At 41.3% G+C, this 144,179-nt stretch overlaps 4 protein-coding genes across 6 annotated transcripts in view; 1 reads left to right on the top strand and 3 right to left on the bottom strand.

The window, feature by feature from the left end:
- The window catches only part of ARMC9 (armadillo repeat containing 9), a 117,377-nt gene extending 113,257 nt beyond the window's left edge, over positions 1–4,120 (bottom strand). For all 3 annotated transcript variants that reach the window (XM_021690332.1, XM_044913450.1, XM_044913448.1), the window contains exons 1-2: positions 4,037–4,120; positions 2,526–2,651 (exon numbers count right to left, since the gene is read on the bottom strand). In XM_021690332.1, coding sequence (XP_021546007.1) covers positions 2,526–2,651; positions 4,037–4,087 — 177 coding nt within the window. In that variant the 5' untranslated portion in view covers positions 4,088–4,120. The remainder of the gene's footprint in view (positions 1–2,525; positions 2,652–4,036) is intronic.
- A 29,831-nt stretch (positions 4,121–33,951) lies between these two features.
- Positions 33,952–125,681, bottom strand: PSMD1 (proteasome 26S subunit, non-ATPase 1). Its single transcript, XM_021690379.2, has 25 exons — positions 125,517–125,681; positions 120,498–120,541; positions 119,794–119,867; positions 119,447–119,616; positions 116,609–116,814; positions 114,103–114,246; positions 111,892–112,118; positions 107,161–107,221; positions 106,130–106,258; positions 104,698–104,786; positions 103,947–104,025; positions 103,247–103,420; positions 101,533–101,644; positions 100,777–100,973; positions 99,296–99,391; positions 98,199–98,263; positions 59,063–59,177; positions 56,511–56,627; positions 49,115–49,217; positions 45,027–45,196; positions 43,217–43,309; positions 41,249–41,335; positions 40,567–40,713; positions 36,440–36,596; positions 33,952–34,579 (listed from the first exon to the last, which is right to left on the bottom strand). The coding sequence occupies exons 1-24, from the start codon at positions 125,530–125,532 to the stop codon at positions 36,465–36,467; spliced, it is 2,847 nt and encodes a 948-aa protein (XP_021546054.2). The 5' UTR covers positions 125,533–125,681; the 3' UTR covers positions 33,952–34,579; positions 36,440–36,464.
- On the top strand, positions 75,735–91,178 carry HTR2B (5-hydroxytryptamine receptor 2B). The gene is made up of 3 exons (XM_021690381.1): positions 75,735–76,083; positions 85,837–86,037; positions 90,286–91,178. Exons 1-3 carry the CDS (start codon positions 75,735–75,737, stop codon positions 91,176–91,178), a joined length of 1,443 nt encoding a protein of 480 aa, XP_021546056.1.
- A 9,523-nt stretch (positions 125,682–135,204) lies between the features above and the next one.
- Positions 135,205–140,825, bottom strand: C3H2orf72 (chromosome 3 C2orf72 homolog). The gene is made up of 3 exons (XM_021690349.1): positions 140,234–140,825; positions 138,896–139,009; positions 135,205–135,604 (listed from the first exon to the last, which is right to left on the bottom strand). The coding sequence occupies exons 1-3, from the start codon at positions 140,823–140,825 to the stop codon at positions 135,465–135,467; spliced, it is 846 nt and encodes a 281-aa protein (XP_021546024.1). The 3' UTR covers positions 135,205–135,464.
- Between the last annotated feature and the right edge of the window lie 3,354 nt (positions 140,826–144,179).

The raw sequence follows: 144,179 nt of genomic DNA, 5'->3' as shown, positions 1-144,179 counted from the left end.
GCAACCAACTCTTGGTTTCAGCTTGGGTCGTGATCTTGGAGTCTTGAGGATGAGCCCCGCACAGGCTCCATGCTCAGTGTGGAGTCTGCCTGGAGCTTCTCTCTCCCTCTCCCTCTGCCCTTCCCAGCTGTACTCTCTCTTACTCTCTCTAATAAATAAATAAATCTTAAAAAAAAAAACTTCAACTGTGCTTATTACAGAAATGTTCTCTATTTCATGTGATCAAGAACAACTGACTGTTACCTTACTCTGGAAGGTCTTGGCCCCTCAGCCTTGGAAACAGCGAAGGACAGCCTGTCAGCAGCCATGGGAAGGGAGGTGCCCAAAGTGCGAACAGTCAGGCACCGCCGCGTCCGGAAGAACGGGAAGGAAGCCCATTACTGACTGACACAGGGTGCAGGGGACCTTCCTAAGTGGCAGTACTGCTGGAGTCTGACGCCCCTCCAGGCTCACTGCGGCTGAGCTCGAAGCTGACCTCGCCATCCCCGCGAGCCACTCGGGGGGAGGCATGCTCTCAAGAAGGGGCTGGAGACCAAGAGTTCTTTGTGTGAGTGAGTTGCGTGCAGACTCTTGTGAGTATTTTAAGGCTTCGAGTCAAGGTATTTTCTTACGTGGCTTGGCAGAGTCCACATGTTCAAATGGGCCATGTACAGTTTGTTCTAAATTCTTCATTTGTAGACCTGGGACCACAAACTTTCCTGTATCATTATAATCACATCTAAAATCCATCCTAACTTATGATTCATATTCTGTACCTGGAAATAGTCCCTGTATTTAATATCGACATACAAAGCAATCCAGTGTTATAACTCAATACAGTCACAAAGATTAATGATCTTCTCTAATATAAACCATGATCCCAGCCAGAATCACCAAGCTCAGAATATTTATACACCATCAACAATAACTTATAAACACACACACACACACACACACACACACACGTCTTACAGAACTGTGCTTTGGGAAAGTCTCCATTTGTTGAGTGCCACTGGCACTTAAGATATTTTGCTAAGCTGCTGTTCCAGGTATTTTTGTTTGGAATAGCTATCACAGTGGGCACAGCTGTTTATTGGATGAGCAGAAAAAATATGCTTGTGGCAATCAGAAAGTTTCAAGGTCTTTCAAGTTATAGAAAAATGGACCTGAATACAACTGAGAAATGTGAACCCAAACCACAAGATATCACTTCACATCCATTAGGGACTACTATCAAAACAAAACAAAACCAAAAACAAGTATTGGCAAGGCTGTGGAGAGCTTATAACCCCTGCACACTGTTGATGGGAATGTAAAATGTAATCACCATGGAAAAGAGTATAAAGGTTCCTCAAAAAATTAAAACTAGAACTACCATATGACCCAGTAATCCACTTCTGGGTATATATCCAAAATAACTGAAAGCAGGATCTCAAAGAGATATTCGTACACCTATGTTCACAGCAGCACTATTCACAATAGCCAAGAGGTGGAAAAAACTCAAGTGTCCACTGATGGACAAATGGATAAACAAAATGTGGTACAGACATATAATGGAATCTCCTTCAGCTTTAAAAAGGAAGGAAATTCTGTCACATGTCACAACATGGACAAACCTTCCTCCCTGTCCCCTCCAGCCTCCCTGAGCTAGAATGTAAGCGTCTGGAGGGGTGAGCTTTGGTTTGGTTCACTGTGTCCCCAGTGCCTAAAATGCATAACCTAAAACTGCTCAGGATGGGGATCACATTTGTTTCAATTCCTAAGCATTGCATGGTTTCCTCTTTTTCTTCTTCCCAAGAAATGTACATTAAGGAGGGCACGTGATGGAATGAGCACTGGGTGTTATATGCAACTGATGAATCACTAAACTCTACCTCTGAAACTAATAATATATCATATGTTAACTAAACTGAATTTAAATTAAAAATTAAATAAATAAATAAAATAAACAGAAATGTACTTATGTGGAAGATACTATGTCACAACCCACTTCCTAGGGAAGGTACACAGATTTAAAGATGACATTACTGGGACGCCTGGGTGGCTCAGTCAGTTGAGCACCTGACTCTTGATTTTGGCTCAGGTCATGGTCTCAGGGTCATGAGACAGAGCCCCGTTGTGGCGGGCTCCGTGGTCAGCGGGGAGTCTGCTTCTCTCCCTCTTCTTCTCCCTCTGCCCCTCCCCCTACTTGTACGTTCTCCCTCTCTCTAAAGTATATAAATAAATCTTTAAGAAAAGAAAAAAAAGATGATATTACTAATTCATACAAAAGCACCTGAGCATCTACAAGTCACACTGGGGGTGCCTGGGGGCAGCTGGCTGGCTCAGTCGGTGGAGCATGTGACTCTTGATCTCAGAGTTGTGAGTTCCAGCCCCACGATGGGCATAGAGTTTACTTAAAAAATCAATCAATTAATAAAATAAAATAAAAGTCACTCTGACCAGGTTCCCAGAAACAATTCCAATATTCTCTAATAACTGCATTTTTTACAAGTTGGGAGCATCTTGATTATTGACAGGTATCAAAAAAAAAAGCAAAATGTTACCTGGATGATCAATGATCTGGAGTCCCTTAAAGAGCCACCTGCTGTTTTAGATAATGGCTTTCCTTTTATTTTGCATTCTTTTGAAAATGTTTTCAAGGTGTCTTCAAATTCAGCAAAATCTAAATACTATAAAAAAGAACATGAATGTATATACAAGTCTCTATTTTAACGTCAACAAAGCAACTGTCTTTGATGTAATTGTACCAGCTCTAAGTTACCACCTATTTATAATGGGGTTAACGAACTGTCATCTTTGGGAGAATTCAGGATCCAGCTTAGAATTTACTTACTTGACACACGTACCCAAAGCCTAGAAAGACAGTATCATAGAAAATGCTTATTTACAGAAAATAAATTTGCTTTCAGAAAGAAAATGTGAGCGGCATGATTCATGATCATTGTTAATAGAAGCAAAAGGATGTGTGCAGCATTCTGACAAAGGCAGAAGTGATCCTCAGAAGGCCTGACGGCTTTGGGTCTGGTAGGTCTCTGGGAATTTGCCCTGAAACTGGCCCTGGAAAGAGTGCCTGTCCTTAAGAACAGAAGACCAGCCGTTGAAAGACGGGCAACGTCATCACTGATCCTGGAGCATGGCACTCCTGCTCACCGCCCATCCTGGCCCCTCTCCTGGCCTCCCCTACCATGTACTCTACTGCTGTTCTCCCCTCCTTCTCAGTTTGTGGCAGTCACGTCTTTTGGTTTCCACCTCCTGTGCGCGGGCTCTTTCCCCTTTGCTGGGACGGCTTTAAGAATGTATTCATGACCACACCAACGAATTCCAAAGCTGTGTTTCCAGGGCAGATGCCTTGCCCCACGGCCGTGGCTCACAGTGCCTGATGAACGGTTTAATCACAGACTAAAACAGGAGCAACAGTTTCTTGAGCATCAGCTATGTGCTTGCCCCACGCTAAAGGCAGTAGAGAATATAAAAAAGCCTAGGCTATGGGTCCTGTCCTTCAAAAGCTTTCAGTGTAGGAAACCTAAATGTCCATTAACAACAAGTTAAGTAGATACAGTGGCTCAGTGAAATATTCTACAGCATAGAAAGTATGAGGCAGATCACAGGAAGATGTTCACACCACATTACTGTTGATAGAGAAAAGCCAAGCTTCAGCACAATGTACATGGCATCATTCCATTTTGTAAAACAAACTATAGACATGTAAATATATTTTGAATATTCATATAAAAAAAGTCTGGAAAACTAGACTAACCCATTAACAGTGGTTCCTGCAGGAGTGGAGCGCAGGGAAATGAACTTTTTGTACTTCCACATTGTTTGAATCTTTACTATGAGCATATGTTACTATTATAATTTTCTTTAAAGAAATTTTTTCAAGTGGCTTTAAGATTTCAATTTAGTTATGAAAACAAAAAAAATCATATAATGGAAAACAGGTAATTCTAATGTAAAGATAGAAAACACATTATAAGGCACTGTAAAATTTGCTGCACGGTAAAATACAAGTTTTCAAGATCTCTTTCTGTGACCCGTGTTTTGTAAAACATACCTCTTTCACAAGTCCAAGTAATTCTGATTCATGAGCCAGAACATCCCCCATATTGAACGGTTACTGTTAATTCTCACAGCAAAAATCTCTACAAGGCAAAAATAGAAGATAAAAGCTTTCGTCTCAACCATCTGTGAAATCATAAAAAGGTGGCTGTGGTGGGCAGAATAAGGCCCCCATCCTAACCCCCAGAACCTGTGAATATGCTAGGTTGCATGGCAAGAGGGCATTAAAGTTACACACGGAATCAAGGTTGCTAATCAGCTGACCTTAAAATAGGGAGAGTATATATGATTATATGGTGGGCCCAGTGTAATCACAGGGATCCTTAGAAGGAGGCAAGAGGGTCAATGTCAGAGTGATGCATCGCTTGCCCTGAAGGTAGAGGAAGGGCCCCAAGCCAAGGAATGAGTGCAGGCAGCCTCTAGATGCTCAAAAAGGCAAGGAACAGATTCTCCTCTGAAGCCTTCAGGAATGAACAAGCCCTGTGAACACCTTGATTTTAGCTCAGTGAGACCCCTTTTGGACTTCTGACCTCCAGAACTGTAAGATAATAAATCTGTGTTGTTTTCGGTCACCAATTTTATGGTAATTTATCATATGGAAATACAGAGGCTAATGTTCAAAGTAATTCCTTCTTCTATGACAACTACTAAAATGAATATGAACAAGGCCTAGAAGGTGGTGTAAATGAGCAGCGAGGACTGCTTGTGAGACTGGGGAAGATTCTTCTTCTTATTTGGTACTCTAATGTGCCATAATGTGGTATGTGTAATTCAAACAGTCAAGACCACAAAGTGCATTTTAGAACAAAACAGAATTTGACAAGGTTCATTCATTTAAAGAAGGATATGCATTAATATTAATCTGATATAAATGAACACCAATTCCTCACTCTGCCTCCAAATAAAAACTAATCATTCACACAAAGATCTGGGATACTACTTATCTGCAAGAAATCTTTAATGTTTCCTGAAGACCATTATCATTTAGCCTTACAGTAATGGGGGAGGAAGTGGAGTGCATTCACACAAATGTTAGCACAAGGTCATGCACCAGGGAATGTATTAGGTCAGTCTTTGTTTTGTTTAGTTTAGAGAGAGAGAGCAAGCGGTGGGGGGGGGGGGGGCAGAGGGAGAGAATCTTAAGCAGGCTCCATGCCCAGCATGGAGCCCAACATGGGGCTCGATCTCATGACCCTGAGATCATGACCTGAGCTGAAATCAAGAGTCGGACGCTTAACCAACTGAGCCACCCAAGCACCCCACGGTTAGGGTTTTTTTTTTTTTTTTTTTAAGATTTTTTATTTATTTATTTGAGAGAGAGAATGAGATACAGCATGAGAGGGGGGAGGGTCAGAGGGAGAAGCAGACTCCCCGCTGAGCAGGGAGCCCAATGTGGGACTCGATCCTGGGACTCCAGGATCATGACCTGAGCCAAGGCAGTTGCTTAACCAACTGAGCCACCCAGGTGCCCACCATGGTTAGGTTTTTAATTACATTTAAGGATGCACAATATCTATGTACATTTCCAAACATTTAAATAAGTAAAATATTGCAAACCTTTTAAAAACGTATTTTCTACTTTTTCTGTCCCCACGTGTGCCCAAAGCAGCCACTCCCTGTGCCCCACTCCCAGGCTCTTCAGCCAGATGGACTGCCCATAACCCCAGGGGAATGAAAAAAGTCTGGGCACTAATACTGACTGTGCCATTCACTGGCACCTGATCTGGGGCAAATCACTGAAACTCGGGGCCTCTTTCATCTACAAAGGAGAGTGGAGAATTGGTCAGATCTCTTCTAGTTCTAGAAACACATGATTCTGTAACATTACATTTTGATCTGCCCATTACAGTGCATTTGATTTCAATTATTTGAGCACAAGTCGGGAAGATTAAATGTAGTAATCTCCCCCTTTTCATTCTCTTGTCTGTCTCACCATCATCTTGTGGCTTCATCTCTCCCGAGGTACGGTGACACAATCTCCCATCCCCTTTCTCTCTCCACTTCCATTTCTATCCTATTAACAAGTGATCTTGCCCTTCCTGCTTAGGACCCTCCTGTGGTTCCACCATCCTCCAAAGGCCACACTGCTTAGGCCCAACTCTCAAAGGCTACACAACGTGGCCTCCCACACTCTCTCCTTTGTTCTGTTAACTTGACCCGCAATGGCCACTGTGGGGCCGCACCACCAGAAGCCCACGTCACATGCCTGCCCTCTCTTGAGGACTTTGCACTTACTGCAGACACCCCCCAGACGTCCCTGTCTCCTTCAGGTCGCTTAAGTATCACCCCTTCAGAGAGACTTGCCCTGACTACCCTTTGGATGGGGTCAGCCCCATCAACTGCTTAGTCTTTTGTCCTGTTTTATTTTTCTCAAAAGCACTAACCACTACCTGACTTGCACATCCCCCCTGTAAACAGGAGAACACCTGTCCCCTGACAGCCCCAGTGCCTAGGCCAGGGCCCGGCATGCTGGAGTTGCTCAAAAAGGAATGGTAGTAATTTCAGGTATGAGGAAAATAAAGCAAGGAAGGGGACAGAGCTTGGAGCAGAGGGGTCTAGGGTTATTTTAGATAGTGGGGGCAGAGAAGGCCTCCCTGGGAACATGTGGGCAGAGATGTGAGGACGTGGGTATACCTCTGGATCTGGGGGGGGGAGGGATTTGCAGGTGCAGGGGCTGCGGAGTGCAGAGAGTGGTGAGAGAAGCCAAGCCAAGCAGACACTGGAGGCCGTGAGGTGCGGGGCCACGTCAAACAGGCCTCGTGTAAGCTAGCAGCCTGCATGTACTGGGAAGCCCGGAAAGGGGGCTGTCAGGGGACTGCCACCACCCGATTTACAGTTCCTAACAGCGGGGTCTGCTGTGTGGGGGAGAAACTGAGGGGACGGAGCGGTAAGGAGGCCATGGCAAAGCCCGAGCTGCTGACGAGGGAAGTCTGGATGGGGAACAGGAAGCTTGTGAAGGGTTCGGCTTCCACATGTGAAAAGGAGAGGTGGCATGACCCACTGACGGACTGGAGGTGGGATGTGAGGGGTGAAGTGAAGGGCGACGCTGGGGCCTAGGCAGATGCCATTTGCTGAGGTGGGGGAATCTGGGGGGGGCTGTCTGAGAGGCCAGCTCAAGAGTGCCATTCCAGCCATAAGTGTCACAGGCCCACGAGGCATCCGAGCGAGTGGGGTGCTGAGAAGGTCCGGTGCATGTGAGTCCGGAGTAAAGGGAAAGGCGATTTTCTCTTTCAACATTCCTTTGGCTATCTGGGGTCTTTTCTGGTTCCATACAAATTTTAGGATTACTTGTTCCAGCTCTGAGAAAAAAGTTGATTGTATTTTGATAGGGATTGCACTGAATGTAGAGCCTGCTCTAGGTAGCACTGACATCTTCACAATATTTGTTCTTCCAATCCATGAGCATGGAACGTTTTTCTATTTCTTTGTGTCTTCCTCAATTTCTTTCATGAGTGTTCTATAGTTTTCCAAGTACAGATCCTTTGCCCCTTTGGTTAGGTTTATTCATAGGTATCTTACAGTTTTTGGTGCAATTGTAAATGGAATCGACTCCTTAATTTCTATTTCTTCTGTCTCATTGTTAGTGTATAGAAATGCAACTGATTTCTGTGCATTAATTTTTATATCCTGCCACTTTGCTGAATTCCTGTATGAGTTCTGGCAATTTTGGGGTGCAGTCTTTTGGGTTTTCCACATAAGAGTATCATGTCATCTGAGAAGAGTGAGAGTTTGACTACTTCTTTGCTGATTCGAATGCCTTTTCTTTCTTTTTGTTGTCTGATTGCTGAGGCTAGGACTTCTAGTACTATGTTGAACAACAGTGGTGATAGTGGACATCCCTGCCGTGTTCCTGATCTTAGGAGGAAAGCTCCCAGTTTTTCCCCATTGAGAATGATATCCGTTAATGTTAAAAAAGAAAATCCAAGCTAGTGGCATCACAATTCCAGACTTCAAGCTCTATTACAAAGCTGTCATCATCAAGACAGTATGGTATTGGCACAAAAACAGACACATAGATCAATGGAACAGAATAGAGAGCCCAGAAGTGGACCCTCAACTCTATGGTCAACTAATCTTTGACAAAGCAGGAAAGAATGGCCAATGGAAAAAAGACAGTCTCTTCAACAAATGGTGTTGGGAAAACTGGACAGCCACATGCAGAAGAATGAAACTGGATCATTTTCTTACACCATACACAAAAGTAGACTCAAAATGGATGAAAGACCTAAATGTGAGACAGGAATCCATCAAAATCCTAGAGGAGAACATAGGCAGCAACCTCTGTGACCTTGGCTGCAGCAACTTCTTGCTAGACACTTTTCCAAAGGCAAGGGAAACAAAGACAAAAATGAACTATTGGGACTTCAACAGGATAAAAAGCTTTTGCACAGCAAAGCAAACAGTCGACAAAACCAAAAGACAACTGACAGAATGGGAGAAGATATTTGCAAATGTCTTATGAGATAAAGGGCTAGTATCCAAAATCTATAAAGAACTTATCAAACTCAACACCCAAAGAAAAAATAATCCAATGAAGAAACGGTCAGAAGACATGAACAGATATTTCTCCAAAGAAAACATACAAAAGGCCAACAGACACATGAAAAAATGCTCAACATCACCTGACATCAGGGAAATCCAAATCAAAACCTCAATGAGATACGACCTCACACCAGTCACAATGGCTAAAATGAACAAGTCAGGAAACGATAGATGTTGGCGAAGATGAGGAGAAAGGGGAACCCTCCTCCACTCTTGGTGGGAATGCAAGCTGGTGCAGCCACTCTGGAAAACAGTATGGAGGTTCCTCAAAAAGTTGAAAATAGAGGGGCGCCTGGGTGGCTCAGTTGGTTAAGCGACTGCCTTCGGCTCAGGTCATGATCCTGGAGTCCCTGGATCGAGTCCCGCATCAGGCTCCCTGCTTGGCAGTGAGTCTGCTTCTCCCTCTGACTCTCCCCCCTCTCATGTGCTTGCTCTCTCTCATTCTCTCTCTCTCAAATAAATAAATAAAATCTTTAAAATAAAAAAAAAAAGTTGAAAATAGAGCTACCCTACGACCCAGCAATTGCACTACTAGGTATTTACCCGAAAGATACAAATGTAGTGATCCGAAGGGGCACCTGCACCCCAATGTTTATAGCAGCAATGTTCCACAATAGCCAAACTATGAAAAGAGCCCGGATGTCCACTGACAGATGAATGGCAGATAAAGAAGATGTGGTATATTATATACAATGGAACACTACTCAGCCACTAAAAAAATGAAATCTTGCCATTTGCAACGACGTGGATGGAACTAGAGGATATTATGCTAAGTGAAATAAGTCAATCAGATAAAAACAATTATCATATGATCTCACTCATATGTGGAATTTAAGAAACAAAACAGAGGAGCATAAGGGAAGGGAGGGAAAAATAAAACAAGACGAAATCAGAGAGGGAGACAAACCATAAGAAGCTTTTTTTTTTTTAAGATTTTATCTATTTATTTGACAGAGAGAGAGAGAGAGACACAGCGAGAGAGGAAACACAAGCAGGGGGAGTGGTAGAAGGAGAAGTAGGCTTCCCGAGGAGCAGGGAGCCCGATGTGGGGCTCGATCCCAGGACCCTGGGACCATGACCTAAGCTGAAGGCAGACACTTAACTGACAGAGCCACCCAGGCGCCCCAAGAGGCTCTTTTTTTTTTTATTTATTTGACAGAGAGAGACACAGCGAGAGAGGGAACACAAGCAGGGGGAGTGGGAGAGGGAGAAGCAGGCTTCCCGCTGAGCAGGGAGCCCGATGCGGGGCTTGATCCCAGGACCCTGGGATCATGACCTGAGCCGAAGGCAGTCGCTTAACCAACTGAGCCACCCAGGCGCCCCGAGGCTCTTAATCAGAGGAAACAAACTGACGGTTGCTGGAAGGGAGAGAGGTGGGGGGATGGGGTAACTGGGTGATGGACATTAAGGAAGGCACGTAATGTAATGAGCACTGGGTGTTATATAAGACTGATGAAGCACTGAACTCTACCTGTGAAACTAATAATACATTATATGTTAATTAACTGAATTTAAATTTTAAAAAAAGAAAAGGAAAAAAAGGAAAGGTGGGAGCTGGATGTAAGCATTTGCAAACTGTCAGCATAAAGATAGCATTTCAGGAGACAAGGATCCCAAACAGACCAGGACTCCTAAGGAGAAGGTGTAGCAGAGCAGAGCTCAGGCCTGTGCCTGAACCCTGGAGCACTCGGGGACTGAGGGCTCAGGGAGAAGAGAAGCAGCCAGTGAGAGATGAAGCCAAGAGCAGTGACTTATCGGTGGGACACAACCAGGAGACTGTGGAACCTGGAAGCCAAGGAAGGTGTTCCTCACATCAACTGTGACTACACATGGTTGAGTAAAATGTGGGCAGAAGACTTGAGCCCTGGATTTGGCAACAGGGAGTTTGACAGTGACGTGGACAAGAGCAGTGAAGAGAGGCACCTGACTGGAAAGGGTTAAAGAGAGGAAGAGAAGTCACAAAGGAGGGACAGGGAGATCTGTCACAAAAAGGGGAGGAGAGATCGAGTGGTGGCTAGAAAGATATGGGAGGTTTTTTAAGGAGGAAGATATTATAAACAGTAGGTTTGTTAAGTTGATGGGAAGGACCCAGTTAGAGAAGGACAAATTGAGGCAGAAGAGAGGAGATGGTCAAAGAAGCAAGGTCCCTGCCGCATCCAGTGTCCAGCTGGAGGGCCTGGCCCTAGATAGGGTGGGGACAGTCCATCCCCTGTCACGGAGGGAGGGCAGAGGAGATGGGTCAGTACCATCTCCTGGAATCTGTCCAAAGAAACGGACAGATTCAGCGATGAGTAGAACAAGAAACAAGGTCATCAGCAGTAAGAGGCGTGTTGATAGCTGGAAGAGGAGAGAAGGCGGGAACCAAGCTGACTAAGGACCAGGGCAGGATTTCCAATATCGAGAGTCTGCTTAAGATACATGGATTCAAATCCAAAATGGAACCAGTCTGCATAATTCTGCAGTTTCTCCAGCCACTTCCAGCTGTCTGAGTTAGGTTAGCCAAGGTGAGGTTTTTCCAGAAGACAGGGGAAAGAGAAAACAAGTATAACAGTGATGGAGCAGCGGGGCCGAAGGAAGGGAGGTGCATGGGGGGTTCTAGGGCAGTGAAAAAGCAACAGGCTCAAACACCTGCTTAACGAGGCATGGCACCTAAGATCTGCTTCTGAGGCACATTGATGGGAGCTTGAAAAAGTGTGATCAGAGCAGAATGGGTGCTTGATTTTAGAGATGATGCAGCAGTAAAACGTTCATGACCATGGGAGTGGTGGATAAAGAGAATGGACAAAAGAGATGCCTAAAAGATGAAACCGGAGCGAGAAGCCAGGATGGTCACATCTCCAGAACTGAAGTAGAGGAGGTGGAGGGGCAGACAGGGAGCCAGGCGCTACAGGCTTCACAGGGTAACAATTGCACCCCTGCTAGGTGACAGCCTCAAGGAGGGGTGGCGAGTGGTAAAGCCCAGGGCATGCACTTCAAAAGAGGTGCGGGTTCTGAAGCAGGGAGGCAGTGGTCTAGAAGTAGCAGGGAGGACAGGACGCCTACCCTTCCTGGCACCTGCAGTCCTGCCAGATACACAAGGAGGAGAAAGACTGCCTACTGTTGGGGACCACCATCTCTGCAGCCCTTCTCTGGACCCACACCACCCCTGCCCCTCTCCCCCCCTTCCCCACATCAGGCCCACCAGTGGTAAACCCTGGGCATTCCCCGGTACCACATGCTCTTTCACAACTCCAAAACTTCTGTTTGATATACTCGCCCCATCACAAACTTGACACATCATGCTAACTTAACCCTGAATTGACCTCCTTCAGGAGGTCTCCCAGGAACCCCTCCCCTTCCTTCCCTATCAAGGCTATTCTCCCTCCTCTGGGGTACCTCTGAACTCTACATTTACTTCTACTGCTACACTTATTACCCTGTTTACAAAGGCAGTGAGGTGGATTTAAATGTGATCCCTCCAGGGGCACCTGGGTGGCTCAGTTGGTTAAGCATCCAACTCTTGATTTCGACTCAGGTCATGATCTCAAGGTCGTGAAATAGAGCCCTGTGTCTGGCTCCACGCTGGGTGTGGAGCCTGCTTAAGATTCTGTCTCTCCCTCTCCCTCTGCTTCTCCCCAAGCCCCCCACCACTCACGCACTCTCTTTCTCAAATAAATAAAAATAAACAAATAAATTTGATCCCTCCAGAACCTAACAGAGTCTGCTAGATAGATAGATAGACACCCAAGATATTTACAAATAAATGAAGTCCAAGCAGAGAGAACAGCATTTTTTTTGAAGGTCCTAGAACAAGAAAACTTTGTTGTTTTTGAGAACTCAAGCTCCTTCCTACCTCAGGGCCTTTGCACATACTCTTCTCTCTGCTTGCAACATTTTCCTCCTCTTTCTTCACCTGGCTAACCTCTGCGCTTAATAAACATCACTTCCTCGGAGAAGTTCTTCAAGACCATCATTTGAATAAGATTCTACTGTGATGGTCTCTCCGCGAATGTGAGCCACTGTTGGGTATTCTATTACTCTGACATACTTAGAATTTTCTCTAAACCTTTGTATCATAAAAGTTCATTTATTAAGAATTTTTGTATGCCAGGCAATGTGCAAAATGCTTCACATTTAATTTTCACAATACACCTGAGAGATGAATATTATTTACATTCTTTCACAGATGAGGCAACTGAGGCTCAAGAAGCCTGAGGTGCTCCAAATAATCCAGCCAGTAAATGACAAAAGTCAGAATTTAAATCCAGACCGACATTAACCACTACACAGCATTACCCCAAATGCTGGGACCACCTCAATCAGAATCAGCTTGTGCAAATGAAATTCCTAGAACCACCCTGATCCTACTGAACACCGCGGCAGGCACGATGCCCAGAAATTGCTTTAAACAAGCTCTCTTGGGGCGCCTGGGTGGCTCAGATGGTTAAGCGTCTGCCTTCGGCTCGGGTCATGATCTCAGGGTCCTGGGATCGAGCCCCGCATCGGGCTCCCTGCTTGGCGGGGAGCCTGCTTCTCCCTCTCCCTCTACTGTTCTCCCTGCTTGTGCTCTCTCGCTCTCTCTGTCAAATAAATAAATAATAAAATCTTTAAAAAATAAAAAAATAAAAAAAATAAACAAGCTCTCTTTTATGCACACTCAAGTTTGAGAACCACTGCTCTACTTTATGCAAAAACTAGAGAAAACTTCTTCAGCCACTGGTGGGGGTTGCCGTGTGGCGGCTTCTTATTTTCTATATAAAGGGCTTTAGGACCTACAAGCTGGCTAAAGGGAAGGCTATGGGATTTGTCTGGAAGACGAATTTGCATGGCTAGGATCCTAGTTTTGCTTAGACTGGATTAAGTCTGGGGAGGTTAGCTGATGCAGATAACCGAGGGGCTGTATCTAAAAGCCCCAGGCTACCCGCTCACGCCGTCACTACCCAGCTGGACGACTTGCGTCCCCCTCCAAGTCTGGCCCACTGAGGCCCAGATCAGGGACTACTTGCGGGAAGCAGCTGGGCCTGTCCTCGGTTTGTCCAGGAGGCCGCCTCGGGCCCACGCCAGAGTAACAGCCAGGGCGGCAGACCAGAAGTGGGGGCGTTCGGCAGCGGCTGCCAAGCTGGCCTTTCTCCGGGGCGAGGGCTCCACACATCTTGGGCCCTCGGGCCCCACCACAGCCTCTCCCCGCCCGCGGGCTGCGGGTGCCGGGGCAGCCCGACCGCGTCGGAGGACACGCTTACCTGCTGCACGGCCGCGGGCACCCTCCCTTAACCGGCTCGGCCGCCAATGATCCAGCTGTCGCCCCGGCAACCGCCGCCGCCAGCCCAGCGTCACATGGGGGCGGCGCAGCCAATCACGGGACGCGCCGGCGCGGAGCATCCTGGGAGGAAAGGCGGGCTCTTTGGGAGCAGGAGCTGCGAGGCTTCCTGGCGGCGGAAGTGGAGCGAAGGTTTGCCTTGCAATGGGTTCTGCGGGTTGCATCCTGCGAGGAGCCTTCCCGGTCTTCCTCTCCACGACTTCCCACTCGTTCATTCCACAGGCTGCGCCCGGCGCTGTGCGCGGCTCTGGGGATGAGCCGGCCGGGCGCAACACCTAACCTCAAGGAGCTCGTTCTATCCCAGGGAAAACAAAAGCGGCAAGAGATTACAGTATAGGGTGGTGTTCGTGGGAAAATACGTAGGCGTTGTTATTCTCGCTTTACAGGAGCGACCCAGAGCTACCTTAGAACCAACAATGTCGCCCAGTTCAGACTTCCACCCCACTGCAGCAGTTTCCCGGAATTTTAGAGAAACGCGCCCCCCTCCCCGTGAAATTTGGCTTTTCAAATAAAACAGGACCACAGATCCTCCCTCTCCTTGTACATGGTGCTTTGGAGCTTAAATTAAACAGCACTGAAAGAGCACCTGCCAGTCCCCAACTCAGCTGGAGGTTGGGAGGTGGCTAGAGACGGTACCTTCCTTCCAGGCACTGAGGCTCTGTAGTGGGAGTCTCTGTGTTTCCACTTCATGCTTCCAAAAAGGTGACCAAGGCCAGAGTCAGGGAAGAGAGTATGGAGAAAGCAGGTGAGCTTTACTTTGAAGAAGCCCTAAGATGGTCTGTGGCCACCATCTCTCCGGCCCCCAGCCCCGCCAGTTCTCTTCTGGGACTTGAGATTATCTTCGAACAAAAGTTGTATTTATCAGGAAGAGAAATCCTGTCTTTGGGATATGTACTGAAGATAAATCTCCCTGTTCCCAATAATAAGTTAACGTTTGTCACCTCACTGTGTGCCAAAGGTTGCCAGACAAAATAGAACACTTAAATTTGAATTTCAGATAAGTTTTTAATAATAAGTATATTCCAAATCCAAATATTGCCTTATTTTATGCCACATACAGGACATTATATTGTCCTGTATTTTTACTGGCTGAATATGGCAACCATGTGTGTGCCCAGCACTGTGCTAAGTGATTACATAGATTATTTAATTCACATCACATCGATGAGCTGGATATTTTCAGCATTTTATAGATTAACAGTGTTGTACTTGACCTGAGGTAGTGTACGTGATGATGTCTGATCTGGGGTGCTCTCCCTATTGCCATAACCTGAATAAAAATCAGTCTCCTTACTTGTCCCGGTTTGGTCTTTGACAAGATAAATAACATGAGGTACCGAGAAGTTAAGAACCCAGAGTTCACATAGCTGGGGAATGGTGGTGGCACCAGGACTGAATCTAGGTCCTCGTGCCTTTGAACCCTGGGCTCTTGGCTACAATAAAAACCACTCCTGGGGCACCTGGGTGGAGAGGTTGATTAAGTGTCTGCCTTCAGCTCAGGTCCTGAGATTGAGCCCCACGTCGGGCTCTGCGCTCAGCACAGTGTCTGCTTGAGATTCTCCCTCTCCCTCTGTCCCTCCCACTCATTCTGTCTCTCTCTCTCTCTTAAAAACAAAACAGGGGCGCCTGGGTGGCTCAGTCGTTAAGCGTCTGCCTTCGGCTCAGGTCATGATCCCAGGGTCCTGGGATCGAGTCCCACATCAGGCTCCCTGCTCGGCAGGAAACCTGCTTCTCCCTCTCCCACTCCCCCTGCTTGTGTTCCTGCTCTCGCTATCTCTGTCTCTGTCAAATAAATAAATAAAATCTTAAAACAAAACAAAACACTGCTCCTGCTTTGCTTTGTCTTCCGAGTGCACTTGCCTGACTGCCAGGATTATGGTCATTGTGGTGGCTATTATCTTTTTCTGCCCATCACCTCTCTCCCTCCTGGTAACACACCTGACCACAGGGATGGGCACACAGCCCAGAATGGACTAATCTTACCCTAGCCCTCTGGCCACAATGATTGGCCCAGGATGAGTATGTGATTCAAGCTGAGCCAATGAGAAATTTACCTTGGGATTTTTCTGTTGAAGTATGTTCAGATCATTGTAAGATGAGACTCCAGGGCAGCCTGGTAACCATGTCCTTTATCACATAAAAAAGCCTGAGAAAATGAAGCTGTCACCCAGAGGGATGCAAAGACAGCATGTTGGGGGCATCAAATCCCTGGGCGGGGACTCTGAGTTCCGTGGAGCTGCTCTCCTTCCTGCAGCTGCTCCGTCCTTTGTGTAAGCCACACCCCCCTCCCCAGCATCCCTCCAATTAACCATCTTTTTTACTGAAATGGATTCAAGTTGGGTTTCTGTCTCTTTCAACCCAAAGAATCCTATTGCAGACATAGTTTCTATATATGTCATACCAACTAAAAGTGGCTTCAACAACGGGGTTTATTATTAATTAAAAAATGTTACATTAATTTTTCTTATAATAAATCCAGAGATAGCTTCTTACGGGTACGTCAAGTTGTCAAAGACCTAGGTTGGTTTTGCACTTGTAACATCTTTGTGATCATGGATGATACTGGAAGAACTAGCTATAATTTGATAAAGTTAGTAAATGAACTGCTCTCTTTTCGTTATGGTTTAAGAATTCCTCCAAATCCTTGAACATATGTGTGATACAAGCATTAAATTGGAAAAGAATCTCTAAATCAAACTCAGTGTATTTAACCCATTTGATATGTCCTGGTGTAGGGACAAAGAATACTTTCGTCACAAAGCAAACTGCTTCCGTCCGAAGCTTCATCTGGGCTCTGCTCTGTACAGTACACTGACCCAACCGCCTCTCCCTCCCAGTTCTTAGGCTTACCAAAGCACCCCGTTGCTTTTTGCTTGACAAAGTGCCAATGGACCCAAAATGACTTTCTAAAATGTTTAAGTATGAAAATTTTAAACATTTGCAAAAGTAATTCATTTAATAAAGCCCCATAAACCCATCACTCAGATTCTAGGATTATCAAAATCTTGCTGCTGGGAAAAACTCAACCCCAAATTCAATTCTTGAAATATGCACAGTACTTCCGGGGATCTAACCAGGCTTTCCCTGGAAATAAAAGGGACTGGCTGAGTTCTGCATTCAAGGGACAAATCTGAATCTTATGCAGTCGACAGCCTTCTATGGGCCTCAGCCCTTGAGCACCTTGCGGGTGGGAGGCCATGCATCTCTGTGGCATGCTTTATAGTTCTTTTTGGTTTTTTTCAGTTTTAAACATTTTAATTTTTTATTGATTTATAATTGATATACTAGATAGTGATTTGATATTTTTATACACTACAAAATGCTCACCACAATAGGTCTAGTTACCATCTGTCCTCATACAAAATTATTACAATATTAAAAAAAATTTTTTTAAAGTAATCTCTATACCCAACATGGGGCTTGAACTCACGACCCTGAAGTCAAGAGTCGCATGCTGTATTGACTAAGCCAGCCAGGTGCCCTAAAGTTACTACAATATTATTGACTATATTCTCTATGCTGTAAATGACATCCCTCTTACTTACTTAATTTATAACTGGAACTTTGTAGCTCTTAATCCCCTTCACCTGTTTGGCCCACCCCCCCATCTCCATCCCCTTGGGCCACCACCAGTTCGTTCTCTGTATCTATGAGTCTCTTTCTGTTTTGTTCTGTTTCTTCATTTGTTTTGTTTTTTTAGACTCCACATAAAAGTGAAATCATATGGTATTTGTCTTTCTCTGTCTGACTTATTTTGCATAATACCCTCCAGGTCCATCCATGTTGTCGCGAATGGCAAGATTTCATTCTTTTTTATGGCTGAGTAATATTCCATTGTGTATACATACACACACACACACCACCTCTTTATCCTTTCATTTATCGATGAAAACTTAGCTTGCTTCTATATCTTGGCTATTGTAAATAATGCTGCAATACAGATAGGGGTGCATTTATCTTTTCAAATCAGTGTTTTCATTTTCTTCAGATAAATACCCTGAAGTAGAATTGCTGGGTCATATGATAGTTCTATTTTCAATTTTTTGAGGAACCTCCAACGTACAGTTTTCCATGGTGGCTGCACTAACTTACATTCCCACCAACAGTGCACTTGGGTTCCCTTTTCTCCCTGCCAACATTTGTTATTTCTTGTCTTTTTGATAATAACCATTCTGACATATGAGGTGATAGCTCATTGTGGTTTTGATTTGCATTTCCCTGATGATGAGTGATGTTGAGCATCTTTTGCTGTGCCTGTTGACCATCTGGATGTCTTCTTTGGAAAAATGCCTATTCAGGTACTCTGCCCATTTTTTAAAGGATTTTATTTATTTATTTGAGAGAGAGAGAGAGCGTATGAGTTGGGGGGTTGGGGGCAGAGGGAGATGGAGAGAGAGAATCTCAAGCAGACACCGTGCTGAGCGCAGAGCCAGATGAAGGCATGATCTCACCACCCTGAGATCATGACCTGAGCTGAAATCAGGAGTCGGATACTTAACCGACTGAGCCACCCAGGCGCCCCTCTGCCCATTTTTTAATAGGATCGTCTGCCTTCTTATTATTGAATTGTAAGAGTTCTTATATATTTTGGATATCCACCCCTTATCAAGTTTGTAAGTATCTTCTCCCATTCTGTAGGTTGCCTTTTTGTTTTGTTAATGGTTTCCTTTACTGTGCAGAAGATTTTTTGTTTGACATTTTCCCATCTGTTTATTTTTGCTTTTGTTGCCCTTGCCTGAAGAAACTGATCCGAAAGTGAACACAGCTCTCAAATGAAGTCATCCTTGCAGCTGTAGCAGGCAACTGCCTGGCCACTGTCTCTACTGAGGGGCAAAGCGCCGAGACCACACACAGAGAACAGTGTGAAAACCCCGCAAAAGAATGAGTGGGATGAGAGGGTGAAGCCCTTAAGTGGGTGTTGACCCACCCAGACAAAGCTGGCGGCCAGCTGCGCTGAGCTGATCTCAAAGCTCCTACAGGGGGAGTTCAGGCCAGGAGCGTGTCTCTGAGCGAGCCCAGGGCCTGGATCTAATCAGCAGGTTGGAAGAGGAACATACTGAAATGCCAGGCACAAATCAAAAGAGGGACTGCTGCAAGAAGCTGCCTAGACACACACACACACACACACACACACACACACACACACACGACATCCTTCCAGGAAAGTTGGGTTTTGGTCACTGTCCAAATCTCATCATGTATGGGGGATTCAGATCCATCTGACTTCCTAGCTCAGAGTCCATGCAGAGGTGGAGGGACTGGATTTTGGTCTCCCAAGGGCTGCTTGATTTCGTGGAAAGAGAGCATATCCAGGGGGGAAATACACATCCCCCAAGGGAGCTGTCATTGAGCAGGAAAGTAAGGAAGGCCTGAAACTGGGGAAGGCCAGAGTTTTGGAATCCATCTTGGCCTCGAGTGCCATCCTTCCTTGCCCTGTCCCGGAAATGGGAGTCACATCACAGCTCCCAATTGTTCTGTGGCCCGGATAAAGTTGGCAAAAAGACTCAGGCTCTCTCTCTCTTTTTTTTTTTTGAGTAGGTTCTGTACCCAATATGGGGCTTGAACTCACAATCCCAAGATCAAGAGTCAGGTGCTCTACCAACTGAGCCAGCCAGGCGCCCTATGGAACCAAGATCTTTCCAAAGCAAGTATACTTCTGCAAGGACAGGTGGGACTCTAAGGTTTTTAGTGAGGAATATCACTAGCTTCAAAGCAGGCTTAAAAATGCCCATTGCATGGCTGTGATGTGAGCCCAGAGTAGTGAATCCTAAAGTGGCCACATTTGAGTGGTTTCCTGGCGGGTGGACACATTCTGGGGACCAGCAAGACAAGGCACACACAGAATGCTTTTAGTGTTGTGGCTGTCCCTGGCTTGTGGACGGGATGCTGCAGAAGGAATTCCTGAGTCACTAAGCAGGTCCTGGCCTCATGTTGTCTTAGCCTAAGCACCCTGTGATTGTTGCTCTCCCAGTGAGACCTCCAGCAGACTAGAAAGGAGTGTGAGACCGCCATAACTGGGTTACTAAATAAATAGTTGATTCATCTTAATAAAAAGAATAATTCCTGATGATGGAACGTGCACATAGTAACATTAAATCTCCCTTTTTACGCTTCTTCTCATCATTAGTGAGTGTCCATGAGGTCAAGAGCAGGATGTAGAACTTCTTTCCGGCCCGGGATGAAGCCTAACAGACACAGGAAGCCAAAAGTGAAACGATGGGTGGCGAGGGGAGAATCTGGAAAGACTGGCCACTGGCTTTCCCAGTGTGGTCCCCAGGGTGGCCTCAGCAGCGTCACCTGGGAACTTGTTAGAAATGCACATTCTCAGGCCCCACCCAGACCTGCTGAATCAGCTGCGGGGGGCGGGCGCGGGCCCTACCATGCCGCGGGCTGGGCTGGGCGCCCCGAGGAGGGCCGGCGGGGAGCGCAGGGCTGGGGAAGAGCGCCCAAGGCCGACCCCGCGCACAGAGCGGGCCGTGGACGGCGCGGGGAAGGGGGAAGGGAGCGGAGGGGGTGGGGAGCGGGTGCGAGGCGGCTGGCCCGGGGCCCCCTCCCGCCCGCGGCCCGCTCAGCGAAGGATGGGGTCAGCCGCGGCTCCTGGGCAGAGCGGGGGCGGAGCAGCCGTCCCCCACCCCCCGGACCTGGGCGGGGGCCTGGCGGAAAGCTGGCTCCTGCCGGGCAGCAGGCGCCCTCCGCCCCGGGCCGCCCCCCCCCCCCCCCCGCCCTCGGGCGGTCACTTCCAGGAACCCGGACTCCGGCTGTGCCAGCGCGGCTGGCAGAGCGGCGGAGGTTCCCAGAAATCGCGCCGCCCAGGGGCACCGCCGCCTTCCTCCCATCACCGGCCCGGGCCACCGTCCGGACGCCGGGCCCCGGCTCCCGGCCCCCCGCCCCCGGCCCGGGAAGAAGCGGGGCAAAGTCTGGAAGTGTCCCGGCCCAGCTCCCCGGTCACCGCAAGCTCGCTCCCTCTCCCTCCTGCCTCGACTCCCTACAAAGTCGGACCGGGACTCCTTCAAGCCCAGGCACAGGAACCCCTCTCAAAACAGCTTAGGGAAGGGGCGCCTGGCTGGCTCAGTCGGTAAAGCATGCGACTCTTGGGTCCTGAGTTTGAGCCCCAGGTTGGGTGTTGAGCTAACTTAAAAAAAAAAAAAAGTAAATAAGTAAAATATTAAAACCAACAGCTTAAGCCAAAGGGCCTTTGTTGGCTCGCATCACGGGGAAGTCAGGGGAGGAGCCGGCCTCGCGGGAAGCTGGAAGGAGGACTCCAGCAAGGAATACCTTGAGCTCTGCCCTTGTCGCTCCTCTCTGGGCTCTGCCTTTGGCTCTGTGTGGGAGCCCCTGGCAGTCAGTTCTCTCTGTGGCTAGGCCTGAAATGGTGGCCTGCACAGAGCTAAACGCCAGGGGCAGGGTTCTCCCTGGAGTCTGGGGGCCCTGAGTATCTGATTCCAGTCCTCCCAGCGTGGCTCACGTTGCCCTTGGCTTTCTAAAATACCTCTGCGTGTATAGGGTAAAGGCTCCTTGTTTGCTGAGCATGTTCACTTTGATCACTTTACTTGCAAGGAGAGTCTGGGCTCACACAGGCTTCCTGGGCAGTGGTGGCTGAATCCCAGCCCTCTGGGGCCTGCCCAGGAGGGGGAACTCTCCAGCAAGGAGGAGAAGGGAAGGGGCACAGACAGACACATGCCCCAGCTTCCAGCTCTGTGACCCCCTCCTCCTTCTTACTGCAAGTCAGGGAAGTGGCTTGGTTCTCTGACTACCAGGCCTGGACCAGGTCTAGGAGGGCCTGCCAAGATCCCTGGCGGGGGGTGGGGGTGGGGGGTGGGTGTCAAAGTGGGCAGAGATTTGGAATATTGTGCAGTGTAGCAGCATCTCATCTGGGCTCAGAAGTTTCTGGTAAAGAGAGTTAACTCACCCCTTCCCCTGAGTATTTGCAGCCCCTAGGGGCCAATAAGCTGCCCAGAAAAATGATATGAACCTTGTCCATCCCTTGGGCTCAGGCAAATACGGCCCACCCGAGGGCACAGGGCAGAGCTGAAGAGGTAGCTCCAGGAAGCTGACCCCAGAGCATGGGGTGCAAACAGAAGGGGCAGCATTATCAAATACCGCAACAGCCTGAGGCCTGGACAGCTGCTCTCTGGGCCCCTCAGCATCCCAGCAGTCGAGACTAATACGTCAAGTTTGTGCTGTCCACTTTGCAGGTGACACTTGGCAGCCACCTTCCAGTCCCCCAGCTACAGGGTACAGCAGGCCCTAGCTCCGAGAGGCGCTTCTAACAGCAGAGGCCCAGAGTCTTGGAGCCAGACCTCTCTGGGCCTGAGGAGCAGGGGCTCTGGAGTCAACGGGACCACATGAAACACACAGGCAGAGTGAGAGAAGTCCATGGGAGGGGGACCTCCTGCTGTCAAGGGACGCACCCCCTCTGAACCCCCGGGTGGGTTGGGGAAGCATGAGTCACTTGGATCCAGCCGCTTCCTTACCCTGGGCCTAGTGGCTGGTGGCAGGGATGGGGAGAGGCTCTGAATTTGGAGGTTTCGTGACCGAGCTGTGAGTGGTGACTCCCACCCAACCACAGCCAGGCTGGACAGATGACATGGTCCCATTTGTATGGAGATGAAGGAAATTTCTTTCTCCAGATTTTCTGGTAGGCTGAACACTGGATTCGTTTGGAAGAAATACTTGGATAAGCCCTTCAGGGCGCCCTTGGGGTGAGGAGCAGACAGGAGGCGCTCAGGGTTCTGCCTTCCTAGGAATCTGGGTGCTGGCCCCAGGGCCTTTGCCTCTGAGCATTGAGGTGGGTGTGGGCTGTGCTGTTCTAGGGGGAGCTGCAGGTGACCTCAAGTGCCCTGGGGGAGAAGGGGATTTGGAGCTGGGCAGGAAGGGAGCCAGCAGGGTGGGGTGCCGCTCTGGGAAAGGATGGTGGTGCTGGCTCCATCAGCAGGGCATTTGGGGGCCAGAAACATCTAATGGAGGCAAATGGAGTTAGGTTGTTTGTGGTGCAGTGAGCAATATTGTGCCCCATGATCCTTCTCCCCTTTTTCCACAGTGATAAAAGCAAGCATTTTTAGCTGTGCTGCTAGGTGTTTCAACTACGGCCAACAGGATTAGAGCAGAAATGATGCGTCCAACATCTGGGATGTGTCAGTCAGGGAAAACTGTGTCTTCTTTGTTTCCTTCTTCCTTTCTCCTTCCCGATGGCTGGAATGCAGAAGGATTGTTTGACGTGCAGGCATCCACGTGGGACCTTGGGGTGACCCTGGGAAAGGAATCCATGCATTGTAGCCATATTGGTTTGGTGGGGCCACCATAACAAATTATCACAAACTGGGCAGCTGAAAACAACAGAAACATATTCTCTCTCTCTGAAGTGTATTCTCTCACAGTTTAGGAAGCCAGAAGTCTGAACTCAAGGTGTTGGCAGGGTTGGTTCCTTCTGGAAACTTTTTCCTAGCTTCCGGTGGTTGCCGGCCATCCTTGGTGTTGCTCAGCTTATAGATGCATCCCTCACTCCATCTCCGCCTCCGTCATCACGTGCTCTTCCCTCTGCGTCTGTGTCTCTGTGTGCCCTCTTCTCTTCTTGTAAGGACACCATTGGGTTGAAGGCCTCCCCCTACTCCAGTCTGACCTCATCTTAACTAGTTTCCTCTGCAAGGGTCCTATTTCCAAATAAGATTACATTCTGAGGTTCTGGGGGGACATGAGTTTTGTGGGGGACACTACTCAGCCCAGTACACAGCACAACAAGAGAGAAGGACGACGGGGCCCTGACACTGAGGTGCCCCAGGCCAGCCATGCACTAACTACCTACAGACGCGATGAGCAGAGGAAACAAGCATCTCTCCCGTTGAAGCAACTGTCGCCTTGATTGTTCCGAGATCTGTGGTCAAACCTAACAGAGCGCCTCAGACCCCCTCGTGCCATCTGCACAGTTCTCTGTGGGGATTCAAGCGTGGGGCACTTGAAGGGAAGCTGAGTTGTCTTCAGAGTTGGGCGCCGGCCGAAAAACCCAGAGCGCCCGGGGCTGGAGCCGGAGGCGGGCGAGCCGTTGACAGTCCCCTGGGTGCCACGCCTGCCGAGCAGCGCCTCCTGCGCCGGGTGCTCTGCTGTGGGAGGACGGGCGAAGGAGTCCAACGTCCAGGGGTGGGCCCAAGGGGTGGCGTCCGGGGAGGGGGTGTCCTGGCAGCTGGGAGCATCAGGAGGCTGGCACTGCTCAAGGACCTGGCTGCCCTGGAGGTGGGGGAGCTCTGGGGTCTCTTAGCTCTGTCTCTGCTGCCCCCCCACCCCTGTCCACATGGCCCCATGCTGTTCTTTGACCTCCTCTATGCATGACGCTGGGGGAGACCCAGATTCCAGGCCCCTGTCCTCATCCCAGGCTCTCAGGGGGCCAGGGGGCCGCAGAGTGTGCCCTGCCTGCCCAGTCACACAGACCAGCTTCCCACACAGCCGGCAGAGGGGGAGGGTGGCCCAGCTGACTGCTGGAACTGAGGCTCTCCTTGACGTGATCGAGACCTGGGCTTCCACAGGCAGTAGGGCTGGGCAAGGAGGCGCAGGATGACCTGCGATAATCGCCATCCTGTCCTGTACCTCCATTTCCCCCTTCAGCCTGCCTGTGAAGATCTCTCCCTGGAGGAACAACCAAAAGGCAGGGAAATAAGTATTTTTGCTTCCAAGAACAGTTGGGGAAGGAGGTGCAGGGGCAGCTCCTTCTCAGCCTTCTCCCTGGAGCTAGCCCAGAAGTGCCGATGGAGTGCTGGGGTCTGGGGAGTGGCCCTCCCTCTGGGAAGGTGGGGGTGCTGGCTGGCCCACCACTGAAGCCAGGAGTACTCCTGGGTGCTGGTGCACTATGGCAGCCCAGCCCTGAAGTGGGCCTTGGCATGGATCCCAAAGGCCCTCGAGTCTAAGCGGTCCAGGTCTTTGGAAGGCCAGGTCTCAGGCCAGGCCAGCTGTGTCTACACAACTTCCTAAGCAGGCCTCTTGCCATATCCACTCATAGCACCAGACCCAGAACACAGGTCTGGGGAGGAGCCAAGACAGAGTCAGTTTTCCCTCCTTGCCCCAACCCCCCACCCTACCCCACCATCTTGGCCCCAAGAGCCCTGAGGACTCTGGTCTGTCCTGACTCACATTTTCTAGAACGATCTATGTCATGGAAATGTGTGTGTACCCATCTGGAGGTAAGTAACAGGGGTTGTAGACAGCCAGCGTTCTTTACTTGCACTTAGAAGTCTGGCTGGCTGTGGATCCTCTAACCAGGGGCTCCCAGGGCCAGGGGCACAGTGGAGCCCAAGCTCTGGGAGGAGCCCTCTCCTGGGAGGCCGCTTGGCCCCCAGCCCTCTATAGCCCCCACTCACTGGCTCTGGGAAGCTGTGAGAGCCGCAGACGCCAGCCAGAAGAGCCCATTCATTTTCTCTGCCTGCTCAGCCTCACATGTCCTTATAGGGTAGAGGCTGCAGACGATGCAGCCAGTGGAGGCTAGGCTGCTGGGAGGAACAGACAGGAGGCCTCAGAGGGGCTCCCCGCTGAGGATGCCCAGCTGCCCTGGGTGGTGAGTCTCCATCTTCCCAGACTCCCTCTTGACTCACATGTTTTGTAATAATCTCCTTCCTGTCCTAAAATGAAATTTCCAGATAATATAACCTACTTACCCACATGATTTTAAAATAATCATTATCTTGCCCTAACTGTAATAAAAAGAAGAAATCAAAGGAAAGCCCTTTATAAAAAATAAATCTATTTCCATATGTAAGCACTTGGCCTGGCTACACCAGGAGACATTAAAGGAAGTCTGAAGCACGTAGCCTGAAGGCGGCCACTGCCACACGACGGGCCCAGGTGTGCAACTTGGTATCCCTGCTGGTGTGTCCATCTTTGACGTGAGTTTGCAAAATGAAGAAGAGCTCTTGGTAAAGTTCTGAACTGGACCAAGACCAGTCTTATCCCCACCACACACTGCAGGACATCCGGTGTGGCAGGCTCCCATCGGGAATGCCTCTTGGGTTCCCTACTCATTGTGGAAACCAAAAGTGCCCCCACCAATGTGAAAGGCTTCCTCCCCGGGGCAGGTGGGCTCCTACTCTGAAACTCAGTGCTCTAGGCCATGGGAGTGGACGGCATAGGAATGTGAATCGACCAAGTCCAGCCCCAGGAGCTAAAACCTGGTGTGGCAAGAACATAGCCCTCTTGAAGTACTCTTTTGGTATCAAATGCCCCAAATTCAGCTCCAAGTGGCTTGCTTTTTGCTTACGCACAAGAAGAGACCTTGTTGCCCATGGATCTTCAAAGTCTGGAAGGAGAGGCTCAGCTGGATTCAGGAATCACCCAATGCCGCCTGGAGCCGCCTCTCAGCTCGGCTTCCTCTGGGTGGGCACCATATTCAGGCCACATCAGAAGTGGAAGAGAGAGTGGAAGAGAGAGTGGTTCCCAATTCCGAAACAGAATTGGGTCTTACTGGCTGGGATCGGCCTGATGTGAGTCATGGCTTCTTCCCTGACTCAATCACCGTGGCCTGTGGTTGGAGGGTGCTAACTCTGTGTCTGGGCTGAGCCCTAGCCTCAAGGAGAAATGAAGATACAGTCATCAGTTACTAGAAGGAATGCAAATGGTGGCCGGGCTGCAAAGCTTATAGAAGTTCTCTAGAGGATGGGCAATAAATGAGGGAATGAGCTTCTCCGCTTTTCTCTAATGTGGTATCAAAGTAGGAGCTAAATTTACAGATTGAATTTCCACAGTTTGGTTTGGGCACCCTGGTTTCCTCTCCAGTGTAGTCCTTTCCATATTCCTTATTCGTATCAGCTCCACCACCAGAGCATGACTGTTTTGAAGCAGAGGCTTGAGAATATGAAGGGACCAAGCACAGACTACATGTCCCCATTTGGGCCTGGATTAGACCTTTACAGACTCCAAGCACTAAGAAGATCATGGTGCTTCCACTCACCCCCTTCCTTGCCCCCGTTAAAAATAAAAACATTTCTAAGCCACAAAACAAATGGAAGGAAGTCTAACAATTTCTTAATTTTTCCCATAAAGACTATTTCAGCCGCACATTAATCAAATTTTTTTAAGAAAAATGGAATGATTTTGTCCCGGGCCCTGGCTAGGCCGGCTCCAGCATGTGATGGGAAACCTGGTGCTGTCTTTCCCTGACCCTGGAGCTCCTCTTGCTTTGCCCTGGCCGCTGGCTGAGGTGTTAGTGCACTGAGAGCACTTGGGAGAGGAGAGGCTGGGGTACCTGCGTTCAGGCCACTGTGGGGCCGACCTGTGGCCTGGAGAATCCAGGGCCAGGACCGCCTGGTCGGCATCTACTCACAGGCACTGTTAGGTCATGCGACGTCACCACAAGCCGCAGTCTCAGGCTGGGGGCCGCAGTGGGGTACTGCCCGAGGTAAGTGGTACATCGTGGCCTCTCGGCTCCTCAAGATGCCCATCTCAAAAGGCTCTAGGAAAGAGAGCAAGAAGCAGCTCATGAAATGGGCTGCTGCCAGAGTTTGACAAATCCCAAGTCCTTTCTGATGGTGCATAGCAATGGCGATGGTGTGTATGGAAGAGGCTGGAGACAGGGAAGCCAGGGGGCCTGGGGCCATATAGCACTTGTACTACAAAGAGAGACCCATCCCAGGGACCACTGCAGGACAGTACTCCTACTTTCTGTCACTTGGGCCCTTGGTTTGGTTTCTGAGGACCTTTCCTTTGGGGAGAATGTTCAGTCTCTAGGTATGTTCACCCTCTCTCAGTAACGGGGTCCTGCATTACCCCTGGAGACACCCGTTTCCTCAGGAGGGCTTTTGCTGATGGCTATGCTGTTGGGAGGGGTCCTCACTATCCCCGTAGTCACACCCCATTGAAAGAGCAATGGGACACTGGTCTTTTGGAGGCAGCTTGGTATAGGACAGTGTTTCTCAGTGTGGCCCCAGGTCCATTGGTATCACAATCATCTGAGTCTGAGCTAAACTTGCTGGATTCTGAGTTGGACTCCAGAGCTGCTGAGTCACTGCCATAGTCACTAAAATATAAGCAAAAGCCACTTATTTGTGGAACGTAAGGAATAACATGGAGGACATTAGGGGAAGGAAGGAAAAAATGGGGGGGGGGGAATTGGAGGGAGAGATGAACCAGGAGAGACTATGGACTCTGAGAAACAAACAGGGTTTTAGAGGGGAGGGGGGAGGGGGGAGGGGTTAGCCCGGTGACGGGTATTAAGGAGGGCACGTACTGCATGGAGCACTGGGTGTTATACGAAAACAATGGATCGTGGATCACCACATCAAAAACCAGTGATGTATTGTATGGTGACTAACATAACACAATAAAATTAAAAAAAAAAAAAAGATAACGGAAAAAAAAAAAAGCCAAAGCAACAACAAAAGACACAGAATTCGTAGTCACACAGATCTGTGTTTGAGTTCTAGTCTCTTAACTTATGATGTACCCTGATCCCCTTTAAGCCCCATTTCCTGGGGCTAGTAATATATTTACCTCACAATAGAATTGTGAGGATTAAAAAATGGCAATGTGAATAAAGTGCTAAATATAGTGCCTAGCACACAGGAGCAAAATACAGGTTTGCCACCCTCTGTCCATCTGTCTATCCACCCATCCATCTAATACTTAGGGAGTGCCTGCAGTGAACCAGGAACTGCTCTAGGCACTAAGCATACAGCAATCGTCAGAAACAAGTCCCTGTCCTCATGAGGTTTACATGCTAATCATGTGTAAGGGCCATGGAGAAAAATTAGAATCATCAGACTCCCCAAGCTAAAGCAATTATAATTAATGAAGTATTCAATCGGAAACCAATAGGCTTTATTTAGCAAACACTGTGACAGGGACTTTGGGAGATACTTTGATGCTTGCCATTAAGGAGCTTATATATAGACTGGCTGGGAAACAAACATCCTACAAACACAGAAACCACTGGAGAACAACGAATCACCTTGCTAACCTATTGTGGGGGACATGCCTGAGAGCTGCTTGGAGGAGAGACTGATTACAGGGGCTGGCAGTGAGGTGTAAGTGAATAACCCCTCCTCCAACCCCACAGGCTTCTAATCTAAGAGCAAAGGAAGGAATTTGCTTAGGGACCCATCACCAGCCCTTATTCTGGACAGGCTAATTTATACCCATCATAAGCAGAAAGCCTTTGATGCTTGTAAACCTCTTAAATCTTTAGAACATGAACCAGGGCTTCCAAGAGATCATGGCACAAGAGTCAGAGGCTGCTCACACCAGGTCATGGGAATATGACTTGACTGGAAACTCTTTATCTCTGTCCCAGCTCTGTGTAATGCCCAAGATATTTGAAGGTAATTATCTCTCGGATGCAATTTTATTGTCAATAAATAACCCACTGATTTGGAACACATTGAATGCATGCACCAAAGGAGCTGCCCAGATTCCAGCAAACAGATGGGAAGTGCCCATCAAGAGTGGGCTGTGTTGTAGAGGCTCTGGGTATTAGAAAATACTACTTTTGGAAGACATCCAGATGGCCAACAGACACATGAAGGGATGCTCAACATCATCCATCATCAGGGAAAAACAAATCAAAACTACAATGAGATAGCACCTTCCACTTATCAGAATGGCTAAAATTAACAACACAGGAAACAACATATGTTGGCGAGGATGCAGAGAAAGGGGAACCCTCCTACACTGTTGGTGGGAATGCAAGCTGGGGCAGCCACCCTGGAAAACAGTATGGAGGGTCCTCAAAAAGTTGAAAATAGAGCTACTATATGACCCAGCAATTGCACTCCTGGGTATTTGACCAAAGAAACAAAAATACTAATTCAAAGGGATACATGCTCCCGATGTTTATAGCAGCATTATCTACAATAGCCAAATTATGGAAATAGCCCAAGTGTCCATCAATTGATGAATGGACAAAGAAGATGTGGTGTATATATACAATGGAATATTAGCCATAAAAAGAATGAAATCTTGCCATTTGCAACAACATGGATGGAGCTGGAGGGTATTATGCTAAGTGAAATAAGTCAGGAAAAGACAATTATCATATGATCTCACTCATATGTAGAATTTAAGAAATAAAACAAATGAACAAAGGGAGAAAAAAGGGAGAGAGAGGCAAACCAATAAACAGATTCTTAATTATAGAGAACAATCTGGGGGTGCCTGGGTGGCTCAGTTGGTTAAGCGACTGCCTTCGGCTCAGGTCATGATCCTGGAGTCCCGGGATCGAGTCCCGCATCGGGCTCCCTGCTCAGCAGGGAGTCTGCTTCTCCCTCTGACCTTCCTCCTTCTCATTCTCTCTCTCTCAAATAAATAGAGAACAATCTGTTGGTTACCAGAGGGGAGTTGGGTGGGGAAAGCTGGGGGGGTGGGTAGGGAATAAGTAATGCGGACTAAGGATGATCTTGTGATGATCACCGGGTATTATATGGAAATGTTGAATCACTATATTATACACGTAAAACTAATATTACACTGTATGTTAACTGGAATTTAAATAAAAACTTAAAAAACAAAAGACTGCTTTTGTTGACAATCCCTTTCTGCAAAGGCGTAGTGGCTTAAGAGTGTGGAGGAGGACACAAACTGGGAGCAGAGTCTGGATATAGGATAGGCAAAGAAATGGCTATTTGCCATTTGTCGGTTGCCCCTTTGGATCAAATGAAGCCAGAAAATGAATAGGCCAGAGACCAGCTTAACGGAAAAGGTGAACTGGAGACACGACTATACATGGCTCTTGGTGTCGAACGGGTCTCGTCACTGTTATGAGCGTCCTCATGGGTAAAATGAAGGGTTAGGCCATACTGTTCTGATTCAACTAAAATTTAGTTAAGGCCTCCTTAAGTGCTAGGCTCTTTAACATAGAAGATCTCAAAGTAACAGCATCTATCTCCTAGGGTGGTTGTGAGGAATGAGCAGATCAATACTTGTGATTCTTAGCAGTGTCTGGTGCATACTAAGGAGGTAATAATTAGCCATTATTATTTAATGCCTGGAGCAACCTTGAGGTGAACATTATTTCTTCTGTACAAATAAGGAAACCACTAAGGGACAAGATCAGGATATGAACAGTCTGAGGCCTGAGTCCACGATCTTCCCATTATGCAGTCTGGCTTGGAAGGGCCCTTACGTCTTTTAATCGTAACAAAGGAGAGGGTAGAAAAAGAGTTCAAACTTTAGAAACAATCAAGCTAAGCACCTTCTAAGGGATTTTCTGTGGAAAGCAGAAGTGTTGTCTCATTTATGATGAAAGTAAGGAGGTTGGGGAGTGGTTTGGGACAAAGCCACAAAAGCTTCTTTGCCCAGGCTCATTTCTTCTCATCTCATGGCAATGATAGATTTCAGAGACACCATCTTCCCTACACACACAAAGAAAAGCTCGGGTTTTCCACGAATAAAACAATTGAAAAACAGTCCCTAGCAGGAATGTTTAATCACTGCAGGAGAAGAATGAGAAGAGACATTTATAGATCCCTGGAGAAGGCAGCTCCAAGACAGATGAATTAATCACCCACTCCAATGAATTACTCACCTCTTAGGTGCTCACAGACTGTCCCAGTTGTTCTGTTTGTGCTCAGTTATGGCGCTTACCGTTCTCAATACAGGCAGTCGATGAATATATGATCATACTCCATGTGCTAAGGTATATTATAAAGGTAAGCAAGGCAAACGAGGGGGGAAATAAACAAGTCAACCAGGCAATGAATGATGGTGTGATAAGGACAACTGGGGGCAACACTGGGCAGTGGGGAAACAGAAGGAAGAACCTAGTCCCGCTCTGGTGAGGGAAATTGGGGTGGGTTTCTTGAAGCAAGTCTCTATAAATCAAGACCTAAAGAAATAACGAGTAGATTCACCGGATCTAGAGGGAGAGGTGGGGGTGAAGAGAGAAGGGTATTTCAGGAAGAGGGGCTGATATGTGCAAAGTCGAGGTGACAGAAAGCCTGGATCTTTGGAGAAAAAGGAAGTGGTTCTGAGCACGAGGTGGGAGGAGTCAAGAGATGAGAGGCTGGAGAGGTGAGCCGCAGCTAAAGCCTTATATAGCTTTGTACACCGACTAAAGAATTTGGGCATTCTTCAACAGAACTACTGAGAAATTTTAAGCAGGAGATGAATATGATTTGCATTGTAGAAAGATCAATTTAGAGAATGGATTAGAGTGAACTAGGTCTAGATAAAGGCTGATAAAGTGCTTGAGCCAGGGGTAGTGACCAGTGGGGAAGGAGGGTGGATGAACTGGACAGATACTTGAGGCTAAACATTGAGTCAAGGGTGAAGCATGAGTTTCTGGTGTGAACTACCAGATGGAGGGGTTGTCATTAGCTCCAAGTAGAGGAGGCTGCATGAGCTTTGGATATACTGTTTCAAGAGCCTGTGAGGCTCCCGAATGGGGATGCCCAGTGAATGGCTGGATGTGCATGCCAGGAGCTCAGATGAAAGGGGTGGGAGGGATGTGGATGGGCGGCGGGGGGGGTTGGGGGGGTCCATCATCTGCACAAAGACAGTGCATGAAGGTATGCGATAGATAGGGTTGCTTAGAGAGTGGGCCAACTGAGAAGACCGAAGACCCAATTCTGAGGAAGGCTGGAGCTCAAAAGCAGTCAGAGGGAGTGGGACCTGCCAAAGAGCCCAAGAGTCCCTGCACAAAGAAATGCTCAAATTAACTATTTTTTTCAATTTATGTTAAATGAAGAGATCGGCCAGAGACAGGAGGAAAAGACTTGCTATTGATGCCAAAGAGAGGAAGCCAGACCCAGCAGTCATTTAACTGCAGAGGGGTAGGAGAAAGACCGGATTCTAGTATTAAGCCCGGTCTCAGAAATCAATTTCCTTCCATTTGGTTTCCTGACTGTGCATCCCACCTGCCTTCAAGTCTGAAAGTGTGTCACAACGACATCACCTGGGAGTAACTGCTGCCACTTTCCCTTCTGTTCTTGTGGTGAACGTGTGCCAATCCCAGCTCCTATCCTGTCTTCACACATGACTTTATTTCGCCCTGTTCAGTTTCACCTTAGATTGCTTTGCTCCTTGGTTATCTCTCAGTGCTATGCATATCTAGGAAATCTTCTAGGGTAACAAAAGCCAGTAGGAAAACTGATACAGTCTCATCATAACCTGATCCAAGTGGCCATTTTACTTTACAAATTTCCATTTTTTTTAGAGCTATAACCTCAATATTTAAGAACAAGTTACAAATCCTAAATTGCACTGCTTACCAGGAACCAGTGTTGACTGCTCCCTGAAGTTCAATCTATTAGTTTGGAAGGAATTTAATGACTTTGGCCAGAGGCCAGTCAGTGAATGTACCACCTCTCCCAGACTACTCAATTTTGGAGAGTGACATCATTGAGAGACTTCTGTTTTATAAACATTTCATATATTAAGGGAAATGTTAGAGATAACTGTCTGAAATGCAAGCAATGTTAAGAGCTTGAACAGGAAGGACATAGCTAATGAGGGGTTAGGAAATGAGATAATCTCTTTTATAGAATCATCTGATATTGAGGAAACAGGAATTTCCAAAGGAGAGGACACAATGAAATTAACCAATGAATGGAGCCATCCTTTGGGATTAGTAACCTTTAGACCTGGACCTAGCAACCAAGCTGTGGTGGATGATTGTAGTAGGGCTTATCTATCTGGGCACTGGTTTCCTCTAGTGATGGCTTTCCCCCCACAGACCCAGAAGGCTATACCCTAAATTAAAAAGTATAAGGATCAAGGCTGGAATAAAGAACCATTCATATATAAATGCTGGAAATAACCTACTTTTATTTTACATGATTGAAGACCAAAACACAAAACACCCCACCAAACCCTCCAAATCTAGCTCTTATTGCTATGTCCTAGTGTATCAGATGTCCCCTTTCATATGCCAAGAACATGAGAAGGGGTGGTTGTCAGAATAATGACCCTGTCTGCTTATTTCAAGAGCCCAACATCTAAGGCCTGATAATACAGAAATCAAAATTGTACTTGTCAAAACTCATCAAACTGTATACACTTCAAATTTCTGCATTATATTTAAATTATACCTCAAATTAAGAAGCACATGGCAAAAAAGGGTAGAAAAAGGAAAAAAAGAGTTCATTATTAAATCCTGTGGCTAAATGATTTTGTACCTGTTGTCCTCAACAGGGTCAAAAGCAGGAAACAATAGGCAAAGCTTACTTTTAAATAATGCTTCTGAGTTGCCTAAACAGACATTTCCCTTGGACCACTGAAGGGACTTCTTCAGTAAATCACGGTACCTCATACCCTCAACCCGATTTAAAAAAACTGCAGAGAATTTTTGGAGTGAAGAACAAGGTTGATTTTTTTTCTTATTTTTTTCCCATTATTTTTCAAATAATCTATAAACTAGTTTAACTTTTTCATCAATATGAAAATCATGCATACTCATCCTGGCAATCAAGGATTTAGCTCTCTGGGTTTAGGCAATTCATGGTGTGTGGGGGTATTAGGTCCATTTATTTAAAATTGAGGCTGAAAAACAAACAAATTAAAAAGTCCTCATCCATCTGGAGATTTTAATATATTTATTTGAAAACCAAGTTCTGTGAAAGAGCACACTAAATAGTCATATATCTTCTCTTCACCAAAGACTTGGAGACAAGGTTCTTCGGGTCAGCGCGGAGGCAATGGTACATGCAGTGAGTAGCAGGTCTCAGCATGGATTTCTTCACAGGCATCTCCAATACGGGCCTGGACAATCTTCTTCAGACGAGCAATGAGAGCCTAAGGAAGGGGGCAGGGGGAAAAGCTAGGGTCATTCTTTGTTTAAAAGAAAAAAATTTTTTTTCACCACTAGCTGTCGAAGTCTAAAACTAGCCCCTAACAACCCTGCCTATGCAGTCCTAATATGCCAGTGTTCGATAGGACAGACTACAGTTTTTACACTCCCTCTAGACTGAATATTTTATCCTTTGGAAAAGAGTAAGAATCCAATTTCTGGGGTGCTTGGCTGGTTCAGTTGGCAGAGCATGTGACTGGATCTCAGGAGTTTGAGTCCCCATTGGGTTTAGAGTTTGCTTAAAAAAAAAAAATCCGATTTCTGGGGTGCCTGGGTGGCTTGGTCGTTAGGCATCTGCCTTTGGCTCGGGTCATGGTCCCAGGGTCCTGGGATCGAGCCCCACATCGGGCTCCCTGCTCCGCGGGAAGCCTGCTTCTCCCTCTCCCACTCCCCCTGCTTGCGTCCCTGTTCTCGCTGTGTCTCTCTCTGTCAAATAAATAAATAAAATCTTGAAAAAAAAAATCCAATTTCTAACTAAAAACTTCTAAGCCATCTTGTAGTTAATTGCCTTGAAAGACTTATTAATCAGGAGGTTTTTTAGTAAGGTAAGTGTGGTGAAAGGCTTGAGGGGGCTAATGTGAGTCTGTTCATTCCACAGAGAGACTGAGTGCTTATGGTATCAATACCGCCATGTGCTGGTTGGGTAAAGCTTAGGAAACCATCAAAGGCCCAAAGATAATTTTCAAAGCAATTTTACATAGACAGGAAGTTAGTATAAATCTCCCTCTCTCAATCAAAGGTCCAAACACTTTTGGGAGCTTGAATATATTTTCCTACTAATGGTAGGGCTTCTGCCTTAATATTTATCTGAGATTTCTGTAAAAGCTTTCATTAAGTGCTAGTCAGTGTGTAACACTCATGGTGCTAGATTTACAGCCTGGCATTTAAATGTATTTTTCTTTTGTCATTATGTAATAAATGATACTCTTTTTATTTTCTTTAAAGAGTAGAAGAAAAGACTAAATGCTTATTTGTCTGACAATGTATTTGTACTAGGGTGGAATGAGAAAACCTTCATTATATAGTTTATATGCATCTTTAAATATGTGATTCAAAAAAATGGGGGAAATAAGAACGACAATTTCATGACATTAGATTATTCCAATTTTTTGCATCTAAAGACCTACTTCAACACTGTTAGAATACTGGCATCATAATCTTTTTCAACTGGACAAAGCTTTGTGTTATATAGTCTAAGCTGACACCGAAGTACCTTTAAGCACTGTGTCTTACACACATTAGATGTTTGATAACTTCAGTGAGTAAATGAATATTAAGGCTTTTAGTGCCAAAAGTATCACCAAAGGAAAGGGAGAGAGAGAGAGAGAGAGCGAGAGAGAGAGATGAATCAGTGATCCATGAACCAGTGCCGGCTGTAAACTGTAACTGATCTGTAATAAGGGGCTCACATCAAGGTGTAAATCAACTCTATCATGAGCAAATGGTCAGTTCAGTTGACTCTTTTTTGGGGTGAGGGGGTAAGCAAAGCTTTTTCAATGAAAGAAGCATTGAACAGATTGACATTTTGGAGCAAGCTCCCTACCGCCGAGAATAGTTTTTAGCCATTCTGAACAGCACTGGTCAAACACTAGAGTGTAGAGAGAGAGTCAAAGGAGAAAGAAAAAGGAATTGGAGGTTATGTATGCTGAAGAAGTCAAAAAGAGGGGACATTTTAATACCATGTAGGTAAACAGGAATTAAAGCACAAAAGGAATGGAAAAAGTGACACGATGTCTCTGCCGGAAACATTTAAGATGTATTGACAAACAGATTTCCCTTGATACACAATTTTATTCTATACATACCTCTGGTCCTTAATCATCGATATATTCAAATGGTTCTGGAGGTTCTGGCTCTTGTTCTTCTTCCTCGATTTTTTGGGCCATGGGCTGCCACAGGTTCTACCAGTTCTTCAATGTCTTCACTGGTATCCTTTAGGATGATGATGCCTCCAATGGAGAGCTGTAAACACAGAGCAAGGAATGAAGAAGCACAAATTCCACTCACATTTTCAGACTGCTCCAGGGTCTGGAGGGCGTGTTTGTTAAATGGTACCTTAAGGCTACTTCAATGATCTGGAAGTAAAGAACTGGAAGAGAACTACACTTCACCAGACAAGCACCAGGAAACCCATCCACCTACGCCTGTGTGAAGCTACACCCTGACAAACTGTTCAGCTGCAAGAAGCGGCTAATAAGATCTTCCTCTTCCATTCCTTCAGTTAGTCTGAGAACTAAACGAGGAAAGCAACAATCAATGTACATTACAAAGGATACAGAAAATTGTGATCTATACGGAGTATTTACAAATTTAGCCCAGTGGCAGAACATGTGGTACTCTTCTTTTTAGACGATGTGTCCCAACTGAAGAGCAGTATTTCCAGCACTGCCGCGGTACGACTGTAGAGAGAAAGTTTACTGTCCAAACACGGCATTCTAATGCCTTGCTACTCAACACGTGCTCCTGGGCCAGTTGCAGCATTATCACCTGGGAGTTTGTTAGAAATGCAGAAAACAGGGCGCCTGGGTGGCTCAGTTGGTTAAGCGACTGCCTTCGGCTCAGGTCATGATCCTGGAGTCCCGGGATCGAGTCCCGCATCGGGCTCCCTGCTCAGCAGGGAGTCTGCTTCTCCCTCTGACCCTCCTCCCTCTCATGCTCTCTGTCTCTCATTCTCTCTCTCTCAAATAAATAAATAAAATCTTAAAAAAAAAAAAAAAAAGAAATGCAGAAAACATAGCCCGACCTAGATCTACAGAATCTGCATTTTAACAAGACCCACGGTGATATGTATGCACACTAAAGTTTGAGAAGCACACTACTCTAATAGATACTTTAGTACTTGTGAGAAAACTATCATTTTGGATACAAAAGACAATCTACAAATGAAAAGCCAATTTCTTTCCAGCGATTTCAGAATGACAGAGTGAACAACATATATCACAGATACACTGAATGTTTTTCACTTTAATCTACAAATCCTTGCAATACAAGACGAGGACGTAGTAGATGGGAAACAAAAAAGAACTAGAGTGTAGAAGCATTTTATTAGCCCTCTCCCAAACATATCAGCAGAAGTAAATTCACACACCAAACTATTCACCCGTCTCTGTGTGCTAATCTTACTCTATTTGCTTGCCTGTGTCAAAGGAAATGGAAAGCTACTCTCTGTAATTAAATCAGTCAAGTGGCAAGGCACATCTGGAAAAACATTATTTCTACCAAAGCAAATTACTGGGAAGGAAAAGCAGCACAAGCACATTAGTCAGATGATTCACATATATACAAAATAGCTCTGCAGTTCAACCTAATCTGATTTTTATTCATTGGAACTTTGCCCTGCCATGCTGTAAAACTGGTGTGCCTTCATGAATTTCTGCACTATTTCCCTTCTCTCGACATACATATTCATACACATTATTTTCTAACTCTTTCCCTTAAAAAGTCTGCTTTCCTTGAAGAAAGCCATTTTATGAATGGACCTAGCCTTTACTACCAATATGCACCCAAGAACAATCATAGTACAAGGCCACTGTCCTAACCCTCCAAGGTCTAAAAGTTTACCTGAGCCTTCTAAAGGACCAAATAAAGATGAATCGTCTACCAAACAAGAAAATACTTATGTTCACAATAAGGACTTCCTGTATTTTGGAAACAGATGGCTCCAGGTTATAACTGTACTATTTCATGCTCAACTGGAATGAAATAATCCAACTCAAATCCTGCAATATATACAAAATAAGGGAAGAGCCTTATAGCAACATGGTTTAGGTTTTTTATTATTTTTTTAAAAGATTTTATTTATTTACCTGACAGAGACACAGTGAGAGAGGGAACACAAGCAGGGAGAGTGAGAGAGGGAGAAGCAGGCTTCCCGCTGAGCGGGGAGCCCAAGGTGGGGCTCGATCCCAGGACCCTGAGATCACGACCCGAGCCGAAGGCAGACGCTTAATGACTGAGCCACCCAGGCGCCCTTTATTTTATTTTTTAAAAGTAATCTCTATACTCAATGTGGGGCTTGAACCTACAACCCTGAGATCAAGAGTTGCGCGATCTACTGACTGAGCCAGCCAGGCGGCTCATGACCTTTTTACCACTGTAAAATGTTGTCTCCAGCAACAATTTTTCTTTTCTTTCTCTTTCTCTTTCTCTCTTTAAGATTTTATTTATTTGACAGACAGAGAGAGCACAAGCAGGGGGAGCTGCAGGCAGAGGGAGAGGGAGAGGGAGAGGGAGAGGGAGAAGCAGGCTCCCCGCTGAGCAGGGAGCCCAATGTGGGGCTCGATCTCAGGACCCCGGGATCATGACCTGAGCCGAAGGCAGATGCTTAAATGACTGAGCCACCCAGGTGCCCCTCAATTTTTCTTTTAAAGTATATTTTGTCTGATGTTGGTATAGCTGTTCTAGCTTTCTTTTCGTTACTTGTTTACATGGGATATCTTCTCAACCTTTTGCTTTTAATCTACTTCAATCTTTGAATCTAAAGTGTGTGTATGTTTTAAGATTTTTTAATTTTTTTTAAAAGATTTTTTATTTCTTTATATGCCAGAGAGAGTGCACAAGCAGGGAGAGCTGTAGGCAGAGGGAGAAGCAGGCTCCCTGCTGAGCAAGGAGCCCGATGTGGGACTTGATCCCAGGATCCTGGGATCATGACCTGAGCTGAAGCCAGACGCTTAACTGACTGAGCCACCCAGGCATCCCTAAGATTTTACTTTTTAAGTAATCTCTACACCCAAGGGTGGGGCTTGGACTTACAACCTTGAGATCAGGAGTTGCATGCTCTGCTGACTGAGCCAGCCAGGTGTCCCATAAAGTGTGTCTCTGGTAGAGAACATATAGTTGGATCATTTTCTTTTTTATCCATTTGGCTGATCTCTGCCCTTTAACTGGTATGGTTAGTCCATTTACATCTTATGTGATTAGAGTCCCCTGGCTGGCTCAGTTGGTAGAGCATGAGACTCTTGATCTTGGGGTCATGAGTTCTAGGCCCACGTTGGGCCTAGAGGTTACTTAAAAAAAAGAGACCTCTCATGTGATAACTAAGATTTGTTCCTGCCATTTTGCTGTTTTTTGTATGTCTTACATATTTTTGTTCCTCAATTCTTCCACTGCTGGCTTCTTTGGTATTAAACAGATATTTTCTAGTGTACTGAGTTTAATTTTCTTGTTTTAGTCTACTTTTTGAGTTATTTTGTTGGGTGGTTCCCTTTGGGGTTGCAATTAACAGCTTAATCTCACTGAAAAAGAGTAACTTAATTTCAATAGTATACAAAAACTACACTTCAATATAACGGTATTTCCCTACTCCTTTGTGTTGTTGGACTGAACGTTTGTGTCTCTCCACCCTGCCATTCATATGTTGAAATCCTAACCCCCCGGTAGTATTAGGATGTGGGCCTTTAGGAAGCAATTAGGTCACCAGGGTGAAGACCCCATTAGTAATAAAATCAGTACCCTTATAAGGAGAGGCACGAAGAGAGCTAGTTTCCTTTCTCTCTGTCATATGAAGATACAGTGAGAAGATGTAGGATGAGGGCCTTTACTAAGAACCCAATCATGCTGGTACCCTAATCTTGGACTTCTAGCCCCCTAGAACTGTGAGAAATGTTTGTTGTTTAAGCCATTCAGTTTTAAATGGTAGGTGGCAATCTGCTATAGCAGCCAGAACCTTGACGTATTTAATGCATATTTTAACTTTACACTTTTATTATACAGTGTGTGCACATCAACTTATGATTGCTTTATGCACTTATCTTTTAAACCAGACAGAAGAGTTACAAACAAAAATACATTTATACTATTCTTCATATACAGATTTATTTGTACTAGAGAGCTTTCTCCAACGCTCTGGAGATTTATCCTCCTCTGTCAGTATACCACTGTCCCATGAATTAATATCCCACTGGTATATAGCTAAGGGCCATCGATAACTTACTGGTTTGAAAGGCTGGTATCTACAGGTCTCTGGCATGGTCAGGACCTTAAGCTGGGCAGGCATAACTCGGGCTGGGTTATCCAGTAACTGGAAGTTTGGCTCGGGTTCTTTTTTCTTCTCTTTTTCTTCCTTTTTTTCTGCTTCATCCTGGAAAATATTAAAAAATAGCCCAACAAAGGTTCACTTCTCTTCTGTATCACTGAATAATGTTTGATAAGTTTACTGAGCAACTCTCAGGTACAAAAGTTAGCTAGGATTAGATATAATTAAAGTACAACCAAAGTCATACTAGACTCAGAGGATAGAGAGAGTAACTGTGCTTAGGGGTGAGAATGCTATGTAATTTGGTTTTAAAAGGATGAGGTTTTTCTATCAAGAGAGACCAGAAAAAGAGGGTCTATTTAAATAAATGATATTCTCCTTGCTTGGAAGGGCCTTTTTTTTCTCCCACCATCATCTCATTGTCTGAAAATTCTACACCGCCCTTCAAAACCCATTTTAGTTGTCATTTTCTCCAAGAACTCAAGTATCTTCCAATTAAAACTATAGGAGTCTCTGCTTGGAACAGGATACTTATTTAAGGGAAGCCAAGAGCAAGGTATGGTAATGTTCACTTAAGGAAGAATCTGGACCATGACAGAGATAGATGTATCAACCCACATGACCACCAAATTATACCTACCACTTCCATTTTCTCCTCCTCTTTTTTCTCCTTTTCTTTTTCCTTCTTTTTAGCCTTGGCGGTAATAGATAACACAGCAGTGGAAACCTAGAAGAAGTGAACAGGGTAATTATAATCTCTTACTTACATACAAAGGTACAAGCCCAAAGAGAACTCGGTTCTACAATACTACTTTGTTTCCTGGCAGTAAATATCATAAAAAATCAGATCATTAGGGAATAAATGGGAAAAGCAAGCAGCACATTTATTCACATTATTTACTACTATGGTCCTCAGGTGACTCTTTAGTTCCTGGAGGCTGTGTCCAATATATTCTAATTTTTCTTTTTTTTTAATCTTAGCCTACCTTAAATGTGGATTCGCTATCATGAGATTCTGGGATATGTGGGTGCTACAACCTTTTTTACTTTATAGGGAAAGCACTAGAAAACATAAAAATTTCCTCCAAACCTGGTCATAAAGATATTCTTACTGATTTTGATGTCCTACAATTGTAATACACAATGGGTAAGTGGTTAGCCTAGAACTACCCTTCCTGATGGGTCTCACTGAAATCGAGGGTGAAGAAGACTTTGAAAGGCTGGTAGTATTGGTATAAAGCTGATTTTGTTTCTGACCCAAAAGCTGGGGGTTTGAAACAGAGCTGATGAAATGTGACGAGATGCTGCCAGAGGATAATCATCAACCACCACCCTCAAATTTGGTCAATTATATAAATATCCCCACTTACACACAAAGTTTATAGCAAATAATCAACAACTGGCTAATATGGAACACTGCCTTGAGAGGAAAAAAAGCATTTTCTTAAATATAAGGTATCAGAAAGGATAATTTTACTGAGAAAACTGAGGAGTAAGTGCAGCTCTCTAATTCACTATAGTTTGATTTAACACACATCAGTGAATGTTCTCATACACAACTGATAGAGGAATATAAGTTGGTTATAGCCATTTTGAAAGGAAATTTAGTTAATACCTATGAAAATAAATAATGTACATTACTTTTAATCACATCTAATATCCTAACCTACAGATACACTTGTACAAGTTCACACATATACGTGTATAAAGACTCTTACTCTAATCTCATTTGTAACAGTGATTAATTAGAAATCACCTTAAAATGTCCATCAGATGAGGAACCGAGAAGACAAATAATGGTATATATACATAAAGGGATTGCCTGGGGCAAATATGAGATCCATATATATTGAAATTTTTAAAGATTATTATTTTTTGTTTTATTTTAGGTAGGCCCCATGCTCAATGTGGGCTTGAAGTCAGGACCCTGAGATCAAGAGTTGCACACTCTACTGACTGAATCAGCCAGACGCCCCTTAAAGATTAATTGTTAAAGTAAAAATGGTAAGCTGCAGAACAGTATGTCAAAAATAATTCTATCTATGGTGGAAAAAGTATTGATATGTGTGGAGAAAACATTTGGAGGGGTTCAAATTATGATTCCTGCAACATGGGACTTGGATGACCAGGAAAGAAAAAGCGCTTTTACTTTACATTCTTGTGTAATGTTAGATTTTACCGTAAGAGTGTTACTTTGAAAATATCTAATTTAAAACATAAAGATATTTATTTTTTTGTTAAAAGATTTTATTTATTTATTTGACAGAGAGAGACAGTGAGAGAGGGAACACAAGCAGGGGGAGTGGGAGAGGGAGAAGCAGGCTTCCCGCGGAGCAGGGAGCCCAATGCGGGGCTCGATCCCCGGACCCTGGGATCATGACCTGAGATAAGTGCATAAAGCAATCATAAGTTGATGTGCACACACTGTATAAAAGTGTAAAGTTAAAATATGCATTAAATAGTCTCAGGTCTCTTGCTAAGGCAGATGCTTAATGACTGAGCCACCAGGGCCCCTAAAACATAAAAATATTTAAAACAAACCCTAGTAAAACACTAAGTAGCTTCTATATATAAGTATAAATGCTGCTCAAGGGAACAAAGAACCTACCTTTTCCTTTTCTTTTTCTTTTGGTACTTCCAGAGGGGCAGGATATGCAAATGTGGATGGTTTACAGTTTGATTTATACTGAACTTTCGGCATCTGAAGAAATAAAAGAATTTCCCCCTTACGTTAAAAAAACCCAAATCAAGATTTAAGAATCCTATGCTCTTAGCAAGCATACAATAAAGTTTCAATCCAGGCTAAATGTTCTCGTACAGTACTCCCTTATAGGCATCTGTCTTCTTACACTGAATTTGTTTTGAAGTGCTTTACGGAACTACCTGCAGTTCCATACTTTACTGAAGCTCTGTGCCTGTTTACAGGCACCCCTTGATCTCATCTTTACTGGACGTGTACCCTGCTTCAGTGGGTTAAGTCCCACTCATGGTGTAAGCATCAGATCAACTGTTACCTCCTTCGTAAAGTGTTATTTGGCTATCTAACCTGTATACCTAACTTCCACGTACCCTCCTTATACCACTCCAACAACATATACAAGTCTGTACAGTTTCTATACCACATAATCCCTGACAAGAGTCTAACATGAGTCTAATGGAAAAAGTCAGCTTCACGTTACTTATTGACTAGGTGTTAACTTCACTAGTCTGAATTTTTCTCTATTTCCCCAATTTACACTGATAGAGAATGGTAATAGGCATCATGTTTACTAGGATAAGGAATCTTGTCTTTTTAATCCCACTTTCCTTGTAAAGAATGGAAACAGATCAGAAAACTGTGTGTTAGAGGAAAAAGTCCCTATAGATTATATAGGATGTTTAACCACAGTGTTAAAGGTTAGGGATTGGAAAACCTAAAGATTCTTATTTTGAAAGATAAAACTGCTCAATATTTATAAATGTGAGTAGTTTTAAACTGAAACACTTAGGGATAAATGGCTGTATAGCTATACTGGAAAAAAAAGTCAACTGGATGAACTATTCAGTCTTTATCAGCCATTTTCTGGCCCCCAATTTTTCCACTTTGAAATTTAACAGAACATTGTAACAGAAGTGATGAGCAGATGTAAGAGTTATTTGAAGGTCAAAAGGCCTCTGAGAAGACAGAAGAACAGCTGAATCATCAGGCCACAGGACTGAGAAAGACCTAAGCACAAACCCCATTAAAAAAAAAAAAAAAAAGGATGGTGTGATGACAGGGGATGTATCACCCTCAGTCCTTGAGTCATGTGACCAGTTTCTGTCAGAGTCCTCGGCTCCTCAACATTGGCCTCATTTTCTGCCACTACCAGAGAGACATCCTCCCATTTTCCTTTTCCCTTTAGCAGTAATCCTTTCTTCCATCAAATACTCTAGCATCACAAAACTATGAAACATGGCCCTGTCTCAAACCTTCACTCCTTCCTAAGATTTAGTTCGGGTCACCTTTCTTCCTTGCCCAGATTACTGCAATGGCATTCACTGTAATAGATTTCCACTGATACCAGAATGTTGTTTCTAGAATGCAAATCTCATCAAGTAATTTATCTGCATGAAATCCTTCAAAAGCTCCCAAAGAATTTCAGTATTAAATAAAATTGATTAAGAGTGATCTATAAAGCTTTTTCATATTTTTATATTTGCCCCCTCTCACCATTCCCTCTCAACTGATTCATCCAAGGTTACAGTTAGTAATGAGATTTGATTTTCAAAACTTCCACGACACACTCCACTCAACAAGGTCATGACTCAATTTAAAGGGGAAATACAATATTGGTGAGATGACAACTAATCTTTAAAATTTCACAAAAACTCTTGTGAGTGGGTGGTTAGTGAACAGTGAAGAAGTTACACTCAAAACTGAGGTCTCACGAACATACCTTTAAGTCCTTGTTAAGGCCAATGACACATGTAGGGGTATAAGCCAATGACAGGAAGTGTGAAAGAGGAAACCAGAACCAGAACTGGGTAAAGACAAGGACGCCAACTACAGAAGGCATATGGGTGTGCCCAGTCCTGGACTGCAAGGAGATTGTGACATTATGACCACCTGTAGAAAAAGGGAGAAACCATGAACATGAATCCAGTAGGGTAATAATAAAGATTTCTAAGTATTGCACTAGGGAAGCATTTGGTGACTATTTTAAGAATAGAGTTCATAAAATCTCATACGGAGTAGCTGGAATTTGTTAGCCAGTGAACTATCTAGGGTCTCCAAAACTGGAAGTGCTGTATTTCTTTTTTAAATTTTATTTTATTATGTTATGTTAATCACCATACATTACATCATTAGTTTTTGATGTAGTGTTCCATGATTCGTTGTTTGCATATAACACCCAGTGCTCCATTCAGTATGTGCCCTCTTTAATACTCATCACCAGGCTAACCCAGCCCCCCACCCCCCTCCCCTCCAGAACCCTCAGTTTGTTTCTCAGAGTCCATAGTCTCTCATGGTTCGTCTCCCCCTCCGATTTCCTCCCCTTCATTTTTCCCTTCCTACTATCTTCTTTTTTTTTTTAAACATATAATGTATTATTTGTTTCAGAGGTACAGGAAGTGCTGTATTTTAATTGGAATCAGGGTAATCTAGACTTTTTTTCTATATAAGTAGGAATTTTCCAAAAAAGCCTAAAGGATTTCAAAACTGAATGCTAAATTAAGTATTAATCTATATTATACACTGGGGTTTTTAATGTGCTAACAAAAAATAAAATTTCAGTACACATCAATCATATTTGCAAACAATAGCAAAGAGGCAAGAGGTAGATCTTGTTTGCTTAAGTTTTACTCTTTCTGCTTTAGTTATCTGAATGTAGGCAGCTCCGACATTAACTAGCCTTGTGACCTTGGACAAATCACTTTACCTCTAAAAGTCTCTTTTCCCATTGGCAAAATGAGGGTTTGGACTTGAGCACCTGAACTAGAGCTCTATCACTAAGAAAAGAAAACCTTTAATATCTCCAATCTTTGATTCAACTGAAATTTTTTTTTGAGGAAGCACAGTATGTCAAACAATGAAATCAAAGTTAATTCCATTTAATCAGAAGTTTGGGCTGCTGAAGAGGCTGAATGGCTCAGCCTGTCTTGTTCATCCACTTCTTGCCACATCCCCTAGACTATCCCTTGATGGGGTACAGAGAAACATAGTCTGAAAACTAGTGAATAAGAACTAAGATGCAAGCATCATTTAGACAGCTGGATCTTTACTGGGCCCTAGAAAGGCTGAGATTCTAGGAGGCTATTTGGGGTTGCAAACTTGAATGCCTTTAGGAACCAGTCAGGCAAACGAATGAGAAAACCTGACTGGAAGCAGTGGGGAACTGAAGCAACTGGAAAGTTCATGTCGTATTTAAAGAGGACATGTTACTAAGGGTGTAGGTCCAGAGTTACTAGGTAATTCTGTTTTTAAAAGTAGACTGTAGGGGCGCCTGGGTGGCTCAGTCGTTAAGCGTCTGCCTTCGGCTCGGGTCATGATCCCAGGGTCCTGGGATCGAGTCCCGCATCGGGCTCCCTGCTCTGCGGGAAGCCTGCTTCTCCCTCTCCCGCTCCCCCTGCTTGTGTTCCTGCTCTCGCTATGTCTCTCTCTGTCAAATAAATAAATAAAATCTTTAAAAAATAAAAAAATAAAAAAAAAATAAATAAAAGTAGACTGTAATCTGGATTTTGTCCAAAATTTTGTTAGGCAGGCAAACATGTTTATACGTTTGGTCTATATAACAGTGTTACTATTGGACCCCAGAACTCTGAGACACCAATCTTTTAGTTTATATAAGATACCCTCTAAAGGGTACCTGGGTGGCTCAGTCAGTTAAGTGTCTGCCTTTGGCTCAGGCCATGATCCCAGAGTCCCGGGATCGAGTCCTGCATCAGGCTCCCCGCTCAGCAGGGAGTCTGCTTCTCCCTCTGCCCCTCCCCCCACTTGTGATCTCTCAAATAAATCTTTTTTTTTTTTTTAAGATTTTATTTATTTACTTGACAGAGAGAGACACAGCAAGAGAGGGAACACAAGCAGGGGGAGTGGGAGAGGGAGAAGCAGGCTTCCCGCCGAGCAGGGAGCCTGACGCGGGGCTCGATCCCAAGGTCCAGGGATCATGACCTGAGCCCAAGGCAGATGCTTAACGACCGAGCCACCCAGGAGCCCCTCAAATAAATAAAATCTTAAAAAAAAAAAAAAAGATACGCTATAAAAATGGAGCTTGTCTGCACCTAGTCACCATCCTAATTTGAATTCCAATTCTGGATCCCTATTGCTCACATTTCACTTCTTTTAACTTCAGTCTCTCCCAGATGCTGCTACATTAGTCAGGAAGTATTACTTTTACTAAACTAAAAAAGCACTTTAATTTTTTGTAAGAATCAAATAATCTAGATTTTATTTGAAAAAAATCAGCTATCCTTTAGTTTTGTTTTTCCAATAGGGATGAGTTATATGCATTTATTGTCTGCTTGTGCTCTAACCTCCACATTCACCAAATGCTTACTATATATTGAGAATTTTGAACAAAATACTGAAAAGAGATCCCAAGGAGCCTCTAGCCTAGTGGAGAAGACAACTAGATAATTAAACTAGGGTATACAAGCATTATGAGATCGAAACCTGGGCACTAGTGAGGACATACAGCTAAGCATGTATGTCCCAGGGTGAAGGCTGGGTAGGGCAGAGGAGAGGGGAAGGCTGCTCAGAGAACATGATACTTATTTTAAGTTTTGAAGCTGAATTCCCTTTATTTCAATGAAACCCATTTTCTTCAGACTTAGAAACTAAACTAGCCTTTTGTTCTAACAGTCTGAGATTTAATACAAAACAAGAAAGAGTTTATCCTGTTGGTAGTGTTTACACAGTTTTACAAACTTCAATCATAAATCTTAATCTTTGGCTCTTCTCCCTGAAGAGACCAAATCATCGAGTGAATTCTCATAAACTTCAACTTCACTCATTCCTTTGAAGTTGACCTCCAGAGGTCCTCCATTAACACTAACTTCTGAGAGCCAGACTGCAGGACTACATGTTTTTTCTAATGCAGTTGCAGCACAGTTTGTAGGAGGACAGGATACTGACAAAGTGAAAAGGGGTGAGAGAATAATTTTGCTTGTAATAGTGAATACAACAGTACAGAACTTTTATGTACTAAATAACACTAAAATAAGTAAGGCAAAAACCGTAATAAATAAAAAGAAACGGAAAGAAGCATCAAAACTTGATTGGCCCACGACAACTCAGAGATACAAAAGGCAGTGAAGGGAGAGAGGGGCTGAAAGGGGAAGGAAGGGAAGGAGAGAGAGGACTTCTAGTAAAGATGGTAGAATAAAGCTGAAACAGAGAAGTATCCTCCCCTAATTCTTCACAAATAATATGGCAGAAACCAGCAAAAAACTGTAGTTGTACTGAATGAACAAGTAAAGGGTTGTATATAAAACTACAAACCTCAAAAACTGGCAGCTAAAAGAAACAGATTATGGAGTAGTAAAACGTTACTCCTAAATCCTATTTAAAAACCAATTACCCAAAGGAGCCAATCTCAGATGGCTACATACTGTATGATTCCAGCTGTATGATACTCTGGAAAGGGGAAAACTGAAGTTATAGGGACAATAAAAAGATCAGTGGTTGCCAGGGCGTTGTGCAGAAGGAGGGAGAGATGAAAAGGTGGAACACAGAGGATTTCTAGGGCAGTGAAACTACTGCCTATGATGTAATAGTGGATATATATTTATGCATTTGTCAAAACCCATAGAAAATGGACTTGAATGTAAACTAGGGACTGATAAAACCCAGCCAATTCAGTTTCAAGTTCTATGAACTATAGGCTCCATGTTTTCTCCAGGAATAATTTCCCCCCAGAAAATTTCCCCAACAATTCCCCAAATAATTTCCCCAATTTCTACTATGTCATATAGTTAGAGCAGAGAGTTACTTCATCAGAGTTAGTTTAAATAGATAAATACATCTGGAAGATTTAACATTTACCTGCATCCAGTATGCCCTGCGCCAAAATAGCGCCAAACTTAGCCATGACATCATCATGTTTATCATTGATGACTTTGGAATACAGCTGTCTGAACTGATTCACCTGAAGGAACACGCAAAAGAATTATAGTCATATCAATATTCATTTGTGGTGTCATTTCAGACCAGGGAAAATAGATTGTTCAAATTATAATGAAACTTGAGCTCTGAAATTCACAACATTCAAAAAGAAAGAGATACAAACCAGACTTCAAGGCAGCAAAAGTTCCATGTTTGAAATCATGGGTGTTATGACTTTTCTGGTGTGGGAGCACCAGTTCTGTTTTCAATCCTCATTCCACAGTGGATGATTCAGACTCATGGGAATGTTGAATGTGATTTCGTATTGCACCACTGTTAGTCAGCAGGCTTAAACAGTTACAAACACTGAAGCTTTCATTGTACTGTGAATAATAGCTACTTCGCTTACCATCACTCTTATAGATTTCCTAGCAGGCATAATCCTTCAATTCTATCTTCAAGTAAACCACCCTTTACTGAAGATGTGTGAGGCATATTTTGGATTTAGTGTATATTCACATCAAGATATTCATTACACACACGTATTAATTTTTTGAGAACATATCACGGTAATTACTCTTGTCAAAAAAACACACCAAAATGGAACATGTGCTAACTCACTTATGGTAGGATTATTAGTAATTTTTCTTTATTCTTTTCTGCATTCCTAAAACTAATATATATTACTTTTACAATTAGAAAATAAAATTTATAAAATACATGTTATCAATATATTTGTGATTGCTTTAAAACTGTTTGAGTGACAATAAGGGAACTGTTTTATGCTTCCTCCATGTCTTACACTTCTCTGTTTTCCCACCAGTGCTTTTCAAGTGGTAGGCACCCAGGATGAAGTCTGCTTGTTCAAGAAGCACATGATCATGGAGCTCCCCAAATCTGCCCCAAGCAGAGAATATCGAATTTTTGAGTTTCCTAATATAATGACTTTACTTGCATGACATATTGTTTCAGAATCTCTTCCCCTCTTCACTTGTCTTGGTCTTGGAGGCCATGCTGTGCCGGGTAATACAGAATCAGACAACCTGGCTTATAAATATCTCTGCTTCAATAAGCCGTTTAGGAAGTTTTTAGCTTTTATGTGCTTCGGTCTCTTCATCCCTATAGGGATTGTAGAACCTATCTTACACACCTGCTGTAAGGATTATATGATGCAATATATATGTAATGTAATGTGTAAACAGAGTTTTATAGTTCAGTAAGCATGGCTATCCTACCATACTGTGGCAGAACCCTACCAGTCCCCCTTGACTATTATCTCTGCAACATAATACTGCTAAAAAATGTGATGGGAAAACAATGAACTCACCCTGCCATTACCTAGCATATAACCATTAGTGAGCCATTTACTTCTCTAGGTCTTATTTTCTCTAACTGTAAAACCAGCATGACTAGATCATCATAAAATTCCCTTCTAGTTTTAAAAATCCTAAGGTTTGATGCTTTTACTCTGGTTCAACAGATCAAATTCCTTTGATTCTGAACTTATTTTAGATGAACACTTACATTACCTTATATAGGATGGAAATTTTATGTGCTTAAAGGTTTATGAAATATGTCATGAACTTATAAAAAGTAACACCGGACAAAGCACTGTATGTACATTATGAGGAAGAATTTAAATATAAAATCACACCCAAAACAATAGGAAATCAAACATTCAGTGAAACTGAAAGATGGATTAAAAAAAAATCAATACAAATATGTAATAGGATTATCCAATTAAGTAGACTACTTCAAAGAGCTATTTCCTGTTTATCATTTAAAAATTCTTTTCCTCACATTTTACTACTTATGGAGCAGTAACAATTCTCATGTTTATGATTCTTCATAAAGAATTATTATTTTAGTAGGTTAGGATAGTATCTTAAATCTTTTTTTTTTTTTTTAAAGATTTTATTTATTTATTTGAGAGAGAGAGAATGAGAGAGAGCACATGAGAGGGGGGGAGGGTCAGAGGGAGAAGCAGGCTCCCCGCCGAGCAGGGAGCCCGATGCGGGACTCGATCCCGGGACTCCAGGATCATGAACTGAGCCGAAGGCAGTCGCTTAACCAACTGAGCCACCCAGGCGCCCAGGATAGTGTCTTAAATCTGAAGGCAAGTTTGAGATCATGTACTCCCTGTACTTACGGATGGGAAACTGAAGTAAAATAGGTGAAATGACTGGCTTGTTTGTGATCAAGCAACTAACTGCAATCATGGTGAGGATCATGATTTCCTGGTTCAATTTCACTGTTATGAACAGTATGGTGCCCCCATACAATTTGTGGGAGAAAAACATTTATTTCTCATTTTATATTATGATAGTCTCACAGAAAAGACAAATTCTAAGCAATCCTGTGATCCATGCATTCATTCTGCTACACATGATTTTCTAAAAATCTACCTTCTCCAAATTCATGCATTTTTAACATTCATCATATTTTTAAACTCTATACCTTATACTGCTGGGGGAAAAAAACACTTTCAGAAAAAAAAAATGGGGAGAAGGAAATAAAGTTCTTTGGGGTTATTTCTGTTGGTACTTATCAACTGGGTATGTTTCCTTTCAATTTTCTTCTATTTTCCTGCATATAGAAATAAAACAGCACATCAAGGATCAGCTTTGAAGTTGTCTTTCTTTTCTCTTTCTCTGACATTACATCTGCTCTTACGACTTCAACTATAGGTCTGTAACTTCTTCCATGCAATCCTTGAGGCCAGATGAATTTTGGAATTCAGAATTTACAAAGATAGGGGCGCCTGGGTGGCTCGGTCGTTGAGCGTCTGCCTTCGGCTCAGGTCGTGATCCCAGGATCCTGGGATCGAGCCCCGCATCGGGCTCCCTGCTCAGCGGGGAGCCTGCTTCTCCCTTTCCCTCTGCCTGCCTCTCTGCCTGCTTGTACTCTCTCTCTCTGTCAAATAAATAAATAAAATCTTTAAAAAAAAAAAAAAAGAATTTACAAAGATAACATGGTATATATACCATACATTATGCAATATTCTCAATGGAGCATGGGGAAAATAACCTATAATCAAACAAATCCATATTTTTTTTTTTAAAGATTTTTATTTATTTGAGAGAGAGAATGAGGTAGAGAGAGCATGAGAGGGGGGAGGGTCAGAGGGAGAAGCAGACTCCCTGCTGAGCAGGGAGCCCGATGCGGGACTCGATCCCGGGACTCCAAGATCATGACCTGAGCCGAAGGCAGTCGCTTAACCAACTGAGCCACCCAGGTGCCCCAACAAATCCATATTTCAAAAAGCAGCTAAATGACTGAATATTAACACTAAATGGGATAAAGGCTATAAATGAGTTCATATTAATTCAAGTTTTACAGCCAAATGAGTCCTTAAAAATAAACAAACCTCTCATCAGAGCGTTTTGGATTTTAGAACTGCAGATAAAGGGCTATGGACTTACATAATTTCTTTGTGGTTAGTTCCCAAATCTCTACCTTCAGTTCTGACTTTTCTCCTTTGCTCTCATCTTATCTCCAGCTGACTTGCTATCATCTCAAGCTCAACATGCCTAAAACAAAAATTATCTTTATTCTTCTTTTAAGATATTGTCAATGTTATCATGATTTCCCCAATATCAATATACCAAATGATGTTTTTAGCTCCCTTCTCAGTTTTATGAGTATTATTTTGTTTATGGTAGTTGCTTGTACTAGCCCTTTCTTTATATTATCACTGACATTGTTAGAGTCCAAGTTCCTACCTTAAGGCAATAGTATGGTAATATAGATTACCATTTATAAATGTGTTATGCTATGCTTATAATACAAAATTTCATTCTTATAATTTCATCTTATAGAAGTTCAAAGATTTCTTCATAGAAATACTTCTAGGTCCCCATGATGGCTCACAAAAGCCTAATCTACTCAAATTGTGATTTTAGAAATGCAAAAGCTTATCAAGCTTGGCCAAACATGATCCTACTGCCAAAAGAGTACCTGTCAGTTGTGGTTACTTACCCACAGCAGGTAACCTTAGGCCAGATGATATTAGGCAAGGAGGAGCACCAGAGATTTTCTTTTTACACTGTAATATTTTTATCCGATTCTGTACATGATAATAATGTACATGTTCAAAAATGCTAAAGGTGGATTTCATTTAACAAGGAAAATAAAAGATAGATCCTTCATAAAGAGTAGAGTTTGGTTCTTGAGTGAAAATAGTTCCAAAGACCTATAAAAAGCACATTATTCTAGTTAAATGGTTTTGAATCTCTGGCCTAAGGGCTTTCTAAATTGGGTTTGTAATCACCCAGGGGTGTATACATGTTCCTGGGTCTATGTTGTTGAGAGTGAGTGAACAAAAAAACTGGCAGAAGAAGAAAGCAAAGATGCACTGGAATTACTTAAACTGAGACCATAGTGTATATAACTAAGCATTAAGACAGCATTCTGCAAAAGGATGTGATGTATGTCATGCTTACATAAAATACCTCCTTTGGAACTTTCCATTGTGAATTTCACAAACTATCTGAGAAATGTCCCTTTTGGATTCCCCCGAGGAGTGGTTATGTAAGTCTTGATGAAATTAAGACTTCATCTCCATTTTACTTCCACTTGATTTCCTGCACCAGTTTGCAACCTTGTTACTAGGACTCTGTAGTCTTGAGAACTTCTCTTTAAGCTTTTTTTTTTTTTTTAAATTTTACTTATTTATTTGAGAGAGAGAAAGGAGTGTGTGCATGGAAGGGTGGGGGGGAGGGAGAGGGAGAGAGAATTTGAAGCCAATTCCGTGCTGAGCACGGAGCCTGACACGAGGGGCTCAATCCCATGACTGCGAGATCAGGACCTGAGCCGAAACCAAGAGTCAGACGCTTAACGGACCGAGCCACCCAGGCGCCCCTCTTCAAGCTTGTTAACAGCTTTTTCTTTTCAGCAAAATGTCACATACCATTCCAAAAGAATATCAAGTTGTCGTGTTAGCAATTATCAGATAAAAGAGAGATGATATAAACTTGACAGTCCACAGAAGTCTTTATTGCATGCTTAATAGCAGAAAACAATGAAACAGAACTCAAACTTTAAGAATTCATGAGCTGAGTTAACAATTTCCCTCTAAGGAACAGTGTTTCCTGAAAAAATACTGGAGCTTTACACTGGCATGCACAGCTTTGCTTTCAGAGTCGGTAGGGTACAGATTTAACTTTCCCCACGGAGCTTACATTAATGGCAATAGCTAGCAGCTATAATTGCATTTCGACATTCTTAATTAATACTCAAGATTCTGATACAAGCTGAAGATGGAAGGGCTCCCTATGTATTCACATCAGCTAAGACTTGGTTCAACGGCATTTTACGGAATGATTAAAAAATACTGATTATTTAAATTCTGTATTTTTTCACTTTTTCTAAATGTGAAAAAGTTTTATCTATTAGAATAAATAGTTGAATGCTTTTTCAAACTACACATCCTACCCTAGCCTATCCCCATTCCAAAGGACCCTGCCAGTGTTGGTGCAGAGTTTATGGTTGAAAAATCAACAAAATCCTACAGCAGAGGATGAAAAGATAGTAAACTATTTGTCTTGTTCACAATACAAATAACATGAAAGCAACATGTGAGGTCAAAATGAGTAAATATCTATATATTACTGTTAGGGGAAGTGCATTCCATGGCCTAAACTTCCTACTTTAACATTACTCAGTTGGATAACCCCCAGCTGATAAAGCTCAGAAGATCAAAAGCAGAAATAAAAGATGCAAAAGCTATTCATATTATAACTGCTATATTTAAAAACAAAAGCCAAAAAGAAATGTGGACCCTCTGAAAAGATGTTTATGTTCTAGAAGATATATGAAGTGATACACTATTAAAACAGAATGAGAAGTTGGGATTCTATTTTTGCAATAATCCAATTTTTGGAAGTCTTACAAATGATTTTGACAGAGCAGCACTGGATAAATGAAATAAAAATGATAAAAATAAAAATGAAATAAAAAAATAAAAATGATTCCCATTAGAAATGGGAATCTATTAAACAAAGTTCCATAAAATGAGAATGAATAATCAATGAGTTCTGGAAATTTTTCTCTTCTCCACCCTCCCTCCCCCCATCAATCTACTTTGCTGAAAATGAGGATGTTTTACATTTGCTTGATGAGGCAGAAGACAGTATGCCAATGGTTTTTCTAGTTGTCAATTTTTTGATTTTTTCTCAAATAGCAAAATTAATACAAAACTATTAAATGCTCTAATTTCAAGTTAAGAATAAAAAGTTCTGAAATTATTGCATAAGCTACACACACCTATTTAATACATCAAAAATGATAATTTTTAGTACATGTAAATAAGATCTGTGCATTTTCTCAACAAAATGAGAAATTTTGGCTGAGGTGCCAAGATACATTAGATATCATACTCTAACATGATGTCTGGGAGACTGTCATGAGGAAATTTTAAAATAGATGTCTCAAAATCTTTGCTGGGAGCCAGCCACAGGGTATCTATGAGAAGTGAACTGCAGGAGGATGTGTGAGGGGGATTTCTGTGGGGAAAGCTGAGCTGTGGGTCTTTCCCCCTCACTCCAAGCCTAAAGATGGGCTTCAGAGGGACCACGTGGAGAGCTTAATAAGATCAGTGGTTACTGTGCACTGACGTCTGACACAAAAAGTTAAGAGGCATTAGCTGTCCACGGAGGTAACTAGCAGAGAGGGTGAGGGAGATGAAGAGGAGGGAGAAGAAGACAGAGAGGAGGAAGGAGAGGGACAGGGCAGGCAAAGCTACACTGAGAACCATATATTATACTCCTAGCTACAAGGGCAAAATATGCAGGACTGGTTCTGTGAACGGATGTGGGTGAGGAAGGAAAGCCGTCCTAGAGCCATGTGAAACCCTGCCCCACTCCCAGGGGGGCACTGACATTCTAACAGAGAACTGGATATACTCATTTCTAAACTGAGATTGTATATACCATATAAAGTGAATGTAGGACTTTTATTGCCTCAGAAAGATGAATCAAAAAGTCATGGACTGCCTGAGTTTGCATCCTGTATCAGAGGAACAAGTTATCCTGCTAAACGCATTTTAAAAGGACAGTAGGAGGCAAAAATTAAAGTTCATTTTTATGATTTCATCAACCTGTAAGTTCTAATTTTTCAAGTATGGCTAAATAGTTGAATTAACAAAGTGACTATAAATCTGTAAAAAATGCATTTAAAGAGGATTATATAATTAAAGTTATCTCTTTTACCCACCTTTTTTACTTCCTTTGAGTTTAGTGTCCACTACATTTGAGGTAAAAATGTCCTTAAAAGAAGGTAAGTTACTAAAGAAAAGCCTGAACCAGCTCTCTTCTGGAGAATTTTTTCATTTGCTCACCTTTGGACAAGTGATTTCAGTCTGCTGGATCATGATGAGAGCTGAGGCTATCAGAGCTCCTTGCCTCACATAGTTCACAGGGTCATTTGTCATCGGTTCTAACAAATTAATTGCTTCCTGAAAGCATTAGAAAAAACTTTAAATTAAGCTGGTATAGCGGGATTTTCAAATTAGTTACTGTTATTCTAAGTCAGTATTTTCCTCTGACATTGTAGTGAGTTCATTAAAGACTACTTGCAACTGAGAATGCTTTTAGTTTCAATATAATTGATGGTAAGTGAGAAGGAAGCTTGTAGATACATGCGTGTTCCTGTCTTGAAGTAAAAGAAGTAAAAAAGAAGGTAACAGAAAATGAGATTAATGTTAAGTGCCACTTTATAACATTCCTTATAAGGTCTTTGGTAGGTATAAATCCGGAGGAACAAAGCAATGGGTTTACAAAATTATCAAATTTATTTCTTAACACAGTATGCCACTTCTTAAATATCCTGCTTCAAGGCCAAGGAAAGAAAAAATAAGATGAATTCTTTTTCTTTTAAGAAAACAACTTCCGATTTCTTTACATGTGGATTCATTTATTTTAAAAATCAGAGCTGTTAACAGATAATATACATACCAGATAAATGTATTTTCTCTCCATTTCAGTGAAAAATGTGACACTACTCATAGTATTGTCAATACTGTTTATGAGGTAGTCATGATAAAAATATAACCAAATTTCCAACTTATAAGTTAAAAGACACTAACTTGGTCTTTGAGGTATGTGATATAACCTCAAAGATATATTTTAGAATAAAAAAGTGCTTTGAGTTTTTTAGAAATAAAAATAAAGCACCAAACCTTGGTCAGATAGGTATAGTTATATAGATCACACGAACTATCTAGAAATAAAGCAGACTTGCTTAGTATGAGCAACAAAAATTTTTCATTGAATTAACTTGTCAGATGCTGTGTCTCAAAGAACATCTGCTCCTACATATCATATCAAGTTTACAGTAATCTGGAAAGAAAAAAAAATCTAATATACATTTAACTTACGAGGCTTGACATAAATGGTCTACTGAAGACCTGAGGGGGAAAATACTTCATAAAACATCCAGCTATAATTTTCCTTTGTTTACAGATGTGTTCCAGAAAAAAAATGAAGGCCAATTTCTATAAACTGGTATTTTATAAACCCAATGATATTTCTAATAAAACTGAAGATACATTCTCATGTAAGAAATTCTCCCACAAAAGAAAACACTTAAAAACAAATCTCCATCATATCCTTAAAGGATCTTCCCCTCCATCACTGATTTGACAAATATTTACCGAACGCCTACTATGTGCCTGGTCTCACTTTAGCTTCTAGCAGTGAACATTCTGTTCTTAGGGACCTTACATTTCAGGGCAGAGGAGACATAAAATAAATAAATAGGTGTAAAAATATGTCAGGTGGTGATAAGTCCTATGAAGAAAAAATAAAGCAGGGTAAGGAGATGAATCAGAATACTGGAAGGGGATGTCTCTCTAAATTTTTATGCAATTTTTTTCACATATAGTGAAAACGCCCATTTTAATTTCTAGTTTCAGTAATGTTTTATGTGACTAGAAAAAGTTATTTGTATCCAATATTAATACTCTTCATTAGAGAAAAAGTGAAGCAAATTAAAATTTAATTCCTGGACTCAATCAATAAATAACTGTGTTTTATTTTATTTTACTGTGGACAAGAGAGTATAAAAAAATGACTCCTCCTCTGATACAAAGACATTGGAAGCATAACCTAGCTCTACTCTTGTTCTTTATGTTCTCACTATTCTCATTATGTTTGTGTTCTCTCTCTCTCTCTCTCACACACACACATACCCATGCACACACAGACTCCATTAAAAGAAAAGTTCATGTTTGGGGGGGTGGTGAAGGTGTGTACATTTGTGCTATGAAAGGCAAAAATGTGATGATTATGCCATTGCTGCGAATGAAGAATACTTGTTTAAGCAACAGCACATTTCTTTATGAATCTCACGATGAATTGTATTTTACAGTCATTTGCTTGCCTAACCCAACTCTTTATTTTGTCACTTTTGAAGATTTAACAAATATCACGTTACCTATTAGATTTGTGAGGAGAATCAGGCAAATAGCAGTTAAGTGATTTGCTTAAAACAAAAACAAACAAAAAAAAGAATCAAAGTTAGCTGATTTTGGTGGTCTCATACAAGAACCCTGATTCCTAATAATGCCAATTAAACATATAAATTACCATGTTAAGTGACCAGACTAACTCTTTAAAGAATTTTTTTTTTTTTTTTTTAAAGAAATCAATGCTTTCAAAAAGAAATTCAACAGCATTGTTTGGTCACCCACGCAATGTGGTGGTTTGTTCTTAACTCGCTTTGAGCAACCATGGTAAAGTGAGGAAGGAAGTTCTGGGAAGCTGTGCGAGACAAGTTAACTCTCATAGATCACACCACACTTGCATTTTTACAGTGGTCATACCAACTTTTCTGCTAAGGAAAACAGTCTGGTGCCAGGCAAGAACTGACCCCAGTGGCTTTGGGCTTTACCTTGTTTCCTGTACCGGCACAGCAGATGCCCAGGGCCATAGCAGCTCCATAACGCACGTGAGGATTGTAACTCTCTGACAGCAATGAAACAACGCTGGGACACTGTTCAGGGGTCCTGATAAGAAATAGAGGAAGTGAAGACAGTGTTATAGGTAAAAGATTTTAAATCAAGATGGAAGAATTTCAACCAATTCTTTTTAACTTATGGGAAACAGCAGTTATATTTCACATGGAAGTTGGAGAATTAAAAGTTGCGCATGGAATTCTAATTATTGATATTAATCTTCAGTATTCAGAGACTATACACAAAGAAAACAGAACATATCAGTGATTCCTCAACCACAGCTCTGCATTAGAGCATTACAGTCATTCCTTTGTGCTTCCTCCATAGTGGGTAATAACCATGAGGGTGTGGAGGGCACACAATGCCCTACATCAATTCTTATCTTTCTTGCTTATTTTGTGTTTTGTACCAGAAGACAAAAGCTGTTATAGAGACTCTGGGATGTTTCCAAAGCTGCACAAAAGATCTGAATTGCCCAGTATAACTCTGATTGAATACCAAATTGGTAAATATGCCTTGATAATGAAAAAATTCTGTTTTTTTTTTTCTTTAGCAATTATTATTGTATTGATAAGGACAGAAATTGTTCTTAAAAAAAAAAAAGATTTTATTTATTTATTTATTTGAGAGAGAGAGAGCACGCAAGTGTGGGGAGGAGCAGAGGGAGTGGGAGAAGCAGACTCCATGCTGAGCACAGAGCCCAACATGGGGCTTGATCCCATGACCCTGAGACCATGATCCGAGCTGAAATCAAGAGTTGGGACGCTCAACTGACTGAGCCACCCAGGCACCCCAGAAATTGTTCTTTTCTCAACCTCTTCATATTTCAGCAAAGACAAAAAAAATAGGGCAACCCTGACTAATGAAATACCTGACCTCATCTTTATAGTGGTTACTCTTTAGGGGCAGCAGGATTGGGGTAGTAGCTAGAGGAGAATGTAAGGGGAATATCTGGGCAGCTGATAACGATCTCAAACTGGATGCTGGTTATAGTGTGTGTTCAGTTGTGAAAATTCATCAAACTGTAGGCTAATTACGTGCATGTTTTTAGATGTGTATTACACTTCAACAAAAACTTAAAGAAAAAGGTTATACATATAACTACATTTAATAAAGTTTTTTTTTTTATTTTTAAACACTATCTTGTTGTGAATGAAAGCAGTTACTACTTACAGACCAATTCAATTCCATAACTTTGTTGGATTGTCCTCTAGCCTCAAACTCTAGTAAGTGGTAAATTCAAATTTCAAATGGAATAGAGCCAAATTTATGAAAACCATCCAGAAAACTGAAATTATGCTACAAGAGAAGGCTGGATTTCCTCCTTACAACAAAGTCCATCACTCTTTCTTGAAAATGTTCTCAGTTTGACTAAGCTTCCTAGTAGGAATAATTTGTAAATAAGACTAATGACAACAATATGGAGAAAAAGCCTGGTATTGTGAAAGATTCAATGTACTAGGAAACAGAGGATCTGGGTTCTAGTTCTAGTTTTGCTAATTTCTTAGTATGTGACATTAGGTAAGTCACTTTTTTTTTGTAATTAGAGATAACTTTTCTTTTGCTGGAATAATATAAAAAACAAAATGAGTAAATAACAGAAAATATGGTAATAATATATATACCTTCAATTAATGCACATAGACATAAATAACAATACATTATATAAGAGGAAGCCATGAAGTCAAAAACCCATGTTCCAGTTCCTGCTTTGTCTCTAAACAGCTGGGATAATTTAGACAAAGCTCAATGAAACAAACACTCTGGGATCCCTTTCTATGTATGAAAAAAGAAGGAATGGGACTAGAAGTTCTATGTCTTTCCTACTTTATAATTCTATGGCTCTTTTTTTTTTTTTTTTTAAGATTTTACTTATTTATTTGTCAGAGAGAGAGAGACAGAGAGCACAAGCAGGGGGAGTGGCAGGAAGGGGGAGAGGCAGGCTCCCCCCCCTGAGCAAGGAGCCTGATGCTGGGATCATGACCTGAGCCGAGGCAGACACTTAACTGACTGAGCCACCCAGATGTCCCCAATTCTATGGCTTTTAAAAATGAACCAACCAGGGTGCCTGGGTGGCTCAGTCAGTTAAGCATCCCATTCTTGATTTTTGGCTCAGGTCATGATCTCAGGGTTGTGAGATCAAGACATGTGTCAGGCTCTGTGCTCAGCAAGTAGTCTGCTCGAGATTCTCCCCCTCTCCCACTTCCCTGGCTCATGCGCACTCTCAAATAATAAATCTAAAAAACAAAAAAACCAACCAGCAAAGGTTTTAAATCAATGTTCATTGTTACAGGACATTTCTTTGATGAGAAATATTCTTATGGAATTTAAAGTGATATTACATCGAAGAGGCTGCTGGAGAGTCATTCTGCAACTTGTAGTTGACAGTACCATCATTTAACTTTTATTTTGCGCTCCTATTAGCCAAAGAACTTAAAGCTCTGTCCATAACTTGATACTCAAATCCTCTGACAAACTCAAGCATTTTGTCACCAAATTAATTACAAATAAAACCAACTCAAGAGTGCACATATCCCAAGGGCCAAGGCTGTGTTTTCTGTATTTTTTATTTTCCATAAATTATTAGCACAGTGCTAGATACTAAAGATAAAATAATTTTTGTTACTCAGTAAATGACAAAGAGAGTCAAACTAAATTTATATTTAGAGACTTAACCAATAAGTATTTTCTACTAGGTTCAGGGCCTAACGGTTAACCTCTGGGGGGTGGGGGTTGGGGGGGAAATCAAGCCCTTCCCTGTTCCCCTACCCACTTAAGTTTATAATTTAGCTGCACAATCAAGAAAAAAAAGGGAAAGTTAGCAAGTACCTGTGTTGCTTCATAAGGGTTAATTGAGAGTGTCTTTTAATTTTATGTGCTTTGAAGTTCTCAGTAGGGAGATCACATAGGTAAGGCCTGAAACATCCACAAAATAGGTACCTAATTCTAATTTGTTGTTTCAGTAAAATTTCTTGGCTTGTAGCTAACAGTCAACTTGCCAACTTTACTATTTGTACAAACTTTCCACAGAGCAGGAACTGTGCCAGGATATATGCACAAGTCACTGCCATATCATCTGACCATAAACTGCATATATGAACTCCTTTCTTTCAACATACTGGCTATTAACTACTGTTTCTTTACTAAATATTTTGTGTAACCTCAACATTAAATCCTATTAATAAATCAGATGCTTTCATCTGGTGTCTTTTCATCTGGTGTTTTTTTTCTAATTTATCTTCACTAGAAAAAGAAAAGTACAGGAATATATGTATATAGGCAGAAACACTATTCTAGGCACATGGGGTCCAACACAGAGGGAATTTGGTGAGGCCATAAACCACAGGGTAGTCCCCTTGGTAGAACTGTGAATTTGTAATTCTCACTAGGTAAATGGCATAGGATTAACATATGACAAAGGAATTACGAATATACCCTCTGCTGAGCTTCCTTGTATCCCCTACCAAAAGATTAAATAATCTGAGTAGTATCCTGAATTTCCAAGTACCTATTGAATGTCTTCAACCAAATATACCACAAACACCTCAATCAACATACAGCAGTCCACAAAGAAAGAGGAATAAGGGGCACCCTTCCCCTACACTACTTTTCCCACCATGACAGTTCATTTACAGACCCAGGACACTCACATCTTTCTCTATTCATTCTATTCCCTAAACCCCCACATCTTATCTGCCACCAAAGCAAGTGAAACCCTTACATTTTATTTGTTTCCATTGCCTGCTTCAGGCCCCAATCACCTCTCACTGGAAATAATGTGACTCCTTAAATAATCGCTCTGCCTTTTTCTCCTCTTGTCTTCATTTGGCTGTGGTAGTGAGAATAACATGGGCTTGGAATCAGGAAGACTTGAATTCCAATTCCAGTGCAGCCATTTATTAGTAGAGTGGCAATCACTAAATCTCTCTGAGCCTTAACTGCATTACCCATAAAATGGTATCTGTTCCACCTTATTCATGCTGGGGAAAGTTGGTGGTATGGTAGAGTAGAATATTATACTACAATCACTGAAATCTAAATGCATTACCAGAAATTGCCTTTGGACCAGAACCAGGAATCTGGCTACCCTAGCTGTAGTTTGGGTTCTTATTTGTAAAAAACGGAAGGTAACTCATGCCCAAACATTCATTCAAAATAATATAAAGTGAGTTGGATATTAAACCTAGAAAGCTGGTTGTATTCAAAATCCTCACCTCCACGTCTCCTCACCAACTTTTTAAGGAGCTAATGACATATAGAACACTTACCCACTTGTCCCTCAGCTGCAGCAAGGGCAGGACATTCCAGGGAAAACTGACTCACACCGAAGAACTTATTCTAAATGTATCTTAAAACTTCATTTATTTTATGATGCTCAATTGTTAAAAAAGTATTATACTTAGAATAGGATATTAACAGTTTCACGAGGTTCAGAGAAAATTTTGCCAGTGAACATAAATACTGGGAGCTTAATTCAGAGCTTTACCTAGTTGATTACCATAAAGACTAAAATAGGTTGTGAGGGTTATAAACTCAAAGAACATAAAAAAATTCTTGTTAAGTTTCTCAGTCTATAACAGTCCTAATGCTGACACATTCTTCAGTAAAGTGTTAAGACAAGAAACGATACATTCTTTAATAAATTAGCTTAGACATTCAGTCCCTTCAAGAGTACAATAAAACCAGAATATTCTATGTTTACTTTAATTTTTAGCAAGTAGCTGTAAAAGGACAAAAGAATCCTTCTAAGCAATGATTGGAATGTAAATATTTGCTGAAAGCAAAACTTGGGCACATTAATCTTTGTCTACACATATAACACACATAAAATACATGCATAAATATAAAAATTATAAAGTCACAGTTAATAAATGAATAAATAAATGATAAAACAATTATCACCATCACTTTGAGGCTTGGAATGAATTAATGGACCTCAGCATAATTATCAATGACTGCTAACATCATAAAAATAGAAACAAGTCGACCTAATGTGCACTCCCAGCCCTGCCCCTCCAAAAAAGAGAGACAGAGAAAGAGAGAGAGAAATTGAACCTCAATGTGACCAAGCCTCAAGGTCCAACTATCAATTTACAGGAAATACAGAAGACCAAAAACGCATTATATTACACATAGGGATGGGGGATGCAATTAGCAAAATCCATACTGTGCAACCTTAACAGTAATAATAACCTGGTTTCTTCAACAAATAAACTGCAAGGTGGAAACAAAAAGAGAGAGGGGAGGAAAGGCAAGAGATGGCGAGAGATTAAAAGAAAATACACCAAATCTTTAATAATAGTCCATAGGGCTTTCTTTCACTTATTTTAGATAATTCTAACACTACTTGAATCTTAGCTTTTCTATACAAACATTTCTCTCATAGACAACATCACAAAATAATTCCTGTCATTTGATATAATTCCCTTAATCATTTGTAACAAAGTATTTAAATGACTGACCCCTGATTAGCAATAAAAACTTATCTCTGTGTCTCCATGAACATATTTATTTATTTTTAAATAGATTTGATTGATTGATTGATTGGGAGGGGCGTGTGTGAGCAAGGGGAGGGGCAGGGAGAGGGACAAGCAGACTCTCCACTGTGCATGGAGTTCACAGTGTGAGCTCAACCGCCCACGACCTCAGACAAGGAGTGGAGCCAAAACCAAGACTTCAACACTCAAGCTACTGAGCCTGAGCCGCCCAGGCACCCCTCCATGAACATATTTAGAAAAATAACTGTCTAGAAATTATCAAGTCACAGGAAAATAGTGGATTTTGTTTTATTGAGTAGAGGGAGGTAGAGAGCAAGTAATTCAATAGTTTGGAAACCACTGTATTAGCACAAAATGTATTATGTATGGTAGCTTTTTCACATATTTATGTTTTGCTATGTTAAATTTAAAAGTACATTTACTCGGACAATTATAAATGTGCTAGCTGCATCTGTTTTTAACAATGGAGCTACATGTGGTGGCAATTGTATCAATTTTTCTTGTTCTTTATTTTTTGGCTAGTTTATAAAAATAAAAAAGTGAATATCATTTGGTTAAAAAGTGGGAAGAGGGGTGCCTGGGTAGCTCAGCTGGTTAAGCATCTGCCTTCGGCTCAGGTCGTGTTCCCAGGGTCCTGGGATCAAGCCCCCCTGTCCCCCAATCAGACTCCCTGCTCAGCAGGGAGCTTGCTTCTCCCTCTCCCTCTGTAGCTCCCTCCTGCTTGCGTGCACGCTCTCTCGCTGCCAAATGGATAAATTAAATCTTAAAAAAAAAAAGGCGGGCAGAGATATATTTTTTGAATTTTCTTTTCTTTTTTTTTTTAAAGATTTTATTTTTATTTTTCAACAGAGAGAGAGAGACAGCGAGAGAGGGAACACAAGCAGGGGGAGTGGGAGAGGGAGAAGCAGGCTTCCCGCGGAGCAGGGAGCCCGATGCGGGGCTCGATCCCAGGACCCTGGGATCATGACCTGAGCCGAAGGCAGACGCTTAACGACTGAGCCACCCAGGTGCCCCTGAATTTTATTTTCATTTACAAGGTAAAAGAGATGCATCAGATATTCATTATCAGGAAAATAACTGAGAAAGAAGAAAGCAGTTTTGTTTCCCCAGCATACTTTTATCCCATGAACCTCTGTATCCCAAGCTGCTATTTGTGGATTCTCACTTTACCAGTTTAGATATATCTACTACATGTTAAGTATCATAAAGAAAACAAAACAAAATTACCCAGATCCTGCCCTAAATCATACAAATTTAGTCCTACCTTTAATATATATATTTTTAAAATCATTTTACTAGACTTCAGATAATTAAAAATAGCTATAGTTTTAGATAAGCTTTTGCTTTATTTCCAGATTGTTTCTTTCAGGTGCTACCAAAATAGGGCAAAATATCTCAAAAGATGAGAAGAAAGTAAATTCGTTAAGATTTATACAAAGAATTCTACTTCACCATAATAAGAAACATGGCTCTTAAAAATATCAAATCGCATTCCTGGACCTACAGGAATCTGCAATATTCAAATCTATAATATTCAAAAAGTTACAGTATTATTAGCACATTCCCACCACCCCTTAAAATGAACAAACCAAGGGAAGTCTTACAGTATGAGTGAGATTTATATATAGTGCAGATTATTAAAGTATTAATATCTCCTTGATTTTATAAAAATGAACACAAACATACTTCATTTCTCAGAAAGTTTAGTTCATTTCTGATATTTAAGTAAGTGTCCTGATGATAAAAGTCTACTTCTAATAGCTGATTACAGTGATTACTGTAGCCTTGCAGAGCTGAGCAAATATACATCAAATATTTGGGTCTTTTATGATCATCAACTATAATTCTAGATATAAGAATTCTTTTGATTAAAGGACACTGTCATTTCATGACATCAGTTGTACTATACAGTTTCACTAATATTAAAAAAATACCTTATTCTTTTGTTCTTGATGAAAGTGGATATGGTCATAAGCAGCTCTCTCTGGCAATAACCTGGCAAAACCCATCAGAATGAACTTTTAAAGAACTCTGCAATCTAGTCAAAAACTTACACCAACCAGGGGCCAGCTTAATGAAGTATTGCTGTGAGAGACTGCTGTGATATTGTAAACTGCCCATCTACCACCCCTACTCCCGAGACTGGTGGTGTCAGTGGAGAGGGCAGCCTGTGTCCTAGTACAGCTGTAAATGAGAGGGAGCAAGATAGATTACTCTCACAGAATTGAGGATAAATTGTGTTTCATCCTGTCTGGTGGCTCCTTGAAGCACCAGAGCAATAGCCTGCCTTTGTTTCAGCAAACTTAGAGTACTCCCAGGCCTGGAGCAACTTGCCCGGTGACATTTGTTGAAAACACTTAAAGGCGAAAGTACTGGCCATGAGCCTGGGGCGAGGGTTAATAGTCAAGCTAGGCAATAAACAGACCGAGGAGCGTGGAAAGAAAGAGGCTAAGAAAGGAGATATGTGGGGTTAGTAAGGGCCTTAAAAGCTGCTACATATACCAGGGGAATTGAGAATACCACATGCATACTCAGGGTTAGACGCAAGCTCAGGAAGGGCCTGAGAAGACTCTAAACTTTCACTTCAGGCTCCGCATAAGCAGGAAGCAAAGACTAAGGCAGAGCAATCTGGCAAAGTGCTAAAGGAGTGTCCCAACGCAGAGCCAATTTGCAAAGACTTGGAGAGTCTTTTTCCTTTTCCCTTTCTTTTTTTCCTTTCCTTGGCTCCAGGCATTTAAGGAAATTGTCAAAAAACACTAGCTGACCAATAGGCTAATGTAACACAGACTTCAGTGGCCATTTCATGAGAAAGCATACAGACTTTATAAAACTACTTTAAAAAAGTCGCCAAACAATCCACAACAAGCAGCAATAATAAACCCCTAGAGGGGGGGGCGGGCGGGAGAATCTGATTTCCTTTTTGCCACTGTAATATTAAAAACATCCAGTTTGCCACAAAAAATTAAGAGTCATGCAAAGAAATAAGGAAGTACATACATCCCATTCACAGGAAAAAAAGAAATTAATAGAATTAGTTCCTGAATAAGCCCAGGTATTGGACTTAAACTATCTTAAATATATTCAAAGAGAAAAAAAAAGAAAGGCCAGTAACTAAAGAAAACAGGAGAACAATGCCTCATCAACTCAAGAAAATCAACAAGTAGAAATTGTATATATATACAAAATGAAACAAATTCTGGAAATGAAATGTTTAAGTGAAATGAAAAATTCACTAGAGAGGTTCAATAGCAGGCAGAAGAATCAAGTTAGGTAAACTGACAATATTAAATTAGATTAACTGAGAATTATGTTGGTGGATTGAGATTATCTAATCTGAGGAGCAGAAAGAGAAAATAATTTTTAAAAATGAACAGAGCCTTAAAAACTGATGGGACACCATCAAGCATACTAACATATGCATAATGGGAGTCCTAGAGGGAGATGAGAAGGAGAGAGGGGTAGAAAGAACATTTGAAGAAAGAACGGCCAAAACTTCCCAAATTTTGATAAAAGACTAGAAACTCAACAAACTCTAAGCAGGATAAACTCAGAGACTGGTGAACAAAGGAGACAAAGACTACATTCTAGTAGGAGGCATACAGTCAAAAATAAATGATAAACTAAGTAAAAAGGTGAACTAAGGAGAACAAGAAAAGTAAATCAAGTTAAGGGGTATTGGAAGAGACAGGGGAGGAAGGTTTACCAGCACTAACTAGGGTAGTCAGGGCAGGCTTCAATGATAACGTGCTATTTCAGCAAAGACAGGAAGACCATAAGGAAGCAAGTCAGGTGGCTAGGCAGGGCAAGAGCGTATTATATATTAGGTGGAGGAAACAGCTCATGCAAGAGCCCTGTGATAAAACAACACCAGGCATGTTTGAGGGGCAGCAAAGGCTAGTAGTGGTTTGAGTGCAGTGAAGAAGGGGAAGAACAGTTGAAACTATGGCCAGCCAGATCATAAAAGCTTTATAGGAACTTTATAGGCCAGGGGATTACTGGAACTTTGGCTTTTACTATGAGTGAAATAAGGGGCCACCGGAGGATTCTGAGCAAAGGAATGATATGATCTGCCTTGTTTAAAAAAGGTCATTTTGGCTGCTTTATTGAGAACAGAGGGCAAAGGTAGAAGAAAGAAGACTGGTTAAGAGGCTACCTAGAAATCCAGTCAAGATATAATGGTGATTAGGTAAGATAGTAGCAGGAGATGTGGGGGGGGAAATTTGGTATATATGGATTTGGTATATATACTGAAGGTAAAACCAACAAGATTTCCTGATGGATAAAATGTAGAATGTCAGATAAAGAGACTGGAAAGATGCAACTGCCTTTACCTGAGATAAAGAAACCAATACATAGAGCAGATCTGGAGGGAAAGAGCATAAATTCAGTTTTAGACAATCTGAGTTTGAGATGTTTAGACATCTAAGGGAAATACTGAGTAGGTGATTGAACATGAGTCTGGAGTCTGAAGGAAAAGTCTAGGCTAGAGAGTTTCAGGATATAGATGGTATTTAAAGCCATAAATGTATATAAGACACCAAGTACAGAGAGGGGAGAAAAGAGATCCAGAAATGAACCCCAAGAAGGCTGAAGATTAAGAGGTTGAGGAGATGAAACAGAACAAGGAGACTAAAAAGGAATAGTCAGCGAGGCCAGAGAGTATCCATTAGAGTGTGATCTAGTGGAAGCCAAGCTATTTTATGGAAGGGGAAATGATCAGCTGGGTCAACTGTTGCTGTGAAATAAGCAGAGCAGGTTACGTCACCTTATTACAAATGAAGAAATCAGGGCACCTGGGTGGCTCAGATGGTTAAGCGTCTGCCTTCGGCTCAGGTCATGATCCCGGGGTCCTGGGATCGAGTCCCACATCGGGCTCCCTGCTCCTTGGGAGCCGGCTTCTCTCTCTCTCTCTCTCTCTCTGTCTCTCATGAATAAATAAATTTAAAAAAATCTTAAAAAAAAAATGCAGAAATCAAAGCTCATAGAAAGGTCTCCTAACCCTTAGGTATTCTGCCTGTCTACTCTCGTGACCACGAATCATAGCCATTAGGCTGGAAATAGAGTTTTAGTTTTAGGGGCTTTCTTCAACAAGTTAATGGAAACTATGGATGAATGGAGGAAGACAATGAAGAGGGAGATGAAGTCAGTAGAGGACAGGAACCTGGGAGGTATCTGCATATTAAGCGGGCAGAATAAGAGTTAGAAAAGATTCTTTAAGAAAGACAGAACCAGGATGGGATGTCTCTGAAGGCAGGAAAAGATATAAGCTTTAAAAAGAAATGTTTAGCCAACAGTGCTGAATATTGCACACAATCTGTAACTGGTGTTAAAATGGACTTTCTAAGAGTTGTTTTAGTAGAATGTTGGAGAAAAAATCTGATTATAAGGATTATGAGAAGAGAAACAGGCAATTCTTTAAAGAAGTTTGATAATGAAGGAAAGAGACTCAAGGGATAACGAAATGTTTAGTTTTCATTAACTAGAAACCTGAGCATGTCTGCAAGAAAGAAGTTAGAACTGGGGCGCCTGGGTGGCTCAGTCATTAAGCGTCTGCCTTCGGCTCAGGTCATGATCCCAGGGTGCTGGGATGAAGCCCCACATCGGGCTCCCTGCTCAGCGGGAAGCCTGCTTCTCCCTCTCCCCCTGCTTGTGTTCCCTCTCTCACTGTGTCTCTCTCTGTCAAATAAATAAAATCTTAAAAAAAAAAAAAAAGAAGTTAGAACTGAGGAACTGAATATTCAAGGCATGGATTCTATGTGTGAAAAAGATACCTTATTCAGCAAAATTGCAAAGAATATAATAAAAGTTGGGATCAAGAACTTAAATAGAAGTTGTGGAAAAGAGTAATGTCAATGTGATCCCAAAGGTAGGATGGATGAAAAGAAAGACATTTTGAGAAGATAAAAGGTGATAGCACTTTCAGATTGGTCTAAATCTTTCATTAAAATAGAGGTAAAATCAGTCATCAGGGGAGAGTGAGTAGAGTCTAAGAAGAACAGATTAAATTTGGAAGAGCTATTTTTAGAATTTTAGCTCTTTCGCTGATATTGTCAAAGAAAATGAGTAAGAAAGGAATGAAAAAAAAAAAAAAGCCAAAAAATATTTGAGCTGAGCTGTGGGACCTGTTAAAGTGAGCTATACCATGTCTGTATTATAATGATCAATATACTTGCTTGTATCCACCCATGAGATAAATTACACAAGGGCAGAAAATGTTTATCTTGTTCATCACTATATTGCCACGAGCAAATGAACTCAATGAATACTTCACAAATAAATGAATATGTACTGGACACAATCCCTATATTGCCAAAAATTCCTTAATGGCTAGTGTTTCATAGATAATTATGACTGAGAGGCAAAAAGTGTTCTTGGTTGATATTTGTCTTCTTAGGCCTATAAATTAGACTGCCCTTTTAAGTCAAAGACAGAATCTGTCTAATAAATTAAAAAGGCATCAGGGACAAAATTCATTATTTTGGGAAAAATACATGAATTAAGTTTTTTGGTTATGGTCAGATTAGAGTCTGAGTCTGAACTTTAAGCTACTTTAGTAAGAATTTATCTGGAGTTCTTGGTAAATGAGATATTTCACACAAATGAAGTTTCCAGATATTTGAAATTTAATTCTACTAATATTAAGAATCATATTTTTATATATTTATCATTTTGGATGGCAATCTTTTTAAAAATGCATTTCATGCATTCCTGCCATCCAAAACAGAGCCAAATAAAAATTATTTACTCTTTTCTTAAATATGTGGAAGTCATCACTCTGGTATCAATTATTATACCACATAAAATTGTGAAGGCCTGGGTTATAGAAGAGCTACAAGCCTCTATTCTGAGTAAACCTACATGTCTATACTTTTTACTTCCTGTTTCTTCTGTGCACCCTGTTTGCTATTATCAAAGTGTTTGTCCACCTGTTAATTTGTTATCTGCTCTGGAGTAAACAGGGAAATGTGTTTGTTAAAACCGTCTCAAAGTGAATTTATCACTAAACATTCTTTTGTACTATTTAGATTTACCACCATGTGCAAATGGTATTTTTATTAAAGAGGGGAGAAAGACATGTTTCTGTGAGTGAGTGTAAAGAGATTTGGAGTGGGGACTTACAGGCTGCCTTCCATCTAACGTGCATGAGGTTTTTACAGCATAGTTTAGTTATTTGCAACTGAAAGACTTGTCTACTCTTTCATATATTTCTTATTATTTTGCTTTCTTTCTGATTCTCAGCTATGCTTTTTTAATTTTTTAAAAATTATTATTTTTTTTTAAAAGATTTTATTTATTTATTTGACAGAGAGAGAATGAGAGAGAGCACATGAGAGTGGGGAGGGTCAGAGGGAGAAGCAGACTCCCTGCCCAGCAGGGAGCCCGATGCGGGACTCTATCCCGGGACTCCAGGATCATGACCTGAGCTGAAGGCAGTCGCTTAACCAACTGAGCCACCCAGGCGCCCGAATTTTTTAAAAATTATTAACATATAATGTATTATTTGTTTCAGGGGTACATGTCTGTGATTCATCAGTCTTACACAATACACAGCGCTCACTATAGCACATACCCTCCCCAATGTCCACCACCCAGCCATAGCACAAAGTTGCCAAATAAGTAGTTTTAACTAGTTGTGTTCCTTAACCATTAAACTAATTTAAAAATAGAAAAACAAAAATAATCCAACCACTAGTTTTAACTACAAAAAAAAGTAAGTGAGGGGCGCCTGCATGGCTCAGTCGGTTAAGCGTCTGCCTGCAGCTCAGGTCATGATCTTGGGGTCCTGGGATCGAGCCCCGCATCGGGCTCCTTGTTAGCGGGAGCCTGCTTCTCACTCTCCCTCTGCCCCTCCCCCTTCTCATGCTCACTCGCTCTCTCTCTCTCAAATAAATAAAATCTTTAAAAAAAAAAAGTGAACGTGGCAGAGAGGGTTAGTATTGGCAAAGTTTATAACAGTAATAATGGTTGGCATTTTTATAATATATTCCATGAATATTTAATTTTTTTAAAAATCTATAAACACAAATCCATATATTCATTGAATATACTGGTACTACTTTCAATCTGACATTATTTGTTTTGCAGACTCCTATCTACCTGCGTAAGTACAGGTGCTAAATTGTGATTCACAACAAAGCAGTATTTCAGAATATTTCTATATTCCTGAAGAGAATCCTGGCACATTAAAATCCACTTGATTGCTCTTGAGTATTATATGTTTTCACCCGGGTGCCTGGGTGGCTCACTTGGTTAAGCGACTGCCTTCGGCTCAGGTCATGATCCTGGAGTCCCGGGATCGAGTCCCACGTCGGGCTCCCTGCTCAGCAGGGAGTCTGCTTCTCTCTCTGACCCTCCCCCCTCTCATGCTCTCTATCTCATTCTCTCTCTCAAATAAATAAAATCTTTAAAAAAAAATTTTTTTAAATTAAAAAAAAATTATATGTTTTCACCCAAAATTTACAGCAAATATTTTTTCTAAAATACTGAATTTTGAGTTAAAAATAAAAAGCAAATACTGAATGATATCTGAAGTGCTCAACAGAACTGAAATGAACCAAGTATTTTCCAGTAACTTTCACATAAGCTAAGGAATATAAATTTGAAACAGAAAAAGGGCACAAATGTTATTGCTGACCTAGAATTAAATACTTTAAAAATGGGTGATCTATGATGATCTTTTAAAAAGGAAACTTTGAGAATGCTGAAGTTCTAATGCTAAGCTAGTCTTACAGTCTAGAAAAAACTTAGATAGCATAGCTGTTAAATTTTTTACACCAATTTTCTGAAATAAGGCAGAAATATATATATATTTTTTTTTAAAGATTTTATTTATTTGAGAGAGAGAATGAGAGAGAGAGAGCACGAGAGGGGGGAGGGTCAGAGGGAGAAGCAGACTCCCTGCCGAGCAGGGAGCCCGATGCGGGACTCAATCCTAGGACTCCAGGATCATGACCTGAGCTGAAGGCAGTTGCTTAACCAACTGAGCCACCCAGGCGCCCCAGAAATATATTTTCATTACATACTGTATACTTTCTCCAATATATCTGTGGGGAAAAAAAAAAGAAAACTGCCAATGAACCAATCCCCCCAAAGCCATCTGTTTAAAAACGAGCAATGAAAGTTTCTGCTAAAACCTATGCATACACGTAGAATTCAGACCTTTCTGTGCTCTTCTATATAAGGTTGCAACCAGAGAGAATTAATTGTGTTCCACAGCAAACACATAAAAGCTGAGTAAGAATCCTGTTCTGAAATTAGAACTCTGGAAATCACTGTAAGGCTCACAGGGCACACTCTTCACAGAATGAAAGCTCTAGAATCTCTAGACTAGATCTTATTTTTTTTCAAATGGTAAAAACAGCTCAGTTGTAATCCAAAACAAAACTATCTTAAGATAAAATGACAGTTTATTTCAGTCCCTCAAATATCAAAGAGAGCTCTTCAGAATACAACATGAACAGGGTCATGAACTGGTTCAACATATTCAACTGGTGGTTTTATGAATTATAATGAATGCTGCTACTTTCTAAAAATGAATGTATCAAAGAGGAAATAACCTCCTTGGCATGCTTGCAGCCATACAACACATTTGTTTCATTGCTTTCAAGCACCAGTGCCGGAGGCTCTGAGTAAGTCAATGGGAGGACTTCAGTCAGAGCAGCAAGCAGGTCTACCGAGCAGATCAGATGACATGCTTGGGAGATTAACAAGAAAAGGTAAGTATTTTACAAATAAATATAGAATTAATCTAAAGATTTTTTTCCTTTCTTCAAAAAAACTGCTACCATATCTTTCATTTCTATTCAGTGGCTTAAAAACCAAAATGAAAATTTTACCATTACAAGAGAGGTATTTAATGAAGGATTTACAGATTTTATTTATTTGAGAGGGAGAGAGACAGAGCGCACAAGTGGGGAGGAGAGGGAGAAGCAGGCTCCCTGCTGAGCAGGGGGCCCTGACTCAGGGCTCAATCCCTTTGACCTGAGCCGAAGGCAGACGCTTAACCATCTGAGCCACCCAGGCGCCCCAGGATTTACAGATTTTATGAATAAATGGTTTAACCTTCCTCTTAGCTTATCCTCCTTCCCGAGGAAAATGGGGAGGTTAAGGAAAAAAATGACTACTTAAAACAAAAAGAGAACTGTTTCAAATTTGGCATAAAATGATGAATTTGGAAAATATTTCTGGCAGTAATAGGCTTTCTGTGAAAGATGACATTATTAAAAACAATTATTTGGATCCTACTAATACCTATTTTTTCCTTCTCTCAAACTAAAGGAGTTTTAAAATGTTGCATAAAAATGGCAGTTATGTCAGTATTAAGATAAACCTGATCAGATAAAACCCAATTACAAATAAGGATTCCTAGCTGGTAAATCATTTATTTGGACCTTAGGTGGGCCTGAAGAATTTGTAGGTGGGTAACCAGTGTGTACCAGAAAGTTCTATTCAGAACTACTTAGTGCTTTGATGTTTCTATTCTTCTGTACATATTCTAAGGTAAAGGTAAAAAGACATTCAAGGGTCAGGAAACATCTAGCCTCTTTTTTTAAATAACCACTGAAAAAATTAATGTATCTCCTGTTTCGTAACCTGAGGCATATAAGGAACATGATTGTGGAAATAGGCTGCATTGTCACAAATGCATAAGAGACCTATTGAGATGGGAAGCGCTACAAAGTTTAAGAGTTTTATCTGTTTTTTGAAAATAACAAAATCATGCAATCTACATATTTTATATCTAGGAGGAACTCTTGGAATTCATTGGCATTCAAATTCAAACACGAGTCTAATGCTACAGCAGAGAGAGAGAAAGGAGAGAGAAACTAATGAACAGTCTTTCTTTCACAGCTATCAGTTTCTTTCACTAAGCCTTCCGAAACCTGAGCCTCTGCAGAAGACTAAACCCTTGGGCCTTACCTTCAGAAATGGACAGAAGCTTGTACACTCTTATTTTCGAGAACCCGAAAAATGTTTTTAAAGGAAGGAGTCAACTTTGGCTTTGAGTGTTTGGCCTGGGTACAATGCCTTTAAAAAGCAGATGACCAGCTTAGCTACTGACCATGCTGACCATTGTCCAGAATTGGATCACATTACACAAAAACAGCGAATGGCCTTCTCTTATAAAATATCAGAACAGAGCACAATTCCTGAGCACATTTTGCAGAGCTCCTTTCATCACTTAATCTCTGCTAACTGGTCGGGATTACAGACAGAATCGATACCAGAGGAAATGAAACAGATTGGTGAGCAACAGGGAAATAAACCGCGCTGGGCAGCTCTTCTGATACTCATGGTGATAATACCCACAATTGGTGGGAACGTCCTGGTTATTCTGGCTGTTTCACTGGAGAAAAAGCTGCAGTATGCTACCAATTATTTTCTAATGTCTCTGGCAGTGGCTGATTTGCTGGTTGGGTTGTTTGTGATGCCGATTGCCCTCTTGACAATAATGTTTGGTAAGTATTTCACTTTGTTCCTGGCATCAAACCACAGAACTATGATATACTATCAGAGAAATGGATATTCAGTCTTTAAAGATGGACTTGGACCATTTAAAGATACAGTGAGTAAACAGTCTCTCATTTCCATCATTTTCTATGGTTGATAAAGGCTTAAAGAGCAAAAAATAATTTCTTAGAAACAATTCTACTCCTTCCCCAGCCATCTAATAAAACTCATCCAAGAAACAATTCTACTCCTTCCCCAGCCATCTAATAAAAGTCATCCAAGTTAGCAATATTCATAGATTCTGCATTCATCACCTAAAAATTATAGTGAAGAACAGACCTATACTTTAACTTTCCCATTATAAACACTTTTTTCCCTCGACAAGGCAACAGCTAGGATACTTCTGTGACAGTTAGTTATGTGCTGAGTTATTTATTAATGATAAAATCTTCGAATCAGGGGCGCCTGGGTGGCTCAGTCGTTAAGCGTCTGCCTTCGGCTCAGGTCATGATCCCAGGGTCCTGGGATCGAGTCCCACATCGGGCTCCCTGCTCGGCGGGAAGCCTGCTTCTCCCTCTCCCACTCCCCCTGCTTGTGTTCCTGCTCTCGCTATCTCTCTCTCTGTCAAATAAATAAATAAAATCTTAAAAAAAAAAAAAAAATCTTCGAATCACTCAATTCCAATTTGAATCATTAAACACCAATTTAAAATTGGAACTGTTCTAAAAATTCTTGTTATATTTCTTTATCGTTTGTGTACTTTAGCCTTAAACATAATTCTTACACGTGTCATGTTAAGAAAATACTATGTTTAGTTAGTTGCTAAAAGAAATGGTCTGGCTCACAGTGTCCTAAGAAATGATTCATCTGTTTAATTTTTATGATTTCTAACCATCCATGTCCTTGATACATGTAAGAAAAATCTGACTTAAAATAAAATATTAAAAATTTATTAAAAATAAACTATTAAAACAGGTGACCAAAACCTGAGTTATTATAATAATAATGTAGCTTGATATTAAAATATTAGTTTGTTATACTAAAAAAGATAATATTAAAATGAAATAGTTTTCATCTGTGTGTATCATCTCTAGTTATAGAATTTGGGTAAATACAAATAATTCTGCTGATAAGTTATTAGGGTTTCTAAGATCAGCATTAAGAGGATACTTACCTTATTCAGTGCTTGGCATAAATTGATATTCCACTCATTAACTGCTTAAGAAAAATGATTATTTGCAGCAGATAGGGCTTCTTGATATTATGTTTATATGGTGAGGATAAAAATATTTTGGGTTATAGAAGTAAAGTTTATTTAACTAGAATATGTATTAGAAGGGGGATAAAAACTCCAATTTAAACTATTACATTTAGGTTTAAATGTTACATTTTTAAGTAATTATAAAAAGATATCTAACATTAAGTATTTGATCCCCCAAATATCAGATGGTGACAGCCTGAAACTTTCCATTCTAAATTAATATCTAACTGAGGCTTTAAATTCTATAGCAGGGCAAGCAGTAATAAGGTTCTACTGCTTTAATGGACTCTCTAATCATTAATTATATCTATCTATCCCCTTCTTTTATAAATTGGTAACCTTTTGAATATTTTAGTACAACATGTAACCGTGGAAAGTAATTAAGGAATCTTACTCTAAAGGAGAACCTAAAGGATCTTAATTCCGAATAAAGTTTAAAAGAAATCAAGTAAATGAGGATTATGTAGAAACATTTATGTATATTTGGTAAAGACTACGATATTTGATTCAAGGCTCTTATCTCCACACACACAGTAGTAATTTAACTGTAAAATCACTCTTTAAATTATGCTTTTGCTAGACATACAGAAAATGTTACAATGTTCATCTTACACTACCATAAAATTTAATTGATATATTATTTTGAATAAATGAGACTGAATGAGTTACACAGAACTGAGTCCATATCAAACATCTACTATATGCAAATTACTGTGGTAGATACTCAAATTATCAGCTAAATAGTTATAGAATCTTTAAAAGCTAAGTTCCACAGTATTAAAGCGACCTGATAAAACACCAAAACAGATAAGAAAGATAATTCCATGTAGTTCACAGGAAACTAGTAGTATCTGCAGCTGACAACCAAGCTTATATTTAAATTTTGGGGGCCCAAGATATTCTTGGCAATAAATGTTAGCAGAAAACCCAACATATTTTAACATAAAATATATGGAATGTCTTCCTATTTATGTCCTAAATAATTATGATGTATATTTTAACTACATTTCATTTTTTCAAATGCTTGTTAATTTTTAATTATAAAATAAAATCTTTCATAGTCCCAAACACTTTTACTATCAGTAATTAAGCTCTATAGCGGGGTTAGATTTTTAAAAAATAAACTAACCTGGGAACTTAAAGACTATTTAAAAATTATTGCTTTAAATTCATTACTAAAAACATTATTCTAGGGGCGCCTGGGTGGCTCAGACGTTGAGCGTCTGCCTTCGGCTCAGGTCATGATCCCAGGGTCCTGGGATCGAGCCCCGCATCGGGCTCCCTGCTCGGTGGGAAGCCTGCTTCTCCCTCTCCCGCTCCCCCTGCTTGTGTTCCCTCTCTCGCTGTGTCTCTCTCTGTCAAATAAATAAAATCTTTAAAAAAAAAAACCCAAAAAAACAAAAAAAAATTATTCTATTTCTATGAGAAAGTGTATGAGAAAATGCATGCTCTGCCCTCCAAAAAGCTTCAAAAAGATGCATTCATAAATTGGAAACTGCACATATTATAAATTGGGACCTGACTTCAAATCCTAAGATTTTTATAGCCCTTCACATGTTAACAAATACAAAGACTTTCTAAATTAATGCATTTATAAGAATTTCTGATAACTTTAAAGGCAGGAGTAGATTTTGTGTATTTTTCTCTCATTATAGGAATAATCTTCCAAACTTCGGAAGTCTGTACAAACAAGTGTCCCTGATTCTGTAAACATAAAAAATTAACTACCACTGAGTGGTATGAGTATCTCAGGGAAATTTAATGAAAGTAACAAAAGAAACTATATTAGTTAATGTTCTAATAAAATTAAGTTTTAAAAAAAGGAGAGCAGTGAAACTTTAAAACTGACTTATGCTGAGGAGTATGTTATTCAACCAATGATTTATATAATATTGTTTGCTTTTTTTTTAACAGAATTTCCATTTTATCAAGATTATGATGACTGGCCTAACGTGTCTCTCAAATGAACTGTGATACCTATGTCAATTTTTCTGCCACTTCTTCCACTCTGGGAGCACAAGACTTAACCTTTGCTTTGTGGGTCTAGTTTTGACTGTCTTGTGTGTAATTCCCAAAATCCACAATCGTAAGTTAGTAGCTTATAACATAAGGCTTGAAAATGCCTACTAAGAAGGCATTTAGAAATACTTGAGTAGGATGCAAAGGAAAATAGAACATCATATGCCAATATAAAAAAGACAGGATGTTCACATTTTAAGAACTTCTCTGAACTTTTTCTCATTAAATAAGTGATTAAAAATGTAAAGGAGAAAATACAGTATTTGGTCATTCATTGGTCATTATTGTTTTATTTATAACTTAAGTTATAATTGTCTCACAATTAAAGTTGAAACAGTATCTGTGGTACAGCTGGAAGAGGGTGTATAAAATAAAATGGCTGAAAGATAGGTATCTGAAGCAAGACACCCAAGGCATTGAATCCTGGATCTCCTGTGTTGGTTTAGGCAAGTCACTTAACACATCAGTTTAATCACCTAGTCTGTAAAATGTAAAATGGATATGCTAAATCTTACATTGCAGGTATCTTGTGAAATGGTCAACTAAGGCCCAGCACATTACAAGCACCAATAACTGGCAAGTATTAGCAGAGTATGAGAAGAGTTTATATTTAAATATGTGATTTAGTTTAGATGTGAGTCTGACCAGAGATGAAACAGATATACAGCAGTAAAAGAAAAAGAAAATCAGTTATTTATGCAGTGAAATGCTGCTCTACCCAATTCTTAAATGAGGGAGAAAAGCAATTAAAGGCATTTCTTTTTGGAAAGCGGAAATTTAAAAAACCCAGAAAAAAATTTTGTAAGTGTTAAATCACTTGAAACATTTAAAACACTATCATATTAGACATCTAATCCCAGAATATCTTATATGTTCAAAATGTAGTGGGAAAATGACAACAAAAACAAAACAGAAGCTTCATAATAAAAATTGAAGCACTGGTCTATGTCTTTCTTTTCTGAAAGATAAAGATAGAAACATTTTCTGAGAATAAAAAATGGGTACTTTGAGAACCATGTCCTTTTTGGATATTAGGCTATTTAGATCTGTCCTACTCCAGTATACTCATGAACTATTTACGTTGGTAAACTCTACAGGCACAGTCCTCTAGGGATAGCTTTTAAAATACAGTCATTTAAAATCCTCAAAAGGCAAATATCTTATATCTCAGATTTATAGATTTATTTTATTTTATTTATTTTTTTTTTTTAAAGATTTTATTTATTTATTTGACAGAGAGAGACACAGCGAGAGAGGGAACACAAGCAGGGGGAGTGGGAGAGGGAGAAGCAGGCTCCCCGCAGAGCAGGGAGCCCGATGCGGGACTCGATCCCAGGACCCTGGGATCATGACCTGAGCTGAAGGCAGTCGCTTAACCAACTGAGCCACCCAGGCGCCCTATAGATTTATTTTAATTATTTTTCTGAATTAATCATATAACTCAGCTTTCCAAACTAAAAACTTTCCGAAACAGTAAGCAGGTTTCAGATCAAATGAGTCCATCTCACCAAGAAATGGAGTTTCTGGTTTAAAAACTCAGGTTTTTATACCGGTTAAAAAGAAAACAAAATAAATAAATAAATAGCAGCATGGCAATGCATACAGGTTATTTATGTTTGCTATTTATATATATATATATATATACACCTATAAATATAGAGAGAGAGTAAAAGGCATACATACTTTCATGACAAATTTTAACACATTCTCATGCCTTTTAAAAAAAAGCTTTAAGTTCAACTGGATACATGCACTCTTGCTACAGCAGGCAAGAGGACAAACATACTGATTTTACAGTGATGATATGACTTAACATTTCTAAGTAAGAGTGTTTTAATGGGTAGGCTAGTTGGCTAGTTTCTGTCAAACAGTAATAGTAATAAGAACTAACATTTATTGAGTGCTTTCTCTATGCCAGACATTGTTCTAAACACTTTACGTGTATTACTGCATTTAATCTTCAAAGCAATCCTATAAAACTGGTATCATCATCATTATCCCCATTTTACAAGAGAGGACAGAGGAATAAATAAATGGCAGAGACGTGATTTGAACCCCCGAGAACGGACTCTAGAATTCAGTCTTAACTTACTCTTTTACACTGCTTTCTCAAATGAAATGAGAAATTATGTCAGCCAAAACGGTCATATTTGACAAACAGCCAACAATTACAACTTAAATAACTCTATGTAACAAGACAGCCATAGAGTTTTCTCTAGGGACAAGGCAGAACCCAATATTTTTTAAAAGTTATATTTCATATTAAATGATACAGAACACTTGGGTCTTAAAAAATACTTGTACAAATCTTTGAGATGATCGCCAGATCTCTTTTCTGAGCAAGATATTAGACCTAGGCAGGCCCCTGTCTATGAAGTTGTTGACCCTTGTCTGGAGACAAATAGAAACTGATGTAACTGAATGGCAATTCTACCACCCCTTATGTATGGTGGTATTTGAAGCATGCAAGTCTTCATTTTAAGCAACAAAATATTTGTGCTATTAATATTTTTAGATAAATAATGAACTATCTATAATCCACAACTCACAAGATTTGTTTTGCTCCTATAATTACCAATCTGTAATTATTTCAGGCATCCACAGAAGTAATATTATTCAAACCTTATTGAAATTAAATTCCTCTTTAAGATTAATTTGGGAGCAGGTGGGGGAAGAGGTAGGTTTTTCAAAGAAGTTTTGTGCACTTTTTGTGAGATAACAAATAGTATATAATTTAAAAATTTTCCTTCTTCTGTCTTAGCTTTTATGAAAAAGACAAATTTAGAGCCCCAGAATAGCAGTAATTAATTTAGTTCAAGTACCCGATAACTTATTTCCTTTATATTGACTCATATACTTTTCTTTTTATATAAATCTATAACTGCTCCATTTGAAATAGTATAGTAAGTTCTTATGGAAATAAGCTGGACATAATACATTATAACAAATTAAATTATAAATCTTTAAAATGAATTAAAACTCCTAATAAAAATAACATATAAAGTTTTGGAATAGTTAATCTACCCCACACCAAACTAACTTAACCTTTTTTAGTTATTCTAAATAGTAAGAAATTTTCTGACCTTAAGCCTATCATATTAATACTAATTGAAAAGACAATTTTAGAAATGAAAGTATCTGGACTAGGGAAAGTCTCTTTATAACCTGAGAATGTCTAGAACTGTTTTTAATTTGTATAAATTCTTAGATTACCTGAATCTATTTAGACAGACAAGACACTTTTTCTTTTTGCTTTATATAAGAGATTTCTATTAATTTAATGCAGTCATGTTACTTTCATGTTCATTTCATAAAAAGCCTATTGACTATACCTTCATGAAACTTTCAATTATAAAGGTTAATAATAAAGATCCATCTCTCTTAATCCTAAACCTCATATCATAGTCTCCTTAAAGAAAATTCTCTATCATGCCTCAGTATTTCTAACGTTAGCAATTAAGTACTGACTGAAATAATAAAATTCTAGCAATCTGCATTAATTTTAATATCCACTTTGTGTACCAAAATTGGAGTTTATTTTAATTTTTTTAAGATTTTATTTATTTGAGAGAGAGAGAAGTAGCGAGAGAGAGCACGAGCGGGGGTGGGGGGTGGGGAGAGGGAGAAGGAGGCTCCCCGCTGAGCAGGGAGCCCAATGCAGGGCTCGATCCCAGGATCCCAGGATCATGACCTGGGCCGAAGGCAGACACTTAACCGACTAAGCCACCCACGCACCCCCCAAAAATTGGGAGTTTATAAAATAAATTCATTCTGTTGGAAAGTGAGCCTAACAAGACTTCACAGGAGCACTAAAGAGCTTTCTCTTTTAGCCCACAATTAGGAATATGTGAGTCAAATTGTCTGTTTTCCAAAGACCTGTACTTTTTACATGAGAGTCCTATTGTGGCTTCCTGCTCATGGCTACTAGATTTATGACTAGAATTTTCCAGATCTTAATTTAAAAACATACAACCCATAATTAGAAAAGCTAAATAGGCAAGTTTAAAACCATGATCAGTATCTCCTGTTGCAGTTCTAGATTTGAGTATTTTTCTATCTTCTACTCAGTCCTAAATGTAGAACATCAAGACAGATCAGAATGTAGCATCATTTCAAGTAGTTTCCACTGCAAAACTCTCAATCACATGTGATTATTTTCACTCTGCTTGAACTGTTAGTTTACTTAGCTGAGGTCCATTGCTGCCTTTCACTGTCCAAAGTCCTTTTCTACTTATTAACAGAGAATCTGAAAACTATGACTAAGAGGGAGAAAAATCTAACTGATTAGGTTCTCTCTCAAGACAGATTTCTCTGCCATGCTTGATTTATTTTGAGAGGTCTCCCATAAATTCCTTCCATTCTGAGTGCCTATCCTACACCAGCGAACAAATGTAGGTGCATCTTTTAAGACCCAAGACACAATGTTTCCCAGTCTTCTAAAACACTGCTCCTCAAACATTAATTTGTACACTTTTGAAAAAAACATATTCAAGTCTATCTCAAAACTCTTTCCCTAAATGACAGTCTTTTATTTTTTTTTGGTGTGGGATGCTAACCTCTCTCTACCCCCAGGCTTCTTGAATTTAAATGGTTCACAACTGAAGAGTTTCTTGGTGCTCTGAAATCCTAAAATGGTATCTTGGTCTTCCTTCAATTATCCCAATTATCTGTCAAAGTCAGATAATCATGCAAAAACTAGGAAAAGTAGTTTATATTTTGTCAGCGGACATACAATTAAACTGTAAAAAGGATTTAGATAATCTCATATATATGACATTTGTTCTACAAAGAAGTAATTTGCTTTTATAGCAAGGTCTAAAGTCTGTGTGTGTGTGTCTGTGTTAGAAAAGTGGATTCTGGGTGCCTGGGTGGCTTGGTTGGTTAAGCGACTGCCTTCGGCTCAGGTCATGATCCTGGAGTCCCGGGATTGAGTCCCGTTCGGCCCCCTGCTCAGTGGAGAGTCTGCTTCTCGCTCTGACCCTCTCCCCTCTCATGCACTCTCTCTCATTCTTTCTCTCAAATAAATAAAAGAAAAGAAAAGAAAAAGAAAAGTGGATTCTAACTGAAATATTCTAGGGCAAACCCTAAAATAAATTTTAGGTGTTTTGGAACTGCAAATATATATACACTGGGTGTATGTATACTATATAATGTACCAACCCATATGTGTATAGATACTTGTCTAAGTAAATTTATTGGAAAGCTATGTAGGATATTCAGTATCATATCCAAAAACTGAAATCTTTCAAAGTCCATATTTCTCAAGTGCTTAAGACTGTATGAGGTATAGCGTAAATGCTTTTTATAAGAGTTTGTTACATAAATTAAGTACTATGTTTAACCTTGACAGTTTCTTTTTAAAATATTAAGTCCCAGTGGCTGAATTGATGATGGAATATGGAAGGATAACAATCCATTTTTCTTCAGAATAATCTGAAATCATTCCTTCCGCAAACTTTATTTAATAAGAACTACTTCTGTCAAAAAGAAAATGCAACTCATTTCACTTAATTATTTCACCAAATGAGAGTTTGCTATAAACAAAGATCATGCTGCTAGTTATTGCTAGAAATTAACCAAAGCCTAGGCTTCACTGAGACTCCCATTCTAATACTCTTTTTGCCACATTATATTGCTTCCTCTATATGGTAAAATATATTCTCTGTATACAAAAGCAGCTTAAAAATTAATTTTATTTGACTAGCAAGGTTAAGTTCTACTTGCAACACTGTGGAAATTTTTAAAAGATCACAAAAGGAACAGACAAAAGAGCAACTGCGGTCAAATGAATGCTAAAAATGCTAAGCTGCTGATTTTCAAAAAGGGTGTTGTGATTTATACAAAATAGATAATGTATTTAAAAGGTACCATTTACAGAAATATATTTAATATTATTGACTCCATTATCTTAAGTTAGACATCTTGTGGAGGTTAACTCATAACATTTCAGATGAATAGCAAAAAGTTAAAAAATATGTATTACTTTAAAAAGAAACTGCAGGGCGCCTGGGTGGCTCAGTTGGGTTAAGCGACTGCCTTCAGCTCAGGTCGTGATCCTGGAGTCCTGGGATCGAGTCCCACGTCAGGCTCTCTGCTCAGCAGGGAGTCTGCTTCTCCCTCTGACCCTCCCTCCTCTCATGCTCTCTATCTCATTCTCTCTCTCAAATAAATAAATTTTAAAAATCTTTAAAAAAAAAAAAAAAAAGAAACTGCAAATTGTGGTGCCTGGGTGGCTCAGTTGTTAGGCGCCTGCCTTCAGCTCAGGTCATGATCCCAGGGTCCTGGGATCAAGCCCCGCATCGGGCTCCCTGCTCGGTGGGAAGCCTGCTTCTCCCTCTCCCACTCCCCCTGCTTGTGTTCCCTCTCTCGCTGTCTCTCTCACTCTCTATCAAATAAATAAATAAAATCTTTAAAAAACAAAAGAACTGCAAATTGAATATTGCCATTTTGTAAGAGAATATGTTTTTGTTTTGCTTTTCAGAGGCTATGTGGCCCCTCCCACTTGTTCTATGTCCTGCCTGGTTATTTCTTGACGTTCTTTTTTCTACTGCATCCATCATGCATCTCTGTGCCATTTCCGTGGATCGCTATATAGCCATCAAAAAGCCAATCCAGGCCAATCAATATAACTCACGAGCCACAGCATTCATCAAGATTACAGTGGTATGGTTAATTTCAATAGGTATGTGGGGAATGTCAGGGTTTGGGGCGGTATAAATAAGTAGCTTTTGGTTTCTTTTGGGTAAGAAATATACCAGGCCTGGTAGGCTGTGAAACTTAGCAAGAGAGCCCAAGGCAGACTATTGATATAGTACTGATATACCAACACAAGCTCTTTGTCATGTCATCATATAAAACCACACTATCAACAACACGTCTGAAAAAGCAAAAAGTTCATGTCCTCAGAAAGAACCATCTTCACAATGTTTACTGAGATATCTTCCTGCTTTGATTTTGACGTGCAGGAAGACTAAGTCTGAAAACAGTTTTTGTTTTTGTCAACAGATCATTAAGGTCTAGGCAGCATGCAGAATCTCGAAATTAATATTAAAGTAACAAAAAAAATAAAATGCATCTTCAGTCATACTCAAGAAGATAAACAGAAAAAGAGAAAAAAGAAAAAAACCCAAACACTCTGTATGCAGGTATTAAAGACCATAAATTCATCTTGGAAGACAGTATGTGTATAGAATAAAGGCAGTAAGTGTCTACATAAATGTTTTGGATATATGTTTAATCAGAGGTTTTAAGAGAGACGCTAGTGATATTCAGAAATGATTTACAGAAGAAAATATTATTTCTTCTAAATTGCCTTATGCCCTTGTGCCCATCTTTAATACTCAAAGATAGCTTCTATAAGAGTATCCTAGCATGAAGTACAGCATAAATAATTCAGACTTCTTGTAAGTTAATTCAGAAAAACAGATTCACAACAATTACTATGATCATCAGTAGTCTGACTAGCAGATTCACTTCTTCCTAGCAAAAAGAAAAAATCAAAGAGGAAAAAAATCAGGAGAGACCTGGAATGCTAAAAGGAAAACAAGAAAAAGACATGGTCTCTCTCCAATCAGAGTAAGAAAAACTGGGCAAAAAAAGCAAGAAAGCAAGATAGTGAAAGTGACCTTTATGTTCCTGAAATAATGTGGTCAAACCTCTTTTGAAAAGTTTGGAGGTAAAAGCAAGGAGTGTTACTACTGTGGCTTGTGAAGAAATTAGGGTCAAGGAAAAGTCTATTCAGAATGGACAGGTTTGAAAGCAGTGAGATAGGTTAGTTTTGGGGACAGATGCTGATTGACAGAGCAGAAAAGGTCCCCCAAAAGAAGCTAGAGAAAGTGCATGGGAGATAATGGGTAACAGTCACCAAAATTTAAAGTGGAAAGGAGGGAAACTATGGTAGCTCATGCCAGAAGTCCCACATCTTTTTAGTAAACTCACTGCAATAAGGGAGAGGATGGGGGAGACAGTGTGAGGTATGTGTGTGTTGGGGTAAGGTGGAGGAAATGGGGCAAAGGCAGGGAGAAAACAGGAGAAATGATCCTTAAGAAGAATTAAAACATTTGAAACCATGAAATATGATCAAGCCAATAAATAGTCTACTGTTAGAAGGGATACCCCAATTAAGACTGGTTCACATGAATCCATAAACAGATCAAATCTCTGTTGAGTACCTATGATATACTAGATATCAAGAATACAAAGATAAATAAAAAAGAGCTTTTATATTCAAGGAAGGCAGATAATAAAGAAATTAGACTAATACAAAGTGTTAAGTATGCAGGTGGAAAAGAATAAAAAGAAGACTCCAGATTTGTAGCTTTGGAAGGGATCTTATAAATTCACTTTTTCCTTTTATAGATGAGAAAAGAAACCTAGAGAAAATAAACCTAGTTTTATTTAAAAAAAAATTTTTTTTTTTTAAGATTTTATTTATTTGACACACAGAGAGAGACAGCGAGAGAGGGAATACAAGCAGGGGGAGTGGGAGAAGGAGAAGCAGACTCTCCGCCAAGCAGGGAGCCCGATGAGGGGCTTGATCCCAGGACCCTGAGATCATGACCTGAGCCGAAGGCAGACGCTTAACGACTGAGCCACCCACGCGCCCCTTAAAAAATTTTTAAAGATTTATTTATTTGAGAGAGAGAGAGGGAGTGCATGAGCAGGAGGGTAAGAGCAGAGGGAGTGGGAGGAGGAGGCTCCCCACTGAGCAGGGAGCCTGATGTGGGGCTCAATCCCAGGACCCTGGGATCATGACCTGAGCCGAAGGCAGATGCTCAACCGACTGAGCCACCCAGGCACCCTGAAACCTAGAGGTTTTAAATAGTTGGCTTAAAGACTGTTAATAGCTTTTCAGCACCAAGGCCAAGATCAATGCTGTGTTCATTTCATCACACTTTGTTTTGTAGGACCAGTGAAAATTTAGTAACTTTGTAGAAGAAAAAGCAGATGATAGGGTTAGTTCAGTTTTTAAATTCTGCAAAATGCTGAAAAGAGCTCACTTTCTTCTGGACTTAGTTATCCTAGGTAAGACCTGGCAAATAGTAAGGTATGAAAGAATAAGGGGATAAGGGTATAAAAAGCACTAGTGAAAACTTATGTTACTGACCACCAAGCTGGTTGAGAAGGGAATGTGAGCCTTGAAAGAGGTTAATGGAATGTGAAAATAGAGAAGGACAAATGGACTAGAGGTCAAGATAACTGTAAAAAGAAGTCCCACAGTAATGAAGAGTAGCAGGACAAGAAAGGGAAATATCACACAAAGTTCATGGTTTTAGATACGGGACAGCTTTAAGAGGGTTTATGGATGCCTTCAGGAGTGCAAATAAGAATAATGAGGGTTGATACACTTGAAACTAATATAGCGCTGTATGTTAACTACACTGGAATTGAAATAAAATTTTAAAAATAATAAAAGAAATTAGAGTGGAGTTCAACAGATACAAAATGAAGGTGTCAGAAGGGCCATCAATGAGATCAAGTCATGGAGGGTAAGAGCAATGGAGCAGTGGAAAGGAAGGCTTTAGCAAGGTGCTCAATCTACTGAGGAAGATGGACAGATGTCCTAGAGGTTGGTAGATGACCTGCATGGAGAACAGAGTGCTGTAAGCAGATTATAAATAGACTTCAAAAGGGAAGGGTTTTGGGGAGACAGAAGAGTGGAACAATCACTTAGAAATAACAAGGTACAGCAGGGGTCAGCCAGCTTTTCCTGTAAAGGGCAAGATAGTAAATATTTTGGGCTTGCAGGCTCTAATGGTTTCTGTCACAACTACTCAGCTCTGCAGCAGGAAAGTAAAAGCAGTCATAGACAATCTATTAACAAATGGGGATGGCTGTGTTCCAATAAAATTTTATTTACAAAAACAGAATGCAGGCCAGATTCAGCCCTCAAGCTGTGGTGTCAGCACACCCTAGTGTAGAATAGTAAGTATACAGAATCCACTTTCTGGTGGTGTAGTTGAGGAAAAGTAGAAAAAGCAGTAGCCTCCCTGTTAGAAAGGATTTGAGGAAAATATTTTTGTCAAGGGCTCTTCAGTTACCATAAAAAGGCTGTGTACATGGTGTACATGATGAAGTACTTTCAGATTCATAAAAAACACAAGGATTCTAGAGGTTTCTAAAGATCAGTTAACTCAAACTTCTTTTTAAGAATCTGCTATTTCAAAGGGAAAGGATTCACGATAACACTTGTGTACTTGTCTTTCTAATAAGCTACTTCATGAGGCAAGATCATATTTAAATACCCACTTCATGGTATTTAAAATATTAGCAAATTAGCATGAGATACATTTCTTTCACATCTGTTAGAGGAACTCTCAACTTGAAAATAAATTTCATGAATCATATGACCTCAAATATTTAAGTAGCATTTTTTAAAAACAATGAACTCCCCTTAGCTTTCCCTAAGTCATCAGAGGAAAAGATTAAGACATTCATAAATTTCAAAAAATGAAAATGTCTGTTAAATGAAACTGTGTAGCCTCAAAGATAATAGGTATCTATCTAGAATTAAGATACTGCATGAAAGTACTCTAAAGTCGCTTTAAATCAACTACATTGCATATAAAGTTAAAGCAAATTCTCTTCTGAACTCCTTTTCCTTAACCTGGGATAGATCAACAAACAAAGATTATGAGAAATGAAGAATAAATGAAGACATTCTCTATTTCGTGGATATACTACAGCTTTAGGAAAGCTTAAATTATAAACTTGAAATCACTAATCTATCTGTTTAAAAACATCAGGTTTGCTTACTTGGGTTCTATTTGTTAAATCTACCTTTAATTACATGCTTTGACAGATTCTGCACTGTGTGTACTAGGAATGACAATACACGAACCACTAACCACATAAAGTCACTAAGATAAACTCTAAAAGGACCTAAGAGTCAAAGGTCATAAAATGAACTCAACTTATCTTGTTTCCTTAGGCATTGCCATTCCAGTACCTATTAGAGGGCTAGAAACTGATGTGAGTAACCCAAGCAATATCACCTGTGTGCTGACAAAGGATCGTTTCGGCAACTTCATGCTCTTTGGCTCACTGGCTGCTTTCTTCACACCTCTGGCAATCATGATTGTCACCTACTTTCTCACTATCCATGCTTTACAGAAGAAAGCTTACTTGGTCAAAACCAAGCCACCTCAACGCCTAACGTGGCTGGCTGTGTCTACAGTTTTCCAAAGGGATGAAACACCTTGCTCATCACCTGAAAAGGTGGCAATGCTGGATGGTTCCCACAAGGACAAAACTCTGCCCAACTCAAGTGATAACATACTTAGGCGAAGAATGTCCACAGTTGGAAAAAAGTCCGTGCAGACCATTTCCAATGAGCAGAGAGCCTCCAAGGTTCTAGGGATTGTTTTTTTTCTCTTTTTGCTTATGTGGTGCCCCTTTTTTATTACAAATATAACTTTAGTTTTATGTGATTCCTGCAACCAGACTACTCTCAAAATGCTCCTAGAGGTATTTGTGTGGATAGGCTATGTTTCCTCAGGGGTGAATCCTTTGGTCTACACCCTCTTCAATAAGACATTTCGGAATGCATTTGGCCGATACATCACCTGCAATTACCAGGCCACGAAATCAGTGAAAACTATCAGAAAATGCTCCAGCAATATCTACTTCCGAAATCCAATGGCAGAGAACTCTAAGTTTTTCATGAAGCATGGAATGCGAAATGGGATTAATCCTGCCATGTACCAGAGCCCAATGAGGCTCCGCAGTTCAAACATTCAGGCTTCCTCAATCATTCTACTAGATACACTTCTCCTCACAGAAAATGAAGATGACAAAACTGAAGAGCAAGTCAGTTATGTATAGAAGGAATGTCAGTTTTCATCTAAATAATATAACGATGAATAAGGTAATTAAGCAGATATAAATATACCAAGAATTATATAAAGAAGAACTTTATGTCATGTATCAAATCATCTTTTTAAAAAAGGAGTTATCTATTAAGATTATATAATTTTCTTTATTTGGACAAAACTACTCCATGAAAAAAATCATTTTGTACAGCTGCAAACAAAAATAATCCAGCAGTCTGTCTAAATGTTAAGGTATTCAAATGAAATAAAATTAAGTAAATCAGTAAGTTTCAGTCTTAAAAATAAAGAGTCATTGTAAGAATTTGTTTTAGGAACTAAACAGCAAACAGCAAAGCTGTGCTAAGAATGAAATAAAACAAGACAAAAAAGCCTTAAGTTCTTCAAAGCCTTAAAAACATAAGGCATAACACAGAACAACAGTGACAGGAACAGAAGACTAAAAGTAAGTGCATAAAATGATCGCATCTGGAGGTAAGCTAAGACTATCATTACAGTCTGGCTCAGTTAAATGTAGTCAATATTTTGCTTTGATCAAGAAACTTGTCTTGATGGAAGGGGTAGGGAGGATAGTAGTTGGATATCACACAAAGTAACAGGATCTCGGAACCAGAGCTGTTTGTTAAATGGCTGATACCAGGTATCTACTCATCAGATGTGGGTCTAACTTAGAAAAGGAGAGGAAGCAAATGAAATCACTCCTGGGTACCTGAAATTAATTTTGTTCCTTAAAGAACAAGTGCAAACTGGAGCCACAGGATCTCGATCCAGGAACCTAAACTATAATGACCCAAAAACTTGGTTGAACTTCTGGCACATTTTTTATTCATCCTTTCCTTATTTCACTTTGCACTGCTAGATCTGGGACTAAATCCAAACTGTGTCCACCAGCTAACTGACTACATTTATGAAAGATACTTAATTTCTCTGACCCTCAGTTTTCTCATCTACATAGGGTTCTTATGAGGATGAGTACATGCGGGCAGTCTGTATTGGTAGCCAATTCTATTTACATCTGATATTTTATTGTTATGCTACTGCCATAAATGGTGAACAAATTTAGGCTGAGGGGGTCTGCAGTGAAGACAGCCCATATCTTAGCTTTTCCTTTTCAGGCTGACCCATTCTTACGTCTTCACCTATTGCTCTAGTGCTGTCCCTCTCCAGGTGATTAAGTTTAAGAAAATTATTTCAAGAAATATGTTGGCTATGGAGCTCAGCATAAGTGAACCAAGTATGTATTCTCCAAATGGCAGAATCCTTTCCTAGAACATAGACCTTATGGACTCTATGTCACCTGCCAGAAAGAGTATAACCCACAAATTTAATCCCTAAATCTCAAAGCTTTAGGCACTTTCCCCCACCAGTCTAAGATTTTTCAGCAGCATGAAGGGTGGCCCAGTTCAGACAGGCAAAATAATTTACACTCATGAAAAAAAAAATTATCCATTTTGGTTCTAGTCTCTAATATGATGGGTTTGACATATATTAAGATTTATATTCTTGCCAAGTCACATAAGATTAAGTTTTCTGATGTCACTTTAATAGTATTCCAAACTGCATCTTATATATCTGAAGGCATATATAATTGTTTCAGAAGTCTAAATACTAGAGATGGCACGCACACTACCAAACTCTACCCCGAGACAAACTAGAGTAAACAGACTACCTTCTCACATGCTCTATACTGCCTCCAAATTGGTGTATGTGCTTAAACATACACATATCTACAAAATTAACTATATGACCCTTAAACTAGTCAGCGTCAATTCCTAGGGAAAAAAATTCTTTGCTTATAGTCAGCTGAGAGATCTTTCTCTAGTTAATGAGAAATATTCTAACACTTCTAGAAAATGAAATACAATTCCAATATAAACTATTTTTGAAAAAGTACAAATAGTACAAACTCTTACCGCTTTGATATACAACTGATTCTTCTATTTCAGAATACTTTAAAGAAATCTATAATTTTAAAGCAAATCTCAGAAGTTAACCACACCAATGGCAACAAAAAGACTACAGTTTTAAGTTCAAAGAGAAAGAGTAGACTGTATCTCTTTAGAAAAATAATTAAAAAAAAAAACCCTTTCATTTGCTTTCATATTTATTGTTAATTAATGAAGGGGGAAAACAAAGGTATAGAAAAAGAGTGAAAAAGACAAAATTAAAGGAAGTTATAGCATCAAGAACATAAACACAAAGACAATGAGGCAGAATACAGACAGTATGTACTGAATTGATACAAAATTGTGAGTGGAGATACTGTAAACATCTTTACATGCATTTGGTGGTAACTAACTGCTGGGGTTCCTTCAAATTCTAAGGATCTATGATGGTACAACATTTTTATATTTAAGGAACCCATTTCTTTATGGTCTTAAAAAATGTCTGCGCCAGGAATCTCCCTCACATCTTGCAAGATCCATCCATATCTGAAAGCATATTAATGTTTACACTGAGAAATAGCCAGTTTTATATTGTAACACCTTAAGTTATAGCAAAGAGGACCAGGACTGTCTAATTTTAAGAAAGGTCTATATCAGGGGCACGTAGGTGGCTCAGTTGGTTAAGAGTCTGACTCTTGATTTTGGCTCAGGTTGTGATCTCAGGATCATGAGATCAAGCCCCACATTGGGCTCTACACTCAGCATGGAGTCTGCTTGAGATTCTATCTTCTTTTCCCTCTGCCCCTCCCCCTGCTTGTGCTCCCATACTCTTTCTAAAATAAATAAATAAATAAATAAATAAAATCTTTTTAAAAAGTCTGTATCAGATCATTATAGCAACTTAATCTCAACAAGTATGTAAAGACCAATGCTTCTTTTAACTTCTTTCTTCCCTTTCCTTTCCAATGTCAAGTTAAAATAGTTCAAAGTATGTTCAGTTCCAACTGAGTTTCAGTCAATGCCAAGCACAGTACTGTACAAAGAGTTATAACAGTTATAACTATAGTTATAATAAAATCTGCTTACTGGACAGATTAACAATGGTCCTAACAATCACCTATTTATTACACAAAAAATGTACTAGAATCATTTCACCTTGGTAGAAATGTTTTTCAACTTAATCTCAATATTTATCATATATATTATGAACAAATAACACACAAATATCAGGAGAAAGAAACAATGAAAATACTGTAACTCCCTGGACTACCTGAGAGTAAAGGAGATAATACACATTGAGAATTTTTAGTTTCCCACAAGACAATTTCATCTATGTTGAAGTACAAATACATGTTTACCCACATGTTTTCAGTATTCATGTCCAGTAAGTACACTTAAAAAGATTAAAAAAATTAAGAAGAAATAAATTCTTAAAATATGGTTCAAGAAAGTCAAATGTCTGCAGTTATTTTAAAAGTAGTATGTAACATCTAAAAGGGAAGAAATGATAAAATGGAGCACATTCTAAGAAAGCAAATGATGGTGCATCAGAAAACATTTACTATTCTTAAGAGACAGAACAGAAACTTTCCAAATATTAAAGGTAATGAGGAAATTTGAGAATAAAAATGTTCTATGAGAGTCACTTAGGAAAATAGTACTTTGATGGAAAGGCATGTTGTAGAAAGCATTGGTCTATAATGAGATCTGTTTTGAATTTCAATTCTACCATTTAGTTCTATGACAGTGAGAAATTTTATTAACTATTTTGGAATTCAATTTCCTTTTTTAAAAAAAATATTTCTAAGTTTCTTTCACCTTTAAAAATTCTCACTCTGGGGAAATGGCACTAATCTAAAATTTTGAGAATCTGGTTTCAACCGCAATTCCTTAGACAAGTTGATTACATTTAATTTTCTTCATCTATAAAGCAACTTTCACACAAAATCATCTCTAAAGTCTTTTCCAGTTTCTCTACTTATAAAGAGTCATATTATGAAAACAAAACTCAGAATGGTCCCTTAGAAATCACAAGCACATAGAACCACTCATTAGCTGGATCTGACTATCCTAGGTAGTAAAAAAAACTTAGCAAAGCCTAAAAGCAGCTCATGGGAGACATCTGCTGCTGAAACTGGGAATTTAGCATGAGTGTGAGCTACAGGAAACGCAAAAGCAGAAATGAATGTTAATTGGAGAGCAAAGCGTTGTCAGGTTAAAAAGGGAAGAAAAACAGTTTTCCCGAAGCTCAACTTCCTATGTGCAGAATATACACACCAGGCCACTGATTTATAGGATATGAAATATAAAATCAAGAAGAATTAATAACTGACAACAAAGAAACAAAACAAAGGAAGAGACCATCATGAGTAGGATTGTTTACACAAACCAACAGTTACTAAAGGCACCCCTAGAAAAATATACTTTCCAAATCAAAATTAGCTCTCTGATAAGAATTAAAACAAAACAAAAAACCCTCTCTGGATGGCAATAATACACCCTCCCAACACCCCCCCCCTCCCCTCCGCCCCGCACCCACATCTAAACTCTAGAGCAAAACCAATGAAAGGTTAGGGTCACAGCTTGGCTGAAATAATACACCAAAAACGGACAGGGAGAACATAGAACTATCCAATATCTATTTTTACTTCCACTTCCCCCCCCCCGGAGAATGATTTTTGGACCAGAAAGATAAAAAGTAATGTTGTAAAGATTGATCAAAATGTAAAACAGGTGAGGGGCTCCCAGGTGGCACAGCTGGTTAAGCTGCCGACTCTTGGTTTTGGCTCATGTTGTGATCTCAGGATCATGAGATCAAGCCCTGCATTGGGCTCCCCACTCTGCACAGAGTCTGCTTCAGATTCTCTCTCTCTCTGCCCCTCCCACTTGTGCTTTCTCTCTCAAATAAATAAACAAAATTTTTAAAAAGATGTAAAACAGATGTAAAACTGGCTGCCTTAAATGAGTTCAACCCTGTAAGCTAAATGAATCACCTCCCTGAAAGAGAACTTGTGGTTGTAACTATGGGACCACTGCTGACAAATTTGAGAAAAAAAATAGAAAATGGCAAAGGTACAAAAAGACTGTAAGTGGCTAAATATTCTATGTTCAAAAAGAGAAAGAGGACTCAAGAAACTAAGTGTGGAGTCAACTGCAGATCTTTTTAAAAAATGTAGAATAGCTTAATGCACATAGGTTTTGTCATACCTTAAAAAAAGAATCCATGAATATCTGACACTTCTATGGATTCCTAAACACAATAATCACCACATACCCTATTTTGGAGGTATTAGACGAGTAGATCTGTGTAAATACTGTCTTCAGATTTAGTGAAGGCTCTCTAGTGTCTTTGTGAACAAGTTGAACAAATGAGTGTTAGAGGACAACATAATGAAGGAGGTTAGCATGTGGCTGAACCACCTTATTCAACAAAACTGACTGGTATAAGGAGAAACCTGATTACTATGTCATATGGGTCTGTACTTTGCTGTTTTATTCAACATTTTTATCCACAGAGGAGTAAAATATTTTACAGCCTATCTGGATAACTTCTCGATAAATGGAATAACTTCCTATCTAAGATGTTATGAGAAGTTCCTATAACCAGTTCACAATGGATGTTCAATATTTGTTGAATTATATTGTGACCTTTACAACAAAGGTTCACTCCCAGGCACCTGGGAGAAAATCTACCCCAGAGATTAAAAGGACATGAGTGAGACTCATCTAACTGATTCATCTGACACGTACCTTGGGAACTTATTTTTTTGTATAATTCCATCATAAATGAGCTACAATAATCATGTCCAAACAGAGCTAAAAGAAGTACTTTTAATTTGCCTTTGCTGGGTTTTAATATAAAGTATCTTAGCCAAAAGAAACAGTGGTACTTGAGATTGGAGATAAGCAGACAGTAAGAAGAACTCCAAGAAGTACTACTGCATCTGCTACCACTGTTAGAGTAATCACTACTATCACATGCTTAAATAACACTTAGTAGTGCCAGACGCTGTTCTAAGGGCTTTAGATCTTATCTTAATTCAGTTACTCATCCAAAAACACACTTTTTTTTTTTACCCCAAGATTTATTTATTTGAGAGAGAGAGAGAGATAGAAATAGCACAAGCAGGGGAAAGGGCAGAAGGAGAGGGAGAAGGAGACTCCCTGCTGAGCAGGGAGCCCTACTCAGGACTCAATCCCAGGATCATGACCTGAGCTGAAGTCAAGAGTCTGCCATTTAACTAACTGAGCCACCCAGGCACCCCAAAAACACACTTCTTAAAATAGGTACTATTGTTACACCCATTTTACAGTTGAGAAATTGGAGGCTCAAAAAGGCTAACAAGCCCAAAGTCACTCCGCTTGAAGGGGCAGAGCCAGGATTCAATCCCGGCAGACTGGTTTCAGAGTATGTCCTCTTAATCACAACTATCCTATGCCAAGCGCATCTCCAAATCTCAAGTCCAAAATAATTTTCTTAAATCTGCAGATTTTTCACCTTTCTGCATTGAAACAAAGCCTATTCTCTTTTATTCTCATTAGAGAGCTTCAGGAACTCTACAACCCTATATAAGAAACAGCATCCCATTTGAATTACCAATGTGTATGGAAAGAGGAGTACTATAAACATGTTACTTGGATTTAAAAATTTAAGCAAATAGACAGAATGTTATGAAAAAAATAAATAATAAAGTTGTTTTACTACTTTTCAAATAGGTTCTTGGTCTCTCAAGACACACTTGCTTCTTTTTCAGATCAACAGTACTAATCTTACTGTTAAATGGTCTTCACTCTGAACCTAGACATATCCCTCAGATAGTTTCTGTTTAGTTACTATTAAAAAAAAAAGGGGGACTATAAAGAGAACCAGAAATTAGAAATTATTACCTGAAGGGCGCCTGGGTGGCTCAGTTGGTTAAGCGACTGCCTTCGGCTCAGGTCATGATCCTGGAGTCCTGGGATCGAGTCCCGCATCGGGCTCCCTGCTCGGCAGGGAGCCTGCTTCTCCCTCTGACCCTCCCCCATCTCGTGCTCTCTCTCTCTGTCTCATTCTCTCTCTCAAATAAATAAATAAAATTTTTAGAAAAATAAAAATAAAATAATGCTTAAAAAAAAAAAGAAATTATTACCTGAAGAGAATGAACCCAAGTGATTCTACTGCTGCCCTCCGGACATCATCATTGACATCGCTTACCTAGGAAAAATTTTAAAGGATGATTACATTATACCATGAATTCTATTACTAGAATTAACTGATACGAGACGCTCACATCATTCAAATATAAATCAGACCTCATTAATATATTACTCTTTAATTAGAATGTCATCCCTCAATTTAGGAAAAACTCATCTGAAATACTCTATTTCAGGGCTTAGAAGCCTTTTAAGCTTGGTGAAGTTTAAGAATCAGGGCTACTTCTAAAGATTATTTCAGGTGCACTATAGCTTTTGTGGGCTACACTGAAAATCTAACCATTCCTTCAATGTTGTTTTCAACATATGTTCTAAATTCAAGCAAAATACAAACATTTACAATTTACAACGTACCACATGCTGCACTGATAAAAGATAAATTAGTAATAAATACTATGGGGTGTGAGTATCTCTGGGAAGAAGATAATAATGGTTCTAAATCTTTCCTGCATGGGAAGATGATCTGAGGTTTACCTTCTCCTGGAAACAAAATGGTAGAAACCTACTAAGTTAAGACATATGTGCAATGTCCATTGTGTTACCAGGCAACATTATTGTTCATAAACTCTACCTGCATTGGGAAGACTAGGAATGGGAAAAGCCTGTTGGAAAACATGGGCACTGGCTTTCCTGTGCAAGGTATCTCTTGTAATAGAGCATGCTCCCTAGGGGTACCTGGAAGCTAAGTTCACAGGCTGTAAAAAGAAGTGGTTTTTATTGTTCACTAGATTTCTCTATCCTAGGGTAGCCGCACATACTCGCATGGTCTTGTCCCTTACAAATGAGGGTGCCCCTTGGAGTTGGTTTTCAGAAGTTGCCCCTGAATGATTTTAAGGACCTCTATTTGTACTGACATACTGTTATCCTGTTCTATTCCTGGTGCTTAGGTTATAGCTGATTGTGTCCAGTTAGTGAGAATCTGAACCTGAGGTCACTTGTGGTAGTCATGCAGTGTGGGTGCTGCAGCAGCCTAGACATTTAATGTCCATCTGCAAATTTTTCTTTCCACCTCTACCCAAGAAAGAGTACTTACAGCAACGTGTAGCAGGCGTCGAATAGCTTTGTTGTTACCCGAGCCACAATAAGCCATGGCTACAGTGTACATTCCAGATCGTCGAAGAATTGGGTCCTAAGAAGAATAATCTACATCAATCGACAAGTTATCATTTCAAACAGTGACTTCTACAGTCTAACTGGCACAGCTACATCCACCAGGAGAGTTGGTTTTAGGTAAGAAATGAGAAACTTAAGGAGAACGATTTTGTGGTTGGTAATTTTCTAAACGAATGTGGAAATACAGACTCTAATAAAGGAGGAATTAACTCCTTTTAATTCCCAATGCTCTATGCAATGTGCCTGCATTGCTGTACACTGACTAGGAAGTATCAACTCAAGTCCTAACTACTCTGATACTCAGCTTCCATCTATTAAACAAACAACAAAGAAGCTCGCTTCTGATTCTACATTGTAACTTGCTTACTTAATTCTTGAGCACTGAGTGGAACAGATATGGCGTCTGAGAGCTGAGCAAAATAATGAGCAGTTTTATCACTTAACTATTAACAGTGGTTCTTTTTATCAGACTACACAGGACAGCATTAGCTACCACTGACTACCCACCACACAAAATACCACGGTCAAAATAAAATAAAACAAAACAAAAGGCAATGAAAAAAATTCACCCAGATAAATAAGCATAGAGACAGGCACTGGTTTTTGATGAAAAAACAATGAGATAAACTTTTTATCTTATTAAATCATTATGAAGTGATTCCAAAAATATTATTTCCAAAAGAAATCAACTTGTAGGGGGTGCCTGGGTGGCTCGGTCGGTTAGGCGGCTGCCTTGGGCTCAGGTCGTGTTCCCTGGGTCCTGGGATCGAGCCCCACATCCAGCTCCCTGCTCAGTGGAGAGCCTGCTTCTCCCTCTCTCTCTGCCTGCCTCTCTGCCTGCTTGTGCTTTCTCTCTCTGTGTCAAATAAATAAAATCTTTAAAAATAAAAAAATTAAAAAAAGAAATCAACTTGTAAATTTCTTTTTTTTTTTTAAAGATTTTTTTTTTAATTATTTATTTGAGAGAGAGCGAGTATGGGAGGGGGGAGGGTCAGAGTAAGCAGACTCCCCGCTGAGCAGGGAGCTCAATGTGGGACTAGATCCTGGGACTCCAGGATCATGACCTAAGCCGAAGGCAGTTGCTTAACCAACTGAGCCACCCAGGCGCCCTCAACTTGTAAATTTCTAAAGAACTTTTCTGGATCTGCTTATCTGAAAATTACTGATCTGAAGTCTTAATTTAAAATTCTCAAATTAGTCCTGTTTACCTGTTCTAATCAGTGCTCTCCTTTCCTACATTCCACTAAGCTTTATAGATCTTGCAAGGAGTTTCATCAAGTGTAGCTAGGTGTTCTGATGGGAACAGAGATAATTTCTAATGAAAGTGTTTCTCTAAATGCTGGCGATAAACAGGGTGTGATGAAGTGCAGGGAGAAAAGGATAAATAATGTATCATCTCACCTTATCACGGCACAGAGATTCAATGAGAGCATCAGCCTCCTCCATCCTCCCATACATTACTAATGCTATGCCAACTGCAAGACCACGCAGAATCTTCTCATGTTGAGTTTCCTGTGCATAGCCGACCATGTCCTCAATAGCCTGCGCATTTTTAGAGCCCAACATAACCAAACCTAGGGCCAGGCCAGCTGCTTCACCTAGTGAGTAAAAAGTAAAACATTAAAAAATAATAATTATGTATGAAAATCAATAAAACATATCTTATCGGAAGTGGCACTTATTATCATCAACTATCAAAACAACAATTAGCTTCTGGTGGCATTTTTTCAAACCATCTAATAAAAAGCACAACCATATATTTATAGCTATTTTCCTTTTAAATCTTGACAGAATGCATCATTGAATCCTACAATGATTTCAAAGGAGACATAATGACATCATTCTACACTATCACCAAGCAGTACAGATAGCTCTGAGATTCAAATAGGTCACTTTAATAAATTTCTATTTGCAAAAGTCAGTCATATAGACAGATATACAGGATATATCATTTTTAAAACCTATATATAACAAAACCTATTTCTAGGAATTTGACAAATAGGGCGAAATCCACTCCCCTCTATAAGTAATCTATTAGATTTTTAAGGGGCTACAAAATATAAATAGAAAATAAATATTAGTTACATTAATTAATTAATTAATTAATATTAGTTACTTTAATCCTAAAGTTTGTTGTCTCTGGAAAGAATCTCTCACCTGTCACAGCATCATCCTGATAAAGGTTTGTTTTTAGCAAATCATACACATCCTGGCGCGCAGTCCCCATGGCAGCCAAACCAAGGCCCAGACTGCCACCATGTCGAACAATCTAGGGAAAAAGCATGGGATCTGCTGATTTGGAACACTGTACTTAAAAGTCCACGTTTTTATTCTGATTTAAAAATACACTGTGATATTAAATATGCAGAGCAATTGACCTAGTGAGAATGATCAAAGTATTTGAGAACCAGACAGCCAGTGGTAACCTCAGCAATTTCAGTTTCAAAAGAATGGTGCTTGCTGATGCAAAATAATAGCAAGTTGAGAAGTGAATGAAAGACAAGAAAATGGAGGGAGAGGGTACAGCTCTCTTTCAATAAGTTTACATGAGAAGCGGAGAAATATAGTAACTAAGAGGAAGAAGCAAGGGTCAAAGAAAGATTTTTTTTTAGGATAGGTGAGACGTGAATATGCTTATGGGATGAGGGGAAGGAGCCTGAAGAGAGGAGAAAAGGGTATCTAATAGAACATGGTTGTAAAGAAGTGGGGAAAAAATGGGGTCAAGGGCCAAAGTTGGTCTTTATTTCAAGAAGGACACTTTAGTAGTCATGTTGTCATTTTTGAGTGCAGTCTCCTTTTATAGATGACAGCATCCCAATCTTGCTTGGAAAATACTCCTCTCCCATTGGCTAGTCTTGGTGAGATTGCCATTTAATAAGCACCCACCTTCCCCTACCCAAAGTGGACTGTGACCCAAAACAGACCACTTGGATGCTCTTTCTCTGAAATTATAATCTTTTTACAGTGAAATGACCCCAAACCATTTCAAGTTCATTCATCCTGACAGTAGGGCCTAGAGAGACAATTCCATTAGTTCCTGTTATCTAGATCCCTAGAACTGCCCTGGCTCTCAACTTTTGCAAGAATTGGTTTATCCGCTTTTCCTTTAACTATATAAGCTACTTCCAATAAACTCTCTAAGTCGATCAGTGGAAGTTTCTATTGCTGGCAACCAAAGACCTTTGTTTGATAAGAAAATTTTTACCCGAGACCAGAGGAAATGAGGCAAAGATATAAATAAATGTACATAATATTTGTGGATGAGGAGCTCATTAGCTAAGACACATGATCCCACTGGCCGCAATCTTTTCACTGAAATAGAAGGACAAAGTTGTCTGGCTTACTTAGCTACTCTAATAGCCTTCTAAAAAAGAGTCTAACATAAAAGCTAAAGTCTAAAATCCTATTTCAAGGTTCCATAAAGTAAGAGCAATCTGCTTAATAAGTTTTTCCAAAAGAATTACATTTAAAAATTATAAAATAGCAAATAACCAAGAATTCTGGTTCCTTAGAGTTATGCATTTCTTTGGGACTTAGTTTCCTATAAAATAACAAAATTAGACTAAATGATCACTAAGGTCACTTATAGTTATAACATTTCAAGACTCTTAAGTGTGGAAATACAATACATATTTTACAAATATATGGTACTTTATTTTGCTTGTCACATACAAGGTTTAAAGGACTGAGAAGCAATTTTAGTTTATAAAGAAGGAAAGAAAATTATCTTAAAAAATAATTCTTTAAGAATAGTTCTATTTTTGGAATTTCAAAATCCTACAAAATTTCTATTCATTAAAATAATTTGGCAAATATAGTGTTTTCCTGGACTCTTAAGTAACAGAAATTAGTTTTTCATTCAAATACTTACATCATTGCTGGCATTCTTAAGCTGGTTAAGCAGATAGTCAATTATATCTCCACCATGATTGGCATGAATGAGACCTAAGGCATAGAGACCTCCACCTTCCTGATAGGCTGATCCAGGAGAGGTGTCCTTGGGAAGATATGTTGCCATTAACTGTAAAGCTTCCTTCTCATGACCCTGTAAATTTGAACCACAACAGAGGTGTAAGAGAAAGTGAGAGAAAAAATATATATTTCCTATGATTACTGTCTTCTCTCCAGAAAATTCACTTTCTAAAAGAGGAGGAAGTGGATCTAGACACTTTGATGTGTCTAGACAACTCCCCTAGAGTTGTCTCTCTCCCCTAGACAACTTTGTAACTCAAATGAGAGGAGAATTTTAAAAGATCCAATCACATCCTTGTTAGAAACAAATGCTTCAATTTTTCCCATTTTATAACATTTCTCCAAATTCATCTTAGACTATGCAAATAACTTATTTCAATTCATCCTTTGAGAAATGTCTTAGTCTTCATAGGAAAAGGATTTCCACCTTTTATTAAAACCAAAGACATAGGTATTTTAGTTTCTTATTTACTTTATTCTTTCCTATAAGAGGACTGATCCGATTTAACAAAATGTACTTGTGAAAGAATTACAGTAAACTCTTTATCTTTTTAACTCCAAAAAAACTGCTTCTGTTCATACTGATCAGTATATATTACCTTATGAATTACACCCAGACTGGCTGTAGCTGTAAATTTTGCCCAGTTAGTGGCCCTGGCCAACCATTCCAAGTTATCTCTGTAAGAAAAGAAAATTCAGCAATACTACTGAAATGAATTCCATAAAGCTTTTTATAACACTAAAGTCAAAGCATTAAAATTTTACCTTCAACTATTACAAATCATTTTACTTTATGGAGCTCAAGTTACTGCTGATTCTAGTTTACCTCCTAAGTTCTTAGTCTTCTGAAGACTTTAAAAAAATGCATGATATGTAATTTCATTATGAATAAAAGCAGAATTATATTAATATATTTCATGCAAAAGCATATATTCAAGCCAACTAATAAAGGGAATTAATTTTACCTTAAAACAAGCAGACATGTGCAATAAAAAATGTATAGCGGCACTGGGTGGCTCAGTCAGTTGAGTGTCTGACTCTTGATTTCGGCTCAGGTCATGACCTCAGGGTTGTGGGATTGAGCCCCGAGTTGGGCTCTGTGCTCAGCAGGGAGTCTGTTTGGGATTCCCTCTCTCTCCCCCCCCCTTGTGCACGCATGCACGTGCGCTCTCTCTAAAATAATAAGTAAATGCATCTTTGGAAAAAAGGTGTATAAAATAACAAAAACAGAATTTAAAATTCAGGACAAGCAGGCAAAGGAAGCTCTCAACATCCATGTAACAATGTCAACAGAGTCCCTATTAAAGATGATTTTAAACCAAAGTGGAAACCTTGTTCAAGTATATTTACCTAAGAAACTGGTCACTGGTAGTCCCACAGTGCATAAAAGAGTTTGCTATAACGGTTGCTGTATGACATACAGAATTCCGTACTGCATCCTACAAAAACAAATAATTTTTATCATGACAAAGTATTTACACATATGCAAGGTTGTATATAGACATACAATCAGAGGCCCTGTTTTGCAAAGAAAATATTAATAAACTGAACTGATGATATTTAAACCATGAATCTTGGGTATTTCTTTATAAAGATTAAATAGGTAGTTTATAAAAACAATCAAATCAGAGTCTTATCTGTGGTCTTGAGATCAGTAGATTTTAGGCAGAAGTTCAGGTAGTAGATTTTCGATTTTTGAATAGTTTAATTTGCCATTTCTCTTCAGTGTTTTGTCTACGGTCTCTAAGGTATTAGGGTTACCTGAAGAGCAGAGTCCCGCCTCTTCTCGCTCTGCACCTCTGGCAGTCACCAAAGTGATTTTAATTTTAATGAAACTATATTATAAAGATTAGCTTCAAATAATTGTTATAAATATGCATTGTGTAATTCTGTGTCCATTTGCCATTTGTAATTATTAGAAGTTTGACAAGTACGATTACATGTTTCAGTCAATCAATGATGTAGTAATGAAATAATACATAGCTATAAAAGAATAAATGACTGTCAAAGGGTACTGGGTAGTTAAGGCAGGAAAATGAAGATTTTTTATACTATGAATCTTTTCATATTAAAACATTTTTTGAACCAGATAAATATATTACTTGGTCAGAGATTAAAATTAATACTAGTAATTGTTAGGATCAATATCTCAGCAAAGGTTATACAGTATCAATGTAAGAACCTCTGCACTCAAGGAATTTGCAGTTCAATGGGAAAAAAGACATATAAACTATATTAATGTTCTGATCATGCCATTTGTCCAAGCACTACATATATATATATATAAAAATAAAGAGGTAACTAAAAAAGTGAAAATAAAACAAAACACCACTAAACTTCCCAATGAAGGTGAACACAAAAACAGGAGCTCAATCAATACTAATTCCCTTCCTTCTCAACAAGTTCCTCCTTTGTTATTTTTTTTAAAAGTTATTTTCTTGGGGCGCCTGGGTGGCTCAGTCGGTTAAGCGACTGCCTTTGGCTCAGGTCATGATCCTGGAGTCCCGGGATCGAGTCCTGCATCGGGCTCCCTGCTCAGCGGGGAGTCTGCTTCTCCCTCTGACCCTCCTCCCTCTCGTGCTCTCTGTCTCTCATTCTCTCTCACAAATAAATAAATAAAATCTTTAAAAAAATAAAAAATAAAATAAAAAAAAAATAAAAGTTATTTTCTTGATCAAAATAAAATGCAACAAAGTATTCAATAAGAAATAAGTATTTGTATTAATATTCAACAAAGAAATAAATACAAAAAGAAAGCCTCCCTTATAGATGACTTTCCTACCTTTGTGTTTTTTAGAATCATGAGATCTGTGTTATTGTTTCGTATTAAAAACTGTAGATGTAACTCAATAGCCATTTCACCACTTAAAATTTTAATCATTTTCAAAGTCTGGTCCTTGGGCTCTGGACTCTGCCAAAATAAATAAACAAACAAGAATGAAAATTCATATATTACTGAAATCCACTAAGCCAACTGTATTTTAACAGCCCTAGTCCAGTGAAATTCAGTCCATACACAAAGCAAAACTTGTATTTTAATAGTAGGATCTAGAAAACTCATGTATCATTTATTTGAGAGAAAGAATGATTTATTTCTTTAATAGCTACCACTGAGATATGATACCAGTTTAATGGAAGAATGCAATTCATTCTGAATAAGCTTCTAATGTAAAATATTTTAATATTAAAAAAAAACCCAAAATATAAAATAACTGATTACTGATGATATGCAAGGAAAACTCTTTCATACAGAACCAACTCATAGTTAAGGTGAGAAACTCCCTACTCGGAACTAGAAAATCAAAAGCACATTTAATCAACACATATATATGATCTCATGAACTAACAAGCCATCCAAGTAAAGAACAGTTCAAGTTTATAGACCTGAGTATCAAAAATCAGAAGTCTTGCAGGAGGAAACACTTATATCCAACAGACTACTGTTCTAATACTTACCCCAGTCTTCCATTCACCATGAATATTAAAAACAACAAACTAAAGTGCCCCCCCCATGATAAGTTGTCGTTTTATTTGTTAGAGGCCATACTTTTTTCTCACCCTGTGACAAGTAATTCAGTTATTCTAGATAGAGTTCAATCTTTTGTAAGCATCTAAAGATTTGATTTCTTCTAAGTTAAATGCTTTCTAGGGTCAATCCTTAAAATTTTACTTTTTTACAGAAGATCTATTTTTATAAAATGACTCTGGTATTAAACCTCTATAAAGGCAAATATATAACACTATAAATTAACTTACAATATACTGTGGGAATATGTGTTAAATGATAACCTCAACTTCAAAAAACACACTTACCACTTCCGGCGTCTTTCCTACAAGTACACTACCTGTCTTTTCTTCTGTTTCCATTGACTCACTGAAATGAAGAGAATCAACAGTTACTAATCTGATAAATCTTTTCTGAATAGTACGTATGGGTGACTTGTTATCAAAATGAAGGTCTGAATCATGTTCAAATTAAATATTTTGCAAGGAAAAAATATTTAATTACTTAAGTATCTCCCTTAAGAAACACACAAGATTCTATTAAGATGGAGGCAGCCCACTGATTTAATTTCTTCTAAATAAATTCATAAAACCACACAAAGCAACTAACCAGGTTAGCATGGACAACAAATACAACAAAATCAGTTGAGAAAGCAGCCCCCAAACTCCCAAAGCACAGTCAGGTAGAGATACACCGTCACCAGCTACACCAGTTTGAAGTGAAGCAGTTGGGGCCCCAACAGCTCTTAAAACCAACACTCCCTTCTAGTCAAAGCACTTTACTGAGGAGAAGATGCTGGCACAGAATCCAAATTAATATGGCAGAAACAAAGGAAAGAGAAAGCCCAAATAAAAGTGAGAAAGTAAACCAAGTTAGGAGGTCTCAGATCATAAGTCACCATTTTGTTTCAAACTCTATAACACAAGAGGAAGATCTAGAGAGCAGTGAAATTAGAAAAACTATCCTAAATAAGCTTCCTTGCAAAAATTTAGGAAAACTAATTTCAGTAAACATAAGCACAGACAAGGATCAAAAGTAAAATTCCATACGATAATAGAAGAGAAAAATTATGGAGCGCCTGAGCGGCTTAGTCAGTTAAGCGTCCGACTCGATTTTCGGCTCAGGTCATGATCTCAGGGTTGTGAGATCGAGCCCCATGTCAGGCTCTGTGCTGAGTGTGGAGCCTGCTTAGGATTCTCTCTTTCCCTCTCCCTCTGCCCCTCCCCACCCCCACCACCCTGCTCATGTTCTCTCTCTCTCTCAAAAAAAGATTATTTCAAAAGAGGTAAAAAACATTAAGAAAATGACATAAGATAGAAAAGAATAAAACATATCAGAATTAGGAAACTCAGAAATGAAATAATCAAACTAAGGAAAAATTAGAAATGAAGAAAAATAATAATTTCAGAAGATTAACTCAGAGGGGCAAATAAACACAACACAAACAAAGGACAAGGAAAGAAAGAAAAATTTTAAATCAAGAAATAAACCAAATGTTATCCCCCAAGATCAGGAATGAAGGGTGTTCACCCTTAGGTCTACTGAATAACACTGGAAATCCTAGCCAATGCAGAAAAACAAAGGGGGGAAAAGGCATGAAAGTTATAAAGGAAGAAGTAAAATTGTTTCTATTCAGATGATGTGATTCCTATGTAGAAAATTCTATAGAAGGATCTATAAAAAACTTACTAGACCTAATAAGTGATTTAAGCAAGGTTGTGGGATTCAACATTAATATAAAAAAAATCAATCGTATTTCTACATATTGGCAACAATTAGAAATTGAAATTTAACATACCACTTACAATACATCAAAAAATATACCTAGGAATGAATTTAAGAAAAAAATGTACAAAATCTCTGAACTAAAATCTCTAAAATACTGCTGAGAAAAATTAAAGAAAATCTAAATAAATGAAGAACAATACTATGCTTATGGATTATAAAACCAATATTGTTAAGGGTTTCAATTTGTTCCAAATTGAAGAGATTCAACACAATCCCAATCAGAATCCTCCCAGATTTACAGAAATGCAAGAGACCCAAAACAATCTTGGCAGTGAGAGGGAGAGGAGGAGAGGAGGGAGGTCAAAACTTTAGGTCTTCCACTGACTTAATTTCAAGACTATAAACTTTAGTAATAAAGATACTGTGGTTCTGGTATAAGGGAAGACAAATAGCTAAATAGAAAAGAACAGAGAAATCTATCAACATATCACATGTCAAAGGCCCCAAGGCAATTCAATAGGGAAAGGACAGTCTTTTAAACAAATGGTAATGGAACTACTAAACATCCATGTATTTAAACAAACTCTACTCCTACTTCACACCACATACAAAGGGTTAAGCTGAACTATACCACATACCTAAACATAAAACCTAAAACTATATAGCTTCTAGAAAAAAGTGTGGCAGAATATCTTTATAACCATGAGGTTGGCAAAGAATTTCTGATTGGGATACATAATGGAAAACTGGATTATCAAAAATAAAAACTTTCATTCATCAAAAAATACCACCAATAAAATGAAAAGATAAGCCAAAGACTGGGAGAAAATATTAACAATATATCTGACAAATTCCTTTATTAAAATTATAACAAAACATGGGCGCCTGGGTGGCTCAGTCGGTTAACATCTGCCTTAAAACATTTCCAGTTTTTTGTACTTTTATTAAAACTAAATATACATTTATTTTAGGCTAATACAGTATTATGTTTTATTTTCCTGTTTTTTCTTACATATTTAAACCACTTATTAAAAATATTTAAATGTGTCTTTGTTATGGGGCGCCTGGGTGGCTCAGTTAAGTGTCCAACTCTTCACTTCAGTTCAGGTCATGACCTCAGGGTCCTTGGATTGAGCCCTACATCGGGCTCCCTGCTCAGCAGGGAGTCTGCTTCTTCCTCTGGCTTGTGCTCTCTCTCTCTCTTGCTCACTCTCTCTCTCAATAAATCTTTAAAAAAAATTGTAACAAAACATCAGTTTTACCACTAGAATGAGTAATATTAAAGAAACTGATAGGGCGCCTGGGTGGCTCAGTTGGTTAAGCAACTGCCTTCGGCTTAGGTCATGATCCTGGAGTCCCTGGATCGAGTCCTGCATCGGGCTCCCTGCTCGGCGGGGAGCCTGCTTCTGCCTCTGTCCCTCCCCCCTCTCATGTGCTCTCTCTCTCTCATTCTCTCTGTCTCAAATAAATAAATAAATAAAAATCTTTAAAAAAAAAAAAAAAGAAACTGATAACATCTAATGTTGGCAAACAAACAAATGGAATGCTAACACATTTCTGCTGGGAGGGTAAACCATTGGAAAATAGTCTGGCAGATTCCTACCAAATTAAACATATATACCCTGTGACCTAGCTATTCTAATCCTATGTATTTACCCAAGAGAAATGAAAACATCTGTCCCCAAAAAGACTTGTACAGGAATGTTCCTAATAGTCCTGTTCTGAAACAACCCAAATGTCCATCAATGTAAGAATGAATAAACAAACTAGTATATTCATACAATGAAATGCTGCTCAATAATGAAAAAGAGTAAGTTATTGATTCACCCAAAAAAAACAGATACACATCACAAACATGTTGAGCGAAAGAAGCAGAAACAAAAGAATACACACTATATGATACATTTTTATGAAGTTCAAGAACTGGCAAAACTAATCTATGTTGATAGAAATCAAACCAGTGGTTGCCTCAGGGGCAAGGGGTTGACCTCAAAGGGCAGAGAGGAAGTTTCTGGGATGATAATAGAGGTGATGGTTATATGGGTGTTTATTTGGTCAGAACTCATTGAACTGTATCATCAGGATGTGTGCATTTTATAGTATTTACATTATTATTCCATTAAAAGAAAGAACTGAAGAGCTGAAAAGGACTAAAAGAAAGTGAGAAATACAGAAGAACAGAAGACAAGCAAAGAAAATCTAACTTACATATAACAATAGGCCCCCAAAAAGAAAAGGGAAGAAAACAAAAACTAAAAACTAAAATTCAAGAAAACCTTACTGAGGCACGACTATTTCTGGTGTTTTTGAGGACAAGTTAGAAGGCCAGTGAAATCTGAAAGTAGTAAGTAAGGAAGAAAGCAGCAAGAGATGAGTTGAGGGGTATGGAGAGGACAGATCATGTATAACCTTGCAGGCCATGCTTGAGACTTAGAATTTTATATGAAATGTGTTTGTAAAGTATTGGAGGCTGAGAGGGTAGTGACATTTAGGTTTCAGAAAAATAACTCTCACTGCTGTGTAAACAACTTTAAAAGGAAAAAGGTGGCATAACAGACACCTTTTTTTTTTGAGAGAGAGAGAGAGAGAATCTTAAGCAGGCTCCATGCCCAGCGTGGAACCCAACATGGGGCTCAATCTCACGACTCTGAGATCATGACCTGAACTGAAGTGAAGAGTTGGGACACTTGAGTCACCCAGGCGCCCCATAACAAAGACACATTTAAATATTTTTAATAAGTGGTCTAAATATGTAAGAAAAACCAGGAAAATAAAAACTAATACTGTATTAGCCTAAAATAAATGTATATTTAGTTTTAATAAAAGTACAAAAAGCTGGAAATGTTTTTTACTTTCCAAATATCTAAAATCCAGCCCACCTAACCCATCTAAGATTTTTTTTTAAAAGTAGGCTCCACGCTGGGTGTGGAGCCCAATGCGGGGCTTGAACTCATGACCCTGAGATCAAGACCTAAGCTGAGATCAGGAATCAGATGCTTAACCAACTAGACACCAAGGCACCCCACCCATCTGAAATTTTTAATTTACTTGGTTAGACAGCACATATGCAATTGGCCCTCCCTATCAATCACTTCCATTTCTTTCTAGAAAGGTCCCTTTCTTTGGTTTTCTTTAATGTGCCCAGCAAAGTGCAAAACAGCAGAGCAAAAGCCTTAGTAAGACTTTACAACTAAGAAAGCTAATTCTGAAATTAATTCTTAGACTATGTGATCTATGAGAATATTCCACCTATTTGCAAAATGAAATAAAGATTGTTCAATTAGTTCTGATGCAGAAAAAGATACTTATACCTGTCTTTCTCTGATCCTGGAACAGTACCCGTATTGGTGGATCCAGGCACAGAAGCAATAGGGGTGCCAACAGTTCGAAGATTCTGGATTACAGATGACAAAAACTGCTGGCTAGCACTTTCATACAAATCAAAACAAATCTGATAAGCCATCAGGAGGTTGTCTTCCTTTACCAGTTTTTCTAAGATATCACTCACAGCCTGAGGATCATCTAAGAAAATTAAGCACTGAAATGCAGATAAAGAACAATTACATAATAATTGAAAACTGTGTCTACAAAATACTTAGCGACAAACAGTTAATAATATAGGAAACCTTAAAATATAAGCACAGGCAAACTGGGGCAGATGAACTGTTCTAGCACTCCATTTCTTTCTTTTTAAAAAAAAATTAATTTAAAATTTTAATTCCAGTTCTAGCACTCCATTTCTGATCCTGGCACTAGACAAAGTCTTCCTGAAAATGGCATCTGATTGTGCCTGGCAATTACTAGTACTCAATAATGGTAGGTGAGTGAATCTTGGCTTCTTCAAATCTTATCTGTATTTTATTATCAAGTGCTCCTTAATTTGAATTTTCTGCTTAACCATAAATTATAGGAGTCATTCATTCATTTAACACACATTGTATCATGCTGGGCCAGGATAAAAGGCACTAAAATGACCATTTTGACGTATTTCTCTTATCACTCTTACGATCTGTCATATGTTTTAACAAAACTATCCAATAAATTTAGGATTTTTATTTTTTAGGAATTCAATTTAAATTTTGTTTCCTTGAAGTAGCAAATAGCTAATTTCAAAATGAACACATTAATCAAAGTTATTACACATTAAGAATAGGAAATAATGAAAACAAATGACCAATAATAGGGGAATTGTTAAGTAAGGCAAAGTACATCCACTAAATGACTACCGCACAGTCAAGAAAGAGTTGGAACAAGAGTTTGTGAAGACTTAGAACATGGAAAAATGCTAAAATTGGAAGGACGTATATAACTGATACTGTTTGCCTCCAGAGAAAGGAACTTAGGAGTCAAAGGAAAGGAGTGGAAAGACTTTTTTCATTGTATACCCTTTGGTTCTTTTTAAATTTTGAATCACGAGAATGTACTATTACCTATTCAATAAAATATATATTTTAAAATGTAAAAGTTAAGTTTTGAAGGGACAAGAAATAAAACAGCTAAAAAGAAAATTGCCTCTGAGGAATAAAACTGAAATACACAGGTGAGCAGAGGACTACTGTTTTTCATGTAAGTTTTAAAATACAACAATTAAAAAAAAAACTATTAAAAACTATTTAGAATATTTAGAAGCAAACAAAACTCCAAAAAGCTATATAGAGAAAAGTGAAAAGAAATAAACTAAAATGTTGACTTTGGGGGATATAAATGACTTTTCTTCCAGCCCTTTCTATGTTTCAAACTTGCTTCAAAAAGCATTTAAAAAAGGATGCATTACTCTAAATTTTAATTTTAAAAACGTGTAGAGGATCAAAATACATGGGAACACATTACAGTGAAAAAGTAAAACCTGTGATACAGTGCTATGCTCTAAGCAGAATACAAAAATTTATACAGTATGATAATTATTAAAAAGCAAACTTACACACTTCCAGTCAATAAAATACAATGCAGCCATTAAAAAGACCTGCTAATAAATGAAAGAAAAACACCTATGCATTATCTTTGAGAAAAGACCTGGGGAAAGGGAAAGATACACTTTGCATTTTCTGGACCATCTTAATTTTTTAAAAATGTGCAAGCAAATTCACACATGAAAAGAGATAAAATATACCCAAATGTTTTGGTTCTGTTTGGGTAATAAAACCAAAGATCATTTTTACACCTGAAATTCTTTTTAGAATGACACAACATATGTACTGTTGTTATCTCTTCTTCTACCTTTTATTTTTTTTTTTTAACCTAGTTTCCAAAATTTCTTTAAATGTTTGGAATACTTTCAAAATGTAGAAAGAATACACAGGATGCATTATAACAAAAGTTTTTTAGGTTTATAAGATTGTTTCTTACAAGTAAAAAAGAACGTAAGTGTACACCTTAATCGTCACAGGCTGTTATGAAGATCAACTGAGATACATGTATGAAACCATCAGAGTAACAATAATGTCATGTAATATAATGCACGGCCCAGCAGTGCAGCATGAAGTAGTGTGATGTGAGGTAAGATAACAATGTAATATAAGTACCTGACAAACATTGATGAAATCGGGTTTCTCCAAATTCATGTAGATTTTAACTAGAACCCTTAGTACCTTATTCCGAAACTGTTTATTCTGCATTAAAGACATGCAGAGCTTGAGGCTATAAGCTAGCATTCCTGGGACATCATTCTGAAAGAGATAATTTCAAGATACATCATTATCTATCTGCTTACTGAAGCACTGCGTTTATTTAGAAATCAAATTATTTTAATCCATGTTCTTTAGTTATTTTAAGCAGCCAAAGATTTATCTGCAACTTCAACAACAGAACTTAAAAATCAACATTTTAGATAAAAATCTTGAAGAAAATTACCTATTTCCCTGTTTTCATGAAAAAATGTGTTGAAAACAATATTTAATGATCATCCTGAATCCTCACTATGTGAACAGAGAATACCATAAAAGAGTGGTGCTGTTAATTATTAAAAAAAGATATATGCAAATGTCCATATACCAAATGGCTATGTTCTTCATAAAACTGAAAACTGACTACTGAAGTCCTTCATCCTTCTGTCTCCAATCTTGCTAGTCCTCATGTCTTACTGCCTTGTCTATACTTGATAGCCAGGAACACAGTATGATAGAACTATTTCTCCAGCTCTGAGTGACTCAAGCTTTGAGCGCTGTCACATCTAGCTGGTGTTCTTCCTGAGGAAATTTTGACTCCAGACTATGTATATCTTGCAATTCTCCAAAGTGTATTCAATATCTGAGATACCAACCTATAAAAGTCCTTCAACATAAATAAGCATACTGAAGAGCTACGGGAGTATGTCTCAAAAGACAAGTTGTGACCCACTAGTGAAATCAACTTTATGGGACCAGCATTTCTGATGAAATACAATTTTAAAATATCAGTTACATCAGAAGTAGCGAAAGTAGGTACTGTTTCATAAAACTTAAGTTATATCCACATGCCCTGGGATGAAAACGAATGCATTTCTTACTCTGCGTGGTTCTTTTTTTTGAACATTTGTCACCCATTTACTTTATATTTTTATTTGCTCAACTGCCTATTCCTCCAGCGATTATTCTACCTGGGAAGAAACTTTGTTGGTGTCATTTGCCACGACATCTCCAATGCCTAGAACGATGTCTGACATAGAGTAGACACTCAAAAAATATTTGTTGAGTCAATGAAAACAAGTATTTTATTTATTTTTTTTAAAGATTTTATTTATTTGTTTGACAAAAAGACACAGCGAGAGAGAGAACACAAGCAGGGGGAGTGGGAGAGGGAGAAGCAGGCTTCCCACCGAGCAGGGAGCCTGATGCGGGGCTCGATCCCAGGACCCTGGGATCATGACCTGAGCCGAAGGCAGACGCTTAACGACTGAGCCACCCAGGCACCCCGAAAGCAAGTATTTTAATTCTATTCTCATGAAGACAAGGAGAGGCTACAATTGCCCAGAAATGAAACTAAGTAAAACTAGGTTCAATTCTATCACATTAGGTCTCTCATTCATTTACTCATTTAAATCTTATCACTGCTGCTAAACACAGATGTTAACTACCAAATAACACAATTAATTAATTACTATAGTGGTAAACGTTATGAAAAAACATAAAGCTCGGAGAGATTAACAGAAGATCTGGACCTAGTCTTTGCAGTAGGGGTAGAGGAGGGCATGGGGCTGGGAATCGATGTATGTGTAAACAAGTGATGAGCTGAACTCTCAATCTTGAACAGCAATAAAGCAGGTAAAGAAAGGAAAGAGTATTTTTTTTTTTTTAAGATTTTATTTATTTATTTGACATAGAGATAGCGAGAGCAGGAACACAAGCAGGGGGAGTGGGACAGGGAGAAGCAGGCTTCCCATGGAGCGGGAAGCCCATCTAGGGGCTCGATCCCAGGACGCCGGGATCATGACCTGAGCCGAAGGCAGACGCTTAACAACTGAGCCACCCAGGTGCCCCAGGAAAGAGTATTTTTGGCAGAGGCAATACTTCTGGTAAGGGGAATGGAGCACAGTACATCTAGTACATCTAGGAACTGCAGGAGGCTGCAGTACAGACAGCCAGCTCATGGAGACAGATAGGTGGTGAGGGAGGCAAAGTGGGCGTGAAGATCAAATGTCCATTTAACTCAGTCATGCACCTTCCTGACCACTTTCTTACACCGACTTACTACAACTGTCATAATTATCGCAAAACACCCCCAAACCAAGAATTCAGTCTGGAGTTTTAGCCATAATAAATGCATTAACATAGTTTATCAGCATAGACTTCTTAAAAAGGGCATGATAATTAAAACAACTTCCCCACGCAAGACTTCAAAGGAATGAATGTGGTAAGATAAAAGCAGGTATTTGATGACCACAAAACACAGCCAAGGTTCATATATAAAGATGAAAATAAAACATCTGGCAAAAGAGCACCTTATCATTTCTAAATCAGGTTTTCTCTTCAGTACCCAGAGTTTTTAGTTTTAATGACTTGCCTTGCCAATTCCCCATCAATAACAATCTCTAAAATCACATCATCTACCTACCGACTCCAGTATAGTCTTCTCAAAGACATCCAGTCTTCGGGTCTCCAGAGCAATACCAATAGCCTGCTTATACTTGTGATCGTCTAGACATCGCTGGAACATTTTATTTACAATGCCTTCCAATCTCTGGTCAATTGGTTTTTTTTCTCCTTCCGGCAAATCTGCATTTTCCACACATTGTTTGGTGTAGTGATCAATGCATTTTGCTGTGAGAAAAATAAAATAACGAATCACCTTATAAATAGGGCTAAATACTAGAAAAGACAAATGCCTTCATTTTTTAATCAAAACAATTTATGGAATAACTATAGAGTAATAAGCAAATTTCAAAACTTTTAAATTCCAGAAGTTATACATTCAAATTAATACTATTCCCTTCATAACAGTTATACTGGAGGGCTTACATACTAATTCCAATGAGGCTGACGGTATTCAAAACATTTCTATCTTTGTATTATATTTTGACCAAAATTATATTACTCAACTATATTGCTTATTAGACAGAGTTGGCTACAAATAGCTACTGTTTCACTTTCAAAAACAAATACTTGCCATTACTGAGGATATTAAAAAAGACCTACTGTAAAAATTATCACATACCAATAAATTACTAGACTTCTTCAAATTAGTGAAACTATTAGCTCATCGACAGTAGAGGCCATGTCTAAATCATCCTCGTAAAATACTGATGAATAACCTGAAATGTGCCACCGGTTCTAAAGGCAATTCCAAAGATTTCCAAAAACCTTTCCAGCAACTGTAGCAAATCTGCTGAAATACTGTCAAAGTAAGGTGGGTGAAATCTATGCAATCCCCAGTCCCAGACCCCTACTCCCACTGCCACTGCCGCCTTAAAATTCACGCAGTGGTATATACATGCAGGATTTGGCTTTCACATTACACAATGATTTGGCTGAATGGGGCGGACAGGGCAACATACTGAAGGGGGCCAGTAGTATACTTGTTGAGAAATATTTAAGTTTGTTTATTAACTCACACTACTTTACAATCACACTTTAAACTTATTAGAAATAACCAATAAAGCCAATTTCCCTAAGCCTTCTTCCACCTTCATAAGGAAGATAAATAGCTACCCAAGTGAATGACATAAAATAGTTATACTCTCTATAACTCATTGACTTGTCACTCTCCCTTTCAAAGAGAAGAAAGGGTACATGAACAAGATTAATTCGTTGCAAACTACAGCCCTGGGAAACAAATGATTTGAATTAGCATAAAGAATTACTGGCCCACTGGATGGCTCAAGTTAAATGGATCTGTATTTTGGGGGAAACAGAGTCCTTTTATAAATTGGAATACATCAAATTCAGAGTTCATCCAGAAAGAATTACGCAGGTTTACATATAGTTAATAAGGATAAAGTGGCAGTCACAAAGCAGACCTTAAACAATTCTGGTTGCAGAAAATCTTTACCAGGCCCTAATATGAGCTTTTTAAACCAAATGTAGTTAAGTGAGGAAACATTACACCTACCCTATCAGAAAGGAACCTCAGAATTATAACAATCAGGGAATTTTCTTAAATTGTAACCAAAGGGGAAAAAATATGCCTCCCAGGTTTCAAATGAGGTTCATGCTTTCACTTACCAGGTTTATATCATAACTATACCCCAGAATCTAGTCTCATTCCCAGCTGAAGTCTTTTTAGAACAGAGAAAAAATTTACCAGTCTTGAATTTTCTGGATGTATAATATTCATTAAGATCCTAGGAAGCCTTTCTCAAATTCTATTTTGTGTATCCCCTCACAAATTTCACTGACGTTCAAAACAATCCATTCTTTTTTAAAGATTTTATTTATTTATTTGGGAGACAGAGAGCGCACGCGCACGAGTGCGTGCACGGGCGAAGGGGGAGGAGAGAGAGAGGGAGAAAGATTCTCAAGCAGGCTCTGCGCTTGAACTTGATCCCGCAACCCTGAGATCAAGACGAGCCAAAACCAAGAGTCGGACACTCAACCAACTGCACCAGCCAGACACCGCCAAAATAATCCATTCTAAAAGTCCCTACAAAACTAGAAGGGTGAACCCCACTGCCACACAAAGAAAAGCAAACAGAATTGGTCTATTTATCAACAATTGCCTTCTACAAGCTAAGATGGTACACAGCATTTAGAGAGAGGGAAGGCATCTACCACCTCATAGCCCCTTACAGACCAACAGTCCTGTTTAAAACATGATTTGGAAAATAGTAGCAATGCAAGCACTTGTACATCACTGTTGAAAAAATTATCAGTATTCATCAAAAAAAAATTCCTGAAATAAGAGAAAAGAGGTTAAGTGTATTTAACTCCCCATTTCTAACTCAATATAGAGAAAGTGTTCCATGTTTCAAATGTTATGGTCTATTCTTTAAAACCACTTGTTCTTTCTATAGGATTTATAGGTGAAAACTCCAATTCAGTGAGCCCCCAACAGCAGTAAGTTAATTGCAACATTTTCACAACACCATGGCAAAAACTTTAAAACCATGAATGCAGAATTCTAGTTGGAACATCAGAGACATTTGAAAGTATCCCTTTGGGGGCGCCTGGGTGGCTCAGTCGTTAAGCGTCTGCCTTTGGCTCAGGTCATGATCCCAGGGTCCTGGGATCGAGCCCCGCATCGGGCTCCCTGCTCGGCGGGAAGCCTGCTTCTCCCTCTCCCACTCCCCCTGCTTGTGTTCCCTCTCTCGCTATCTCTCTCTCTGTCAAATAAATAAATAAAATCTTTAAAAAAAAAAAAAAGTAAAAAAAAAAAGTAATTCAGAAAAAAAAATGTTGTATGCACTACAGCAAGAAAGAAGCCAAGATAAAGCTTTACCAGATGGAAAATAATTACCTATAATAGTCTCCACGTATTCAGAGTTGTCATTGACATTGAAGAGGTCACCAGCTCCAAGTGCATAATTCAGAGATTCCTCAAAAGCCCCAAGGTGATAAAATACTTTAGATGCCACTAAGGCTGCAAACTGCCGACTCCGGAAACCTTCATCTTCATACAAAACTTCTCTGAAAGAAATTAGGAAGTATAAGCCTAGCTCAAACTGGTTTTCCTTAAAAATCCCAAATCTAAGTATGTTTAGTAGCAGCAAATTCCTAATTGAATTAAAAGCCACATGACCCACATCCACAGAGAATTAGTTGATCTACTTTAATACAATTTATACAAATAAAATAATTTCTTACATTTTATCTACAGACTCAGAAATTTCTGCCCAGAAGTCATTGACAACTGCATTCAACTTATGTAGTGCAAATTCCTGTAGAAGATAAAAGTAAAATTTGATTTTGACTTACCATTACAAATTTTACAAAAAAAAAAGTTTCTGACAAATCAATGGCCAAATTCTCAATCATATTTACTAAAATCTTTAATCTATGACAAATACAAAAATTTACTGACTTATGTTTTCTCTTGGGTTTACAGATTTCCTTTCTGTTTTTAATCATAAAACACCAGACTAGCCATAGTTCATTCCTTATCATAATGAGCATCTTCTCTGTATATACACAATTAATTACTGGATATAAATGAATTCAGGTGTGTAGAGCCACTTTAGGTATGTTCCAAACTTTAGTCAAATACAAGTAATTTAAAAATATGTGACACAGAAGAAACAATTTTTTGTGCTTTCCTTTGATAAAGAAACAAGGGGGGGCGGGGAGTGTTCTGGTGCCATACTGAGAATTATTTACCTTAGCTTTGTTAAGCTCTAGGGAAAACCAACTGCTATTGCCAAAATAGTTTCCGGGGGGGGGGGGGCTATATTTGAATGGGTACAGACTTGGTAAGATGGCTATTTTAAATGATGGAAAATACACAAATATGACTAAATTCAGAGTTTCACAGCATGCATATTAACCCCAGTTAATTTTTCTTCAACTCATACCTTAAGCTGTGGTTCTTCCTCATCCAGAAGAGAAATAATTCCAGCTATAAGACAAAAGGCATATCATGATTATGAACCATAATCTTCTGCTAAGAGAGAAGATACTGCTTAGTCAAAATATATCACAATTGGAAAAAATAAGTATTTTTTTGAGGAGTGACTTCACTAGAATGATTATTCTTTAAAATTGTAAATGTTTACATTTCAAAGTTTAAGAGTTGTGTTATCAAACCTTCATGCCACCACAAAATCACATTATTTGCCAAATTCAGTGGTTTTCAAAGTGCAGTCCTTGGACCCACAGAATTAGCATTACCTGGGAACTTGTTAAAAATGCAAATTCTTGGCCCCATCCTAGAGCTACTGCATTAGAAATTGTGGGGATGGGGTCCAGTTATGGGGCCATAAGTTTTCCTTGTGATACTGATACTATAGTTTGAGAATCTTTGGCCTAGTTTACTGATCAAAATGGGAAATTTTCCCAATTTTAGAAAAAATTTATTCACACAAAATAAGCCAAGAGTTATAAAATTACTTACAAAAAAAAGGTGTAGTCATCAATTCAACAGAGTAAAATATATCAATTATTTCAAGATGCCTACATTAAGGGGCACCTGGGTGGCTCAGTCGTTGAGCGTCTGCCTTTTCGGCTCAGGTCATGATCCCGGCGTCCTAGGATCGAGCCCCGCGTCGGGCTCCCTGCTCCACGGGAAGCCTGCTTCTCCCTGTCCCACTCCCCCTGCTTGTGTTCCCTCTCTCGCTGTGTCTCTCTGTCAAATAAATAAAATCTTAAAAAAAAAAATGCCTATATTAAGGGACCTCCTTTATATCACAAGTAACCTAGAATGTATGTTAAATGAGAGCAATCTTAACTTGTTCTGACTTCCACCTACCCAAGCACAGTGTTTCCCACATGACCGTGAGGTGTTAGCACACACTGGAAAGTGAAGGAAACTATCCTCTCCAAAAGAATACACCTTGAAATACAGTCATATACCAAAGGGATTTTTAGAAAAAATACATGGGAAATCACTGTCCTTAGACCACAAAGAAACAAAACAAACAAAAAAAGAAAACTAAACTGTCTCTCATATATATGTTTTCCATATAGATCTTAAAAGTCATTCTGGAACACTGAATTCAAACTGTGAGCTGAGGGCTGCCTGCGTGGCTCAGTCTGTTAAGCGTCAGCCTTCAGCTCAGGTGATGATCCCAAGGTCCTGGGATCAAGTCCCGCACTGGGCTCCTTGCTTGGCGGAAGCCTGCTTCTCCCTCTCCCTCTGCCCACCGCTTCCCCTGCTTGACCTCTCTCTCTGTGTCAAATAAATAAATAAAATCTTTTAAAAAAAAGAAAAAAGAAACAAGAAACTGTGAGTTGATTAAAAAGTGTCAAGACAACTTTACTTGGGAGATGTAGCCATTTTTAATTGGTAAGTGTAGGTTTGCCAAGTAGCTCCAAGCAGTCTTTAGAAAGAGCTATACAGGAAGGGTTACAACATTTAGCCAACTAAACTACACCATGGTGTTGGCTAGGAGATACTACTATTCTAAAAGCATAAAAGCAGACAGAAAGAACTTCTTGGTACTCTAGTTTGGTATGACAAGTCCAGAACAGAGAGGCTAAACTGACAGAATGCAGAGAAGACAGATTAAAAAATGTAATGGGGTGGAGGGGCGCCTGGGTGGCTCAGCCGGTTAAGCGACTGCCTTTGGCTCAGGTCATGAGCCCAGGGTCCTGGGATCGAGCCCTACATCGGGCTCCTTGCTCAGCGGGGAGCCTGCTTCTCCCTCTCCCTCTGCCTGCCTCTCTGCCTACTTGGTCTCTCTCTCCCTCTGTCAAATAAATAAATAAAATCTTAAAAAAAAAATGTAATGGGGGTTGGTGAACTAGTGATAGGGAATAGCTGATAGACAAGAATGCTTTAAATGTGGGATCATAAACAGCAGAACACTTCATCAACATTAACTAAAAATGCTACCCAATGCCTATCATCAATCAATGGTGTATCTGAACTGCTTTTACCAAAAGAGGTGATGAATTTTTTACACTCCCCTGTTTGGTATTACTTATGACTAATTTGTTACCTGGTTGTCCTGGCTTAGAAATGCAGCCTTTGTTCATGGAACACAACTAAATCAAATACTCTACACTCCATACACAATTATTTCCCAACTTAAAAACAAAATAGAACTTTCCTTTGGATGGGGGGAGAGGGAAGTATATAAGGAATGTGAAAAGTTTAGGATGCTAGAAAAATCTCTTCTGCCATAATAAAAAGTAAGTGGACATTATCTAAACTTGTTCAATCAGTTTATAGTAATATTTGGATGTTATTTATAAATACAAAGTATGTGCCAGAAGAAACAGCTTAAAAGTTGAAAATGGCCGTCTCCAGGGATGAGGAAGAGGAAAGAGGAGTGGGGGGTTACTATTTTAAAGCTTTTTAGCATAATTTCACTTTATTTGCCTATATTACGTTAAAAAAAACCAACACAAAAACACAAAACCCCACTCAATCTCACATCTCTCTCCTGCAACAACCTATCTCTATCTCTCCACTCCCTTTTGCTGACAAGTCTTTTGAAAAACTTAACAGTATGTGTTCATACGTGTTCACCTCTTATTCACCACTGTGTTCTTAGTGCCTAGCAAGTGACTACAGAATAAATGAATGAATTAACTGATGAATCCACACCAAAACTGTGAAGCTAGCCTGTTTAGCACCTGGGACAGATCCTAAGCCATTGTGAGCCACAGGACAGGAAACAAGGTGACAAAAGGTTCTGAACAAAGGCTGGTAAGTAATCCAGTAAATGTAACAAATATACTAAATCACCACAGTCTCAGAATAGGACCTCAAAGATCATTACTCTTGCCATTCGCAATAGGTTTAAATTCTATTATATTCCCACTAAGTGCTTTTTCAGCCTCTCCTTAAAATACTCTAGGGATTAAATTATTGATTTCATTAGTTGATTCCCTCGTTCTTTTTTTTTTTAAGATTTTATTTATTTATTTAATTGACAGGGAAAGAGAGAGAGAGAGACAGTGTGAGAGGGAACACAAGCAGGGGGAGTGGGAGAGGAAGAAGCAGGCTTTCGGCCGAGCAGGGAGCCCGATGGGGGCTCGATCCCAGGACCCTGGGATCATGACCTGAGCTGAAGGCAGTCGCTCAACCAACTGAGCCACCCAGGCGCCCCTGATTCCCTCATTCTAAATATACTTCTGAACTTCTGCTATCTGCTTGACAGTGCTCTAAGAATTACGAAACCAACAAGTCTGCCACCCAAAATTGTACCAGAAAGACAGTAATCAGCTAAGTAAACAAAGTAATCACAGGACTGTGATGAAGGGAGAGGACAGCTAAGGGGAAGAGAGGCAGGCAGCATTATTTTAAAAGAATGATCAGGAAAGACTAACATTGGAACTGGGACTAAAGATTGAGAAGCTAAGGGAAAACTCGAGGAAAAAGAGTCTAGAAAGCGGGAACAAAATGTGCAAGGGTCCTGAGGTTAGGAGAGAAACTGACATATTCAAGGAACAGAAAGAAGGCCAGTATGAATAGGATGTAGTGAGTGAGGAAGAAAGTAGTATAAGACAAAGCAGGAATCCAGTTATGTAAGTCTTTGGTTAAAAGTCTGGATTTTATTCTAAACATAATGGAAATCCCTAGAGATTTTAAGCAAAAAAAAAAAAAAAAGACATTAAAGTTTGAAAAAAATTACTCTGACTACAAGAAAAATGGACTGTATGAAGATAACACTGGAAAAAAACAAAATCTTAAGGCTGTTACAGAAACCCAGGCAAAAGATAAAGGTGGTCTGGGCTAATAAGAAGCTGTGGCAATGGAAGGATGTGAAACAGAATGAGGCCTACATTTACAAGTGGCAAGAAACTTCATGCTTATTTTGGAAAAAACTCTTTCCTATTTGAACTAAAATTCATCTCATTTGTATCCCGTGGGGACAAAAGTCTAATTCCAGCTACAGGTGACAGCTCTTGAAGTCTCTGAAAACAGCTTTTGTGTCTCTAGGGTCTCCATCAATTCCTTGCAGCAATCCTCACAAATGTATGGGTTTGAGCTCCTTACAAGTTAGTTTGAGCACCAGTCTGTTTACAACAAAATACTTGTGGGACAAACGTAGATAAAACAGGACGAGAAAAGGGTGTGTGAGCCGGCAAGCAAAAAACACCAAGGCTGTGCACAGCTATATGCAAATCAGTCTGTAGCGGGGGATGGCGGGGTGGGGGGTGGGGGGGCTTAAAAAACCTCCACTGGATCTTTACAGCTTATCCCATTTCAAATGTCATTACCCGAATCTACATATGCAATGGTTAGGTGTATGAAACCTGCTCCGCACACCCATGAATTCTTTCTTCAATGCAGAGTATGTACGGAGCACCTAGCCTCCCAACCATAGATAGATCATCAGTATAATGCAGTCTCCGGGTGCTGTCTTCACCGAACACAAACGTTCTCTGGGCGCTTGCACTGAATACTCTTGGAATAGCCCCGGAAACAACCCGCCTCAAATGTAATTTCAGGTTTGACTCCAAGGAGAACGGAGCTGGAGCCAGATCCAGAGCACTTCTGTAGTAGTTAGGCTGCCTTACCGGCCGACCGCACAGGAGGGCCGTCCCATCCTAACCACCTGCGAGGAAGCGTTGGGATCACACGGCCCCACAGGGCCAACTTCGGGAGGGACAGAACCGAGGAAGTCCCCCTCCCCGGGGTCGGAGAAGGGCCCAAGAAGCCCCTCGGGTCCGGGCAAGGGGTGTGACTGGGGAGGGATGCCCAGGCGGACGACCCGGCGCGATTCCCCCGAGCCCGAGGTCTTCGTCGGGCCCTCACAGAGGCCGGACCAGACTGCCAGCCCCCGGGCCGGGGGTGGGCCGTGGGCAGCGAGGGGCCGCGCAGGCCGGCGCTCCGCCGGGAGGTGCCCAGTCACCGGCCCTGACTCAGCTAAAAGCCGGCGTGGCGGCTCCTCCCTTTCGGCGCCGGCAGCGATCGCACTCACCAGCTGAAGTGATCATGGCTGCGTCCCGCACGCGCCCGCCCGCTCGCTCGCCGTCCCGGCCGCGACGTGTATCTGTCACCTCCGGGCCCGTCCGCTCCGCCGCGCCTCCTCTCTCCCCCGGTGCGGTGCTCAGTCAGTAGCCTCCTCAGGCCGCCGGCTCGCTCCTCTTCCAGGACCCCGCCCGCCCCGGGGCTGCCCGCCGCTCCGCCTGCCGCTCGGCGCGAATTCGCCCCACGGCCTGCGGTTTTCTGCGCCGCCACCGGCACCCTGGCCCCCGCGAAAGGGTGCACAGTCCATGTTTTCTCTGACCCTCTTCGAGGTTCAGCGCTCCCGCTGGGGCGCGGACATTACTGGGCACCTGCGATCAGGCTTCAAAATAGCCACCTCCAGAGGGAGGCCCCCATTATCACCCGCCATTGCTCAGAGAAAGGGTGTTGCGGGCAGGTGCTCGTGGTGCTCGCAGCGCCACCTGCTGCTTCGGCGGTCTCTCTGTACCATTCCCCGCGCGCTCGCCAGCCAAACCTTCGGGGGTAGGAGTAAGGCAAAGAGCGTTTTCTTAGAAAAGTAAGTTTCAAAGTTTTTAAAAAACAGAACCCATCTCAAAAGAAATCCTCACAGAAATGTTTTATTGTCATAATGAATCCCTAAGTAATCACGGGTTTATAATAAAATTGAACAATGAGAATTTTTGTTTTACATTTGGAATAGTTCATACTGTATGTTGTTTAAAAGAAGTGTAAAAAGATATACAGTGAGGGGCGCCTGGGTGGCTCAATCGGTTAAGCATCTGCGGCTCAGGTCATGATCCCAGAGTCCTGGGATCAGCCCCACCACTCCCTGCTCAGCGGGGAGTCGGCTTCTCCCTCTCCCTCTGCTTCTCTCTGGGGCTTGTGGTATGTATGTATGTATGTATGTATGAATGAATGAATGAATGAATGCATGAATAAATAAAATAAACAAATAAATAAAATCTTCTAAAAAATGATATACAGTGAAAGTGTTCCATAGGAAAAAAGAGCTTCCAATTCTTGCCTTCCACTGGTCTAGTTCTTCTTCCCCCCCACAGCAACAGGTTCTTGGTTTTCCTTTTTTTTTCTCCTAAAGATTTTATTTATTTGAGAGAGAGACAGCACTAGAGAGAGTGAGCACGAGTGGGAGGGAAGGACAGAGGGAGAGGGAGAAGCAGGCTCCCCACTCAGTGGGGAGCTCTATATAGGGCTTGATCCCAGGACCCCAGAATTGTGACTTGAGCTGAAGGCAGATGCCCAACCGACTGAGCCACCCAGGCACCCCTCTTGGTTTTTGATACGTCTAATTTGAAATGGCAGTTGTAATGGCCATTTGCAGTGGTACACCAGCTTCAATAGCCTGTTTACTTCAATAGACAATACTGAGAAAGACTTGAAGATTAGAGACAGATGGTGGCATTTTTAAGCCACTAGCCTTTGCACCATCAAGCTATTCATCGATTGGATAGCAATTACTAAAGATTATTTCTGAAAAATAAAGATTATTTCTGAGGCCTTATCAAAGCAGTGCAACCTACTGGCGCAAGCAATATTTTGTGGTTGAATTAAAATTTGGTTGATAACACATTGGAGTGAATGTGTGAATTTTTTAAATTGTATTCTAAAGCTAAGGTTGTTAAAATATATCAAATATAATTATTAAACACTTCTGAAGAACCTATAGCTCGGTCTGAAAGGCACTGCCCTGGGAGGTGTGCAAAAAAAAAATAAACAGATATGTGGGAGTATCATTTCATAGAGACACTTTGGCCAATCCCTCATATGAAGACACCTGTATGCCCGAAACTTCTAGAGAATTCGCACATGATAACAGGTGATGGAAATGAGTGGAGCAGGCAGAGTGTAAGGAAATACTAGATCAGCAGGATGGTGAGTGGCGACTAAGTGTCAGGGAGGCAGGAGGGGATGGTGGTGACAGTGCCAAAATGAAGAATGAGGGCCCCACTGAAAGAGAGCAGTGGCTACTTCTTCTCTTGCCGTGTTGCTGGGCAAAACTGTAGGACTCCTGGGGCGCCTGGGTGGCTCAGTCAGTTAAGCATCTGACTCTTGATTTTGGCTCAGGTCATGATGTCAGGATTGTGAGATAGAGCCCTGCGTCAGGTTGCTTGAGATTCTCCCTCTCCCTTCGCCCCTCTCCCACCAGCTAGCTCTAAAAAAAAAAAAAAATAGTAGGACTATTGTTGTGAAAGCTTATGATTTTTTTCCAAGAAAAGTCAGAAGTCAGAATTTCATGTGGAATCTTCTGAATTTTAAATGATGGTAACTTGGGTGAAATGGGTAAAGGTGGTCAAAAGGTATAAACTTCCAGTTAGAAGATAAATAGGTCTGTTCATCTGAAGCTAATGTATAATTGTGTGTTAACTATACTCCAATTAAAAAAAAAAGTCCTGGGGATATAATGTACAGCATGGTGACTACAGTTAATATCATATTTATATATAAAAGTTGCTAAGAGAGAAAGTCTTAAAAGTTCTTTTTTTTTTTTTTTTAAAGATTTTATTTATTTATCTGACAGAGAGATAGGGAGAGCAGGAACACAAGCAGGGGGAGTGGGAGAGGGAAAAGCAGGCTTCCTGCGGACCAGCGAGCTAGATGCGGGGCTCGATCCCAGGGCCCTGGGATCATGACCTGAGACAAAGGCAGACGCTTAATGACTGAGCCACCCAGGCACCCCTTAAAATTTCTTTTTTTTAAAGATTTTAAAATTTATTTTAGAGAGAGAGCACATGAGCACATGAAAGGGTGGGGGGAGGGGCAGAGGGAGAGGGAGAGAGAATCTCAAGCAGACTCCCCACTGAGTGCAGAGCTGACCCTCCTTGGGGCTCAATCCCATGATCCCAAGATCATGAACTGAGCTGAAATCAAGAGTCTGCTGCTTAGGGATGCCTGGGTGGCTCAGTTGTTAAGCGTCTGCCTTCAGCTCAGGTCATGATCCCAGGGTCCTGGGATCGAGCCCTGCATCGGGCTCCCCGCTCAGCGGGAAGCCTGCTTCTCCCTCTCCCACTCCCCCTGCTTGTGTTCCCTCTCTCGCTGTGTCTCTCTCTGTCAAATAAATAAAATCTTAAAAAAAAGTCTGCTGCTTAACCAACTGAGCCACCCAGGTGCCCCAAGTCTTAAAAGTTCTAATCACAAGAAAAAAAACTGTAGTGATTCAGTCAGTGATGGATGTTAACTAAACTTATTGTGGTAATCATTTTCCAATATATACATATACCAAGTCACTGTGTTGTACACCTAAAACCAACACAATGTATGTATCAATTATATCTCAATAAAAAAATGAATATTGGGGGATCGAGCCCTGTGTCAGGCTCTGCACTGGGCGTGGAGCCTGCTTAAGATTCTCTCTCTTTGGGGCGCCTGAGTGGCTCAGTTGGTTAAGTGACTGCCTTCGGCTCAGGTCATGATCCTGGAGTCCCAGAATCGAGTCCTGCATTAGGCTCCCTGCTCAGTGGAGTCTGCTTCTCCCTCTGACCCTCCCCCCTCTCATGCTCCTTCTCTCTCTCAAATAAATAAATAAAATCTTTAAAAAAACCAAACAAACAAAAAAACAAGGAAGACAAGGACTGTCTCCTCCAAGACTTTCCCCCAACCCTGCTTACCCTCAATCTTTATGTCCCAGCCCTCAGCCCTGGCAGGCCACGTTCCATCCATCTGGAACCACTGCGGCTCCCAGAGTGGCCATGCAGCATGTACCTTGTCTCTGACCTTGGTACTTGCTCTTCCCTCTCCCCCCAGCTACCAAGCAGCTCCTCCTCCAGGTAGGCCTTTCTTGACCACCCCACTGTGCGTCCCCTTACAGCCCTTAGCCCACACAGCTATTGTCCTGTCTCCTTGCCAAGGTCCCAACTGGACTAGGAACTTCTCAAGGGCGCGAGCCACATCGTATTCATCTCAGCATCCCCTATAGTAACTAGCACAGTGTTAGGCACACAGTAGGTGCTCAATAAATGTTTGTTGGATAAATGGATGAATGCAGGGCCAGCCAGTTATTGGCACAATGCTGGAACTCACACCTATGTCTCTGAAGCCCTAGCCCTCTCCAAGATTTTATAATGAGATGTATTTATCTTCAAAGAAGCTTGAGAACATACCAAAATCACAGAAAGACTTCCTACCCAGAGCTCTGTTCATAAACAACTATCTGTCTCCAAATTTAGGAGTGACGCAAAAAATCTCAAAGCCCAAACAAGGTCATCTGCGGGCTCAAACAGGTATTGGCCGGGCCGGGGCGTCTGTAGGGGTGAAGGGAGGAAACCAGAGCCGGCGCTTTCCTTGCCTGGGTGCCCACCTTCAACAGGGCTCAGGGCTAAGCTCTGCCCGGAGCATCCCCCTGGCCCGCGCGGCGCCCTCTAGTGGCCACAGCGCTCCCCGGAAGGCGGAGAACTGCGCAGGGGGCGAGCGCCCTGCGACCACCCACATCCCGCCCTCCACCCCACCCCCGCCCCCATGCCCAGCCTCCCGGCGTTTGAATCCTGGGTCTTAGGAGGGCTCGCTCCTGCCAAGAACCGGGCTTGACTGCTTTTTGAGCTGCATTGGTCTGAGTTGATAAGGGCAGGCGTCGCCGGAGCCAGGAAACACGGGAGCAAATCCCTGCTTTGCCACTTGGCGGCGCTGTGGCCGTGTGGTCACCCAACCCCGGGCGCAGAGGGGAGCGGCCCACCTACCTGGCAGGGCCCTTAGTGAGGGGAGGTGCTCTAGTCAGGGTTTGGCATCCAGCAGCGCTCAATAAACCTCAGATCTTATGGCACAGGGCCTGGCCCCGAGGCTAGTGAATGCCTCACGTACGCCACGCATGCCACATGCTATTAAAGTATTCGTGCATGGGAGCAGAACCGCAAGCGCAGCGGGTGACATGGGCCTCCGGTGGGTGGGTGCTTGGTGGGAGGGAAACGCCTGGATGGGGCCAGAATCAACCTGGGTGGACTGAGGCACAAAAAGACCCGCAAAGCCATCTGAGATGCTGGACTCTCTTCCCCCTAGGGAAAGCGTCCAGGAGGACAGCTCCCATCCTGGGCAACCGACAAGCCAATGCTGGAAGCCACAGCGGGTCCCTGGCTGGGGATCGGGGGTTGGGGGGGGGTGGTGCGGGAAGAGCCACACCAAACCCCCAAGACAGGTCTCCTGCACGTTTCCAGTGTTCTAGACTCTCGCTTTCACATCGGGTAGCCCTGGGCAACAGGTGCTACTGAGCACTGGAAATGCGGCTATTGCAAATCCTGGAACTGATTTTTAAATTCAATTTTATTTTATTTCATTAAAATTTAAAGACTGACGCCCAATTTAGTTATTGGGAAACTTTTAAGTACATCTGGAGCAATTTGAGATGTGAATCTCCTTTTTCAACTATGAATTTCATGAAATCTAAATACAGATCAAGTATTTTGGATAAAAATTTAGTGTCTAAATCAAGCTGTTAGTGTAAAAGTCTCATAGGATTTCAAAGATGCAAACTGTCTCATTACAAATGTTTTATATTTAAGTGGAAATAATACTATTTTGGACACACTGGGCTAAATAAAATATATTATTAAAATTAGTTCCATCTGTTTTATTTTTTTCCTAATGTGGCTACTAGAAAATCTAAACCTACATATGTGCCTGGTGTTAGATTTCTCTTAGGTGGGGCTGGTCTAGACCTACCCAGAGGTCTTGTTCCCTCTGACCTCCCATCCGGGCCTGGCCCTGTTCTCTGGTGCTGGCACAGGGCTGACCAACCCAGACTGAGGGGCAGAGGCTAACGCTGAGACCCCCTCCTGCCAGGGAGCAAGGGGCTCAGAGTGGCTGCCCTGGCAGCTAGTGGTTCTGGAATGGGCAATATCCCTGGGATGGCAGGTGGTTAGGGTAGTCAAGAGTTGGGGCAATGATCTGAGAAGCCCTCATTAACCAGCGAGGAAAAGAAGAAATGCAGGGCAGGAAGACAAGAGACCCAGTGTTCATAACCAGGACTCAAAATGCGGGCTTGGTCACAAGGACTAAGTGCCTAACTGCTCCGAATAAGTGCAGAACAGGACAGCAACAAGCCTGAATTAAGACTTAACATTGAACTCCTACCTGAGGGTCTCTGAATTTCACCAGTCAGGTGAAAGGCAAAAATTCCTGCCCTTGCAGCAGGAGTCCCGGTCAGGGAGCTCAGGGAGGAAGGCAGCCAGGGCTCTCGCCCTTGCCAAAGCCCTGGACCCACAGTGGCCCCAGTGCCCGGGCCAACTTTGGACCTGAGCAATTCCACACCCTGGTCCCTTTGGAATCTCTGTGAACCACGGCATGACCCAGTGAGTAGCCTCTGATTCTGCTCCCAGTTAGGCAGCCCCAAGTATAAGGCAACCTGAGGACTCTGGCTCAGGGGGCCAAAAGCATCTGGAAAATTCATGCAGGATCCTGGTCATCCACCCTGCCTTGTACCTTGTTTCCTTTGAACTCTGAGATTACACCAGCAATGGTGTGTCTCAATCCTCGATCCACTAACACACAAGACCAGGTCAGGAGGGGGTTGTGCAGTCCGTGGGTACAAAACAAAAGGCTCTCTCCACTGCACTGGTTACGTTTGCCATCCAAACAGGACAAAGTGCAGGTCTCGCGACCACGGGAAACCAGCCCCGCAGCATGGTGCTGCTACCCTTTGAAGTTTAGACTGCTATCAGGTTAACACGGCTGTCATCGACTTTTCCCGTGAGCTTGGGTCCTGGGTTCTCTGCTGGGGATAAGAGGGGCTTGTTGAGAGCATATTGGTTTGGGGGCCTTGACCCTTGGCCTCTTTGCAAGTTTGCCCTGTTCCTGGTTTGACGACTGAAGGACTCCTCTTGCGTGGTGAGTCTTGGAGACAAATACTTTGAGAGGAGAGAAACCAAGATACAAATATTATAGGGGCACCTGGGTGGCTCAGTCGGTTGGGCATCTGCCTTCGGCTCAGGTCATGATCCCAGGGTCCTGGGATCGAGCCCTGCATCGGGCTCCCTGCTCCACAGGAGGCCTGCTTCTCCCTCTCCCACTCCCCCTGCTTGTGTTCCCTCTCTCGCTGTGTCTCTCTCTGTCAAATAAATAAATAAAATCTTTAAAAAAAAAAAAAAAAGAAAAAGATACAAATATTATAAAGGGCTCTCTGAGACTTAGAGAAAGGCCATTTTGTCTCGTTAAACATGCTCATATGTGCACACGAACGCACACATCCTGTTGAACACCGAGCCAAATGCTATCTTTGAAAAAATCTCTTTTCAAACATTTACTTTCCAGCTACATGTTTTCCAATCCCAGCCGATTGGGTTGTGGAGATGTCAGCAGGGCTGGAAGGCTTTCAGGCCAAACTATTCCTGAGGTTCCCCCTTTTGCCCAGGCGCCCTGCCCCCAAGGGCCCCTGTGAGCAACGCTTTATGAGAATAAAGGGAGAGATCCGTTCTGGTTTTGATAGACAGCAATGAGGTACTGTTTGGTTTTATTAGATATAAGGAATTATTGAGTCAAGTCAGAAACAGCACAACTACTGCCATATTAGAAGGATTAATACCCACCAGCCCAGACTGTGACTTGACCGGAGGCCCTCACCAGTGGCTCCTGGTATCACTGACCTAACCCAGGGCCTCTATTCGCAGACAGGCCCACCACAATCTTCATGCCTTATAGGAGTCCTTGGGGAAGAGACCTACCACCAAGGTCATCCCTTCCGGCCCCTAACTCTTGTGTCTGCTAGAAAATACCAACTAGATTATTCCTAAAAAGATCGCACATAGCCATGTGTCAAGAAAGCCAACCGGGGCCCCAGAGAATCTCAGTCCTGTGTTTCCCGGTTGCGAAGCAGAACACAAATCTCAGGAAAGACCTTCTCTCTTCAGCTAGTCACCAGAGACACTGAAAATAATGAAAAAGTTATATGTAATCCACTCTTTACCCCACAGGCTTGCAAACTCGAATGTCCACTGGGACCAGGCAGGTGGCATTGTATGAGTGAAGTAAAGTAGAGAGGTGGATTAGATGGGTGGGAAGGGGGCTCCAATCAGGGGAGGGGGGTTGCAGCGAACTGGACATGATGGCATGCCCCATCCTCCACCCAGAAAGCTAGCTTTTTTATGTGCAATCTCTCAAGTTTCAAATATTGGCAACAAATACAAAAGGTTTTTAAACACAGTAGAGGCCGTGCCTTGTAACTTCTGCCTTAGAGAATTTCCTACCTTAATAAAAGCTCCCCCCCCCACCAAATAATACAACTCTGACCCAATTATTACAAAGAAATTAACAGAGAAATAGAAAAATATAGCAGCTTCGAAAACACCAGTCTCCCCATTTTAAAACAAAATCAACGGTAATTCATTGAATTCGCTCTCGTGTAGGAGGTCAGCTGGGTCTACCTATTGGTGAGACAGCTTTGCATTATTAAAATGACACCTGCTGCTAACCAACCCCAAATACGATGTCACCCTGCCTGCCCTCACGCTATCCCCATGAGGCAGAGAAGGGACAGAGTTAGGCTGCTTATTATGAAGAATAAATTGAAGCACAGAGCCAGGAGGGACCCTCCTTGATATCACACAGCCCCTCAGCCACAGGTTTCCAATTCCACATTTTGGTACCAGAGATGAAAGCCGAAGTAACTATTGGAAGGTATGCAGCACCTTGTAGAACCCTGGGCAGACAGTAGCCCAGCTGCATGTCTGCCGAGCAAATCGTGCATGAAGGAATGAATTTAGCTACTTCCCTTAGATAGTGCTTCCTACCAGGGAAAATCAGGAGCTGCTCTCGCCATTCCAAAGACTTCATTTCTCCAGGGGCAGGCGAGGAAGGCAAGGGAGTTAATGCAGAGTTCCTTCTACGAGTGAACAGATGGCTCTCCTGGCTTTTAAGGGAACATCATCAACCCTGTCTGACTCATAAACAGAGGAAAAAGGATTCAGGAACTTGGCACCTCTGGGCTGGGTCTGCTTTGACCTTGGACAAGGGCCTGAGATCGAAAGAAAGTCCCATGTCCTTGTAATCCATACTCCTACCTTTCTTGTTTGGTGCCATGAGCACTTCCCAGCATCCTTATTTTCAAAGGATTTGGCATAGGAAGTCAATGTCAACATGAAGAAAGGGAGCATGCAAAGCAGGTGGCTGTCTTGGCTCTGACCCAATAGGCCCCTGGGGCAGCAGTGTAGTCTTTATGCTGGCTTGCTCTGGGAGCCAAGGTCCCAGGAAGCCCAACCCTCTCTGCTGGGGGCGGGGGTCACACACTTCCTAGAATTTCACAGGGAAAAGGGATTGGCTCATCCAGTTTCTCGAAGGAGCCATGATGGGCAATTTGGGTGGAACAAGTCTTTGCTGTTGGAGATTGTCCCGTATGTTGTGAGAAACGCACTAAGTGCCAGGGGCACCTCATAGTCACAGTAACCGCCCCCCCCCCCCCAAAACACACTCTCACACTCACCCACACAAGTTTCTATTGCTGCCTGGAACGGCAGCCTAGCTCTTGGTTGAGAGCCCCTGGGCTTGTGTTTGAGAAACACAAACACTTGTCTGTTTCACAAACACAAGCCCCTAAAAGTTCAATGACATGTCCAAGGCCACCCCCCCCTCCCCGATCTGATGACTTCTGGTCCAGAGTCCTTTCCAGATGCACTTGAAATGATGGATGCTAATGCAAACACACCATGGGCTGCCACAGAACCATAGACCCTCAAAGAAGACAGCCATCTGTCCCAATGAGTAGGAAAACTGCAGTACAGAAAGACCAAATAACCTCACTGTGATCAGAGAGGGAGCAAATGTGAGGTGGGGGGCAGGTTCCAGGAAAATAAGTTTTCCTAGCTGGTTCAACGCAGCAGTCCCCTTACAGGTGGGGCCTTTGAAGCTACCACCATTCCAAGGTCAACATGGAGGCAAGGGGGCTCAGTGAGAAGGAGCCAGTCCCCAGCGTGCAGGTTAGAGCGCGGGTAGCCCAGCCGTCCAGCCTTCATCTCGAATCTCCAACGGGATCTGCAGGAGTATGGACCAGTCCATCACAGGCTCTCGGCCCCTTCCCGGGGTCCTCACAGTCTCCGTTGGGACATATGGCTGTCAGTACCAGCTTCTCCTCAGGGTCCTGGAGGTGATCTGGAACACAAGAGAAGGAACCACCCAACCAGAAGGTCAAGTTTAAGAGTGAGTAAGCCAGGAATGAAAGGGGGGGAAGTTGGCCCCAGTAAATATCTACTTAAAAACCACAGTAAAATACATATCGAGAACCTTAAAAACGTACATACCCTTTGACCCAGCAATTCCACTTCTAGGATTTTATCCTAAGGAAATAATTAGGAATAATTAGTGGAACTGCCATCTTGCTACCAGCCCAAGGATGAAATGACACGGAGGGTGGCCCAGCAGAGAGAAGGAATGAACCTGGGTCCTCAATGGGGTCACTGGGCCCCAGAATCAATCAGCTCTGAAGCTGACTCTACCTGTAGACTATCTTTTAGGTGAGATACTGAATGCTCTTGCTGTTATCTATGTCAGCTTGAGTCATGGTTTCTCTACCTGCAGCTGAAAGCATCCTAAGCTATTTGATGTCCAAAGAAGAGACTGGTTGAGTTAACCATGGCTCACCCACATGATGCGATACAGGCATTAAAAATGATGCATAATCCCTGCTGAGCAGGGAGTCTGCTTCTTCCTCTCCCTCTGCTCCTAGCTCCTGCTCATGCAGTCTCTTGCTCAAGTAAATAAATAAAATCTTCAAAAAAAAAGCATAAAATTCCATAGAACTAAACACACACAGAGACACACACAGACACACACACAAATACAAGTGAAACTGGGGGAATCTTAGTAAGATCTGTGGATTGTTTCAATGCCAATATTCCAGCTGTGATATTATCCTATAGTTTTGCAAGATGCTACCAGTGGGAGAAACTGGGCCAAGCGTACACAGGATCTCTCTGTATGATTTCTTACAACTGCATGTGAATCTACAATTACTTACCATTCCCCTGGAAGAGAAAAGAGGTTACTGATAATGTAATTACTGCCATGGAATATTGCACACTCACAATCTGTTATTGTGAAGGAAGCAGATTCCAAAAGAGTACGTATAAATGTCTGTCTGTATAATCTCATATTTATTATGTATAAATGCATATGCATAGTCTATGAATGCAATTTTAATTTTAATACATTCACTTCTACATGAGATTAAATAATTTGTTATACGATACAGGGATGCCTGGCTGGCTTAGTCCGAAGAGCATTCAATTCTTTTTTTTTTTTTTTAAGATTTTATTTATTTATTTGTCAGAGAGAGAGATGGGGCAGAAGCAGGGGGAGAGGTGGGCAGAGGGAGAGGCAGGCTCCCTGCTGAGCAAGAACCTCGATGCTGGACTTGATCACAGGACCCTGAGATTGTGACCTGAGGCGAAGGCAGATGCTTAACCGACTGAGCCACCCAGGCTACCCGAGCATGCAACTCTTGATCTCGGGGTCGTGAGTTTGAGCCCCACGTGGGGTGTAGAGATTAAATAAATAAAACTTTAAAAAAATTGTTATATGCTACAGAGAGGGGAGTTATCCAAGATTTATGTAAAATTATGTATGATTCCTTTGCTTTATTATTTTTTCCCTTTGGTTTCCAGAAATATCCAAAACGACGATGGAGAGACTGAAGTTAACATTTTTGCAATGGAATGCTTTAAATACCTAATGCATTTGGCAGATGATTCATGTATTATATAAAAGCGTATTTATTACAATTTAAATAGCACAAGGAGATATACAGCTAGGTAGACAGACAGATGGGCAGAATGGTCTATGCCAAAATACAGATGATAATTACTTTTGAGGGATGGGAGTAAGCAAATGATTTTCATACTTGTTTTCCTTTCTCAAATTTTTTGAGCTTTCACCCGTGATAGGCAGAATTCTAAGACAACCCTTAAGATTTCCACCCCTCGGTGTACTCATCCTGTATAATCACCTCCTTTCAGTGCAGGTGGAATCTGTGACTAGGATGGGATGGTCACTCCCTTGGATCAGGGCACCATAGAGGACAACAGTGTGAGTTCCTCCTGTGGTTGAGTGACATAATCGGAGACCAGAAAAGTCTCCTGCTACTTGAAGCAGCAGCTGCTGTGTTGGGAGAGACGTGTAGAGGGATGGCTGTCAGAGCTGAGAAGGCTCCCAGCTGACGGCCACCAAGAAGGCAGCAGAGAAGTGAATTCTGCCCACAACCACGTGAGTGCGAAGGACTTAGCTCCAGAAAGGAATGCAGCCTGGCCGACCCTGTGATGCGGCTTAGTGAGGCCCTGCCCAGACTCCTGACCCATGGAAATCGTGAAGAATTAATGCGTGCTGTTTTAAGCCACCGAGTTTGTGGTAACGTCTTACATGCCGAAGGAAGGCTGACACCTCGCCTAATGATTTTTTCAAACATAAGGGACACAAGAAAAGTGTGTTTTAAAACACTGCGCATTGTTTCTGTAACAGAGCGTGCTGTTGGGTACACGTTGGCGCTGTGGGACACATACATTCAGCTGCTTACAACTTACTCCCCCAGTACTTTCTAGCTCTCTCACAACAGCCTCAGCAGGTGCTCCTGTGGACTTCGAAGAACTGTGTTTCCCCCCCTTCTCCCTTTAGCGGCCTGAGGATCCTACCCTAGAAAAGGCTTCTGGCTAAGTTCCTTCCTCTTCATTCCCAAACTGCCAGTGTTGGGTCCAGGCTGCCCATTGTCCCTCCTAGGACTAGACAGTCCCCTCCTAACTGGCTCTGCCTCTAGTATCTCCCTGCTCCACAGTCTTGTCACCTCTCCAAAACGCCCCTAATCTGGACACCCCTGCTCAGAAATGGTCAGCAGCTCACTATTTCCGAGAGACTTGGGTCTAGGGTCCCGATTTGGTCCCAGCTCTCCTCCTCAGCCCTCCCAGTCTCCTGTACCTCACCGCCCCCCCACCCGCACTCCTAACAGGGGCTCCTTTTCTGAGCATGACATCATGCCCTCAAGCCTTCGTTCATACTGCTTCCTCTCCAAGGCTTCCCATTTCTGCCTAGGACAATCTCTAACCCTTAGCTCTGATGTCACGTGTTCCTGATGCTCCCTGGATCCTCAGGGGAAGATGGAATGCATCTGGCTCCAAGCACCCCACCGTGCATATGGCAGACACCTGCCTTCCAGCCCTGCCCACACCAACTGCATTCATTAGTGAGAGATCCATGGGGCTAGGGCCCTACTGGGGGGCCCGTGTGCCTGTTGCCCGGTGGCAGGAGCACCTCACATCACTCACCTCCATGCTCTGCACATGGCAAATGCTCCACGGATGTTGGTCAACTCTATCCCTCAGGTCCCTGTGTGCACAGGACCAACCCCATAATCCCAAGCACCTGGCCCTCAGAAGGCCAGGAAGACAGCACACTCACCCTGAGCTGGGTCACCGGGGGAGATGGCATCTGGATCCTTCCCCCGGCTCCAGGGACCCCAGGAAAAGCACGCCAGCAGTGCCGGGAGGCCCGGTCTCTCCCAGGGTCCTGCTGCTAAGAAGAACACAAAGTCCCAGATGCCGCAGGTGAGCATGTTTGACAGGACTGAGATTTTCTGTTCGGCAAACCAAGAGCCTCAATTATCAACTGCCCTGGTTTCAACCGTTTGATTAAAAAAACAAAGATTCTGGGGGCGCCTGGGTGGCTCAGTCGTTAAGCGGCTGCCTTCGGCTCGGGTCATGATCCCGGAGTCCTGGGATCGAGCCCCACATTGGGCTCCCTGCTCGGCGGGAAGCCTGCTTCTCCCTCCCCCACTCCCCCTGCTTGTGTTCCCGCTCTCGCTGTCTCTGTCTCTGTCAAATAAATTAAAAAAAAAAAGATTCTGGGGGTGCCTGGGTGGCTCAGCTGATTAAGTGTCTGCCTTCGGCTCAGGTCACGGTCTCAGGGTCCTGGGATTGAGCCCCAACTCTTTAGCAAGAAGGGAAGGCTGGAGGGCTTGGAGGGCAGCAGGTGCTGGGAAGGTGGGGTCAGGAAGGGATCTGGGAGTGCAAAGAACAATCCTGCATCCCTCAGCTTTGCCAGATCCAGCTATACTTAGTGTATGTTAATCCTGAGACCCTGAAAAGCTCTTGTAAAACCTTCCGAACCGGATGCTGATGGCGGTAGTTACCCAGGCTGGGAAAAGACCCTCACTCCCCTCCCTACGCTTCAGGAGGACGTGGAGAGAAACGCAGCAGTGGGTGCACAACCAGAGTGCGTAGCCAAGAAGGATTAGAAAATTCCGGGCCCTCAGTCCCCACACCCTTTCCCCACACTCAGAGTCTTGGCATCTATTCCTATGACCCCATGGCGCATCCCTAGCTGCACAGGGTCCTAGAAGCTCCTGGCACCGCCAAACCCCCGGTCCCAGTTCTGTTCCCCTTTCCACCTTGAAACTTGGGCCTCCTGAGGCTTTCTCACCTCCTCTCCCTCCCCCCCCAGCTCCCAGCCGAGTCCAACCCTCTCTCCACCAACTTTCCTGCCTTGAGCTGGTCTGCTCGGCTTTCCCAAGCCCCTGCGTCTCTTATGCTCTCTGGATCCTTCGGAACAGACTGGACCCCCTGCCCAGGGCCAGCTTCACGCTAGCTGGAAGGCCTAGCGCTAGGCACCTCCCCTCTCTGGGCCTCAGTTTACTGTGGTGCACAAGGAGTGAAGCTGACCCAAAGAGTTTCAACTTGGGGGCCTCCCCCCGACCCCAGCCGCCCACCGCCCGCGCCCTCCCGGGCCTCGTAGTCTCACCTGGTCGCGCGGGCCCGGCGGCTTGTAGCGCCCTGCAGGCGGCCGCCTGGACGGCCAGGCTGGAGGCCGGGTGGCCTGGGCAGTAGGCGGCCGCCTGCACCGGGCCCCCCGCCTGGCGGCCGAACACTGCGCGCAGCAGCGCCTCCAGGAGCCGCAACCCCGGCGCCACCGCGTCCTCGGGCCCGGCGTCGGCCACCAGCACCCCGACCAGCGCCGCCCCGGCCCGCCGGCGGCCGCGCACATCCCGCAGCATCTCCCGCAAGCGGCGCCGCGGCTCGCGGGCGGTCAGCGAGGACGCGCGGCACAGCACGAAGACGAGCGGCGAGCGGATGGCGCGCGCCCCCGCCGTCCCGGGCGCCCTCTGCGCCCCCGGCGCCCCGGCCCCCGCGCCGCCCGCCTTGCCGGCGGCTTGCTCGGGAGGGAACACGGCCCGGGCGAAGTCCCGCAGCAGCGCGCGGCTCTGCTCGCGCTCCCACAGCTCGCCCACCAGCAGCACCTGCCCGCGGCCGCCCGCCGCCTCCACCAGCGCCTGGAAGGGCGGCTGTGCCGGGCGCGCGGGCCGCGCCGCCAGTTCCTCCAGCTCGCGCTCCATGCTCGTCGCCGCTCGTCCTCTGCGGCCGCCCGGGCCCGGCGGCGCCGGCTGCGCGCCTCTCGGGGCGCCGGCGCTGGGGCCCGGGAGGACACGCCCCCGAGGGCCAAGCCCCGCCCGACTCCCGGCCCGCGGGCCGGGCGCGGCTGGGCGGGGGCCTGGGGCTTTCCCCGCAAGCGCCCTGAGGGTGGCTCCTCCCGCAGACCTTGTGGCGGACGCGGGGACACCGGCCGTCCATCCGTTCGTCCATCCATCTATCCATCCATCCATGCGCCGGTTCCGTCATCCATTCAACAAACACTTGTTGAGCACCTACTAGGTGCAGGGCAGCCAAAGGTGAAGGAAGACAGAAACTTACCATGTGAACAAGTTAGGTCGGTTTGAGACCCGGAGCAGATACTCCTGGGGAGTCCGTGTAGTTTGGGGACCGGAACTTCTTGCCGGGGGGAGCCTGCCTCTAACTGTGCTGCTTTGGAATGTGGGTGGGAGGCACCGGAAAAGGGAATGCAGAGAAGGGGGTCGGGAGGTGAGAAAAGAGGGGAAGCAGGGATTCCTTCTCTTAACTTCTGACACTTAATTCACCTTTTGGGCTTTCAGCATTTAACAAAGGCTAATCGAGGGCTCATTATTTCCACAAATACTTATTACCCTGGGCACTGGGGGGTGAAAACCAAGAAGACAGCATTACTCCCTGTAGAGCAGAAAACTTAGGAAGGCAGATGTGGGCACTGATGGTGCTCGGATCTGGGGTGGGGGTGGTGTAGGGGGTGACAAGAGGATGTCAGTAGGCCAGGTTAGAAGCAGAGATGCGTTTCCTTTAAGTCTAAGGGTCTAGGTCAGCTTCGTCCAATGGAACATTCTTTGATGATGACAATGTTTTATATTATCTATACTGTCCAATGCAGTAGCCACAAGCCACATGTGACTATTATTACTTGAAATCTGGCTAGTGCAACTGAGGAGCTGAATTTTACATGTGATTTAATGTTAATTAAATGTAAATAACTGCATGCGGTTCATGCCTGCAGCATTGGACCAAGCTGGTCAAAGCTCTTTACTTCCACTTTGTTATACACTGTATAGACCAAAGACCCCTTTGGGTCCAGAGCATGTTCATGCTCAGCGTCTCCTTCTCCATATAACCCCTAATCCGCTCTTCAGTTACCCTATTCCCTGTCCCGTATAATTATGCTGAAATGTCTCCTCTTAGAGAATTTGTATGTCCATTTAATAGAACACACCTTTTTTGAGCACCTACTGGGTGCAAGCAATGGGGATTGGAAGATGTAGAAGCAGCTCTGCTTTAAGTCTAATTATCCAGCAGTTGTTTTAGCCAATGTTGGAGTAAGGACCCCGTATCTTCGTTGCGAGTCTAGTTAATATAAACCTCTTCCCTCTGTGTACTGTCTGCTCAGGGCAGAGATCCAGGGGCTTGGGTAGGAAAAGCCCCAGATTTGGAGCAAGAAGCCCTGAGCCAGAATCAGGGTTGGGTTCTAACACCAGCTCTCATCTTGTATTTATTGAACATCTCTGCCATGTACCATGCCCAGTGCTGAGGAGACAGCTGGGAACAGGCCAAATTCCTGCCTTCATGGAGGGGCTGTTCTAGGGAGTGCTGGGAGAGAGAGAGAGAAAAACAAACAAACAAACAAATAAACACATAAATAACTGCTTCAGTTGGTGATCGGTACTATGAGAAAAGTGATGCATGGCTGACAAAATGGTCACATACTGGAGATGCTGACCCCTTCCTGTGGGTACAATCCTGAAGATGCCACAGAAGCAAGAGGGACCTTGATGAGGATTAAGAAAGGAATGTAAAAACCATGAGAACCTGCCCCCTCCCCCCATCCTACTTCCTCTGAGGCAGCAGGGGGTTGGGTCATGGAGTGTGGGAAGGAAAGGGTAGCCCCTGCAACATGAGGGCTGGGTGCTGTAGAAGGGGATAGGTTGAGTGAATGTCTTGTAAGGAATGTATACTTTTCTCTGCCTCCATTGACTTGGATAGATCATTGCCCAGCCCCAGCCCCCCCCCCCCAGCCCCAGCCTTATGGCCGTCACTGCCATGATGCTCTGAGGCAGAAAATAGTTGTGCTAGTCAGGAATGGTAATATCAGGCTGGGGTTAGAAGCATAGAACAACGACCAGACCTGGCAGCCCCTAGCAGTCCTGGCCCTTCTTCCCCCCCTGCTTGGGTCAGGGCATTCCAACCACATGACCTAGCTCATGAAAAGAGTAGTGGCCAGGGGAGAGTGCCCAGAAGTTCCCTGAGAAAGGTGCCTGGTAAGTTTTGGGGGGTCAGAGGCACCTGGGGGGTAACCAAACTTACATTGTAATGCCAGAGGCAATTACCCCGTTCCCACCCCCCCCATCCCGTTCTTTGAGCACCCCAGGAGGAAACAAGGTAGAATTTAGGCTTGAGCCTCTTTTAAGGTAGCCAAGGTAGCTGATATCCAGGAGACCATCAATCACTCAGAAAAGTAATCAGAAATCTGGAAAGTTTAAGACAGCAGATTTACAATACCTGAATTAAGATTCATTTCAGATGCTAATAACACAGACTCCAAACACAATGAAAGTTTATTTTTCCCTTTTGTAAAAGTGTGGAGGTGGACCATTCATGGCTGATAGAGTAACTTTGTATTACCAGTTCTTTGAGGGCTCAGGTTTCAATCCAGATCACTATTCCCCCATCTCATCGTCATAATCCAAACTGGCAGTGAAAGTGCCAGCCATCACATCTGTATTCCAGGCACCTGGATAGCAGAGGGCTGAGGAAGGAACAAAAATCAGATTGCCTTCAGATTTCTTAACAGCAACACTGGATTTAAGATGATAGTTGAATACTATTTTTAAAGTATTGCAGAGAAAGAACTTTGAACCAAGATTTTGATTTCTGGCTAAATTATCAGGTATTTATTTATTTTATTTTATTTTTTCAAAGTTATCAGGTATTTAAAGGATCAGAAGGTGTCTCATATAGAGCCCCTCTTTGAAAACACTGTTGCAGGAAGCACTCCAACAAGAAAAGAACGAAATACAGGCGTGCCCAACAAGAGTAAGAGGGATTCAGTCGCTTGTTTGAATCACTGTTGTCTACGAAAGGGTGCAGTGCGGAGTCGGCAGAGCACAGCCTGGGTACATACAAGCTGCAGAGGTGACAGAGCCGGGGCGGGGTGTGGGGGGGGGTCCTCCCGAGTGAATGGAAAGGGAACTGACCCCATCTAGGTCACCTCTTTGAGGTAGAGGGGAAGACACAGCAGCCGGCCAGAGAACTGCTCTGAGTTTTGGACTGTCTCGCAAGCCTTGTCTAAAACCAACACGCGGGACGCCCGGGTGGCTCAGTGGGTTTGCCTT

The sequence above is a fragment of the Neomonachus schauinslandi genome, chromosome 3, assembly GCF_002201575.2.
Source record: "Neomonachus schauinslandi chromosome 3, ASM220157v2, whole genome shotgun sequence".
NCBI classification, from domain to species: Eukaryota; Metazoa; Chordata; class Mammalia; order Carnivora; family Phocidae; genus Neomonachus; species Neomonachus schauinslandi.
Note: the sequence above shows the minus strand (reverse complement) of the source record. Positions and strands in the feature narration are given on the sequence as shown.

What these genes read in the sequence shown, in the direction of transcription:
- HTR2B (XM_021690381.1), top strand. Translation starts at nt 75,735, where the DNA reads ATGGCCTTCTCTTATAAAATATCAGAACAGAGCACAATTCCTGAGCAC. An exon ending in CCTCTTGACAATAATGTTTG is followed by an intron (nt 76,084 to 85,836) that starts GTAAGTATTTCA and finishes TTTGCTTTTCAG; the next exon opens with AGGCTATGTGGCCCCTCCCA. An exon ending in GGTATGGTTAATTTCAATAG is followed by an intron (nt 86,038 to 90,285) that starts GTATGTGGGGAA and finishes TTGTTTCCTTAG; the next exon opens with GCATTGCCATTCCAGTACCT.
- PSMD1 (XM_021690379.2), bottom strand. An exon ending in TAGGAAAGACGCCGGAAGTG is followed by an intron (nt 106,259 to 107,160) that starts GTAAGTGTGTTT and finishes TTATTTTGGCAG; the next exon opens with AGTCCAGAGCCCAAGGACCA. An exon ending in CTGAAATCACTTGTCCAAAG is followed by an intron (nt 49,218 to 56,510) that starts GTGAGCAAATGA and finishes GTGTTCCTTCAG; the next exon opens with GTGAATCAGTTCAGACAGCT.
- C3H2orf72 (XM_021690349.1), bottom strand. Translation starts at nt 140,825, where the DNA reads ATGGAGCGCGAGCTGGAGGAACTGGCGGCGCGGCCCGCGCGCCCGGCA. An exon ending in CGCCGGGCCCGCGCGACCAG is followed by an intron (nt 139,010 to 140,233) that starts GTGAGACTACGA and finishes TGTTCTTCTTAG; the next exon opens with CAGCAGGACCCTGGGAGAGA. An exon ending in CCCCGGTGACCCAGCTCAGG is followed by an intron (nt 135,605 to 138,895) that starts GTGAGTGTGCTG and finishes CTTGTGTTCCAG; the next exon opens with ATCACCTCCAGGACCCTGAG.